Source organism: Neoarius graeffei, chromosome 12 (genome assembly GCF_027579695.1).
Source record: "Neoarius graeffei isolate fNeoGra1 chromosome 12, fNeoGra1.pri, whole genome shotgun sequence".
Taxonomy (NCBI): domain Eukaryota; kingdom Metazoa; phylum Chordata; class Actinopteri; order Siluriformes; family Ariidae; genus Neoarius; species Neoarius graeffei.
In genome coordinates, this window is record NC_083580.1 from 70304999 (window position 1) to 70449177 (window position 144179).

Sequence of the window (144179 nt, forward strand, 5' to 3'; positions counted from 1 at the left end):
AATTTTTTTTTTGTTCTAACCGGTTTGGGAACGTCTATTTAATCAGGCATGAAAACAGGTCAGGGATGAAAAAGGCGAGAAGGGTGCGCGAGTGGTGACGTGGCCTCTGGTGTTGTTTTATTTTGTTTAGGGGGTCCTCCCCCAGAATAAATATTATAGCCTCCTTACTAAGTATACTGTATTGACATTTGCACAAGGACATACAGTACAAATTCAAATACATGTAGTTATAGTGAAATTATGCCCTGGAAAAAAATGTGAATAATAGAACGAAGAAAGTGGAGAACACACAAGGAATAGTGATCATTTTTTCCTTTTATTTGCCTGGACCACCAGTGTCTCCATGGCCCGCTTTCGCCGAGTTGCCACATGTTTCAGCCTTGCCTGCTTCTCTCCTTCAGCAGTCGGTTTCTTGGCCTGCTGAGCACTGCAAGTTGCTTGAGAGCCATACTTGCTCTGCTGCTTTTCCTCCTTGTTCACCCTCTGCTGGTGTTTGTATGTGGCTGCTGCAGAGTTAAATGTTCTTGCACAATGTTCTGTCCACTTCCCCAAACTTCACGTCCTCCCTTCTAAAGAGCTGCATAGCTGTCTTCCCCCTGGACATCGGCGTGTACTTGACCATCTGTATTGCATTAAATGTTTCCACATTCATGTTGCCACTCCTTTGATCAATTACATCATTCATCAGACTAAATGAGGACTCGACTCGAGGTCCATGAAAGATGGAGAGGCAACACTTAACCAGTGCACCCAGGGAAGGGCACTTGTCTGGTTTGTCAAAGACATGACCCCACCACTCCATGATGCTCTTTCCCTCCTTGAAGCTGGGGATGGTCAGGTCAACACTGAACCGCACAAGTTCCCTCTGGATATCCTGGTCTGCTGGCAAGAGGTGCCCCAGCATACCACTCAGCCTGCCAAGATATGGAAGTACCTGCAGCTTTCAGTTCTTTTTAAATCAAGGCTGAATACTTTCTTCTTTGCTGCCGTCTTTTATTAAATCAAATTTGAGACTTTTAATTTGATTTCTTTCAGCACGGACAGCACTACAAAATGGCGTCTCCACTATACAGTGCCCTATATAGTGAGTAGCGAGCAATTTCGGATACAGGGATTGTCAAAAGACGCGCGCGCCCTCTTTCGAATGCTGACGTAATCAAGCCGGAAGTTTTGTTTGTTTTGATAGTGTAGCACTTACTACAAATATTAAAGCGAGTTGTTGGACCAGAACTAGGTTCGTAGGAAGAGCAGTTAATTTGTTAAAAGAATAATTGACAAGAGAAACACCACAGACCAAAAGTCTAGTTTAAATTGTGCCGGCTTTATCAAAAAGAAATAGAAGCAGTAGAAAAGTATTAATTACAAAGTGGTACCTTTAAAGACATGTACGTAGACATAACATACAACACAGAAAAACATTTGCATAAATGCAAAGTGAATTCAAAGATGAATCTGAGTTTTACTCAGTTACTCTTTAAAGTAAAGAAACCATTATGAATTCTTAATCTTCAATTAACTTAAACTTAGTTAGTTCCAGTAGTTTAGTTAGTATCTCAGTTGAGCTCTTATTTTAATCTAGTTTTAGTTATCCAGTTAGCAGGCTTTCGTCTAAACGGGGGAACAGGGGCGCTGCGCCCTCTTACTCTCGGCGTGCGCCCCCTTACCGACTCCGTGAAAACATCCCAGCAACACTACGTGACAATGTGTCTGATCATCAAATACGTTATAACTGCTCTAAAAATATTCCAATCATAGTAGATACACCGCCAGACGGTGCAAAAACAATCCGAATTGGCGTTTTCCAGACTGAGGCGCCATGTTGTTTAGTTGTTTACTTGTCGCGGCTGCTCTCGCGAGATTTGACATGGGTTATATACAAGGTCAGCTGACTTGTAGAGCGAGATTTCTCGAGACTGAATGACCTTTCACCCACCGGCGCGGGAGCTTTTGACAGTAGTAGTTCGCGAGTTGTTTTTGTTGACACTTGGGCATTTAAAGATGTCATCCCGTGGCACGAAGCGGAAGAAAGCCAAAGACTGTCTGGGGCAGAAGATGATTAGGCCAAATAAAAAAAATGGTGTGTTTCCGGTAACCCGACCGATCGAGAATTTCCGTGTCGAAATTGCCGACCGTAAAGTTATTACAAATTTCCCTCGATATTTTAGTGTAAGCGGCGTTAGTTTGTCATAATTTTTTGTTTCAACGCATTCAAGTTGTGAAAGAAACGATAAAAAGTAAAATGTTTCGCCACTTCTATCAGCCCTCCTGCATAAACTGAGCCGAGCCGCCATTTTGAATCCTCATTCAAGGCTGTAATGCAAATTGCTTCCTTTTCAGTATACAAGTGCACTTCCATGGCAGGGAAAAACACTACATTTTGCCGCCTATGTAGTCCCCTATTTATACAAATAGGAGTCATTCAGGATTCAGCCATGTTTTTGCTCGACCCAAGTTCTACAGTAGGCTAGGCTAGGCCGTCTGCTTTTAATGGAAGTAGCCTAGGACGCTATTTTCACGTTATTTCTTGATAAGGTGTTTTCACGTTATTACATGAAAATATCATGAAATATCGCTTCCGTAGATCATAACTCGAACTCTCGCGATATTTTTTTTTTATTCGTTTAAAGATTTAAAACACTTATTTTATTATGATGTGTGGTATAAAGGATTCTGTGCCAAAATACTATTTTGAAAAAAATATGGTGGGTGAAGTGGCGGTTTCCCCAAAAATAAATGTAACCACAAAAGGATAAAAAGTAAAATCAGTCAAAAAGTTGCATAACAAAATTAAAAACACAAGATGTGCTGTTATAGAAAAGTAATCAACATCAGTATGGTAACTTCTGCTTCGTGTAAGGAAGCACTGCACCACGTTGTTGATTATTTTCCTAAGATGGCATAAGATCTCCTTTCTGATTTTGCCTATACATACTAACCACACACACAAACTGTCCACATATTTAAAGTTATTTTTTGATACCAAGTTATAAAGAAAGGTCCTGTGGTGAGAATATGCAAATACAGTCTAATTACAGATCAGTGTGACTGTAATTCCATAAAATGTCCAGAAAGACTCACGTGCCTCCTGATGCTGATTCTTAAATATTTACAAATGTACTTCTGTTATACACATGCAGTGGTGCTTGAAAGTTTATGAACCTTTTAGAATTTTTATACTTGGTCATTTATTTATCGAGGAAAATGATCCAATATTACATATCTGTGAGTGGCAAAAGTATATGAACCTTCACTTTCAGTTTCTGGTGTGACCCCCTTGTGCAGCAATAACTGCAAATAAACATTTCCAGTAACTGTTGATCAGTCCTGCACACCGGCTTGGAGGAATTTTAGCCCATTCCTCCGTACAGAACGGCTTCAACTCTGGGATGATGGTGGGTTTCCTCACATGAACTGCTCGCTTCAGGTCCTTCCACAACATTTTGATTGGATTAAGGTCAGGACTTTGACTTGGCCATTCCAAAACATTAACTTTATTCTTCTTTAACCATTCTTTGGTAGAACGACTTGTGTGCTTAGGGTCGTTGTCTTGCTGCATGACCCACCTTCTCTTGAGATTCAGTTCATGGACAGATGTCCTGACATTTTCCTTTAGAATTCGCTGGTATAATTCAGAATTCATTGTTCCATCAATGACGGCAAGCCGTCCTGGCCCAGATGCAGCAAAACAGGCCCAAACCATGATACTACCACCACCATGTTTCACAGATGGGATAAGGTTCTTATGCTGGAATGCAGTGTTTTCCTTTCTCCAAACATAACGCTTCTCATTTAAAGCAAAAAGTTCTATTTTGGTCTCATCCATACACAACATTTTTCCAATAGCCTTCTGGCTTGTCCACGTGATCTTTAGCAAAGTGCAGATGAGCAGCAATGTTCTTTTTGGAGAGCAGTAGCTTTCTCCTTGCAACCCTGCCATGCACACCATTGTTGTTCAGTGTTCTCCTGATGGTGGACTCATGAACATTAGCCAATGTGAGAGAGGCCTTCAGTTGCTTAGAAGTTACCCTGGGGTCCTTTGTGACCTTGCCGACTATTACACGCCTTGCTCTTGGAGTGATCTTTGTTGGTCGACCACTCCTGGAAAGGGTAACAATGGTCCTGAATTTCCTCCGTTTGTACACAATCTGTCTGACTGTGCATTGGTGGAGTCCAAACTCTTTAGAGATGGTTTTGTAACCTTTTCCAGCCTCATGAGCATCAACAACATTTTTTCTGAGGTCCTCAGAAATCTTTGTTCGTGCCATGATGCACTTCCACAAGCATGTGTTGTGAAGATCAGACTTTGATAGATCCCTGTTCTTTAAATAAAACAGTGTGCCCACTCACACCTGATTGTCGTCCCATTGATTGAAAACACCTGACTCTAATTTCACCTTCAAATTAACTGCTAATCCTAGAGGTTCACATACTTTTGCCACTCACAGATATGTAATATTGGATCATTTTCCTCAATAAATAAATGACCAAGTATAATATTTTTGTCTCATTTGTTTAACCGGGTTCTCTTTATCTACTTTTAGGACTTGTGTGAAAATCTGATGTTTTAGGGCATATTTATGCAAAAATAGAAAATTCTAAAGGGTTCACAAACTTTCAAGCACCACTGTAGTTTCATAGTCTATGCATAACAGTTATTACAGACACTTAATATAAAACGAGACCCAACACATTTTCTAACCAATTAAACAGCAAGATCACTCACTTTATCAAAGCCTTTTTCCGACAGTCTTTCTCCGAGCCTTTCTCCAATTCCAGCCAGTGCCATCACTGGCTTCTCACCCATGGGCTCGGCCACAAACTCCTTGTGTTTCTGTGATGTTGATGACATTGCTGGCGTAGGTGTGGTGTCTTTCCCTTCCTCAAGGTATCGCACTGAAAAGACAGAAGGAGAAAAATAGAACAAAACTGAACTGCACAGCTCATCTATTCCTTCTTCACAGTTAGTGACATTAACAAAAGTGATAAATAAATCAGGTTGCCTTCACACACCTGGTTTATATGGTCTCCCAAGTCAACTGACTCACAAAGCCAGAACAGAAGTACATTGTAAGCTGTAATCTTGACTAGAATGCAAATGTGACCAAATTTGCCCTTTGAGTCAAATCAGTCCTGTAAGGTGTCTGTAGACGTTCCTCAGGCTTGATTTAAAAAGGTACACACCATGTAGGCTCTAGTGGCATCTAGTGGTGAGAGTGTAGACTGTCCCCGACCAAACCCCTCCCTTTCCAAGTGTGTACAGGTAGTCGTCGACTATCACTACGTTCACACTGCAGGCTGAAGTGACTCAAATCCGATTTTTTCGCCCATATGTGACCTGTATCCGATCTTTTATTGACGATATGAACGACACGGATCCGATTTTTTCAAAGCCGACCCAGGCCGTTTGGATATGTGGTCCTAATTCCGATTCCTATCCGATCTTTTCATATGCGACTTCAGTCTGAACCGCCAGGTCGCATTCATCCGACTTACACGTCATCAACAAGCCACAAACGTCACTATTCTGCGCTGAAGTAGGTGGCGGGTCTCTCAAAAAAAAGTTACAACAAAACCCTTGCCCTCGTCCTTCTCAACCTCCTCCTTAACATCAGGCTATTGTGCATGTTCTGGCTCCGTTGCAACAACAACTGCATCGTCGCCAGGTACTCCATGCTGGCTACTGTCATACACAGGAAACTTTAGGTTAGTTCCGTAAACACCGGCCATGCTCACTGCATGTGACGTCGTCGTATCCTGCAACGCGCATGCGGAACACTTTTCGGTCGCTTTTCGTTCATACTGAGGATCACATACAAGTCGCGTATATTTGTTAAATGTGAACGACCTCACAAAAAAAATCGGATTTCACAAAAAAATCGGAACTGAGCATTAAGCCTTGCAGTGTGAACGTAGTGTTACTGCGTTTGGTTACGACTGACCGGTCGTAAACCGATCTGGTCGTAAGTTGGCCTGTGTTAAATGAACGCAAGTATATTGTGATGTGTAATGATATTGTAATCATCTTAAAGTCTTATTTTATCAACATTTTCTTATTTCATTACCTTGGCTCATTATTTGGTTTAAGTCAAACACTGCGTACAGTACAATTCGTTTAATATGTGCAAAACAAAAAATACTAAATACAAGTGTGAAAAATAGAAAACGTTTTAGTTTGAAACATACCAAAATACAAATGTAAAACATAGCAAAATACAAAATGTAGTGATCGCTGCACTGGTGCTTGGTTGTAGGTCGTCTATGTCATCATCAGCTGTTGCAGCGCTCGGGCTGGCGGGAGCATTTGCTCGTTTCATAAACCAGGAGCTGGGGCGGAAACTGTATGACGGAGTGCGCGAGAGAGAGACTGCGCATGTGCCTGGAGCTGGGGCGGAAACTGTTGTACGCGGCAAGAGGCGCTGCCGGGAGCTGGGGCGGAAACTTAACCAGACGGTCGTAAAGTCGATCGGTCGTAAGTCGCATAGGTCGTAAGTCAACGACTACCTGTATTTGAATGTAATGTCTCCGTTAGGTGCCCATAGAGTACTTCTAAAATGAAGTCAGCATCTACAACTGCATTGAATAGCCTGTCAATTTGTGACACTACTTCAGATATACATTCAGAAATTGTATTGTTATTTAGTCTGTAATACTATTAGGGCATAATGTCCACCTAAGAGCGAATATTATTGCTATGTCTTCCACATTGTGGTAGTTCTCAGTTGGAAGTGTCAAATACCAGATCCATCACCCGGTAATAATACGCAGGTTCGAGGGAGAGAAAGGACAGGCAGAGGCGGTGGAACACTCAGGGCAAGGTGAGGAAACTATCCAGCAGAAAAACCGCAACTTTGGCGTCACTTTGAAAACATTCGCCCTGCATCATCAGCCTTTTCCAGATGGAAATCGCTGTTTATCTTGTTTTAAGCCACCGCCTCTCCAGATCTCGTTTTGCTTCATTCTTTCGCTTTGACAATGATTCATACGCCCTTGCTTCTTCTCGTACTAAACAAGTACGATCCTGCATATTTCAAAATTTGGGTTCTCAAACTTGTTAGCCAGCATCAATAAACACTAATCCCTCTTCTTTCTTCCTTTTCATCTTCCTTCCAGTTTCACACTACCACTTGTAAAAAAATGCAAAACATGCCCTCTAGACTAGAGATTGGTCTGCTCTGGGCTACTATAGAAATATGGTGGCTCTGTGGAAGAGAACCCACTCCCTATGTCGACAAGAAGGGCTCATTCTAAAAATTACAAAAACACAACGATTCATAATTACAGGTAACTATACACTATGTTGACATAGGGAGTGGGTTCTCTTCCACGGAGTCACCATGTTTCTATAGTAGCCCACAACAGACCAATCTCTAGTCTAGAGAGCATGTTTTACATTTTTTATAAGTGGCACCGTGAAACTAGAAGGAAGATGAAAAGGAAGAAAGAAGAGGGAGAGAATGTGAGAAGGAGAATGTTGAAGATGAAGCTGCCAGGCAAATGAAAATGAGGAAGGCCAAAGAGGAGATACATGGATGTTGTGAGAAAGGACATGAAAGTGGAAGGATGCTGAAGACAGGGAGCAATGGAGACGAAAGATCCACTGTGGCGACCCCTAATCGGGAGCAGCCAAAAGATGATACACTATGCACATACTTACGAATACAGGCAGTCGTCAACTTACGACCAATCGACTTTACGACTGCCTGGTTATAACTAGCAAGTGTCTCCCAGCTGAGCGTACAACAGTTTCCGCCCCAGCTCCAGGCACATGCGCAGTCTCTCTCTTGTGCACTCCGTCATACAGTTTCCATCCCAGCTCCTGGTTTATGAAACGAGCAAATGCTCCCGCCAGCCCGAGCGCTGCAACAGCTCGGGCTGTTGCAGACCCACAGCCAAGCACTAGTGATGCCAGCAGTCACTAAATTTTGTATTTTGCTATGTTTTACATTTGTATTTTGGTATGTTTCAAACTAAAATGTTTTCTATTTTCCACACCTGCATTTTGTATTTTGTTTTGCACATATTAAACGAATTGTACGGTACGCAGTGTTTGACTTAAACCAAATAATGAGCCAAGGTAATGAAATAAGAAAAATGTTGATAAAATAAGACTTTAAGATGATTACAATAATCATTACACATCACAATATACTTACGTTCATTTAACATAGGCCGACTTACGACGAGATCGGTTTACGACCGGTCAGTCGTAACCAAACGCAGTCATAAGTCGACGACTACCTGTACTAGATTCTGCTAACAGAGCGCCCTGAATCCTACATAGCGCCCCTTTAATCAACACAGGATTAGATGTGCATTGCGCTTTAAGAATTATAGTTCTATATTCAACAGAAAACAAAACAAACCCTATCACATACAGCGCCTTTAAAACATCTAAACACACCCCATTAAATGAGGACTTTATGTCATACTTGACACTTCATGAACATAATGGCCTTCGTAAAATTAAACAGGACTGACCTAACCTGCTTTAATTGATTCATTTAGAGATGAATCAATAAACTTCATTAATAATCAAGATAATAATGACATCAATGACTGAGGGGTAATTTTTCAGATTTCAAGTGACTTTGTTCCATTGAGTAATTGCATGACTTACACCTACAAAGAAAGAAAAGAAAAACAAACAAGAATTATTCATATGTGAATCGGCTCTCAAAGTTCAGCCAAAAGAGCCGATTCAAAGAGTCGACTCAAAGAGCCGAACGCTATATTACTGTGTAATTTAAAAAATGGCTGTAATTTCTAAACGGGTAATGAAGTATTTTTGTTCAATCCCTTGAATTAAAGCTGAAAATATAGTGTCACTGCTCAAATACTAAAAAAAGATATTAGCACTTACGATTTTTTATGACGTAATCTCAATCTGATAACGAAACAAACTATATTTGCTTTAAATAAGCGATATAGCAATAGATACTTGATTTCATTTGTCGTGAAAAAGCAAATTAATGTTTACATCATAACCGGAAACACTTCTGTCTTACATTTGATGCATTTTGTACTTGTTGTGTCAGAAGGGATGAATGAAAGTGAAAGCTAATAACCAAAATTGACCTAGCAAACGTCTTAAAATGCTAAAAGCTGAAATATACAAAAATATTTAATGTTTAACATGCAGAATACACGTCATTAAAATGAAGTGACGTGAATAAATTAATATTTTATACAGCAGTCAGTTTCGATGAGATTACTTCAAAGCTCGCGCACTAACAGTAGTTTATTAACCCTAGCTTAGCTTCATTAGCATAAAAACTAATTATTAACTCCGCTTCAACCATATAAAACACATTTCAAAAAAATATATACAGTATTTTCTTCATTCTTTGTGTAAAATAAAGGGGGGGGAAATACTAATTACCTCAGCACTCTCAGAAATCCAGTGTCACTGCTGCTAGCTAGCGTTTAAGACTCAACTTCCTGCTCCCGCCTTTAATAAACATACTTCCGCTTCCTTTCCTGACTTTTCTGATTAGATGCTCTGCCCTCTGGTGGCCGGAGGTAGAATTGCAGTGTTTGTTTTTCATTTTCGTTCAAGTACACAGTAAGGACATGTCCTCTTCATCTCATTATCTCTAGCCGCTTTATCCTGTTCTACAGGGTCGCAGGCAAGCTGGAGCCTATCCCAGCTGACTACGGGCGAAAGGCAGGGTACACCCTGGACAAGTCGCCAGGTCATCGCAGGGCTGACACATAGACACAATCACACTCACATTCACACCTACGGTTAATTTAGAGTTGCCAGTTAACCTAACCTACATGTCTTTGGACTGTGGGGGAAACCGGAGCACCCGGAGGAAACCCACATGGACACGGGGAGAACATGCAAACTCTGCACAGAAAGGCCCTCGCCGGCCACGGGGCTCGAACCCGGACCTTCTTGCTGTGAGGCGACAGCGCTAACCACTACACCACTGTGCCGCCCAGGACATGTCCTCTTGCACAATGAAATTCTTAGTTTGCTGTCCACCATGAATGCCAATTACAAATACAAATAAATAAATAGGCGGAAGAAATAATACAAAGTAAAAGCAAAAAAGGGGGGGGACCCAGTATAGTACAAAATAAAGGTAAATGTAGTGCAAAATAGGCAGTATAAGACAAAAACAAGGCAATGATTGGACGTAGCAGCAAGAAAAGGGTAGTAATGGGTGGCATGGTCGCCTCACAGCAAGAAGGTTCTGGGTTCGAGCCCAGCGGTCAGCGGGGGCCTTTCTGTGTGGAGTTTGCATGTTCTCCCCGTGTCTGCATGGGTTTCCTCCGGGTGCTCCAGTTTCCCCCACAGTTCAAAGACATGCGGTTAGGTTAATATGGGACAGCCTTGGGCTGAGGTGCCCTTGAGCAAGGCACCTAACTTCCAACTGCTCCCCGGGAGCTGTTAGCATGGCTGCCCACTGCTCTGGGTATGTATGTATGTATGTATGTATGTATGTATGTATGTATGTATGTATGTATGCTTATTGCTCACATGTGTGTTCACTGTTTCAGATGGGTTAAATGCAGAGAGGAATTTCACAAGTGTGTGATGAATAAAGTTGTGCTTTCTTTCTTTCTTTCTTTCTTTCTTTCTTTCTTTCTTTCTTTCTTTCTTTAATGTGCAAATATGTGCAAACAAATGTAAACAGTCAAGGACAGTTTACAGGGAGGTAGTCCATGGTTATAGACTCCTGTCAGTTGTTCAGGAGTCTGATGGCGGTGGGAAAGAAAGAGTTCTTTAGTCTACTTCTGTTCCTCCGGCCTGAGGGAAGAAGTGTGAACAATCCATACTGGGGTGGGTGGGGTCTTTGAGGATGGAGGCAGCTCTCCCGTAGACTCTGTGGTGGTAGATGCTCTGCAGAGAGGACAGTGGAGTTTTGGTGATACTCTCAGGAGTCTTCACCACCCTCTGCAGGCGTTTGCGGTCCATAACTGTAGTGCTGCCGTACCACACAGTGATGCAGTTGGTCAGGATGCTCTCAAGCACGCAGCTGTAGAAGTTGCTGAGGATCTTGGGCGACATACCAAATTTCCTTAGCCTCCTCAGAAAGTACAGTTGCTGTTGAGCCTTCCTAACCAGCTGTGTAACACCACACAGCTGGTTAGGAAGGTATCTATGTGAGGTCCTCACTGATGTGAACACCCAGGTATTTGAAGCTGCTCACCCTCTCCACCTCAAGCTCCCAGATGAACAGTGGCCGATGAGGTCTCCTCTCCTTCCTCATGTCCACTGTCATCTTAGTTCAATAACAGGCAGTTCAGTACAATTTTCCATCAGCTCTTAGCTTTCTCAACATGCTTTAGATGGAGTAGAAGGCTATGCTAATTACTTCCCTTCTGAGAGCACTTTATTTGTTGAGTATTCAGTATGTGGTCACCTGACCCTCACATCCAGATGTGATTCTTCCCAAACTGTTACTGCAAAGTTCCATCCATCCATCCATCCATCCATCCATCCATCCATCCATCCATCCATTATCTGTAGCCGCTTATCCTGTGCTACAAGGTCGCGGGCAAGCTGGAGCCTATCCCAGCTGACTATGGGTGAGAGGCAGGGTACACTCTGGACAAGTCGCCAGGTTATCACAGGGCTCACACAGAGACAAATAACCATTCACACTCACACCTACGGTCAATTTAGAGCCACCAGTTTACCTAACCAGCATGTCTTTGGACTGTGGGGAAAACCGGAGCACCCGGAGGAAACCCACGCGGACACGGGGAGAACATGCAAACTCCACACAGAAAGGCCCTTGCCGTCCACTGGGCTCGAACCCAGAACCTTCTTGCTGTGAGGCAACAGTGCTAACCACTATGCCACCATGCCGCCCATATTTACATAAGATAGTTTGTACTAAATATAAGTCTATGTAACACAAATTTAAAATAAAAACTACAGTATGTTTTGTTTACTTAATGTGCCACCGTGCCACCACATGAAAACATGACTAACTTAATTTCATTAGTTAAAAAATGTACTTCTTACTTTTTAATACTTGGGTACATTTAAAAGGAGTGACTTTTTTACTTTCACTTGAGTACATTTTTGGCTGAATACTTTCCATTTTAATTGAGTAAGATTTTAACCTACACTGTCAGAAATAGGGCACCAGGAGGACTCCATTTCTGTCCTGTAAGGTACAATCTCACTAACGTACCCCCTCGAGCTCTTTATTGGACCTCAACGTCTACCTTTGGTCAAAAAGGTATGTATATGATCCCAAGCAGCATATAAAGCATACAAATAAGTACCTTAGAGGGTACTGCACCAGTGACAAGCCATTGTACCCCTAAAGGTACAATAATGTACTTTCTTTTCTGAAAGTGTATTACCAATATATTCAAACTCTTGTAGTTACAAGAGGACCGGCCCCCCACTCTAACCCTAGCTATGTAACAGACGAGAGGCCAAGGGCTAGAGAAATGAAGCTCGGTACTGCCTGATGTGTCTTAAAGGCTTGGTTAGGACTTGGATGGGAGACTGCCTGTGAAGACCAGGTCCTGGAACAGGAAGGACTCTGACTTTTTTTTTTTTGACCAATATATTCACAAGTGGGCGGCACAGTGGTGTAGTGGTTAGCGCTGTCGCCTCACAGCAAGAAGGTCCGGGTTCGAACCCCGTGGCCGACGAGGGCCTTTCTGTGCGGAGTTTGCATGTTCTCCCCGTGTCCGCGTGGGTTTCCTCCAGGTGCTCCGGTTTCCCCCACAGTCCAAAGACATGCAGGTTAGGTTAACTGGTGACTCTAAATTGACCGTAGGTGTGAATGTGAGTGTGAATGGTTGTCTGTGTCTATGTGTCAGCCCTGTGATGACCTGGTGACTTGTCCAGGGTGTACCCCGCCTTTCACCCGTAGTCAGCTGGGATAGGCTCCAGCTTGCCTGCGACCCTGTAGAACAGGATAAAGCAGCTAGAGATAATGAGATGAGATGAGATATTCACAAGTATAATATCTCAGTACTTTTTCTACCCTCGGGTAAGATTCAGTGGTGCTTGAAAGTTTGTGAACCCTTTATAATTTTCTCTATTTCTGCATAAATATGACCTAAAACATCATCAGATTTTCACACAAGTCCTAAAAGTAGATAAAGAGAACCCAGTTAAACAAATGAGACAAAAATATTATACTTGGTCATTTATTTATTGAGGAAAATGATCCAATATTACATATCTGTGAGTGGCAAAAGTATGTGAACCTTTGCTTTCAGGATCTGGTGTGACCCCCTTGTGCAACAATAACTGCAACTAAATGTTTCCGGTAACTGTTGATCAGTCCTGCACACCAGCTTGGAGGAATTTTAGCCCATTCCTCTGTACAGAACAGCTTCAACTCTGGGATGTTGGTGGGTTTCCTCACATGAACTGCTCGCTTCAGGTCCTTCCACAACATTTCGATTGGATTAAGGTCAGGACTTTGACTTGGCCATTCCAAAACATTAACTGTATTCTTCTTTAACCATTCTTTGGTAGAACGACTTGTGTGCTTAGGGTCGTTGTCTTGCTGCATGAGCCACCTTCTCTTGAGATTCAGTTCATGGACAGATGTCCTGACATTTTCCTTTAGAATTCGCTGGTATAATTCAGAATTCATTGTTCCATCAATGATGGCAAGCCGTCCTGGCCCAGATGCAGCAAAACAGGCCCAAACCATGATACTACCACCACCATGTTTCACAGATGGGATAAGGTTCTTATGCTGGAATGCAGTGTTTTCCTTTCTACAAATGTAACACTTCTCATTTAAAGCAAAAAGTTCTATTTTGGTCTCATCCATCCACAAAACATTTTTCCAATAGCCTTCTGGCTTGTCCATGTGATCTTTAGCAAACTGCAGACGAGCAGCAATGTTCTTTTTGGAGAGCAGTGGCTTTCTCCTTGCAACCCTGCCATGCACACCATTGTTGTTCAGTGTTCTCCTGATGGTGGACTCATGAACATTAACATTAGGCAATGTGAGAGAGGCCTTCAGTTGCTTAGAAGTTACCCTGGGGTCCTTTGTGACCTCGCCAACTATTACACGCCTTGCTCTTGGAGTGATCTTTGTTGATCGACCACTCCTGGGGAGGGTAACAATGGTCTTGAATTTCCTTCATTTGCACACAATCTGTCTGACTGTGGATTGGTGGAGTCCAAACTCTTTAGAGATGGTTTTGTAACCTTTTCCAGCCTGATGAGCATCAACAACGCTTTTTCTGAGGTCCTCAGAAATCTCCTTTGTTCATGCCATGATACACTTCCACAAACGTGTTGTGAATATCAGACTTTGATAGATCTCTGTTCTTTAAATAAAACAGTGTGCCCACTCACAACTGATTGTCATCCCATTGATTGAAAACACCTGACTCTAATTTCACCTTCAAATTAACTGCTAATCCTAGAAGTTCACATACTTTTGCCACTCACAGATATCTAATATTGGATCATTTTCCTCAATAAATAAATGACCAAGTATAATATTTTTGTCTCATTTGTTTAACTTGGATTTTAACAATCCTGAAAACACTTATGCCAGAGAACTACTTGCACTTATTGACAACTTCAACCTAGTACAACATGTACAGGGGCCGACCCACTCTGGTGGTCATACCCTTGACCTCGTTATCACAAAGGGTCTTACTGTTTCTACTACTGTTGTTGACCTGGCCTTATCTGATCATTTCTGTGTTTTCTCTGATGTTTCTATGTCCCCTCACATTCAGAACAGCTCAACGACTATGGGTAGGAGAGTCATAAACGACAACACGTGTTCTCTTTGAGCAAGCTCTCTCTCGGATCTCAACTAAAATGTCAGACTCTGTAGACGACTTACTGGAAATTTTTAATTTAAATATGACCCAAATTATGGATGATATTGCTCCATTCAAAATCGAAAGAGTCAATGACAAGCAGAAAGCACCATGGAAGTAATACCCAGCTGTTAAATTGCTAAAGAGAGAATGTAGGAAGACTGAAAGAAAATGGCACAAATCTAAACTTCACATCCATTATCAAATCCATAAAGAGATGCTTTGTAAATATAATTATGAAATTGGTAAAGCAAGACAGTCTTTCTTCTCCAACATCATCAACAGGAATATGAACAATGCCCGTGTGCTATTTTCAACAGTAACTAACTAATCCCCCACCACAATTAATACCTGAACTTCTCTCAGTTAATAAATGCAATGAGTTTGCATCCTTCTTCAAAGGTAAAATTGATAAAATACGGCAGAATATTGCTCATAATATATCTCAGTTGCAAATAACTGAAAAGCTGCAATCACCAGTGACACAGATAGATAACTTCAACACAATGTCAGAATTTTGTTTGATTGATTACGAAACTCTTGAAAAAACTGTACAAAATCTCAGTTCCTCAACATCTGAATTGGACATTCTGCCCACCAACTTTTTTAAGTCTGTTCTTCACCTCATAATTACAGATGTGCTTCAGATCATAAATACATCCCTAGAGACTGGCATTGTTCCTGTGTCCCTGGAAAAAGCCATTGTAAAGCCCCTACTTAAAAAGAATAATCTGGATGCTTCAGTATTAAACAACTACAGGCCAATATCAAATCTACCATTCATCGGGAAAATCCTTGAAAAAATTGTCTTCAATCAATTAACTGCCTTCTTGATATCAAACAGCTGTTTTGATAACTTTCAGTCAGGATTTCGTGCCAATCATACCACTGAAACAGCGCTGATTAAAGTTATAAATGACATACGTCTTAATACTGATGCAGGCAAAACATCGGTCCTGGTGTTACTGGACCTCAGTGCAGTTTTTGATACTGTTGATCACAACATACTGCTATATCGACTTGAACACTTGGTTGGGTTGACTGGTAAAGTTATCAATTGGTTAAAATCATACTTAAAAGATAGAAGCTTCTTTGTTACCACAGGAAATTGTACCTCAACATCAATGTCCTTGACCTGTGGTGTCCCCCAGGGCTCAATCCTTGGACCATTACTATTCAACCTTTATATGCTCCCACTTGGACAAATTATCAAGAACAACTCAATTTTGTATCACTGCTATGCAGATGACACCCAAATTTATTTTGCTCTATCACCTAATGATTATGCCCCCCTTGAATGTCTCTACCAGTGTATCAACCAAATCAACAACTGGATGTCACAAAATTTTCTTCAGCTGAACACAGATAAAACAGAAGTAATTCTATTTGGAAAAAAAGATGAAAGACTCAGGATTACCAGTATTCTTGACACAAAGGGGATTAAAACAAAAGATATGGTTAAAAATCTTGGTGTTTTCATTGACAGCGAGCTAAACTTTGACAGTCACATGAAAGCAATCACTAAATCGGCATTTTATCACCTAAAAACATTTCCAAACTAAGAGGACTTATGTCAAAAAATGATCTGGAAAAACGTATACATGCCTTCATCTCTAGTAGGGTTGATTACTGCAATGGCCTTTTCACAGGCCTGCCAAAAAAGACCATCAAACGACTTCAGCTGGTTCAAAATGCAGCGGCTAGGGTTCTCACACGAACAAAAAGAACAGAGCACATTACTCCAATTCTAAGGTCCCTTCACTGGCTTCCAGTAAGCTACAGAATTGACTTTAAAGCATTGCTGCTGGTGTACAAATCTCTAAATGGTACAGGGCCCAATTACCTCTCTGATATGTTGCGGCGGCCTAACCCAATCAGATCTACCAGATCACAGCAGCAAAATTTACTGGTAAAACCTGTTGTTAAAACAAAGTGTGGTGAAGCAGCTTTTAGCTACTATGCAGTACAGCTATGGAACCAACTCCCAGAGGACATCAAACATGCTCCTGCTGTTGGCAGCTTCAAATCTAGACTAAAGACCAAGCTGTTCTCAGACGGTTTCTGCTAACTGATAAATATCGTCATCTTTACATGTTTTAAACTTTACTTAACTTTTACAGTCTCTGCATGTTTTAAACTTTACTTAACTTTCATTCTATTTTATTCTGCTGTTTTTACTGAACTTTTACTTCATTTTATTATTTTATTTCTACTATTGTTTAATTCTTATTATTTTTTTCTCTCTTCTTCCCCATTTATTTTATGTAATTTTATTTTCTATTGTTTACTGTTTTGCTTTTACCTCTGTAAGGCACATTGAACTGCCACTGTGTATGAAATGCGCTATATAAATAAACTTGCCTTGCCTTAACTCGGTTCTCTTTATCTACTTTTAGGACTTGTGTGAAAATCTGATGATGTTTTAGGTCATATTTATGCAGAAATATAGAAAATTATCAAGGGTTCACAAACTTTCAAGCACCACTGTTGATGTACTTATTATCTTTGTTAACCGCACAGCATAAGTTGAAAACTAAAGAAGCAAACTTTTTAAAATTGTGATGCATGTGTGTTAACTTGCATTATATAAAGTATGAAACGTTCATGTACAGTGGTATGCAAAAGTTTGGGCACCCCTGGTCAAAATTGCTGTTATTGTGAACAGTTAAGCAAGTTGAAGATGACATGATCTCCAAAAGGCATAAAGTTAAAGATGACTCATTCCCTTTATATTTTAAGCAAAAACAATTTTTTATTTTCATCTTTTACATTTTCAAAATGACAAAAAAGGAAAAGGGCCCAAAGCAAAAGTTTGGGCACCCTGCATGGTTTGTACCTAGCAACACCCCCTTTGGCAAGTATCACAGCTTGTAAACACTTTTTGTAGCCAGCTAATAATCTTTCAATTCTTACCTGCGGGATTTTCACACATTTGTCCTTGCAAAAGGCTTCCAGTTCTACAAGTTTCTTGGGCTGTCTTGCATGCACTGCTCTTTTGAGATCTATCCACAGATTTTCAATGATGTTTAGGTCAGGGGACTGTGAGGGCCAGGGCAAAACCTTCAGCTTGTGCCTCTTGAGGTATTCCATTGTAGATCTTGAGGTGTGTTTTGGATCATCGTCATTGTAGGACCCATCCTCTTTTTAACTTAAACTTTTTTACAGATGGTGTGATGTTTGCTTCCAGAATTTGCTGGTATTTATTCGAATCCATGCTTCCCTCGACCAGTGAAATGTGCCCTGTGCCACTGGCTGCAACACAACCCCAAAGCATGATCGATCCACACCCATGCTTCAGAGTTGGAGAGGTGCTCTTTTCCAGGAATTTGGCACCCTTTTTTCTCCAAACATACCTTTGCACATTGTGGCCAAAAAGTTCTATTTTAATTTCATCAGTCCACAGGACTTGTTTCCCAAATGCATCAGGCTTATTTAGATGTTCATTTGCAAACTTCAGATGCTGAATTTTGTGGCTAGGACGCAGGAACGGTTTTCTTCTGATGACTCTCCCATGAAGGTCATATTTGTTCAGGTGTCGCTGCATAGTAGAACAGTGCACCACCACTCCAGGGTCTGCTAAATCTTTCTGAAGGTCTTTTGCAGTCAAACAGGGGGTTTTATTTGCCTTTCTAGCAATCCAATGAGCAGTTCTTTCAGAAAGTTTTCTTCATCTTCCAGACCTCGCCTTGATCTCCACTGTTTCTGTTAACTGCCATTTCTTGATAACATTACGATCTGAGGAAACAGCGACCTGAAAACACTTTGCTACGTTCTTGGAGCCTTCTCCTGCTTTGAGAGCATCAATTATTTTATTATTCAGAATGCGACAGAGTTGCTTCGAGGAGCCCGTGGCTGTTGATTTTAGGGACAAGTTTGAGGAGTCAGAGAATTTATACAGCTTTGAAATCTGCATCATCTGACCTTTCCTAACAAAGAATTTGAACAAGCCACAGCTCAATAAGCTAATTAAGGTCTGGAACCTTGGTAAAAGTTACCTGAGAACTCAAATGTATTGGGGCGCCCAAACTTTCGCATGGTGTTCCCTTTTCTTTTTTCACTCTCCAATTGTGCAAAACAAAAATAATACACAAATCTTGCAGAAAACACTGAAAAGAAATGTGTCGTCTTTACCTTTATGCCTTTTGGTGATCAGTTCATCTTCTGCTCACTTAACTATTCACAGTAACAGACATTTTCAGTAAGGGTGCCCAAACTTTTGCATGCCACTGTAGGTGGTAATCATCCTGAATAAGCACGACAAGATTTACAAAAACACAAACTTTTTTTTTGGTGATATTTTTATTTTTCATTTCATTTTGTTTGCAGTATTTTTGTAAAACCCCAGATTGGATCACAAGGTTTTTTTTTTTTAAATTGATTTACAGTTGCTTGGGCTCCTTTTGTTTTTGTTTTTATTTTTTAGCGAACAGTCATCTCCTATTCTGATTCTGTCATGCGTGTGAGATAACTGATAGCTATTTCCATTTCGAAAACCCCTTATCATATGTTTCAGATGATTTTTAAGTGTAATTATTGTGTAGATCAATGCATCCCACTTGGCCAATTCCGAAACATCAACCTCTCGTACCCTTTACCAAAGTCTACACACATACCGAGCCATTTAAAAAAGAAGATTAAAAAACCCAAAAACATACAGAATTTATAAATCACAATTGTAAACTGTCTGGGGGAATAAAAGCAATATACATATTACTTAAATGTGCAGTAATTGAAATCGTTTAAATAATAAAACATCCAACCGCAAAACTTGTTTCATTTTCATTGGTTAGAAAAATCATGTGCTTGCATATGTGTGTGTCGTATGTGTGTGTTCACCATATACACCATTTAGGATAGTTATATTTGCGTCATTACGTTCTATCTAATCCACACCTGCCTAATAAAATTGAGACTTAGTGTCTCTCATAGAACACGAAAAACAGTGTAGCACAAAATGTCCTCACACATTATGGATGTTTAGCCTTGACCACAGTCACATGATCAAATTCCAGAACCAGAAATTTAAAACTCACATTTTTGGAGTTGTGTGTGTGTGTGTGTGTGTGTGTGTGTGTGTGTGATGAGCATACACAAATCAATCATCTAAATGAGGCTAATTCGATGCTTGCTGATTTCCTGCTCAGAGGAGAGCACAGAAGAACTTTTTCTCCCTGAAGGGGTTCTCTGAGGTGGGCACAGGGGTGATGAGGGGGTCCTCACAGGCGTGGGCATCGCAGTAAGCCATCAAGTCCGCAGCTGCCTTCGATACCTGAGGGCGCAGGAGCAGAGTTATTCAACGGTGCTTGATTCAACCAATTTCTTAATCTCTAGACCAGCAAGGAAGCCATAGCCTAATGGTTAGAGAAGCAGCTTTGGGACCAAAAGGTTGCTGGTTTGATTCCCCAAACCAGCAGGAGTGACTGAATAGAGGCTTTGCACTGTCACATAACCCCATAGCAATGGTAACTACGCTGTCATAACAGGGGGCATGCTTGTAGTGCTTCATTCAGATGAGTTAGTTGTTATTGATCAGTATGGGAAGGTTTTGCTGCATTTTTGGACCTGCAACTCATTTTGAATGAAACAAAGACATCAGATTTTTTCATTTACCAAAAAGAATTCATCATCGGGGGGAAAAAAACTAGAGAAATTACTAAATATAGAAGGGAAAAGGGGGGGACATTCAGTGGGATTTGGTGTTGAATGGAGAGGTGAAAAACCCCATGGTATGCTCATTTCATTTCCACAAAGGTAAGAATTCCAAAAAAATTAATTTCAGATCTGTAGCCGTGAAGTGAACATGAGCAACACAGCAGCTCGGCATAGCCTAACCTTCACTGAGACCGAAAAAGTGCATTTACATTCAGGGATCCTTCGGAGCGCGTGATTGGGACCCAGTCATTATGGGAAACACCTGATGCTGATTTGAGCGCAATCAGCACACGCATATAAGGACGCTGTTTTCACAGAGACTTTGTGAAGTATTCTGTCAGGTATGTGACAGTAGACGGATCTAAGTGCATGAACAGTGTTTATTAGCAAGCGTGATATTTACAAAAACAAAACACGAATGAAACCAGACACAGAGTCATAAACATGGCTACAAACAAACATGACAGTGATAAAGATAATGCTTCACTAATGCTACGTTCACACTGCAAGGCTTAATGCTCAATTCCGATTTTTTTGTGAAATCCGATTTTTTTGTGAGGTCGTTCACATTAACAAATATATGCGACTTGTATGTGATCCTCAGTATGAACGAAAAGCGACCTAAAAGTGTTCCGCATGCGCATTGCAGGATACGACGACGTCACACGTAGTGAGCATGGCCAGTGTTTACGGAAGTAAAACCGCCCGGTTGCGGTATGACTCATCCAATCTAGCTTGAATAGCTGCATCCCCCCAAATGGAAATCAGCTCCCTAACCTCTGCGTCCTTCCATTGAGAAGATTCAGAACCTTCACAGCCTGAAGCGTCCCTCGCATTGATGTCATGCGCAGGGGCGCAGATACGTTTTTTGAACTGGGGGGGGGACAAAAAACTGGGGGGGACAAAGCTGCCAGCAAACCAACCCCAACCCCGATATGCCTGTCAAACTTGTTGTTAGTAACCATAGCAACCAAGCTCGAGCTCGCAACCTGTGCAGTCTGCGCAGCTCAACCAACCGAATATCAGTCTTTGTTTTGTTTTATGTGAGTTGTTGCAACTATGTATACACCGCTGTGCACCTCAATAAACCGAATGGTAATTAGTCTTTTGATTTTTCCGTGAGGTTTGCCTTATGCAAAGAAAGACAGCATAGACGTTTTTTCCTCCCTATAAGTGGGGGGGACCGAGCGAGGTGAATTTAAATCTGGGTGGGACGAGTCCCACCCTCTATCTGCGCCCGTGATTATGCGCCATGTTGTTGTAACTTTTTTTGAGAGACCCGCCGCCTACTTCTGCGCAGAATAGTGACGTTTGTGGCTTGTTGATGACGTGCAAGGCGGATGAATGCGACCTGGCGGTTCAGACTGAAGTCGCATATGAAAAGAGCGGATAGGAATCGGAACTAGGACCACATATCCAAACGGCCTGGGTCGGATTTGAAAAAATCGGATCTGTGTCGTTCATATTGTCAATAAAAGATCGGATACAGGTCACATATGGGCGAAAAGATCGGATTTGAGTCACTTCAGCCTGCAGTGTGAACGTAGCCAAAGTTTCTGTGTCCTTATATGCACGTGCTGATTGTGCTCAAATCAGCATCAGGTGTTTCTCATAATGACTAGGTCTCAAGCGCATGTACAATGCGCTCCAAAGGAACCCCGAATGTAAATACGCTTTTAAGTCTTGGTGAAGGTGAGGCTGTGCCGAGCCGCTGTGTTGTTGCTCATGTTCACGTCACTGTATAAGGATGAGCACCTTGCTGCAGTTGTGAAATTCTCTCTCTCTCTCTCTCATTATCTCTAGCCGCTTTATCCTGTTCTACAGGGTCGCAGGCAAGCTGGAGCCTATCCCAGCTGACTACGGGCGAAAGGCAGGGTACACCCTGGACAAGTCGCCAGGTCATCACAGGGCTGACATATAGACACAGACAACCATTCACACTCACATTCACACCTACGGTCAATTTAGAGTCACCAGTTAACCTAACCTGCATGTCTTTGGACTGTGGGGGAAACCGGAGCACCCGGAGGAAACCCATGCGGACACGGGGAGAACATGCAAACTCCACACAGAAAGGCCCTCGCCGGCCACGGGGCTCGAACCCGGACCTTCTTGCTGTGAGGCGACAGCACTAACCACTACACCACCGTGCCGCCCCGTTGTGAAATTCATTTTTTTAAATTCTTTCCTTCATGGAAATGAAGTGAGCATAACATTGGGTTTTTGACCTCTCCATTTGACACCGAGTCCCACTAAATGGTTTTTCCCTATTTTCCCCTTCTACATTTAGAAATTTCTCTAGTTTTTTCCCCTTGATGATGAATTACTTTTGGTAAATTAAAAAATCTGATGTCTTTGTTTCATTTAAAACAATTTGTACATCCAAAAACACAGCAAAACCTTCCCATACCAACCAATAATAACTAACTTGGCTGAATGAAGCACTGCAAGCATGCCCCCTGTCATGGCAGCGTAGTTACCATTTCTATGGGGTCAAGTGATGGTGAAGAAGCAAGAAGCGAGGAAGCCAGTATTGGACACCAAACTTGTCTCATGATTGAATGACCTGGCAACCTGTCTAGGGTGTACCCCGCCTCTCGCCTGTAGTCAGCTGGGATAGGCTCCAGCTTGCCCGCGACCGTGCACAGGATAAGCGGTTACAGATAATGGATGGACGTACAGCCTGGGGATCTGTCCATTATCCGTAAACGCTTATCCTGTGCAGGGTCACGGGCAACCTGGAACCTATCCCAGCTGAGAGCGAGAGGCGGGGTACACCCTGGACAAATCTCCAAGTCATCGCAGGGCTGACACATAGAGACAAATAACCATTCACACTCACACCTACAGTCAATTTAGAGCCACCAAGTAGACTAATCTGCATGTCTTTGAACTGTGAAGGAAACCGGAGCTCCCGGAGGAAACCCATGCAGACACGGGGAGAACATGCAAACTCCACACAGAAAGGCCCCTGTCGGCCACTGGGCTTGAACCCAGAACCTACTTGCTGTGAGGCGACAGTGCTAACCACTACGCCACCATGCCGACAGGCTGTTAAATGCCATTAGCATTATGCAATGTGTTTTGTTACCCAGGCTTCATATTCAGTGTTCTGGTTGCTTGGTTCAGGTGTGTTGTGGACCGGGGATAAAACCAAAATGGGGGTCCTGATGACTGTAAAACTGACTGGAAGGCTAATTTAGAAAATGGGGTTCTTTGGATAGTTGAAGTTTTGAAACTTCCTAAAGGGGTTCTAAGTGAAAGCCTCTGTGAAAGGGAAACATAATGTGACAAAATGTGAGATTTTTTTTTTGTCTTGGGAGGTTTCTTTACTAGCATACCTACATACGATCGGTATCAAGACATGGCATAGAAAATTGATAGATGGATGGATGGATAAATGGAATTATGTGAGATTCTGTTTTTGTCTTGGGAGTTTTCTTTATACCTACATATGACTGGTATCAAGAAGTGGTATAGAAAATTGATAGATGGATGAATGGATGGATGGATGGATGGATGGATGGATGAATGAAATTATGTGAGATTCTGTTTTTGTCTTGGGAGTTTTTTTTACAAGCACACCTAAATACAACCCAATTCCAAAAAAGTTGGGACAAAGTACAAATTGTAAATAAAAATGGAATGCAATGATGTGGAAGTTTCAAAATTCCATATTTTATTCAGAATAGAACATAGATGACATATCAAATGTTTAAACTGAGAAAATGTATCATTTAAAGAGAAAAATTAGGTGATTTTAAATTTCATGACAACAACACATCTCAAAAAAGTTGGGACAAGGCCATGTTTACCACTGTGAGACATCCCCTTTTCTCTTTACAACAGTCTGTAAACGTCTGGGGACTGAGGAGACAAGTTGCTCAAGTTTAGGGATAGGAATGTTAACCCATTCTTGTCTAATGTAGGATTCTAGTTGCTCAACTGTCTTAGGTCTTTTTTGTCGTATCTTCAGTTTTATGATGCGCCAAATGTTTTCTATGGGTGAAAGATCTGGACTGCAGGCTGGCCAGTTCAGTACCCGGACCCTTCTTCTACGCAGCCATGATGCTGTAATTGATGCAGTATGTGGTTTGGCATTGTCATGTTGGAAAATGCAAGGTCTTCCCTGAAAGAGACGTCATCTGGATGGGAGCATATGTTGCTCTAGAACCTGGATATACCTTTCAGCATTGATGGTGTCTTTCCAGATGTGTAAGCTGCCCATGCCACACGCACTAATGCAACCCCATACCATCAGAGATGCAGGCTTCTGAACTGAGCGCCGATAACAACTTAGGTCGTCCTTCTCCTCTTTAGTCCGAATGACACGGCGTCCCTGATTTCCATAAAGAACTTCAAATTTTGATTCGTCTGACCACAGAACAGTTTTCCACTTTGCCACAGTCCATTTTAAATGAGCCTCGGCCCAGAGAAGACGTCTGTGCTTCTGGATCATGTTTAGATATGGCTTCTTCTTTGAACTATAGAGTTTTAGCTGGCAACGGCAGATGGCACGGTGAATTGTGTTCACAGATAATGTTCTCTGGAAATATTCCTGAGCCCATTTTGTGATTTCCAATACAGAAGCATGCCTGTATGTGATGCAGTGCCATCTAAGGGCCCAAAGATCACAGACACCCAGTATGGTTTTCCGGCCTTGACCCTTACGCACAGAGATTCTTCCAGATTCTCTGAATCTTTTGATGATATTATGCACTGTAGATGATGATATGTTCAAACTCCTTGCAATTTTACACTGTCGAACTCCTTTCTGATATTGCTCCACTATTTGTCGGTGCAGAATTAGGGGGATTGGTGATCCTCTTCCCATCTTTACTTCTGAGAGCTGCTGCCACTCCAAGATGCTCTTTTTATACCCAGTCATGTTAATGACCTATTGCCAATTGACCTAATGAGTTGCAATTTGGTCCTCCAGCTGTTCCTTTTTTGTACCTTTAACTTTTCCAGCCTCTTATTGCCCCGTCCCAACTTTTTTGAGACGTGTTGCTGTCATGAAATTTCAAATGAGCCAATATTTGGCATGAAATTTCAAAATGTCTCACGTTCGACATTTGATATGTTGTCTATGTTCTATTGAAAATACAATATCAGTTTTTGAGATTTGTAAATTATTGCATTCCATTTTTATTTACAATTTGTACTTTGTCCCAACTTTTTTGGAATCGGGGTTGTACGACTGGTATCAAGAAGTGGCATAGAAAATCGGTGGATGGATGGATGGATGGATGGATAAATGAAATTATGTGAAATTCTGTTTTTGTCTTGGGAGGTTTCTTTACTAGCATACCTAGATATGATTGGTATCAAGAAGTGGCATAGAAAATTGATGGATGGATGGATGGATGGATGGATGGATGGATGGATGGAATTATGTGAGATTCTGTTTTTGTCTTGAGAGTTTTCTTTACTAGCATACCTACATATGACTGGTATCAAGAAGTGGTATAGAAAATTGATAGATGGATGGCTGGATGGATGAAATTATGTGAAATTATGTATTTATCTTGGGAGGTTTCTTTACTAGCACATGTACACACGACTGGTATCAAGAAGTAGCATAGAAAATTGATGGATGGATGGATGGATGGATGGATGGATGGATGGATGGATGGAATTATGTGAGATTCTGTTTTTGTCTTGGGAGTTTTTTTTTACTAGCACACCTAGATACGACTGGTATCAAGAAGTGGACAGAAAATCGATGGATGGATGGATGGATGGATGGATGGATGAAATTATGTGAAATTCTGTTTTTGTCTTGGGAGGTTTCTTTACTAGCATACCTACATACGACTGGTATCAAGAAGTGGTATAGAAAATCAATGGATGGATGGATGGATGGATGGATGGATAAATGAAATTATGTGAAATTCTGTTTTTGTCTTGGGAGGTTTCTTTACTAGCATACCTAGATATGACTGGTATCAAGAAGTGGTATAGAAAATGGATGGATGGATGTCATGAATGGATGGATGGTTCGTGTTTGAATTAAAAAAAACCCTCAAATGTAGCCTTCAAACCTACTGAAAAGTCTGCCTTACATAAAAATCTAGAACAAACAAGTAGCCTAAATAGGTTTGAGCATAGGCCACTTTTAATTTGAGACTCAGCTCATGGCAACATTCACATCGACAGCAGACATTTTACATTTCAGTGGTGGACATGGAAACCTGATGGACAGTGATATTTCAGCTGAGACTTTCCATCTAGTAGAAGTTGCCTTTTATCTGCCAGGTGTGCATAATTAGGTAAACAGATGATCATGTGAATAATGCCTCTCAGGTTGCCGATGCATCCGTGGACACACACACACACAGACACACATACACACACATCAAACGTGAACCAAGAGTGCTTCTAATTTCTCCCTGATTTAAATTGCACCTTGTCGTTTCTTCTCCTAGCATCCCTTTCTCACTTCTTAGCTCTTCCTTCTGAGGAAGCAAGGAAAGGATGCAAGGAAAGGAAATCTGCATATACAGAACACGTTAAATGATACTTAATCAAAACATTATTGCACACTTATATATTGATGTTTTAGCTGAAACAAGCTTCTACTCCTCACCTGACTTCTCTGTTTTTATGCAAGACATACAGTATTAACTGACTTTTGTCCAAGCATATTGATTTATTGAATTGAGATTATTAATTTTGCATTAATTTTGGTTTCCTCCCACTGTCTAAAAAAACATGCAGGTCGGTGGATTGGATATGTGTGTGTGTGTGTGTGTGTGTGTGTGTTCATGGTGCCCTGTGATGAACTGGTGTTCTATTCTGAGTGAATTTTCCTGGGATAGTCTCTGGATCCAGTACGACCCTGACATACCTTGAACTTGAATGGATTAATGAATTTTGTTTCTGTGGTTATTGCTATTGTATCGTTTATTGTAATTTGCTACACGCTACAACAAAGAAAATCCTTGAGCACAGGAAACATCTGTGTTTCCTCGCTCAAGATGCTTTGAATTTCCTCCCTCCTTGCTGCATTTTAAGAATCTGGCGTCCTTAAAGATGAAGGATTTCAACTGATTTGTGGGTCACTGACTGAACGAGATAGGGTCAAGGAACCAAGGAGGCATCAGTTCGAGTTTTGGGAAGCACCCCTTGTGTTACAGCTCTATACTGAATGTAGGCTGTGCAGATTCAGGCACATTATGACTGCATAACCTGCATAGTCAGAAGGGACGGTAGAATTAGGCCATACCTATTAACCTCATTCCAGATTTGTGAATACGTTTAATATTAATTAGGCTGCCAGTGTATGAGTTTAAAAAAAAAAAGGGGGGGGGTTAAAACAATCCCTGTCTCTCACCTTGATCCGACAGAAACTAGCTTCGATCTTCAGCTGTTCCACCAGCTTCCTTGCCTGACCGACACTCATGGTGCTGTTCACAGGGGTGTCTCCTTTCATCCTGCCATATACAGACATCCACGCATTGGCAAAAACAGCACTAGGACAGTATAAGACTAATAACAGCACAAGTTGCATTTAAGTAAGAAGAATTGTTATGAATGTACATGAGTCGGTATGAATTGTACATCTTATTTGCCACAGGGACACACCTCATGCAGTGAATCCCCATTGCGTCACCATTAGGTATTATACACTCTTATAGTAATAATGTTTACAGGAATCAGGCAGGGATACGTAGGCCAGCGTCTCATCAAGCCCATTCTCTCCTTTACGACTTACATCTCTCTTATCCTCTTCACTTGTCCTTCCTTGAAGAGATTCACCCCACTAGTATCATTTCCTACTTCCTTTCTAAAACCAGCCTGCCGTGGAAAGCCCAAACCTCACCTTGATAAGTGACAATCTGAACGCAATCGATCACATTCCTCGTGATCACCTTTAATCAGATCTAGTCTTTTAGTTTGGCTATTTGTAGCTAAATTAAAGGATTTATATTTCTAGCTAAAATAATACAGTATTAACTGTTTTGTATAGCAAGCAGTTAATCAATAAGGACATGCGAGCGTCTTAGAATATTCACGTTATATTTTCTCAAGCTAGACAGATGAGTTGTATTAACCACCATCAGAATGCAGAATGCTGGCTTTTCATTTCCATATACTAGTAAACAATTACATCATCATATTTCTGTCACATATTTCTCAGAAAATATCTATAGACTCATTTTGACTCCATATATAAATACATATATCATGAATTGGCTGGAGGTAATAAACTGGGCCAAGCGAGTACATGGCAATAATGGCCACTTGTCCATTATCGACTGATTCCAATCAAATCTGATTGAATAAACTAACTGAAAGAAATCTGAATGAACATCATATATTGCATGCATTAAAACTGTGAAAATAAAGAACGTCTTTCTGATTTCAGAAGATGCAGAATAGAATAAGGATGGATGAAGGAAGAGATGAAGGAAAAAAGACCACTTGAGATCTGTTTCACCCAGTGTCGGGCCTTCTCATTTTCCCCCATCTCCCCTTTTTCCCTCTCCTACCCTTGTTGTGTTCCTCTTCTGGTGCTCGCCCTCCTCTTCTCTCTTTATTCCTTTTTCCCTCCGTGTGTTTGTCTCTCTGTGCAGCCGGACCCCACCCTCACTGACAGTATGGATGCTTCCCGGTTCTGTCCAGTCCAGTGCACTGCAATTCTGCTACACTGAGCACCAAGCTCCTGATGGTTGCATTAAAAAAAACGCCCCTCTGCAGTGAGTGGAACGAGCCAGGAAGAACCTGAGGGGCTCTATGATTCTGCGCTTTGGTATGTACCATTTCTGCTCCAGTTAGGTAGGATGAGGGGGAGGATGATGTGTGTTCGGATGAAAATACAAAGCACGAAGGCAAACTGTATAAATGATGGGCATGTAATATTTGGCATGAAACCAGTGTTCTTGAAGAGTTCTATGTGTTTGGTGTGTGTATTTCTGGGCACCAGTAAATCCTACTTCTTATAGCTCTGGTTACCATGGGAACTGCTGCAGTCTCAGCCTCTTTGTGTGAATATGTGGCTCCATTTCGCCTCAGTGGTCTCTCCCACTCAGATATTACAGCTCGCTCCGTCTCCATATGGCCACATTAACATCTCTGCCTATTCTCCTCCCCCCATCATCCATTCCAGCTCATGTTACATTTATGAACGCTACTTAATGCTGGATGTGGAAATGCCTCCAAGCTCACAGGCGTATCACAAGCTGCACTAGAATTCACTTTTTATAGAGAAGAATTATTCACTAACATTGCAAAAAATACCAAACACCTCACAACAATTTATTCACAAATTTAGTAGTCGTCACATTTCCATCATCATACAATTTTTAGAAAATAATCCGTAACCTTGAATTTTCTTTTGGATCGGCTTACGCTACAATGAATTTTCTCCATTTGAAAGGCAAAAGAGAAAATTACAACCCCAATTCCAAAAAAGTTGGGATGCTGTGTAAACTGTAAATGAAAACAGAATGCGATAATTCGCAAATTATCAACATATCAAATGTAGAAACTGAGAAATCGTATGTTTTTTTTTTTTAATATATGTACATTTTGAATTTGATATCAGCAACACGTTTCAAAAAAAGTTGGGACGGGGCATGTTTACCACTGTGTTGCATCACCTCTACTTTTAACAACACTCTGTAAATGTTTGGGAACTGAGGAGACCAATTGCTGTAGTTTTGAAAGAGAAATGTTCTCCCATTCTTACCTGATATACACTTTCAGTTGCTCAACAGTTCGGGGTCTCCTTTGTCATATTTTGTGCTTCATAATGCGCCAAATGTTTTAAATGGGAGACAGGTCTGGACTGCAGGCAGGCCAGTTTAGCACCCGGACTCTTTTACTATGGAGCCATGCAGTTTTAATATCCGCAGAAACTGGTTTGGCATTGTCTTGCTGAAAGAAGGAAGGCTTTCCCTATTTTTATTGACAGTTTACATAGTGTCCCAACTTTTTTAGTAAATAATATAATGTATTAAATATTAAATTATAATGTCTCATTCATCTCATTATCTCTAGCCGCTTTATCCTGTTCTACAGGGTCGCAGGCAAGCTGGAGCCTATCCCAGCTGACTACGGGCGAAAGGCGGGGTACACCCTGGACAAGTCGCCAGGTCATCACAGTGCTAAATTATAATGTATTAAATATTAAATATAGCAGTTGAAACAGAGCTCAAGTAGGTTCTTCATAGCTTTTATCCAGTAAACACTTACTTGTAGCAATGTTTTGCTATTTCTCATTGGTTTCAGAGATAATTTATTATATTTACAGTTGATATGTAAAATATAATGTAGTAACTCCAAAGAACTCCGAACTCTAAAAAGCTTTACAAAGAGGTCATTGTAGAATTATATTTAGATCCCTAATTAGTAAGCCAGAGGTGACCATGACAAGGAAAAACAACCTGAGAAGACATGCCAAATATTATATCGGTAAGAACATGTAATAGCCTGATATGAATTGTTGAATGGAAAATCCTATTATTAATTTATATTAATTAATTCATTCATGGGAGGCACAGTGGTGTAGTGGTTAGCACTGTCGCCTCACAGCAAGACGGTCCGGGTTCGAGCCCCATGGCTGGCGAGGGCCTTTCTGTGTGGAGTTTGTATGTTCTCCCCATGTCCGCGTGGGTTTCCTCCGGGTACTCCGGTTTCCCCCACAGTCCAAAGACATGCAGGTTAGGTTAACTGGTGACTCTAAATTGACCGTAGGTGTGAATGTGAGTGTGAATGGTTGTCTGTGTCTATGTGTCAGCCCTGTGATGACCTGGCGACTTGTCCAGGGTGTACCCCGCCTTTCGCCCGTAGTCAGCTGGGATAGGCTCCAGCTTGCCTGCGACCCTGTAGAACAGGATAAAGTGGCTAGAGATAACGAGATGAGATGAGATGAGATGAGATGAGATGAGATCTCTGTTGAGGTTCCAAGAAAGCTGAGGCAATACCAAAAGCTGACATGAAAACACTGCAGACTACTGATTGATCAGAGAGAATCGGATCACTGCGTCATCATTGTGTAAGACGGGACGTCCTGAACAAACCCTTCATTTTTGAATAGCGTGATATTTATTTATTATACTTCACTGATTATATGTGTGCTTTCATACAGTACTGTGCCAAAGTCTTAGGCACATGTAAAGAAATGTTGTAGACCAAAAATGGCTGAAAAAAATAATGAAATGAAATGCTTCAACATTAGAAACAATACTATAAACAGCAGTAAGCCATAATAAATGAAACAAAGTCCATATTTGGTATGAGACGACCTTTAAAAAAAAAGTAATTTCATGAAAAAAAGATGAAAAGAAAAAATAGCGGGACTACAACTTTTGCACAGTACTGTATACTGTATATAAGGCCGGGACGGTGATACAGCAGGTAGCACTGTCGCCTCACAGCAAGAAGGTTCTGGGTTTGAGCCCTTTGGCTAACTGGAGAGTTTGCATGTTCTCTTTGTGCCTGTCGGGGTTTCTTCTGGGTGCCCCAGTTTCCTCCCACAGTCCCAAGAATGCAGATGAGTTCATTTGGCTATTCTAAATTTCCTGTAGGTATGAATGGCTGTCTGTCTCTCTGTGTTGGCCCTACAATGGATTGGTGACCTGTCCAGGGTGTACCCTGCCTCTTGCCTGATGTCACCCATTGGCTCCAGCTTCACTGTGACCTGCGATGGATAAGTGACACATATTTTTCGAATAAAATAAATGTAATTTGTTATTTTATATCAGAATCAGAATCAGAAACACTTTTATTGCCAGGTATGTGGACACACACGAGGAATTTGACTCCAGTTTCACTTAGCTCTCATAGTACAAAAACAGATAAAAAGCGTATACACAAAACAAACAAACAAACAAACAAACAAAAAAAGGTGCAATAGGTGCATAGTGCAAACCAATCCAGGTAAGTCAGGTATGAAATAGATAAATACATATAAAGTATACAGTGTGCCCAGAACGACGGTATGAGTGTGCAGATATTTTACAAGTGATATTACTGATATGAATCTGGATTTTAGCTGTTCATCACAGAAAGGATTTTCCCTTTTGGTGCAATATGGTGCATAGTGCAAAGATGAAATAGTAAATATAAATAAGTATAAATATAATATAAGTAACAGTGAGCACAGAATGACAGTATGAGTGTGCAGATATTTTGCAAGTGATATTACTGATATATGAATCCGGATTTTAGCTGTTCATCACCGAGACAGCCTGAGGGAAGAAACTATTCTTGTGTCTGGTTGTTTTTGCATACAGTGATCTATATCGCCTCCCTGAGGGGAGAAGTTTAAACAGTTTGTGACCAGGGTGTGATGGGTCCGCAGAGATGCCCGTTTCCTGACTCTGGACAGGTACAGGTCTTGGATGGAGGGCAGGTTGACACCAATAATTTTCTCTGCAGACCTTATTGTCTGTTGCAGTCTGTTCTTCTCCTGTTTCGTGACCAATCCAAACCAAACAGTGATGGAAGAGCAAAGAACAGACTGAATGATGGCAGAGTAGAATTGTGTCAGCAGCTCCTTAGGCAGGTTGAGCTTCCTGAGCTGGCACAGAAAGTACAACCTCTGCTGAGCCTTTTTGATGATAGTGACTGTGTTGGTCTCCCACTTCAAGTCCCGAGAGATTGTGGAACCCAGAAACCTGAAGCTTTCAACAGCAGTCACAATGTTGTTGGTGATGGTGGGCTCCTCCTAAAGTCCACTGTCATCTCCACAGTTTTGAGAGTGTTCAGCTCCAGATTGTTCTGACCGCACCAACAGACCAGCCGTTCAACCTCCCGTCTGTATGCAGACTCGTCACCATCTCGGATGAGGCCGATGACTGTTGTATCGTCCCCAAATTTCAGGAGTTTAACAGACGGGTCTCTTGAGGTGCAGTTGTTGATATAAAGGGGGGAAGAGCAGTGGGGAGAGCACACACCCTTGGGAGGCGCCAGTGCTGATAGTCCGAGTGCTGGATATGATGCTCCCCATTCTCACCTGCTGCTTCCTGTCAGTCAGGAAGTTTGTAATCCAGTGACAGGTGGAGGAGGGCACAGTGAGCTGGGTGAGCTTGGTGCGGAGGATGTCTGGAACAATGGTGTTGAATGCTGAACTGAAGTCCACGAACAGGATCCTAGCGTACGTCCTTGCAGAGTCAAGGTGTTGCAGGATGTAGTGTAGACCCATATTTATTGCATCATCCATTGACCTGTTTGCCCAGTAGGCAAACTGCAGGGGGTCCAGCAGGGGGTCTGTGATGTTCTTCAGGTATGACAACACCAGTCTCTCAAAAGACTTCATGACTACAGATGTGAGGGCAACAGGCCTGTAGTCATTCAGTCCTGTGATATTGGTTTTCTTAGGAACCGGGATTATTGTGGAGCGTTTGAAGCATGAGGGGACTTCACACAGCTCCAGGGATCTATTAAAGATCTGGGTGAAGATGAGAGCCAGCTGGTCAGCACAGACCTTCAGACAAGAGGGTAACACACCATCTGGGCCAGGTGCCTTCCTGATCTTCTGTCTGCGGAAAAGCTGACAGACATCCTCTTCACAGATCTTGAGTGCTGGTGGGGGGTCAGAGGCGGGGGTGGCAGAATGGCAGGGGGTGTAAATGGGTCTTTAATGACTGAAGGGGGGAGAGGTGTGAATGTGTCAAATCTGCAGTAAAACACATTCAGCTCGTCAGCCAGTTGATGGTTCACTGTATAGACCCTTTTCAGTCACGTGACCTTCGTAAACGCGACCGCCATTTTGGACATGTAGTGGACTTCGGCTCGAATCGGTTTGAATGCGAGGAAGGCGACAAACATAAAAGACAAAGGAGCGAGATGCAGAAAACTGTATTTACTAGTTTACTGTAATTATGATCTGGCAGCTATTTACACCGGATCCAGTGTAAATAGCTTCCGGAGCCAACGTCCGAGCTTGCCGGAGCGCGCTCCGGCCGGCCGCGAGCTAGCGCGCTCCGAAACCTCGGACGTTGGCTCCGGCAGCTATTTACACTGGATCCGGCGTAAATAGCTGCCAGATCGTAATTACAGTAAACTAGAATGGAATGTTAACAGCAATGTAATGCCTTTTCTGGCTAATTTTATTCGTCTTACCTCCAACAAAGTGGTCACTACACAAGCGTTGGTGTGCCGCTATCCATCTTCTCCGTCGGTCAGCATCTACCGGGATCCGATAAAATGATAACCCTTGCCTTGTTTGTTGATGGTTACTACATCCAGGTGCACAACAATATAGTGGCATGATGGAAGTCTTGCTGAAAATAAACACTTTCTTTGCTGCCGTTCCTCAATGTTGGCTGTGGTAAACTACTGGTAGTACATGTCCAAAATGGTGGCCGCGTTTGTCGTGACGTCACGTGAAAAGGGTCCATAGTCAGTAATGTTCTGCAGGCCTCTCCACACTGACGTCGGATCGTTTGCTGAAAGGCTGTTTTTAATCTTATCAGCATAGCTCCTCTTAGGTGGTGTTTACATTAGACCGTATCAGCGGATCATCAGATTAACGTTTTTAAAACGATTCGCATGCACACAGCAACGCCAATACACGGATACGCTAATCACATGACTAATTAGACGGCATGTCACATGATCCCAGTGCATATCGGGCATGCGCAAGTCACTCACCACTTGCAAGTGGAAGGATGGCAAGCGAACAGCTTCTCCAGCAGATAAACACACCTGGCTGTGATGTTCATGTTCTCATTGAGTTTAAGCGCCTGAAGGAGGTAAATAAGTTGAAATGTGTAAATAAACCTCAGTGCGGCTCAGCGCTTCCTCCTGCGCTCCAAATCACTCCGCCCTGAACAGCGAGTGCCCTCTGGAGGGTGCGCACTCCGGCCCTGCGCAGCTCACAGAGCGCGCGAGTGAAGCGCACAAGCAGTGATTCGGGACTGAGCCGCTGTGTGTGTGATCACAACGCCAGCGAATCAGGAAGGTGGATGTCACAGTGACGTTGTCCAATGACGACGTCAGCTAGAGCTCAGCACAGCGTTTCCGCGTTCCTCAATGTTTACACAGCACCGGATCAGATACGAACTGGGTTGAATACGTGGGCCCTGGCGGATTCAAGTTGTTCCGCCTGTGGAGTCGTTTCCCGGCGTTTTAATGTGAACGGACAGTGCATCCGCGACGAAAACGAGACGGATACGGTCTAATGTAAACACCACCTTAGCTGCTTTCACCTCCATTGTCAGTGTGTTTCTGGCCTGATTATACAGAACTCTGTCTCCACTTTTGTAGGCCTCTTCTACCCCTTTTCCACCAAATCAGTTCCAGTGCTGGTTCGGGGCCAGTGCTGGTGCTGGTTCACAACTCGTTCAACTTTGCCCCTTTTCCACCAAAGCAGTTCCAGGGCTGGCTCGGGCCCAGTGCTTAGTTTGGAACCGGGTTTTCTGTTTCCACTGACAAAGAACTGGCTCTGGGGCCAGAAAAACCGGTTCCAGGCTAGCACCAACTCTCTGCTGGGCCAGAGGAAAGAACCGCTTACGTCAGTGGGGGGGCGGAGTTGTTAAGACCAACAACAATAACAAGACCGCGAAAGATCGACATTTTTAAGCGGCGAGAAGCTGCAGCTGTACAAACGTGAAGTCATCCATTATTATTATTATTGTTGTTGTTGCTGCTGCTTCTTCCGTGTTGTTTTTGCTTCGATATTCGCGCCAAGGTTTATGCAAACATAGCGACGTAACTGATACAACGACGTAATGACGTATACAGCGACGTAATGATGTGGCACCGCGAGCTATGGAAAAGCAAACTGGTTCTCAGCTGGCTTGCAAGTTGAACGAGTTGTGAACCAGCACCAGCACTGGCCCCGAACCAGCCCTGGAACTGATTTGGTGGAAAAGGGGTACTTGTGAGCCAGCTGAGAACCAGTTTGCTTTTCCATAGCTCATGGTGCTAAGGGAAGTCACATCATTACGTCGTTGTATACGTCAGTTACGTCGCTACGTTTGCATAAACCTTGGCATGAATATCGAAGCAAAAACAACACGGAAGAAGCAGCAGCAGCAACAATAATAATAATAATGGATGACTTTGCGTTTGTACAGCTGCTGCTTCTCGTCGCTTAAAAATGGCGATCTTTCGCGGTCTTATTATTGTTGTTGGTCTTAACAACTCCGACCCCCCGCTGATGTAAGCGGTTCTTTCCTCTGGCCCAGCAGAGAGTTGGTGCTAGCCTGGAACCGGTTTTTCTGGCCCCAGAGCCAGTTCATTGTCAGTGGAAACAGAAAACCCGGTTCAAAACTAAGCACTGGCCCCGAACCAGCCCTGGAACTGCTTTGGTGGAAAAGGGGCATCCTTTGTTCTGTTGAAGTTGCCTGAGTTTTGCAGTGAACCAGGGTTTATTGTTGTTGTATATGCGGAAGGTTTTGGTAGGCACACACATATCCTCACAAAAACTGATGTAAGATGTCACAGTATCAGTCAGTTCATGCAGGTCTATATATATACAGTGGTGCTTGAAAGTTTGTGAACCCTTTAGAATTTTCTATATTTCTGCATAAATATGCCCTAAAACATCATCAGATTTTCACACAAGTCCTTAAAGTAGATAAAGAGAACCCAGTTAAACAAATGAGACAAACATATTATACTTGGTCATTTATTTATTGAGGAAAATGATCCAATATTACATATCTGTGAGTGGCAAAAGTATGTGAACCTCTAGGATTAGCAGTTAATTTGAAGGTGAAATTAGAGTCAGGTGTTTTCAATCAATGGTATGACAATCAGGTGTGAGTGGACACCCTGTTTTATTTAAAGAATAGGGATCTATCAAAGTCTGATCTTCACAACATGTGTTTGTGGAAGTGTATCATGACACGAACAAAGGAGATTTCTGAGGACCTCAGAAAAAGTGTTGTTGATGCTCATCAGGCTGGAAAAGGTTACAAAACCATCTCTAAAGAGTTTGGACTCCACCAATCCACAGTCAGACAGATTGTGTACAAATGGAGGAAATTCAAGACCATTGTTACCCTCCCCAGGAGTGGTCGACCAACAAAGATCACTCCAAGAGCAAGGTGTGTAATAGTCGGTGAGGTCACAAAGGACCACAGGGTAACTTCTAAGCAACTGAAGGCCTCTCTCACATTGACTAATGTTAATGTTCATGAGTCTACCATCAGGAGAACACTGAACAACAATGGTGTGCATGGCAGGGTTGCAAGGAGAAAGCCAATGCTCTCTAAAAAGAACATTGCTGCTCATCTGCAGTTTGCTAAAGATCACGTGGACAAGCCTGGGCTGTTAGAAAAATGTTTTGTGGATGGATGAGACCAAAATAGAACTTTTTGGTTTAAATGAGAAGCGTTATGTTTGTAGAAAGGAAAACACTGCATTCCAGCATAAGAACCTTATCCCATCTGTGAAACATGGTAGTGGTAGTATCATGGTTTGGGCCTGTTTTGCTGCATCTGGGCCAGGACGGCTTGCCATCGTTGATGGAACGATGAATTCTGAATTATACCAGCGAATTCTAAAGGAAAATGTCAGGACATCTGTCCATGAACTGAATCTCAAGAGAAGGTGGGTCATGCAGCAAGACAATGACCCTAAGCACACAAGTTGTTCTACCAAAGAATGGTTAAAGAAGAATAAAGTTAATGTTTCGGAATGGCCAAGTCAAAGTCCTGACCTTAATCCAATGGAAATGTTGTGGAAGGAACTGAAGTGAGCAGTTCATGTGAGGAAACCCACCAACATCCCAGAGTTGAAGCTGTTCTGTATGGAGGAACGGGCAAAAATTCCTCCAAGCCGGTGTGCAGGACTGATCAACAGTTATCGGAAACGTTTAGTTGCAGTTATTGCTGCACAAGGGGGTCACACCAGATACTGAAAACAAAGGTTCACATACTTTTGCCACTCACAGATATGTAATATTGGATCATTTTCCTCAGTAAATAAATGACCAAGTATAATATTTTTGCCTCATTTGTTTAACTGGGTTCTCTTTATCTACTTATAGGACTTGTGTGAAAATCTGATGACTTTTTAGGTCATATTTATGCAGAAATATAGAAAATTCTAAAGGGTTCACAAACTTTCAAGCACCACTGTATATATATATATATATATATATATATATATATATATATATATATATATATATATATATATATATTTTTTTTTTTCTCTTTCATGTTTCAGTTTCTCATTTCCTGTGGTTCCCCCTGTTGATTCTTCTCATTTCCTTGCATGACAGTCATGAAGACATGACAGAAATATGAAATACGTAGCGCGTGCGTCCTTTATGTCCCTCTACACTTTCCGTAGATTTGAAGTTTAGCCGTCGGGCTAGCAGTTTCTATTCATCATCTGCTTCCTCTTCAGGGTTGGGTGATGTTTATATTCCTAGAAGGTGAGTATGGTGCTATTTCTCCCTCTCTAGCCCTGGGTTTTCGTGTTTCTGATGATGATTTCGGAGCAGGAATGAAGTTAGTTAGTTAGTGACCGAGTATTTCAGTCAGGCTAAATAGGTATGAACGCATCTGCGCGCGCACAGTGATGATGTCCGGGGTTTATTGATAAATGTTGTGTTTAATGTTTATGTGGTTAGTGTTTATTTTCCCTCTGTAGGAGTGTTTAGAATGTCTGTGTGTTTACTATGCTGGTTAGGAGAACATTGTGGACCCGCCCATGTGACGAGCTCAGTGTTATGTGTCAGTTTATTAGGGATTTATTAGACCTGGACACCTTTCAGGCTCATCTACACGCATGTACATTATAGATACACAGAGCCGTCGTACCGTAAACCTTCAGATGGCCGTCGTACCGTAAACCTAGCCGTCGTGCCCTTCAGGTAACTGTCGTACCGTAAACCTAGCCGTCATACAGTAAACCTTCACGTAGCCGTCGTACCGTAAGCCTTCACTTAGCCGTCGTGCCGTAAACCTAGCCGTCGTACCGTAAACCTTCAGGTAGCTGGCATGCCGCGAGCCTTCAGATAGCCGTCGTACCGTAAACCTTCAGATGGCCATCGTACCGTAAACCTAGCCGTCGTAACCTTAAGATAGCCGTCGTACCGTAAACCTAGCCGTCGTAACCTTCAGACAGCCGTCGTACCGTAAACCTAGCCGTTGTCCCATAAACCTAGCCGTCGTCCCCTTCAGATAGCCGTCGTGCCCTTCAGGTAGCTGTTGTACCGTAAACCTAGCTGTTGTACCGTAAACCTAGCCGTCGTACCGTAAACCTAGCCGTCGTACCGTAAACCTAGCCGTTGTACCGTAAACCTTCAGGTAGCCGTTGTACCGTTCAGATAGCCGTCGTACCGTGAACCTAGCCGTCGTACCGTGAACCTAGCCGTCGTGCCGTAAGCCTTCACGTAGCCGTCGTGCCGTAAGCCTTCACGTAGCTGTCGTGCCGTAAGCCTAGCCGTCGTGCCGTAAACCTAGTCGTCGTACCGTAAACCTAGCCGTCGTACTGTAAACCTTCAGGTAGCTGGCATGCCGCGAGCCTTCAGATAGCCGTCGTACCGTAAACCTAGCCGTCGTACCGTAAACCTAGCCGTCGTAACCTTCAGATAGCCGTCGTACCGTAAACCTAGCCGTTGTCCCCTTCAGATAGCCGTCGTGCCCTTCAGGTAGCTGTCATACCGTAAACCTAGCCGTCGTCCCATAAACCTAGCCGTTGTCCCCTTCAGATAGCCATCGTGCCCTTCAGGTAGCTGTCGTACTGTAAACCTAGCCGTCGTCCCATAAACCTAGCCATCGTACCCTTCAGGTAGCTGTCGTACCGTAAACCTAGCCGTCGTACCGTAAATCTTCAGATAGCCGTCGTACCGTAAACCTAGCCGTCGTACCGTAAACCTAGCCGTTGTCCCATAAACCTAGCCGTCGTCCCCTTCAGATAGCCGTCGTGCCCTTCAGGTAGCTGTCGTCCCGTAAACCTAGCCGTCGTCCCATAAACCTAGCCGTCGTCCCCTTCAGATAGCCATCGTGCCCTTCAGGTAGCTGTCGTACCATAAACCTTCAGGTAGCCGTCGTACCGTAAACCTAGCCGTCGTACCGTAAACCTTCAGATAGCCGTCGTACCGTTCAGATAGCCGTCGTACCGTAAACCTAGCCGTCGTACCGTAAACCTTCAGATCGCCGTCGTACCGTTCAGATAGCCATCATACAGTAAACCTAGCCGTCATACAGTAAACCTAGGTAGCTGTCATGCCGCGGGCCTTCAGATAGCCGTCGTACCATAAACCTTCACGTAGCCGTCGTGTCGCGGGCCTTCAGATAGCCGTCGGACCTTCAGATAGCCGTCGTACCGTTCAGATAGCCGTCGTACAGTAAACCTAGCCGTCATACAGTAAACCTTCAGATAGCTGTCGTACCGTAAACCTTCAGGTAGCCGTCGTACCGTAAACCTAGCCGTCGTACCGTAAACCTTCAGATAGCCGTCGTACCGTTCAGATAGCCGTCGTACTGTAAACCTAGCCATCGTACCGTAAACCTTCAGGTAGCTGTCACGCTGCGAGCCTTCATATAGCCGTCATACCGTAAGCCTTCAGATAGCCATCATACCGTTCAGATAGCCGTCGTACCGTAAACCTAGCCATCGTACCGTAAACCTTCAGATAACCGTCGTACCGTTCAGATAGCTGTCGTACCGTAAACCTAGCCGTCGTACCGTAAACCTTCAGGTAGCCGTCGTACCGTTCAGATAGCTGTCGTACCATAAACCTAGCCATCGTATCGGAAACCTTCAGATAGCCGTCGTACCGTGAACCTAGCCGTCGTACCGTAAACCTAGCCGTTGTACCGTAAACCTAGCCATCGTACAGTAAACCTAGCCGTCATACAGTAAACCTTCAGGTAGCTGTCGTGCCGCGGGCCTTCAGATAGCCGTCGTACCATAAACCTTCACGTAGCCGTCGTGTCGCGGGCCTTCAGATAGCCATCGTACTGTAAACCTAGCCGTCATACTGTAAACCTTCAGGTAGCCGTCGTGCCGCGGGCCTTCAGATAGCTGTCGTACCGTAAACCTAGCCGTCGTGCCGCGGGCCTTCAGGTAGCCGTCGTGCTGCGGGCCTTCAGGTAGCCGTCGTGCTGCAAGCCTTCACTTAGCCGTCGTGCCACGGGCCTTCACTTAGCTGTCGATAAATACATGCATGTATTTTTGTGATTAGTGCATATTATACTGAGCGCATTTCCCACATTAATCAATACAAAGTACCTGCATCTTTCAGTTCTTTAAAATCAGGCCTGAATAGTTTCTTCTTTGTCGCTGTCTTTTATTAAATCAAATTTGAGACTTTGATTTCTTTCTTTCAGCGTGACTGCAATGCATGATGGGATATATTGCTTTGGTTAGTGACCATCAGTTGTGCACTACTTTTCGTGATGTATTGTGGGATACTTTGAGTGCACTATATAGGATGTAAATAATCCTCACTAAGGTTTCAGACAGCACTGCAAAATGGCGTCCCCACTGTATACTGAGTAGGGAGCGATTTCGGACACGGACAAGGTCAAAATCATTTTTTCGCAAATATCTTCCTTTATATTCATCATAACTGCTACTGGGCGAGGTGTGTTTCTCCAGGATCATGGTCAGGGCTTTACATTAGCACCCGCCAAATGCGGGTAAAATGCGGCTTTGGCGGGTAATAACTTTAGTCTCACTAGCCACTTTGGCGGGTGGTTTATTCTGTGGTATGACAATATAGTTTAATTGTAGTTTTCTCTGAAGCCATCTGATATAATAAACGCATTGCAATGTAATATTACACGCCTACAACTAGGGCTGTGCCGATAGACGATGCCATCGTCCATCGACGATGGTGGTCATCCATCACGATGGAGAGCCACCATCGTGATACCACGCCCCCTCCTGTCATAATCATGCATATACGGTATCATCTGGGCTTATTTAACCTAAAAAGTTAGTTTTTTGTTAGTTTAGTTAGTTTTGTTTAATATATAAATATTATATAACACATAATTATATATAAATACATAACTATATAAATCATTATAAAGTAATATCCTATTACCGCTTGTTCACGTAGGCTATGGTGCAGGGACGTGCTAGTGAACATAACATGTGGTTACACAAATACAGTATGCTACTAATAAATTTTGACTTCATTTTTTAGCCTACACTATACTTTTAATGTAAAATTTGTCATGTTGTTCAAACAAATAGCCACTATTAACGACTTCAGTCGGGAAATATTGCACCTTATCAAACGGCAGTGAAGCGCAGACTTTGGCAGAAGTCAAATAACTTTAATCTGGTAAATAGGCTACTTTCAGACACAAAATGGTCCACTCTAAGCCATACTGTCAAACCAAATGGAAGAATGAAGGTGATTCTGACAAATGTAAAGACAGTAAAAAAAAAAAAAAACAATATTAAATCATGATTTTAAAAGCTGGTGCAATAATTCAAACACTAATAAATTGGAAAAATTAGCGCGTTCAAGTGCGCACTAAAGGCCGAAACGCATCTTCAATTGATATGGTGTAAATAAACAATGAGTAATAGCTTAAGTGTAGTTTCTTCTCATAGTTTGAATACTAGTCTTTCATTGTTAGAGCAGATTAATATCTTGCCGTGATCAGTGAGTGCTCGGGGAGGTTCATTTCCACCTACGCTTTGCGCAGCTCATTTCTCCGAAGCCAGCTGTGCGCAAACGCAGTGTTGACTGCTCGGCAAACTCCAAACGCTCGGTCTGTACTGGCCCTCTGTTGCGCAAGCGAGTTGGTTATGGCCAGGTTCAAATTGTGCCCAAAACAACTTAACCACGGCCATTTCAATTGCCTGATGACTGCGACAATATTCGCCCCGTTGTTATGCAGGCGATCTTTCTCTCCTCTATTTTCCATTCGGCAAGTGTCTCGCGCAATGCGTCTTCTAAATTGTCCGCTGAATGTGTCTCTGGCATGAAACTCGTCTGCAGGCATTTGGACTGCATTGCCCACTCTCGGTGCACATAATGTACGGTAACTGACATATAGGGCATCATGTTGCAGCTGGACCACATATCCGTTATCAAGGCCAAATATTCCACATCACCTAGCGCTTTTTTTTCTTTACGTGCCAAAGCCTCGGATGAGTATCTAATACTTTTAATAATAATAATAATAAATTTAATAATGTGGTATTAAAATCCCCCCCGCCCACGATATGATCGTCCATCACGATGTTTGCCCTGTAAACATCATCGATGCCAATTAAGGGGACATCGCACAGCCCTACCTACAACTCCCATGAGCACCTGCATGAACATTCTGACAACATGTTAGAATTGTTTAGAACGTTCGTTAATGTCTCAGATAAAATCAGTGATACGGTAACCTGTGGTTAATGAACCAAGCAACAAAGTTGCTGACGACTGACAAGCGCACTATGTGGCGGTATGTCGCTGGAGTTTCAAACCCGGCTGCTCAGGGAAAAATGGGCAGAGATGAGCAGGGCCGGAGCAGCATTTTAAAATCACCGAGATCTGTGATGCGCAAAGCACACGCCGAAAAATTTTCTACATATTTAAATGAGAGGGGTGAATTACACGCCGCACAAGAGATCTCATCTCATCTCATTATCTCTAGCCGCTTTATCCTTCTACAGGGTCGCAGGCGAGCTGGAGCCTATCCCAGCTGACTACGGGCGAAAGGCGGGGTACACCCTGGACAAGTCGCCAGGTCATCACAGGGCTGACACATAGACACAGACAACCATTCACACTCACATTCACACCTACGGTCAATTTAGAGTCACCAGTTAACCTAACCTGCATGTCTTTGGACTGTGGGGGAAACCGGAGCACCCGGAGGAAACCCACGCGGACACAGGGAGAACATGCAAACTCCACACAGAAAGGCCCTCGCCGGCCCCGGGGCTCGAACCCAGGACCTTCTTGCTGTGAGGCGACAGCGCTAACCACTACACCACCGTGCTGCCCATGCACAAGAGATCTATTCCTGAAATTACTTTTAGTGGTGTTTGAACTGAATATCATCAGTTTTGAAAAAAATCATGTATGTGGCAAGAGTAAGAATAATTTAAGCTTGTTTAATGGTTTGATCTGGCCCAAGCAATGAGGACAAAAGATCCCCTAACCATGTAGCCTATGGCAGTGGTTTTCAAAGTGGGGGCCGCCAGGGGGCGCTAGGGGGGCCTCAGAAAGTTGGAGGGACGATAACAAAAAATGTATACTTTTTAAAATAATTATTATTAAATATATTGTAATTAGTTTTTTAATCATTATTATAAAATATAATTAATAATAATACATCATATCGAAACATTGTTTGCCATGCTCATCTCTCCGATTGCCTGTGATGTTGCGGTTTGCGCCATTATCAAGCTGCTTTGCTCCTCAAGCTAGCGTATTGCTAGCGCAAAATGGGCAGGTTTTTGAAGAAGAGACCGAAGGAACAAACCAACAGCCCTGCTGTGGAGGACACTGCTGCGAAAAAAACTAAGAAGTCCTGGCCAACTAAAATCCAAAAATATGAGGCAGCATACATTAAGTATGGCTTTACAGCCATACAGAAAAATGGCCATGATTGCCTGAAATGCGTCCTCTGTCTGGAGACCCTGTCAAACGAGTGCTTAAAACCTTCGAAACTTCAGCGTCACTTGGTACAAAAACATCGGACAGATGCCGAAAAAACAGTAGATTTCTTCAGACGCAAAGAAGAGCATTTGGTCAGGCAATCTGCTGCATTCACCCAGCAAGCTACTGTCCCCGAGCGGGCCCTGAAGGCATCATTTTTAGCCTCGTACCACATTGCTCGTGCTAAAAAACCTCACTCAATTGGAGAAGATTTGATTTTACCAGCCACCAAAGACATTGTCCGAGAATTGCTTGGTGAGGATGCTGCCAAAAAAATCGATGCTGTCCCACTCTCTGATAACACCGTGAGCCGACGGATTGGTGACATGGCTCAAGACGTATCTGCTCAGCTGTTGGAGCAGGTGAGAGCCAGCGAATACTTCGCACTTCAGCTGGATGAGAGCACAGATTTATCTAATGAGGCCCAACTGCTTGTGTACATCAGATTTATTTCACAGGAAAGATTTGTGGAGGAAATACTATTTTGTAAACCACTTGAAAGAAGAACTACTGGGAAAGACATTTTTCAAGTTTTGGACGATTACATCGAGTCTAACGGATTGGACTGGACCCGTTGTGTGGGGGTGTGTTCGGACGGAGCCGTGACAATGACCGGGAAGATCAGTGGAGTGACCGCTCTCATTAAGCAGAAGGTCCCGCATGTAGTGGCCACACACTGCATGCTCCATCGCGAGGCACTGGTCGCAAAAAGGATGGATAACGAGTTGAATCAGGTACTACAGGAGGTTATGCAGTTTTATTGTTCAGTGCAAAAATATTTGTGTTGAAAACATCTCATCTCATTATCTCATCTCATCTCATCTCATTATCTGTAGCCGCTTTATCCTGTCCTACAGGGTCACAGGCAAGCTGGAGCCTATCCCAGCTGACTACGGGCGAAAGGCGGGGTACACTCTGGACAAGTCGCCAGGTCATCACAGGGCTGACACATATGGTCCTTTTCCACTACCCTTTTTCAGCTCGCTTCAGCTCACTTCAGCCCGACACGGCTCGCGTTTCGACTATCTAAGAACAGCACGACTCAGCTCGCTTCAGCCCTGCTCAGCCCCCAAAACTCGCACGGTTTTGGAGTAGGGCTGAAGCGAGCCAAACCGAGCTGAGTGAGGCTGGGGGCGTGAGCAGACACTCCCCTGTGCACTGATTGGTGAGGAGGAGTGTCCTCACGTGCCCACACACGCCCCGCGAGCACGCTGGGATCTGTAAACACCGTAAACCCGGAAGAAGGAGAATTACGAATTACGAGAATTTCTGAAGCCTTATGCGCCTCGCCTCATCTATACGCTCTTGCCAGTATCTGTTGGCGTTGTCGGTGACAAGCCACAGCACCAAGACCAGCAACACTAACGACTCCATGTCCTCCATGTTTATTGTTTACTCTCCGGATCGTGAGACTACCGCTTAAAAGGTCACTGATGTCACTGTTTGCGCCGCCTAACGACATCACCTGACATCCACCCACTTTCGCTAACTCCACCCAATGTGTCCACCCACTTCCAGCCAGCACGGTTCAGCGCGATTGTAGTCGAAATGCAACGCCAACAGCCCCACTCAGCCCGACTCAGCCGCGTTGGTAGTGGAAAAGCGGCTATAGACACAGAAAACCATTCACATTCACACCTACGGTCAATTTAGAGTCACCAGTTAACCTAACCTGCATGTCTTTGGACTGTGGGGGAAACCGGAGCACCCGGAGGAAACCCACGCAGACAACATGCAAACTCCGCACAGAAAGGCCCTCGCTGGCCGCGGGGCTCAAACCCGGACCTTCTTGCTATGAGGCAACAGCGCTAACCACTACACCACCGTGCCGCCCCTGTTGAAAACATGTTAGTTAATAATATTCTTATGCTAAACAAATGTAACAATTATTGACTATTGAATAAAAGTAAGAGAAAACATTCTAAAAGTTCATGTTTCTTTACATATTTTGTAGCATTGTCTGTGGGTTTGCAAAGGGGGTCCCCGGCCAGAAGCTAATGCTGGTTGGGGGGCCTTGGCATGAAAAAGTTTGGGAACCCCTGGCCTATGGAACTCCTACCCCGTTTACACGTAGCCGGATATCTATGAAGACGCATATGTATTTATGCGGTTGCGCCTCTCATTTACACGTAAACGGAGGTTTCAGTCACTGAAAACGGATATCTTTGAAAACTCCGGGCAAAGTGGAGATTTCTGAAAACTCCGTTTTCATTCCTGCATGTAAATAGTGGAAAACGGAGTTTTAGGTTTTCCCGACATCATGATATGCGTCACAGAACAATATTTGCGTCAGGCGCTCAATATTTTGGTTTGATGGTCTCATGGATGCAACACGGGTGGTCGTCCTTTTTACATATTTGCAAACACTTTTGGTTTGTTTGCATTTGCAAATAGGACTACGACTGCTTTATGAGGAGCAGAGGAGAAGGACTGCGAGGAGGGTCGCAGTTTTTCAGGCACTTTTCCTCCCACCATGACAAAGGCTTGCTGCTTACCAACGTCGTCGCCGCCGCCGTCATGTCATTTGTATTTTCACGATTCTGATAGGCTAATATGGCTTTATACTTCTCCTTATACTGCCACCTATATGTTTGGCATGCTCATAATGGCGCTTAGCCGCGTATCTATGCGGATCCGTGTAAATGCAGATATTTTGGAGAATGGTCTGGTGTAATCGTGGATATTTTTGAAAACGGAGAGGCGGGGTTATCCGTTTCTATACATACCCGGGTACGTGTAAACTAAGCATAAGATACATTAACAATCTGGCATCCGTTACGCCTACACAAAAAAAAAAAAAATTCTGGGAAAAAAAATCAGTATACACCACCATGTTTTAGGCAAAGTTATCCACGGCAAACATAAGTTGAAACTTTCCATACTATTGCTTTGGCTTATCGAATGATTTATTTTTAAAATCACAAACAAGGTAGACTACAACTGCGCTGCTTCGAAAATGTAAATTTAACAGCTTCATGAAAGTGCGCCGATGGTTACCATGAAAAACCCGTGTCTACTGCACTGCGTTCCTCCGCCGAGTCGCACGCTCATTCGCTTTTGTGTTCTTGGTCTCAGAGCCGCGCGCACGAAACAGACACAGATGACAGAATCAACGTTGAACATAATTAACAATGCACTTTTTACGGAGACATTTTAATGTTATTCTTTATTTTTTTTTAATCCAGTTGAATATTTAGCATGCAAATGTATTTTCAGCTCTTAAAGATGACCGAGGTCCGGACCTTGGTGGCCTCATAGCTGGCTACGGCCATGGAGATGAACAAGACGCTAATAGGAAGATAAGACAGTTCAATGACAAATGGAAGTTAGGGCGAGATTGGCTAGTTCATAGCAAAACCGAAAATACCATGTACTGCGAAGACTGTAGAAAGTCTGGCAAAGACAGGCACCAGTAATTTTAAACTCGAAACTATAAAGGACCACGAAAAGTCAAATGCACACATTGGTACTATAACATCAAAACAGGCGAAAACGGCTGGTTCACTACAGGACAGCATTGCTTTCAGTCCCTGGCTGTCATGAAGTCGGCTGAGCTGGAGAGGATGGAGCTGATGTTTAGAAACGTTCACGCGACTGGAAAGAAGTTGATCTCGCCCCAGCTATCAACTTATGGCCTGCTGGAAGCCTCAGGTCACGAAGACCATTTTTCATGGACCATTCAGACTCATCTGATGATGAATGTAATGAGGACATTTAATGTCTCTCTCTACACATGTTCTCACACACACACACACACACACACACACACACACACACACTATTAATAGATAATACATAATAATTAGTGCTGTCAAGCGATTAAAATATTTAATTGCGATTAATGTCGCGACAGTCATAGTTAACTCGCAATTAATCGCAATTTAATCGCACATTTTTGTCACATAAACCATTGTAATTTTCTTATCAGCATAAAAAAGTGAATGGGTTTGCTTTGTACCAATTTTTTTTTTTTTATTGCAAAGCATAACACATCTTGACACAGCCACTGCAAAGTGAAACCTAAGCCGAGCACCGGCACGGGGCTAGCAAGAGAACCATGAGTGAAATGGTCTACTGTTTGAGTTAGTCTACAACTCTAATCAGAGAGATAGGTTACACAGTGACGGTAGGCTTGACATGCTTGATTATAATATAAAGTACACTTATATTAAGTTTAAGTTGTTCGTTGATAAATATTGCATTGAATCTGATCTTTACTGTTTCAGCTCACTTAACACATTTTGTACTTTTACACTTTCTGCCTGTTGATGCGTCGCGCTGTCCAATCAGAGGCGGCCAAATTTGCATATTACAGGAAGCATTTCTGGGATAGCATTGAGTTTACAGTTCAGAGGGATCTGGCTTCTTTAGACGCTGTCTTCTTAAAACTGAATAAATATTTAAAAAGAGCCAAATGAGCCAGTCTTTTGAACGGCTCTTTTCAAAGAACGGATCACAAAGATGCGGATCCCATCAAAGAGCCATAAATCCCATCTCTACTAGCGCGCCCTGCCCGCGCTGATTCTTTGGGGGGGGGGGGGGGGCAGAGGACTCTGGCTGTGCGGGGCGTGGCATTACAGTCTAGCTGCTATTGGTTTTCTAAGCAAAGTCTCTGTTCCAAGTTCCTGGCAGTTTCAAAAGCTTATAAAAAACCTACATGTCACAGAGCATTAATCTCGCGATAAAAAAATTATCGCCGTTAAAATTGAGTCAAGTTAACGCGTTAATAACGCGCCATTTTTCACAGCACTAATAATAATACTTGATAATACACACAATACTTGCATATCAAAACATCAAATGTTTGTCAATGATAAATCTTTTGAATTGGACTTTTAATATTAGAATCAGTTCAGTTGTACTGAATGTTATTTTTCATATTATACGATATTTCATATTGTAAAGGGCTTGAATTCGAGTTCAATAAACAGAATACTCTGTTTATATATTTTTGTCTGAATTGGTTGCATGTTTTCATATAGGGAGCTACCTTAACAGCGCTGAATACTTGAGTGCGACTGTAGAGATGCATTATACACTGCCATTCATAATTAAATCTAGATCTTCCGAACTTTAACGTATCATGGTGAAGAAAAAACTGCGATTTCCTGGCAACAAAATTGTGGCTAGTGAAAAGGCTGAATGGCTAGTGACTCGGGAAAACCACTAGCCACAGTGGCCGGTGAGCAAAAAAGTTAATGTAAAGCCCTGATCATGGTGTTCCATTAAATATCACAGGACTACAAATCTACATATAACAGCAAAGTGCATGAGTGCAAGCATTGCAGACGATAAACCGCAAACAAGAAGCACAGTGCAAAGACAGCAGCAAGTGTTGCCAGGCAAAACAAACCTCGCTTGTTTTCCTGTAATATCATTAACAAACAAACGAAACCCGACCGAAAACAATACCTCGCCCCCCGGTGGACTCCGTCTCGGGCAAGGTAACTAGCACAAGGACAGTACACTGCCACCCAGTACCTGTTACTGATAATGTCCGGAAGGTGTGTGTGTGCATTTTAAGATAGCATATGCAAACATTGTAAAAAGTAATAGTGCATTGTTCTTCACTGTGCAAAGACTGCAGTGGGAGTGGTGTCGTCAACAGTCCGTGTGTATCCGTCCAGTCCCTCAGAGTTGAGAAGTCTGATGGCGTGCTACAAATTCGGGCCTGGCTGTGAAGGCTTCAGTCATCATTTCAGCTGTCCTCATTATCCGCTGTAGGGTCTTGCGATCCAAGACGGTGCAATTCCCAAACCAGATGCTTACAGTGCTCTCAATACATAGTTTGCACATAACATCACAGAGTCGGGGATTCCCTAGTGGCGGCCATCTTGTGGGTCAAGCTTACCGTACGGGTCACTGAGCACACATTGTAACGCGCGAGTACAAAGTCTTCAAAAGAACCCAAGCAGGCTATTTAAAGCTAGCAATGGTGCACACCTGTTGTATTCACGGCTGTCGTAATAGGTAAGATGATGACGTCAAGCGGAGCTTTTATGGAATTCCCACTGTACGGGAGCACGAAGGCGAGCAAACAAAGAAACTCAGCATACAAAGGAGAAATCTATGGCTTGCGAGAATCAACCGCAAGGATTATCAGCCTTCTAAACACAGCAAAGTCTGCTCCGATCATTTTATAAGTGGTAAGTTGTTTAAATAAACAATCAATTGTGTTTAAGTTTGTTTTTGGAAACCAAAACATCGTGTAAACAATCTCTGGAGAATGCCTAACTGGAACCGCTGAGTGTACGTTTACATTGTACACTGACATGGTACTGTAATACCACTAATGGATGTAAAATTTGTCTTAAATCAACTCGATATTATACACACAAACACATTTATATGCAGTGTTGAGAGCTCTAAAATTCCAATGTTTACATACCTTGGCTGTAATTAGGACACGACTGTCACTTGTTTTTATATGGTGGACTTCACGGACCCAGCCACAGACAAAATAATTGTATGACTCCAGCAATTTGTATGCTTTGAGGTCGTCAAGTGTGTAGGCACTTTTACTATTCACGAAATAGTTCACAATATCAGGGTACGATATGGATGGAAGCCCTGCATAGTCACTTGAAAATGCATCTTTGTCCACTTCGTAGGGGTCAATTCCCCCAATCAAGGCCAGTTTGGCTGCATACCGTTGTCGTGAGATGTCGTCCAATGTATCTATATACTTCCGTTTGCTTGATTTTGCCGACATTGATCTTTATTTTAGAAAACTGACTATATAACTTTATAAATTCGTCCGAGATAACGTAGCCGGTAATGGTGATGGTCCGTTTTGTTTGCCCCACAAGATGGCGGCTGGAGGGGGTTCCCCGGAATGCCGTGACGTCAGTGAAAACTATGTATAGACCACTAAAAGATAAAAGATTTGGTTTCTCCAAAGAATTCCAAAGAACAGTCATATTAAGTGTTATAATTTCATCAACAAATTCCTATATCTCAATTTCGTTTAAATAAATTAAATTTAAAAAAGTTGTTTGTATTGTTCATAAAATACTACTATTGACCTTTAAAGCACTGAATGGTCTTGCGCGACAGTACCTGAGCAAACTTCTGGTCCTTGATGACCTGCCACGTCTACTTCGATCAAAAGGTGCAGGCTATCTGCTGGTACCTTCGATCAAAAGGTGAAGGCTACATCAGCGGGCGGAGCCTTTTCTTACAAAGCCCCACAGTTATGGAACAGCCTAGAATGTTGTGAGGATGGGAGATGGGGTTTTCCTCAGTCAGACATTACTGCAGGTTACTCGGGAGCCAATCAGAATGCGTAATAACTGAATCCAGTAAAATGAAATAGAAATTGAAAGTTGGACTCTCTTTTTTGCTTTCTGCTGGCGCCTTATTGCCCCACAGATGTGGGAAATCGGCCGTACTGTTAAAAAAAAAAAAAGTTGACTTGTTGGAAAACTGTTGCACGTTTATCATTGGATTTGATGCCAGTTAATTTGTAGTTACTGTGTGTGTTTGTTCTGTTACACTTTTAATAAAGTTACGTTCTTGATGCCATATAATTTTATAAAAAACAAAAAAAAAGTCTGTGGCTTAATCCCCACCACCACCACCACCACCTTTCCTATATTAAATGATTCTAAATGCCTCCATAGTGGTGCAGAGGGTAGATTTGCAGGCTCACAGCCTCAGGGTCCCTGGTTCGATCCTGAGCCTGGGTTATTGTCATGTCAGTATAGAGTTTTTGTGGATATGTGGGTTTCCTCCAACCCAAAAACATATTAGTAGGTGGATTGTCTACACTGAATTACCCATAGTTCTAAATAAGTGGGTGGATGGACTGGCATTCCATTCAGGGTGTTCCTGTTTCACGCCCAGTTTTCCTTGGATCGGCTCCAGATCCACCATGACCTTTCCAAGGATAAAGCGGTTGTTGAAGGTCATTTTGTAATCTAGCAAAACAAGCTTTTGATTTTTTTTTTTTTCCCCAGGAAATTATATTTTGAAAGACCTAGAGTGCCATATGGTGGGATTATTACCTCACCCGGGACGGAGTCCATCAGGTCGGTTTTTTTTTTTTTTTGTAAACGATGTTACAAGAAAACAGCTGGACCAATCTTCATGAAACTTTCAGGATAGACGGGCATTGGTTTTAAATAGAACCTCCAAAAATTTGGGCGTCATCAGGCCAAAGTCAAGGTCATGGTGACCAAAAAGATTAAAAAAAAAAAAAAAAGGTCTGAGCTCAGATTGCAGGAGCACTGCCTTGGAAAGACTCCTCCCACAAACATGCTGATTGGATTACTACCTGCAACATTTGCATACACTGCTGTCATTGGATGGTTTCTCGGTTCATTTACATATGCAGAGGAAGGGGTTTTGGTCACACCCACTTTTAAACCCCATTAATCTTCCCTGCTCTGTTCATTTATGACTATAAAAAATATGAATTACAGATAAATGGACTAGACTAAAGAAATTGCTTTCAGACATGTTCATGCTTCTTACAGAGGGAAAGTGCGTTCCACTGTCTGTACTTTATATTATTCTACTCTTACCTCTTACGGTTTTCGAAACTGAAACCTCCGAATCAAGGCTGACATACACGCACTGTCGCAGGGGATTACAGAATCAGAATCAGAACCATGTTTATTGGCCAAGTATGTTCTCACACAAGGGCAAAATCGTTTATTTGCGATATCTTCCTTTATGTTCATCATAAGTGCTATCGGGCGAGGTTTGTTTTGCCTAGCAACACTTTTTTTTTTTTCCCCCATAAGGACGGAGAAGCATATGGTACAGTCCTGTACCATATCTTGTGTACGTTATTTTCTATTTACTGTTTCTTTTTCTTTCTCAGGTTTTGATGACAACAGCAAGCAGTGAAAAAGACACCAGTCAGACATCGTATGCTCAAAATGAGTCCTGAATTAGACCCTGCTAAAACTGCTGATTCTGAGTGAGCACAATAGAGAATCAGTCAGAAAACTGAAAGGTCTGTATGTGCGTGACTGACTGACTGGGTTTGTGTGTGGAGTTTAGGGCATTCGAACTCGAGGGCCTGAATGCTGATTAGACGGCAAAGGACTGAAGTGGATGGGCTTGATGATGGGTCCTGTTCTGGTCTGGCTCCAGGATGTGGCAGCTGTGACTCTGTTGAGGGCTCAGCGTACGCTGCTGCGGGCCGCCATCCTCTTTTGCATGTTGGTGCTGCTGCTATGGGTGTCGATCTTTTTGTACGGCAGCTTCTACTACTCCTACATGCCCACTGTCAGCTTTTCTACACCTGTGAACTACTACTACAGGTATCAACACTTTGCGTTTGTTGTGTCTGTGTTGCTTATAGATATGACCGGATGGTTTATAAAGGTGAATGGTCACTGATTGATTGATAATTTTATTACAAATATTTGATATTTATGAACTGTTGTACAAATTCTGGGATCGGAGTTTTTATATTGAGCACCTTTTGTTTGAACCCACCCGTTTTTCAAATAGTGACCGATTGAACATGGGACTGGCCATGCATGCTCTGTTAGCTTGATTGTCTAAAAAGACAATAGCTCTGAATGTCTGTTCTTAGTTTGAGCCCTGGGTTTCTCCTGCGAAGACTGCAGGATAGACCAACATGATGACCAGAGAGCAGTGTTGCCAGATGCTGCTGACGTTTTCCAGCCCAAAATATGTTCAAAACCCGCCAAAATGCACTTAAAACCGCCCAATCTGGCAACACTGCCAGAGAGCTGTCTATGGGAGAAAAACAAGCCATTTTGAAGCTCTGATAATCAGTCACAAGCATTGGGCATAGCCAGTACAACAATTTGGAACGGAAGAAGGAAACCACTGGTGTATGAACAACCAGATGTCTTTGAGGTCAGCCAGGGATAACAAAAACAGCTGATGATGGAAACTTTATGGGAGCTGTGAAGAAAAATCCTAAAACAACAGTCAGTGACCACCAATAACCTCCATAGGGAAGGAGTGAATGTATCATGATCCACCATTCAAAGAAGACTTTGAGAGTAGAAATATAAAGGCCATACCACGAGAGCCAAACAAGAATCGAAAGGCCGGATTGGAATTCACGAAGAAATACAGAGACGAGCCACGAAAGTTCTGGAACCAAGATTAATCTTTCCTGAAGTGATGAAGAAAGAAAGGATCTGCTCATGATCCAAAATATACAAGCTCATCGTTCAAACACGGTGGACGTAGTGCCATTGCTTGGGCTTGCAATGCTGCTTCTGGAGCTCATGATGGTAGCAGCAGAATGAAGACAGAAGTCGACAGAACCATTCTGTCTGCCAGTTTACAGAAAAGTGCATCCAATCTTATTGAGAGGAATTTCATCTTGCAGCAAGACAGTGACTCAAAACACACTGCCAACTCAACAATGCACTTAATCAGGGGGAAACATGGAAGGTTTTAGACTGGTCAAGTCAATCACCAGACGTAAATCAATTGAACGGCATTTCACATCCTGAAAAGGAGACTGAAGGGAGAAACCACGACAAGAACTGAAAGAAGCTGTGATACAAGTCTGGAACAGCATCATGAAAAAGAAAAAATGCAAGCGTTTGGTCATGTCGCTGACTCAAGCAAGAGATATGCAACCAAATGTTAAGTGTAATTTACTTGTTCTGATACTTTTGCACCTGAAAATTGGGTGGTCTTCCACAAAAGGTTCCATGTTCTCAGTTGTATGTAGGTATAAATATTAGGAAATAAATGCTAAAATTGTCTCATTCATCTTTAGAGCTAAAACTTAGGGGCCGCATTACAGAAAGTTCCTAACTTGAGAATCTCATCTTATCTGTCTAGTTCCCGTGGCAACGGCACTTTCGGATCATATTTAGGAAAAGGCTATTACAGAACAGCTGTTCCTAACTCTGTTGTCCTATCCTATCTCAAGTTAAGAAAAGTGTATTACAGAAGCATCCTAACTTCTAAAAAAAAACTAAAAAAATTCTTAAATACCCATCCTAACTTTAGGATATCCCCACCGCTGTCCTAACTGTCATTTTTACTGTATAAATCAGCTAGTAGTCTACTATTAGACAGAATGGCAGGTATTTTGCTTTTGAGGCAACAACAACAACGTAACCGGAATTTGTTTATTGAAAGGCAGTTGGTAGACCAAAACGACGTTTTAAGGTTTGATGACAAAACTTTGATAAAATTTAAAGCCCGTCGTTGTTTGTCCATACTGTTTACGTCTCTTGCTGTCTCGTGTCAAGTCGTCACTTGTAGCAGGGTATTGTTTCTGTTGTAGCAGCTAGCCAGAGATCACTGGACGTTACTTCACGAGACACAGTGTAGCTTTCGTTGCTAGGTAACAGACATTAAAGGCGATCATAGATGTTTCGATCGGTTATTTAGGAATCCTAACTCGAGATAAGATAAGAATCCTAAATGAAGTTAGGATTTGCTTCTGTAATACCAAACTGAAAAGAATCCTATCTCACAGCTGTCCCATCTTAACTTTTGACTTAAGATAGGAACTTTCTGTAATGCCGTCCCAGATGTCTTCTGTGTGTGGGGGGGGGTTTGGCTTGGCGCTGCTGTTCCAATACTTTTGGAGTAGGCGCTGTGTACATGTATGAAATTAAGAATAGATGTGAATTTGTTTCAGAAGCGACTGTGAGTCTGCCAACTCTGTCCTCTGTTCCTTCCCCATGGCGAATGTATCTCTCCTAAAAAATGGCAAAGAGCAGGTAAGATCCTCATGTTTATTGCTTATTCCTTCTCATAAAGTATCTACAACAATAATGTACGTAGAGGATATTGCACGGTTGCGCGACGATGTGAAGTTTATCTTCGAGTGGTGAGCATATTTGCAAGTGCACGAAGTGAACAAACGAAAATATTTTCCACACAAGAAGATAAACTTCATATCTTTGCGCCACCATGTAATGTTCTTTATATTATATGGACACATCCATACAAAAAAAAAAAAGCAAGTTAATCAGAAGAATTTTGATTTTGAACCGGCTCACCATTTTGACAACGTGCATTTAGTCAGCGGGAAAACATTGGGAGTGACATCATCGGAGTGAAATATCAGGAATTACGGGCCACTTTTTCCACGGAATAAAAACCTGTATTATATTCCCTTCGAGGGGGTTTATTGATGGCATCAGTGGCGTGCACAGACATTTTGGGGGGCAAGTGCTCTGGGGGGGAAAAAAGGGCACTTTTTTGCGCATGTGGAACACCTTATAAAAGTCTGAGATTTAACCCTGTGTTCGGGTCGCCACTGACCCGTTTTAGTTTTTAAAGGTGTAAAACAACCACTTAATTTATTACATCAAGGCTTTTTGACTTTGCCAGGAATCTCTAGTTGAACAAAATAGAAAAATAAATTTTTGTTTTCCTAAATCTGAAAATGGTCTAGCAAAAAAATATAATACTTATGTGCAGTTGTTTCTGTATGCGATGGGCTACTTCATGACAAAATAATTACAGCTTGGGCTTAGAGGGCAAACAATACATTTTCACTCGATTCATGTGTTACCTGGCTGGTGGGGCAGGGGAAGAGCTGACTGACTGCCCGATGTGTTGTCTGTGCTACGACAAGGCCGTGGCTTCCAGGACGCTATGCTGCTGCAACCTCACATTGAATGCACTGCACGCTTGTTCACGTGACAGAGCAAGAGAGACAGAGGTCCGGTGTGTGTGCGGAGGGGGCACACATCGGGACATTATTTTCACACACGCTTTTAATGCCGCGGCTTTTCTAAAAGATCATGTCGACATTGGCCTCAGTAAACTGTAAAAAAAAAAAAATTCAAAAGGGCACTTTTTTGGACAGAGGGCAGAGGGGCAGGTGCTTGAGCACCACCTCGTGTCTATCTGTGCACGCCACTGGATGGCATGCAATATTATCATTATCACTTATCCTCCATGTATTACACCACTCTTCCCAATGGAGAATGAGCGTGCGATATTGTTATAATACTGCATGTTGTCAAGACAACACGACGTCACACATCGGCGCTCATGCGAAGATCCAATGACTAAACTTTTCTGTTGCGCATGCGCACAATCATTTCTTTATCAGCCGGGAGAGAGAGAAGACGGGGTTAATTCAGTGCTCGGATTAAGCCCTAAATAAATAAACTGAAACTAAAGACGCGCTGAACACCCGAAAGGCTACCAAAACTTAATTATATATTCTTCACGCATATTTACAAGAGAGAAACATACCAACGGACATTGAAAAACTGGAAAAGGGACACATCGGAGATGTAAAACTTCCACGCTAGCGCGTGATTGTGACAATTTGTACACAAACATAGCCACGAGGTAGGGCTGAACGATCTATCGTTTTCGACCGAAAATCGCGATCTCAGACAACACGATTTTGGGATCGTCAAAGCCGCGGTTTTTCTCAGTGCTCCTAAACTGACCCATGTTTTGTTTCGTCAATAATTTCACACATGTATGCTCTGCGTATTGCCCCAGCATGGTGTAAAAACACTCTGTGTCAGCTACCACTCTGTGTCACAGCCTCTCCGTGTCTCTGCTCTCAGTGCGCGGGTGGGGGAGGGGCTGCTCGCTCACACACACACACACACACACAGGAGGGAGGGGCTGCTCCCTCTCAAATACCCCTTTTCCACCAAATCAGTTCCAGGGCTGGTTCGGGGCCAGTGCTGGTGCTGGTTCACAACTCGTTCAACTTGCGAGCCAGCTGAGAACCAGTTTGCTTTTCCATAGCTTGCAGTGCTAAAGGAAGACACGTCATTACGTCGCTGTATACGTCAGTTACGTCGCTACGTTTGCATAAACCTTGGCGCGAATATCGAAGCAAAAACACCACCGAAGAAGCAGCAGCAGCGACAATAATAATAATAATAATAATGGATGACTTCGCGTTTGTACAGCTGCTGCTTCTCGTCGCTTAAAAATGGCGATCTTTTGCAGTCTTGTTATTGTTGTTGGTCTTAACAACTACGCCCCCCTGCTGACGTAAGCGGTTCTTTCCTCTGGCCCAGCAGAGAGCTGGTGCTAGCCTGGAACCGGTTTTTCTGGTCCCAGAGCCAGTTCTTTGTCAGTGGAAACAGAAAACCCGGTTCCAAACTAAGCGCTGGCCCCGAACCAGCCCTGGAACTGCTTTGGTGGAAAAGGGGCAAGAGAGACACAGGTTTGTAGCTTCATGGCAAGTCACACATTCACACAGTTCAGTGCAGCCCCTGCAATAGCGACTGCTGCGCGCACTGCATCACTCTCACAATTTCCCACAGGGGAATTGTTGGCTCTAGTTATAATTTATAATGCTTACGTACATTCTTTTACAAAAGTGCAATATTTTGATGCTGCTGAGCCATTGATCAACCTTTTTTTATGTCTGATATGTTGTAGATGGGAAAAGTAAAAGAAGCAAAAGTTTACTTAAGAAAGATGGCTCTCTTTTTATTTTAAGTTATTATAACTTGTTCCTCGGGCACTCAATGTTAATAAACAGGCCTACATTTGAAATCTGTTGACCTCAGTTTTCATTCTTGCATTAGCTTTATGGAATTCATTGTATTAATTAATTTGCACTGAAACTCGATTTACAGAAAAAAAAAATCGTGGTTGAAATCGAAATCGCAATATCTGCCAGAAAATTCGCAATTCAGTTTTTTCTTAAAATCGTTCAGCCCTACCACGAGGTTTGCTTCATTAAAAGCGGAAGATTTAAAGAGAAAGGCGCCGAACACCCGAAAGGCTACGAAAACGTCACTGGATATTCTTTGCGCATATTTGCAAGAGAAAAACAGACATCGAACATCAAAAAACTGGAAAAGAGAGCAATAGCAGAAATGTTGTCAAAGTTCTACTTGGAGGTGAGGAAAAGTGACGGAGACTGTTACAAGAGGACTTCACTCAGCAAAGCCCTTTTGTTTTGAACAACTGCAGTGTAACAATTAAATAGTCTACTACCAAAAGTAACTTTGAACTTGAACTGTCAACCTGTACCGGTACATAGCTTGTATACAAGTTGGGTTGTTGTTCAGGCTTTTTGGACTTGTACCATTTTTATTGTTGGAACTTTGACTTTGTACATGTACATTGGATTGATAGAACATTGAATTACATTCCATCAGAATCAGCATTCAATATTAAGTTACACCCCTGTTCTTAACTTTTTGTAAAATCTATAATTGTTCCATCTAATGTGTATGTATAGACCCCTTTCACTGACGTCACCCGAAACCGGAAATAAACAGACCCTGCGCCATATTGGAAGACCAACAAACTCGTGATAAGGGGATAATAACGGCAGCGGTATGTGAACCCACGAGAATAAAGTGGAGTGGCAAACGACTTAAACAAACAAATCTGAGCTGTTTTATTTATGATTTATTGGCCCAACAGTAGACTTGAAAGAAACCTGTGTGAGACTTGGCAAAAAACTGTGGATATAATGGATAAGTCTGTGCATGATCTGTGGACACTTTGAGGTAAGCAAACGCAAGGAATTCAGATTTAAAACATGCTAAATTGGCCCTAAGTTGATAACTGTATGAGGAGCAAGCCTCCCAGACTTCTACAATTTAATAATAATAATTTAGGATGGTTTGGGGCTTGCTCGCTGCTGCCAGGTTGGTTGTTGAGTAGCCTGACTGTTTTTTTTTTTTTTTTTTTTCTTGCGTGTGGTATCATTGTTGACGCGAGGTTGTTTTTTGAACATGCCAATGCGGACACGATTTCCCCTGATGAGTTATGACTTCAGACGCGATGCGTGTGTGGAGGTGTGCGTAAGATAGGCTTCTCATGTGTTTGGAGATCCGCGCTCCGAGACAAGCGCAAGCACACACCCCCAAGGGAAAAAAAGGGGCCCCCCGAAAATATCGGCATAGTTCGAACACTGAGTGTAGGCACTGGGTGTAAACAACAAATAGTTTACAATGTCTGGGTAGCAAACAGATGGCAGAATTGGTGTCCGGTCCTCCTTATGTTTCCATTCTCCCTTGCCCCGAGTCTTATCATATGGGTCAAACCCATCAATCACAGCCAGTTTCTCCACATACCGTGCCCTTTCTGCAGCTGGTAATGTACTCACATAACCAGAATTATCATCCATCGTGTCACTTTACTCTCGCTCGTACTTTGTTTTATATTGTGAGTGCATGTACTTGGTCTTCTAATATGGCACCTAACAAAATCTCGCGGCGCGGTGACGTCATGTGAGGGGGTCTATAATATAGACTGGTACCAAAATTCAAAAAAGTGCTTATTTAAGGAGTTAAAGGCATTTTTGAGACAAAGTCGGCAAACAGTCTTATTTTGTCAATTTGGGTGTGCCGAATTCAAATCTGCAATATGCCGAGCTCTATCTGACCTCTGTTGACCTCTAGAGGTCATTGAACTTTGGGCCTGTAAACGTCTCAGCTGAACCCAGTTTCTCAGCTTGCTAAGGAATGAAATGTACTAAAATGATTAATTAAGTTAGCAAATGGCCTTGTTTGTTAAATGTTTGGGTGCTGAATTCATTTTTCATTTGTAAAACGACATATGACCTCTGATAACCTCAAGGTCATTAAACTTGGCCTATAGGCCTATGCATTTAACGGCATTTTTAAACTGACTTTACTCCCCCAAAAAGAATATGAACAGACAAAAAACAAATAGAAAGGAACAAATGCAACATTAAATGCCAGTCCATGTACACGTGACTTACTTTTCACAATGAGAATGCCTAGGCGATCACCTTACATAACATTGCATTACATTTAGCGGTTATTGTTTATACAAAGCTACTGAAAAAAGGACAGATTCAGCAGCATACAAAATGTGGGGGCATACAGGGTATACAGGTTAATCAGGGTTAGTATATATGAGTTTTTTTCTTTGTTGTTTGTTTTTTGTAAAGGCTTTACCCCGTTTAAAACAAAACAAACAACAAAGAAAAAAACTCTCGTATATACTAACCCTGATTAACCTGTATAGACCCTTTTCAGTCACGTGACCTTCGTAAACGCGACCGCCATTTTGGACATGTAGTGGACTTCGGCTCAAATCGGTTTGAATGCGAGGAAGGCGACAAACATTAAAAGAAAAAGGAGCGAGATGCAGAAAACTGTATTTACTAGTTTACTGTAATTATGATCTGGCAGCTATTTACACCGGATCCAGTGTAAATAGCTGCCGGAGCCAACGTCCGAGCTTGCCGGAGCACGTGCGCTCCGGCCGGCCGCGAGCTAGCGCGCTCCAGAACCTCGGACGTTGGCTCCGGCAGCTATTTACACTGGATCCGGTGTAAATAGCTGCCAGATCATAATTACAGTAAACTAGAATGGAATGTTAACAGCAATGCCTTTTCTGGCTAATTTTATTCGTCTTACCTCCAACAAAGTGGTCACTACACAAGCGTTGGTATGCCACTATCCATCTTCTCCGTCGGTCAGCATCTACCGGGATCCGATAAAATGATAACCCTTGCCTTGTTTGTTGATGGTTACTACATCCAGGTGCACAACAATATAGTGGCATGATGGAAGTCTTGCTGAAAATAAACACTTTCTTTGCTGCCGTTCCTCAGTGTTGGCTGTGGTAAACTACTGGTAGTACATGTCCAAAATGGCGGCCGCGTTTGTCGTGACGTCACGTGAAAAGGGTCCATACCCTGTATGCCCCCACATTTTGTATGCTGCTGAATCTGTCCTTTTTTCAGTAGCTTTGTATAAACAATAACCGCTAAATGTAATGCAATGTTATGTAAGGTGATCGCCTAGGCATTCTCATTGTGAAAAGTAAGTCACATGTACATGGACTGGCAGTTAATGTTGTATTTGTTCCTTTCTATTTGTTTTTTGTCTGTTCATATTCTTTTTGGGGGAGTAAAGTCAGTTTAAAAATGCCGTTAAATGCATAGGCCTATAGGCCAAGTTTAATGACCTTGAGGTTATCAGAGGTCATATGTCGTTTTACAAATGAAAAATGAATTCAGCACCCAAACATTTAACAAACAAGGCCATTTGCTAACTTCATTAATCATTTTAGTACATTTCATTCCTTAGAAAGCTGAGAAACTGGGTTCAGCTGAGACGTTTACAGGCCCAAAGTTCAATGACCTCTAGAGGTCAACAGAGGTCAGATAGAGCTCGGCATATTGCAGATTTGAATTCGGCACACCCAAATTGACAAAATAAGACTGTTTGCCGACTTTGTCTCAAAAATGCCTTTGGGTGTCACAATTCTGGATTTTGGTACCAGTCTAATAATAATATTGGCTTTTTTTTTTCGCCGTCTATCAGATATATTCCATTCAGCTAGCATGATATTTGAGTAGCTGAATGGAATATATCTGATAGACCACGAAAAAAAGCCAGCCAATATTATTTAATTATCATACAGGACACTTTTTCGATGGAATAAAAACACGTTCTATTCCCTTCTAGCAGGTTTCATTCATTTGGTTTGTTAGCATGCAATATTGTTAGCATATCGCTTCTCCTACATGTGTTACGGTACGTCACTCTACCCAATGGAGAATGAGCGTTTGAATATGGTTTACGATATTGTATGTTTGTCAAGACAACATGACGTCACATGTCGGAGACGTAAAACTTCTGCACTAGCGAGCGACTGCGACAATTCGGAAACAAACATGGCCGCCAGGTTTGCTTCATTAAGTATGGAAGATTTTGAGGGAATTTTGAAAGAGAAAGACGTGTTGAGCACCCAAAAGGAATGAATAATAATATTGGCTGGTTTTGGTGGTATATCAGATATATTCCATTCAGCTACTCGTCTTCGACTTGTTCAGCATCATGCTAGTTGAATGCAATATATCTGATAGACCACTCAACGCCAGCCAATATTATTTAAATATGTCACTCAGATCCGCGATGTGTTTCATATGAAAAATGTAAGTTTTTTTCAACACGAGAAGATAAACTTCATATCTTCAAGCCAACATGTGATTTTCTTTTTATTATATCGACACATTCACAAACAAAAAGTGCCCGAATTTATCAAAACAATTCATCGGTTTCCTCCCGAGTGATATGTAGAGATTTGTCACGCTTTTGGTTCTCCGTGTCCCGGATGTAGCTCGAATGAAAAATACGAGTGGTGTGTTTCCCAGTAAAGGGCAATTCCATGTAAATGTCAACCTCACCATGCAAAAATAAAGCAACATGTAATACATCAAAACCACTCCCAGAGATATCACCTAGGCCTGTATTTTACAGATGTGAATAAGTTGAACCAATTTGTAACCAACCTAATATGTCACAGTCAGTCTTTTTCTTATAATGTAAACCCCAAGCTAAAATCAACTTTGATCATGTACAATTCTATATTATTGCCACAAGCCACAGAAATGTATGCTAAAATCCACAAAACAGCAAAACAATAGCCATCCTCAATATTATTTAAGAACTTTGATAGTTTTAGCTGATATTTAGAGAGTTTTTCAAAGGGTTATGGTGGTTAAATTGCTGATTTTCTAAACATATGCCATGTCTATTTCAGACGCGTCACATCCATAACGGAATTTCGTCACATCCATAACGCTGACTTTTCCTTCCGAAACTCTGCATGAAATACAAAATATTTTAAACAAAGATTGTTTTAAATATTCACCTTGGACCCCTCTATCAAATGGATATCTCCATTTCGACATTAGGTTTACAATTTCACAGAGTTTGATAAAAATGTACAGTCACCCAAGAAAAGTGATACTTTTTCTGTCACATCCATAACGCATCTTTTATTGGCGTTTTCTGGCATGCCCTAGATGTACTATGGGAATTGTTCTTGTTCTATCACTTCTCCAGTATGGTACAGCCTTAAAATATGCAACACCTGTTTAAATACTGGGAGACAATAAAACATGCACTGGGTCATTTGTTGCCATTTTGAGTTCAAGTGTCACGTCCATAACGCTGGAATTGCTCTAAAGCACTTGTGTCTAAATAATATATAACGCTACTTTCACCAATATATATACCGTATATACGTATTCAGTATGTATATACAGTATATATCAGTACAAATCAACATATCGGCTGAAGTTATTTCAGTGCCACTCCTTTGTCCAAAAACCATGTTCACGTCGAAAGTCAGTTTAATAGCAACTCATTCTGTCTGTGCTGTAGGTGTTGATGTATGGCCAGCCTTATCGAGTCTCGCTCGAACTGGAGATGCCGGAATCTCCTGTTAACGAGCAGCTCGGCATGTTCATGATCAAAATGTCCTGCTACACCAAAGACGGAAAAACCGTGTCCACTGTGGCACGCTCTGTGAGTAAGAATTAAAACTCATGTTGCTGTGTTTTCATTTGATTTTCCTTTACCTTCCTCTGTGGACTAGGACTTGTTGGGAAAAGCTGTTTGTGGTCCAGTTGATTTTCTAATGGAATTAACAAACTCGTAAGGCCCACGAGAGGGCGCCCTGTACTTTAGTGTACACACAATTCGACAGTAGGTTTGTGATTTGGTTTAGTCTCAGATTATCAGTTGTGACTCCTGAAAAGTTAATTAGTGGACGGGTTTCTTGCCGCCGTAATGCGTTTTGAGATCAAGCAGTAAATAATAGCGTAACTAGTCCTATTTTACAACTGTAGTGATCCATATTATATCAAGAACCGCTCAACTAAGTAAAGAGAAACGGCATTCGTCATTACTTTAAAGTGCATATCCTGGACCTTTTTTGTTTTTTTTATATGAAAGAATGTCCCTTTACACACTCATCCAGAAGGGTAATTTTGCACAAGGCCAAATGTCTACAGCAGAAAAAAATAAAATAACAAAACGTGCCTGGAAAAATCCCAAGGGAGTCTGGAGCCAGATTCGTGACGTCACTTGCGGAAGCGCCAGCAGGCTGTGCGAGCTTGCACGGTTTCAGTGCACAGCCCGTGTAGACCAAGTTTAGCAGCTAGCGATTTTGCATTGAAATATGGAATTGTCACCTGAGCGCGATGTGGGAAACGATGAGTACTAATCCCATCATGATTGGTGTTGCTACACCAGTGGTTGGGTTAGACTTTTTCATTGTCTGTCATTTTGACGGACAGGGTCGTAAAAATTCCGTCATTGTCCATTATTGTCTGTCATTTTATTTTAACTTTTAAATGACAATGTATATAGGCTATAAATGCTATATATTTAATAACTTGTGTTTTCATGGACTCATTTTCATTTAAAAATTAATTCACAGAACAAGCTTGTATTATTTAGTCATTTATTTATGTATTTATGATGCAAAAAGATGAACAGAGATTCTGACGTTCGGTCACTTGTGAACCCATTTTCCCTCCGCTAAAAACATTGCGGCTGTTGTGCCTTAACGGGCATATGAACAATGTTATTTTACAACGTAGCAAGACAATTGCCGTTAAAATATGAACAGTCCACTACAATGATTTAAGTGACAATCTAATTTGACCTGTTTGCGTGAGCTCAAACCTTCCTTCTGGCCCGCATGGATTTAAATTGGGAGCTCGCTTGTGCATAATCAAAGTCGTCAATGGAGACTGCTGCCGAGGCAATTGTCATTAAATTTTGCGTCTTTGCCTCGGACAGACGACTTCTCATTGACGTTTTAATTTTATTCTGAAGGCTGAACCCGCGCTCTGCTGCGACACTGGAGACTGGAATAACCAGCGCCACTTCAGCCAAAGTTCTGAAGTCGGGGAACATTTCTCCCAGCGAAGTGATCAGAAGCCGGCAAGAGCCTCTGAAAGTTGGATTTCCCGACCCTGCTAGTACTCTCTTCATAGGGAGGAAATCCTGCAGCATGCGGTCTTTCTGCACCAGTGGTGCAGCTGCACCCCGCGGTGACCCGTAGTGGGCTGACACGGAAGGTCTTAAATAAAACGAAGTTATGTTTAAATGTTAGTTTGTCTACCCGTGCTCTCATTAAAATGATAGTTTAGCAGATATTCGAGCAGTGATGTTCCTAAGCTTGCTGGGGAAGAATACAATAAATCGACATTTGTTTCATTTTAAAAACAAGAAAACAACTAGCCTAAATGAGCGCTATTGCATTAAGACGTACAGGCAGGGAAACGACACAAACAACCCAATGCATCTCTTTTTTTAATAGCAAAAATGACGTGTCTTCTGCAGAGAAGGGAAACATTAATACATCTCACTGTGCTAGTGGTTAGAAAAGTCAGAGCGCGGTCAGGAGCGCGATGGGGGGAACAGCCTTGCGCAGTGGCTACAGTGTATACATGAGTAGCCTATGCACTGAACATCAATACTGCCGCGACGTCGGCTCAGATTGAAAGTGACGGCAGTGAAGACTATGTATACTGTATGTAAGAAAACTCTGCCACAACTTGCCAATCATTTCAATTGTGTTTCATTATGTTTTATTATTGTTATTATTAGGCTATTATTGGTATTGGTAACGGTAAACATCCGTCAAAATGACCGACGGCCATCAGATTTTTCCGTCATAGCTAAAAAAAAATCCGTCAATGACGGACAATTGCAGGGATGGCAATTTTCCGCCGAACGGCGGAAATCCGCCATTTTGAATTTCAATTTTATCATTTTTGTGGAACGTCTAAATCCGTAGAGAAAAGTTTTAGGGGGGGTTAGGTACCTAACTTTTATTGCTGCTACCGAGATTAGTGTCAAATCGTATCGAAACCACATGTCTCGTGAACAACGGAAGCTTCTATATCGAGTGTAACAATGAACAAGAGGGCTCTGATTGGTCCACTCTACATCCCCTGTACACGCACTTCCGCTTCCCTACTTTCCCGGTTTGTTTTGTTTTCACGACTGGCATTTTTAAAAACACGAGCGAAGATGGAGCAGCATGAAGAGCGGTTGATTGAGGAAGTACGGACATCTATACGACTCCAGTTCTAGTCATTATAAAAAAAAAAGTTCTAGTCATTATAAGTAACCGGAGGATAAACACTCCACTAACCACACCCACCAACTACTCCTAGCGACTTCGCGCCCCCTTGCGTTGTGCCGGTGAATAACTTTAGATACTTACTTATTTTTATCATGTATTTTTCACACAATATACATGTAAAATGGCTAGAAAATAAGTAGAAGAGGCTAAAAAGGTTAAAGCTTCAGGGGGCCTCCGCCCCCCTGAACCCCCCGTTCGGAGTTTCAGCTGAAATAAAATTTTCCTGTTGCCATCCCTGCAATTGTCGGTTAACGTGACCTACGTGCTACACCCTCCTACGATACATCTGTTAACCATTTTAATAATTACGCGATAACGTTGAAGAAATTTGCAGAAAACGACCAGGTCGTTTTCTCATAAACAAACCAGCGCTGACGTAGGATTCAGAAGGAGGCGTCCCGCACGCGACGTCACGCAAATCAATGTTTGCCGGGAAATCCAAACGCCAAGTTTTTTCAGAGGCGGACCAATTCGCCTCAAATGGCTTGATTTCAACTGGATTTTTCTGGTATTGCGCAAGGTAAAAAAATTGCACAAAATGTGACAGGTATTTGACCAGAGTTTAATATAAAATAGGAGAATTACATTGGTCTTGCTCCTGAATTTACCCGTGATATGCACTTTAAGATATGAAGAAATGTCTTTTAATTAATAAAAAAATAAAGACAAAACATTGGATTTGAAGGTACGTCCAAACTTTTGACTGGCACTGTAGTTAGTCAAATTAGTCCACAAGCAAAATGACACATTTTTTCCCCCCGACACCACACCTATTTGAAACATAAAACGTACTATGGTATTTCCTAAAATGCATTTCTTGCCTTGCATGGATCTGCCGTCGCTTGCTGTTTTCCCATCAGGCCATGCTGCATTATCGTTCCAGTCTCCTGCAGACCCTCAGCACCTTGGTGTTCTCCCCATTGCTGCTCACAGGCCTGTTGGAGCAGAAGCAGCTTATAGAGGTGGAGCTCTTCTCAGACTACAAGTCGGACTCTGTGAGTAAAATAAATTTAAGTAAAATACAGACACTGAGTCATGACGTGTCATGTAATCATTGATGAATTTGCCTAATTTCAGCAGAATTTTTTTTTAAAGCTGTCTTTTTTTTTTTTAATTGATCTCAAAGGACCATTCATCGTAGTAGATAGTAAAAGTCTTCGATTTAGTAGGTTTTTTTTTTTTCAATGTCGTCTCTTTTTTTATTTTTTATTTTGCAGTACCACCCCACTGTTGGCGCTGTAATCGAGATTCAGTCTCGGCATGTGCAGCTCTACTCTTCCCAGCTTAGGATACACGCCTACTTCACTGGGATCAGGTGTGTATGCTGTAAATCCTTTCACAGAGTCGGCTACTTTAGGGTCGTTGTCTTGCTGCGTGACCCATCTTCTCTTGAGATTCAGTTCATGGACAGATGTCCTGACATTTTCCTTTAGAATTCGCTGGTATAATTCAGAATTCATTGTTCCATCAATGATGGCAAGCCGTCCTGGCCCAGATGCAGCAAAACAGGCCCAAACCATGATACTACCACCACCATGTTTCACAGATGGGATAAGATTCTTATGCTGGAATGCAGTGTTTTCCTTTCTCCAAACATAACGCTTCTCATTTAAACCAAAAAGTTCTTTTTTGGTCTCATCCATCCACAAAACATTTTTCCAATAGCCTTCTGGCTTGTCCACATGATCTTTAGCAAACTGCAGATGAGCAGCAATGTTCTTTTTGGAGAGCAGTGGCTTTCTCCTTGCAACCCTGCCATGCACACCATTGTTGTTCAGTGTTCTCCTGATGGTGGACTCATGAACATTAACATTAGCCAATGTGAGAGAGGCCTTCAGTTGCTTAGAAGTTACCCTGGGGTCCTTTGCGACCTTGCCGACTATTACACGCCTTGCTCTTGGAGTGATCTTTGTTGGCCGATCACTCCTGGGGAGGGTAACGATGGTCTTGAATTTCCTCCATTTGTACACAATCTGTCTGACTGTGGATTGGTGGAGTCCAAACTCTTTAGAGATGGTTTTGTAACCTTTTCCAGCCTGATGAGCATCAACAACGCTTTTTCTGAGGTCCTCAGAAATCTCCTTTGTTCGTGCCATGATACACTTCCACAAACATGCATTGTGAAGATCAGACTTTGATAGATCCCTGTTCTTTAAATAAAACAGGGTGCCCACTCACACCTGATTGTCATCCCGTTGATTGAAAACACCTGACTCTAATTTCACCTTCAAATTAACTGCTAATCCTAGAGGTTCACATACTTTTGCCACCCACAGATATGTAATATTGGATCATTTTCCTCAATAAATAAATGACCAAGTATATTTTTTGTCTCATTTGTTTAACTGGGTTCTCTTTATCTACTTTTAGGACTTGTGTGAAAATCTGATGATGTTTTAGGTCATATTTATGCAGAAATATAGAAAATTCTAAATTCAAGCACCACTGTATGTATTATTATTATAATAATAATATATTGGCTGGCTTTTTTTTTCCTGGTATATCAGATATATTCCATTCAGCTACTCGTTTTCGACTCGTTCAATATCATGCTGGCTGAATGGAATCTATCTGATATACCACTCAACACCAGCCAATATTATTTAAATAATAACCTCAACTTCGTCTCTGTTGTTATTCACTGAGCCTGAGGCGAAGAATTGTGAAATATTAGTCTCAGCAGGTATTACTATTTTATGTCTTAAGTATCAACGTTGTTCTCTCTTTCTCTCCACAGATACCTCTTGTATAATTTCCCTCTAATGTCAGCAGTCATCGGAGTTGCCAGTAACTTCATGTTCCTCAGTGTGATTGTGCTGTTTGGTTATCTGCAGTTCATGTGGGGCGGATTGTGGCCCCCAGAGCAGGTTAAAATCCAGGTATGACATCTACACTTTTCTCGTCTATCCTAGAAATCCAGATCTTCCTATTCCAAATGACAAGTTATAGTCAGTTCCAGGTTTATTGGTATCCTTGGTAAAGATGTCTAAAAAGGTTATTAAATTTTACTCTAAAAACAGAAAAGCTTTCCAAAAAACCCCAACAACAGCACATTTCATAATTAGTGACACCCCTAGAAAGGCTAACTGAAGCCTGGTCCTATTTGCATGAAGGAAATCTTAAACGGTCTTCAATTACTTCCTGTTTCGAAACATGATGACCCAAAATATACATCTAAATCCATATAAAAGCTTTTCACATGGTCACGGTCATCCCAGTCCCCTGACCTAAAGTTCTTTGAAAGGCTATAGGTTGAGCTCAAGAGAGGACCTGAGAGCCTGGAGGATCTGGCGTGGTTCTGTATTGAGAACTCTCGCGTTGTTTTTTTGTTTGCTTTTTATTCTCTCGTAAACGCAGGTCAGACAAAGTACTCGTGGCAGGATCGCTAATATTTGTTACACACACTAGATTTTTTTCGCAACTTTCGTTTTTAACCATCTGCACTACGGGTGCTAATAATTCTGGAGAAGGTATATGGTGATTTTATTGCTATGTTCTGGTTTTATAATGATGTAGGTAATGATGGGAGACACAACACGTCTACAGAAGAGGAAAGAGGAGGCCCGGAGACGCATGCGCACAACAGCTAGCGCACCAAGTACGAACCCTAAGTATCCTAAGAACCCTAGTCGAATATATCCATTGCAGTTCCTTTCAGTGTGCCACACGGGCGCAGATAGAGGGGGGGACGGGGGGGATTCGTCCCACCCAGATTTAAATTCACCTCGTTCGGTCCCCCCCACTTATAGGGAGGAAAAAACGTCTATGCTGTCTTTCTTTGCATAAGGCAAACCTCACGGAAAAATCAAAAGACTAATTACCATTCGGTTTATTGAGGTGCACAGCACCCACGTGCAATGAACCGGTGCTACAGGTGCTCTAGCCCCTGCCCCTTTTCTGTTTGCTGTCCAAAGTGCCCTTTTCATAGGGACTGTTTTGTTGTTTTGTTTTGTTTTTTAATATTTGTAAAAGATAAGTTAGCTCCAACATCAATATTCTCTACAATTTGACAATAATATATGAAATTATAGATTTATAAAATAACGTTTTTCTATGTAAATGCGGGCATCAATCCGTGACGTCATGCATTCAGTGAACCTCCGTGCAGAAAGCGCCTGCAGGCGGTTGACAGTGGGAGACGGTGCGAGGAACGGCATGGTGAGGTCACACTGAAAGTCTCCTTTCATTTCTTATCTGAACATGCAATATTGTGCAGCTTAGAACACAACAGTAAATGCGTAGGGTTGTTTATCATTTAATGAAGCCGCCTAGGCTATATTTAAACCGTTTGCTCCATCCATTTCATTAACGTGGCAGATTCGGAAACTTTAGTTTGAACGATGGCGTTAAGAACATATTCTAGCAGCTTCGAAAACTTAAAGGAACAGTCCACCGTACTTCCATAATGAAATATGCTCTTATCTGAATTGAGACGAGCTGCTCCGTACCTCTCCGAGCTTTGCGCGACCTCCCAGTCAGTCAGACGCAGTCAGACGCGCTGTCACTCCTGTTAGCAATGTAGCTAGGCTCAGTATGGCCAATGGTATTTTTTGGGGCTGTAGTTAGATGTGACCAAACTATTCCGCGTTTTTCCTGTTTACATAGGTTTATATGACCAGTGATATGAAACAAGTTCAGTTAAAAAAATTGAAACGTAGCGATTTTCTATGCTATGGAAAGTCCGCACTATAATGACAGGCGTACTAACACCTTCTGCGCGCTTCGGCAGCGCACTGATACGGAGCTCAGATATCAATGCGCTGCCGAAGCGCGCAGAAGGTATTAGTACGCCTGTCATTATAGTGCGGACTTTCCATAGCATAGAAAATCGCTAAGTTTCAATTTGTGTAACTGAACTTGTTTCATATCACTGGTCATATAAACCTGTGTAAACAGGAAAAACGCGGAAGAGTTTGGTCACATCTAACTACAGCCCCAAAAAATACCGTTGGCCATGCTGAGCCTAGCTACATTGCTAACAGGAGTGACAGCGCGTCTGACTGCGTCTGACTGACTGGGAGGTCGCGCAAAGCTCGGAGAGGTATGGAGCAGCTCGTCTCAATTCAGATAAGAGCATATTTCATTATGGAAATACGGTGGACTGTTCCTTTAAGGCTGAATGACGACGTCCACAACATATTCTATCAAGACTATTATGTTATAGTAGCTTAGGTTAGTTGAGTTAAAACATAGGGAAACGTTTTCTAAATAAGTGAAAGCCTGCATTATGCAAAGATGCCAAGGAAAGAGAGGATAAAGAAGCAGAAAGAGAAGGAGCTGCGGGAGGCAGCAAAAGGCAGTGGATCTCTGTCCAGTTGGGTCAGAAAGAAAACTACAGGTCAGACTAATCTTCACTTCAGAATGAACAAGAACTATCTGACAGGTCTTGTTACCAAGATCAACTATATTTTCATATTAATGCTTCAATAAATACATACAATAAATAAAATTTGTTCCAAGTGCCCTTTTTTGAATGTTGAGCCCCTGGCCCTCCAAAGACGGCCCTGGTGCACAGCAGTACATACATAGTTGCAACTGCGCAGACTGCACAGGTTGCAAGCTCGAGCTTGGTTGCTATGGTTACCCACAACAAGTTTGACAGGCATATCGGGGACAGCTCCTCCTAGTTCAGGACCCCAACACGGCATGATGAAGGGTGCCAAAAGGCAGAAAACGATTGCATCGTTTTTTCAAAAAAAAAAAAACGACTGTAAGTAAACTGTGCCTTACTTTATCATATCACCTTGCAATTTTTTGATAGTCTGTTCAAAGTAATGTCGTAGTGAAAGTAAAATCGTATGGAGTAGAGATGCCTTTCTGGTAGCCTCCTTCTTTCGGTGGTAGCCTGTAGATACAGTGCTCAGAAGGCAGTTTTAATGTTTAATCTGGCGTTCCCTGCCATAATTTCAGCGAGCATATTGTTTCATAAGGAAACTTTGCGAAGAGTTGTTGACTGACTGCCGCTCACGCAACACACAGGCATAGTTAGAAAGTCAGGATGCACTGGTTTACACTTTACACGCACACACGTAGCCCAGCCTCTCGCTATGGTTAACAGTTGGAACTTAGCAGTTTTAAAACTAGTTTTGCAATTTCTGTGCGTGATGATAATGTGTAAACTTTGGATTTCCATAGGCTATGTTAAAATGTTATCATTGTCCTGGCCTGCAGGTAGTTCCTGGTGATGGCAGTGAGGGAGGTGAAATAACATGTATACACACTACCGTTCAAAAGTTTGGGGTCACCCAGACAATTTTGTGTTTTCCATGAAAAGTCACACTTTTATTTCCCACCATAAGTTGTAAAATGAATAGAAAATATAGTCAAGACATTTTTCTGGCCATTTTGAGCATTTAATCGACCCCACAAATGTGATGCTCCAGAAACTCAATCTGCTCAAAGGAAGGTCAGTTTTATAGCTTCTCTAAAGAGCTCAACTGTTTTCAGCTGTGCTAACATGATTGTACAAGGGTTTTCTAATCATCCATTAGCCTTCTGAGGCAATGAGCAAACACATTGTACCATTAGAACACTGGAGTGAGAGTTGCTGGAAATGGGCCTCTATACACCTATGGAGATATTGCACCAAAAACCAGACATTTGCAGCTAGAATAGTCATTTACCACATTAGCAATGTATAGAGTGGATTTCTGATTAGTTTAAAGTGATCTTCATTGAAAAGAACAGTGCTTTTCTTTCAAAAATAAGGACATTTCAAAGTGACCCCAAACTTTTGAACGGTAGTGTGTGTGTATATATATATATATATATATATATATATATATATATATATATATATATATATATATATATAAATAAAAAATGTGTGTGTGTATTTTTTATATATATATATACACATACACACACACACACAAAGCGGAATCATTTGCTGACAGCTCAGTCCCCCCCAGTTCAAAAATCCTATCTGCGCCCCTGGTGTGCCACCATGTGCGATACATGTTCAAGACACAAGATGTGATTTACTGTGATGAGTTTCAGACCCTCAGTTCCTTCACAGGAGAATATTTGGGCGTGTTTTGATTCTTGAAGTACACTGTGATTCAGTGCTGTGCAAACAGTTAGGTTTAATGCCGGTTGTAGGGGAAGAAAGTACAACCCCGATTCCAAAAAAGTTGGGACAAAGCACAAATTGTAAATAAAAACGGAATGCAATGATGTGGAAGTTTCAAAATTCCATATTTTATTCAGAATAGAACATAGATGACATATCAAATGTTTAAACTGAGAAAATGTATCATTTAAAGAGAAAAATTAGGTGATTTTTTTAAATTTCATGACAACAACACATCTCAAAGTTGGGACAAGGCCATGTTTACCACTGTGAGACATCCCCTTTTCTCTTTACAACAGTCTGTAAACGTCTGGGGACTGAGGAGACAAGTTGCTCAAGTTTAGGGATAGGAATGTTAACCCATTCTTGTCTAATGTAGGATTCTAGTTGCTCAACTGTCTTAGGTCTTTTTTGTCGTATCTTCTGTTTTATGATGCGCCAAATGTTTTCTATGGGTGAAAGATCTGGACTGCAGGCTGGCCAGTTCAGTACCCGGACCCTTCTTCTACGCAGCCATGATGCTGTAATTGATGCAGTATGTGGTTTGGCATTGTCATGTTGGAAAATGCAAGGTCTTCCCTGAAAGAGACGTCGTCTGGATGGGAGCATATGTTGCTCTAGAACCTGGATATACCTTTCAGCATTGATAGTGTCTTTCCAGATGTGTAAGCTGCCCATGCCACACGCACTAATGCAACCCCATGCCATCAGAGATGCAGGCTTCTGAACTGAGCGCTGATAACAACTCAGGTCGTCCTTCTCCTCTTTAGTCTGAGTGACACGGCGTCCCTGATTTCCATAAAGAACTTCAAATTTTGATTCGTCTGACCACAGAACAGTTTTCCACTTTGCCACAGTCCATTTTAAATGAGCCTTGGCCCAGAGAAGACGTCTGCGCTTCTGGATCATGTTTAGATACGGCTTCTTCTTTGAACTATAGAGTTTTAGCTGGCAACGGCGGATGGCACGGTGAATTGTGTTCACAGATAATGTTCTCTGGAAATATTCCTGAGCCCATTTTGTGATTTCCAATACAGAAGCATGCCTGTATGTGATGCAGTGCCGTCTAAGGGCCCGAAGATCACGGGCACCCAGTATGGTTTTCCGGCCTTGACCCTTACGCACAGAGATTCTTCCAGATTCTCTGAATCTTTTGATGATATTATGCACTGGAGATGATGATATGTTCAAACTCTTTGCAATTTTACACTGTCGAACTCCTTTCTGATATTGCTCCACTATTTGTCGGCGCAGAATTAGGGGGATTGGTGATCCTCTTCCCATCTTTACTTCTGAGAGCCGCTGCCACTCCAAGATACTCTTTTTATACCCAGTCATGTTAATGACCTATTGCCAGTTGACCTAATGAGTTGCAATTTGGTCCTCCAGCTGTTCCTTTTTTGTACCTTTAACTTTTCCAGCCTCTTATTGCCCCTGTCCCAACTTTTTTGAGATGTGTTGCTGTCATGAAATTTCAAATGAGCCAATATTTGGCATGAAATTTCAAAATGTCTCACTTTCGACATTTGATATGTTGTCTATGTTCTATTGTGAATACAATATCAGTTTTTGAGATCTGTAAATTATTGCATTCTGTTTTTATTTACAATTTGTACTTTGTCCCAACATTTTTGGAATCGGGGTTGTAATAGTTGGGGTGTTGTGTGTGTGTGTGTGTGTGTGTGTGTGTGTGTGTGTGTGTGTATGAGAGAATGGGAGGCAACGCCCCTTTCACTGGGAATGACGGACAGAGCTAAATAACAGGATCCTAGTATGTAGAGGATATTACACAGTTGTTCAAAGATCGGGGTGTAGTGGGGAGTCCTGGGGTGGACCCCCTTTGTTGGACCATACTTTTTTTTCAGTAGCCGCATAAGAATATTAGAAAAGCACCCACTGTAATTTTTCTAACATTTTTTAAAACTAGATTGTCACCTTAGCCTCATTAGGGTTTCTTTAACCTTAAGCTTCGGTCACAACCGGCCGTATGTGCTCCTACGGCCGGTCTACGTGCAAGAAACGCACGGAGGGCGCGCGTGTGACGTGCTGATTTTCGAGCCATAGACTGGCCGCAGAGGTTCTTTGTCATGTCAAACAAACTCTACGGGTGCTTACGTTTTTTTCAGGTTGCAAGACAAACTTACGGCCAACGTGCGTCTTTCTCCACGAACAAAAAAATACGCAGCGATTTGGGAAACGTCAAAAATTGCACAGCCAAAAAAATCGTACGTCCGGTTGTGACCTAGGCTTTATATGGACTTCCTGTGGTTTGGGTGCAAAAACCCAGTTTGCCTGTGTGTGTGTGTGGGAGAGGCGGATGTAAGTACAGATATGTTAAATAATACACAGTGTGATATGAGCATAAAGTGCGTGAAACGCGCACGAGGTAAACAGGCAGGAAGTCAATCGAGGCGCGGACAGAATATCAGAGGCAAAACTATACAAGATCAAGGGACGAGAAACAGGAGTCGAAAAACCCGGAGGTCAACAAGAACAGGAAACAAGGCACACTAGACGCAGCGTAATACTTCGCATCGTCCTTGCATGGGCGCAGTCTTTAAATAGCCCAAACATAGTTCAGTGATTAAAGACCGGTGTTCTTTGTTAACGGCGCGCGTGCAGGAGGCGCACCTTCAGGTGCACGAGCCAAGGCGCGCAGGACTGACATTTCTACGCAAGCGCAACACGATGGCACTAGAAAGCATGGTCAAGCTGCCAGTGTAGCTGCAGTCTTTTTAGTTGCGAATTACGAGTATTTCCTCTTGTGTTAATAATTCGCCATGTCAAAACAAGCGAAATTTTCCTCCTTCTTTCGACGCGAAGAGAGCTAAACAGTTTATTATATATTTTTCTCCATCAAAGTTGCATTTTGTGGCTTCGAAGCTAAGTTTTAGTGCCGTTCCTAGAACACAACATCAAGAAAATGTGGAAGAAACAGCAATAACGGAAGAGCCGGTTTCTAAGCGACCTAAAACTAGCAGTGGTAATTGTTTTTTGGTACATAATGTACTCAGGCTGCCAGTCAGTGTGTGACACCCCCCCCCCCCCCCCCCCCCTTTTGAAAAATCCTAGCTACGCCCCTGAAGATATGAAGTTTATCATCGAGTGGTGAAAATATTTTCAAGATAAACTTCATATCCTCACGCCACCGTGCGATGATGTTTATATTATATGGACACATCCAAAAAAAAAAAAAATGCAAGTAAATTAAAAGAATTTTAATCTTGAATTGGGTCATCATTTTGACAACACATATCTCGTCAGCGGGAAAACACTGGGAGTGATGTCATCGGAGTGAAATTTTGGGAACCGTGTCACTCAGATCCGTGATGTATTTTGTGCGGAAAAAAATGCGAGTTTTTCAACACGAGAAGATAAACTTCACGTCTTCAAGCTCATCTCATCTCATTATCTCTAGCCGCTTTATCCTTCTACAGGGTCGCAGGCAAGCTGGAGCCTATCCCAGCTGACTACGGGCGAGAGGCGGGGTACACCCTGGACAAGTCGCCAGGTCATCACAGGGCTGACACATAGACACAGACAACCATTCACACTCACATTCACACCTACGGTCAATTTAGAGTCACCAGTTAACCTAACCTGCATGTCTTTGGACTGTGGGGGAAACCGGAGCACCCGGAGGAAACCCACGTGGACACGGGGAGAACATGCAAACTCCTCACAGAAAGGCCCTCGCCGGCCCCGGGGCTCGAACCCAGGACCTTCTTGCTGTGAGGCGACAGCGCTAACCACTACACCACCGTGCCGCCCGTCTTCAAGCTAATATGTGATTTTTTTTTTTTTTTTTTTTAATTATATAGGCACATTCACAAACAAAGTACCCAAATTTATCAAAAAATTTCATTGATTTATTCACGAGTCACACACACACACACACACACACACACACACACACACAGATTTGTCACGGTTTTGGTTCTCCATGTCCCAGATGGAGCTCGTATGAAAAATACAAGTGGCGTATTTCCCAGTAAAGCGCTCGTGTCCATATAATATAATCTTCAGTACACAGGGTGGTACCCTATTGTTGTGTTTATACGGAGTCAGCGTTGTCAGTTTAATGCATACAATCTTGCAAATGTTTGCCAGATCTGACGTACGAGAAGGACCAAGATGCACCAGCAGAGACGAAGCAAACTAAAGGTGAGTTGGTCAGAATCACTGCCCTGGTATACTGAATGAATGGATGTTGAAACAGTGGTTAGGCTACGATCGCACGATGGCTCGTGATGCTTTGCGATAGATTATCGATGAAAATGAGGCTTTGGTGGCGATGCTTCCCCGAGCTTTGGGAAGTCTTCCCAGACTCATCTGTGAGTATTCGACGCTGCATTGAAAATTTTCATGATATTTTTGGCCACTCATGAGGTGGAGACACTAAAAAACAACTCGCAGCGTATTGCACAATTGGTGGCGATGCTAGTAATTTTTCATCACCAAGTATTCGCAAACCCATCGCGAGTTGTAACGTGACCAGGGCCGTAGGGAAGCTGAAATGTCTCTGAGGCTCTCTAGTGGCTGGCTGCAGTACAGTTGTTCACCCTGATAGCATCATGGAAATGAACAGGGGTGGGTTTCCCAAGAGCATCTTAAAGGAGATACGCAGAGCCTTTATTTTTAAATCAATTTCTGAGTGGATAGCATTGGAGCTGCCCCGCTGAGCCAGCCAGCCCTGAGTGCGTGACATCACTGCCGGAACCGGTTTTAAGGCCGAGGCCTTTGACAGCTATAGGCCGAAGTCATATAAATAAAAATTTACGGTGAAAGTAAGAAATACCGTCACCGACTTGATCAACTAAGACTGATTTGACTTCATTGATTGTGGGTTGACTCTCATTAAAACAGGATAGGTGTTATAATTTATGCAACGTACATGTACATGCATGCATTTTCACTGATAAAACGTAAAAGGCTCATTAAATAATCAGATGAACTGAGACAATCACATTCTGAAGCAAATTAAATGATCTTATACCGGTAACTTAAACACACAATACAAGTTACATGTATTCATCTAAATGCAGGTAAACAACGTGGTTTTTTTTTTTTTTTAATATATCTAAATGAGAGTTGGAGCTTACCCGTCTGTGTTCTCGCTTCTTGAATGCCGATATTGTGGCCGATTGTTTTTGAAACAATCTGACTTTCAGTTGTTCGTTCAGTTCTCTGTTCATTCACTTCTTCCATGTAAGGGCGAGACTGCAGCAATATCCAGTTTAGAAATCAGGCAGCTGCTCCACTCATTCACTGTTTTCTTCATACTGTGTATTCCGCCATTACTGCTCGGCTCAGGCAATTACTAAAACCCGGGACGGAATGGGACGTCACCGGTTTTAGCAACAACTGCAGGGAGATCACTGCCCGAGCGATATGTCCCGTCGTGTTCCGTCCCGGGTTTTAGCAACAACCCTCGGCTCACTCCGGGAGGACTGGTGCAACTGAACTCACTTTCCTTTTAAAATAAATACTTTCCTTTTCTTGTAGTTTTCTTTTCCTTTAATTGTTAGTACTGGACCCTCTTTCAATACGGGCTTATAGCCAACGCTCCTCAACAGATCAGAGGTCTCGTACGAGTCTTCAGTAAAATGTGCAAAGCAGAGGAGAGACCATTTCATAGGCGCCCAATGTGCCCATGAACTTCTTGCAAAACGCGTCCAAATCTTTGCAGTTTGAACATTCTTGGGCCACGAATGCAACGTAAATCCAGCTTCTGTCATGTTACTGTACCGGCCAGCAACGCATTTACGTGTCATGGCGATAAATTAGCTCAAAATGGAGGATCGAAGTTGCAGTCAGCTCTGTGTTTTAGTACAGCAGAAATGGCGATGAGACCGATAGACTTCCTGTTGTGATGTTATGGACGTCAAGGTCATTCACTCAGACCGCTACCTATATTAATCACTTTAATCGTAAAAATTACTGTATTAGATTTATTGTTAACGCTTAAAACTATTCCTGTGCCATTTTTGAGGTCTCAAGGCATTTGTGAACGAAAGTGAGACCATGGCTCTGCGTATATGCTTTAACGCTAAAAGCATCTTAAAGGAGAGACGCAGAACCATGGCCTCACTTTTTATCAATGCCTTGAGACCTCAAGAATGGCACAGGAATAGTTTTAAGTGTTAACAATGAATCTATTATCATAATTTTTTACAATTAAAGTGATTCATATAGGTAGCGGTCTGAGTGAATGGCCTTGACATCTGTGATGTCACCGCAGGAAGTCTATCGGTCTCATCACCATTTCCGCTATACTAAAACACAGACCTGACTGCAACTTCGATCCTCCATTTTGAGCTAATTTATCGCCATGCCATGTAGATGTGTTACTGGCCGGTGCAGTAACATCACAGAAGGTGGATTTACGTTGCATTCATGGCCCAAGAATGTTCAAACTGCAAAGATTTGGATGCGTTTTGCAAGAAGTTCACGGGCACATTGGGCAGCTACGAAGTGGTCTCTCCTCTGTTCCGCACATTTTACTGAAGACTCTTACGAGACCTGTGATCTGTTGAGGAGCGTTGGCTATAAAAGCCTGTATTGAAAGGGGGTGCAGTACTAACAAAGGAAAAGAAAACCACAAGAAAAGGAAAGTAAGTTCAGTTGCACCAGTCCTCCCGGAGTGTGAGCGGAGGGTTGTTGGTAAAACCCAGGAGGGAACGGGACGTGACGTGACACATTTATCGCTCAAGCAGTGACCTCCCCACGGTTGTTGCTAAAACCGATGACGTCCCGTCCCGGGTTTTAGTAATTGCATGAGCTGAGCAGTAATGGCGGAGTACTCCATATGGAGAAAACAGAGAATGAGTGGACCAGCCGTCTGATTTCTCTGCCTCAGCAGCAATATCTCGTTCTTACGTGGAAGAAGCGAATGAATGGAGAACCGAACGAATAACTGAAAGTCAGATTGTTTCGAAACAATCGGCCACAAGATCAGCCTTCAAGAAGCGAGAACACAGACGGGCAAGCTCCGACTCTCATTTGGATAAAAAAAACAACAAAAACCACATGTTGTTTACCTGCATTTAGATTAATACATGTAACTTGTATTGTGTGTTGAAGTTACCGGTATAAGATTATTTAATTTGCTTCAGAATGTGATTGTCTCAGTTCATCTGATTATTTAATGAGCCTTTTACATTTTATCAGCGAAAACGCATGCATGTACAGTGGGGCAAAAAAGTATTTAGTCAGCCACCAATTGTGCAAGTTCTCCCACATAAAAAGATGAGAGAGGCCTGTAATTTTCATCATAGGTACACTTCAACTATGAGAGACAGAATGGGGGCAAAGAATCCAGGAAATCACATTGTAGGATTTTTAAAGAATTTATTTGCAAAAAATTATGGTCCTTTGAATACAAACAGGCATTTATGGAAAGCCCAACGATCAGTTTAAGGGATTCAACCCAGCTCTCGAAACAAATTTAGAGATCGTTCTTCTCTGGTCTTCTTTCTTTTGTAGAAGAATGCAAACAAACACTGGCTAAATTTTAATTTGACTGTATGACCTTAGCAAACACATGAAGTAGCTTCAGGTTAATGAGTCAGTCCTTTTAAAACGAACTCCAGCGGCAGAAGGAACGAAGTGTAAAAGAGCCCACACACCTCAGAGAAATAAACTGGATGCGGCATTGTATGAACAGCTCATCACTCTGTCATAACATGACAGTAATTATTAAATCACTGTGGTGGTAATTATAACAGGAGTACTGAAACAGAAAATCATCATGTCCGAACGGACATCGATGATTCATACTGTAGGTACAGCCCGTTCCGTCTAGAACTACAAATCCCATCAACTAACTTCCGCGATGACCTACGTCACGCCGAGGCGGGATTAACTACGTCACATCCTCCCTGACTCCATAAGTGACTGAGCCACACTTCCATTCACTCTCTTTGGCGCTGTGGACTTCATCACAGACATAAGGAGACACCCGCTCATCAGAACATCTAAAAATCAAGACGTCTGCCTTGCAAGAAAAGAAGATTCAGCGCGCTTTCGTTTACCATTGGCCACGGTAAAGAGTGCTTAAGTTGCGCTGTCTCACTTACTTGAGTTTACAAACGGTTTTGTTTGTATTATAAGTAACGTTACGACTGCCGCCCGAGCAGTTAATTAAAAGTTAGAAGCGACCGGATTCGTTCTGACTTAATTGCTGTGCACATTATTGAGCAGAGACTCTTCCTCACGAACGACGAAGCGTCGGCCCAAGAATTCTCTGTTTTTACAGAAGCCTCCACGAGCTCTGTGAAACTTCGGGACATCTCTGCATTCTTGCATAGAAGCAAGATACTGGAAGTAAGACTGGCATTTTGGGCAAATTAGTCTTAGGAATTAGCTTTATGAAGTAGTGTGAATTTAAACTCAGGAACGGTTTAATTGTGCACACTGTAGACACTCGGAGTGTTAAGTTGATCATTGTTCTATTTTTGTTCTCTCAGTTGTTTAAAAGATAAGTGTTGCATGCTCTTTCTCTATCCTTTCTAACACTTTTAATTTCATTGTTACACATATTTTGACCTCATCAAGATTTCAGTGGGTTTAGTAAGGTTATAAGCTAGTGGAATTAGCAATCGGGGCTAATTCCTTTGTCTCGAAACCACGAGGTGATCCTCACCTTCCCCCACACCTCAGATAACATTCCAAACTTTACAGCGCATTCTCCCGCACGCATATTCAAACTCTCTCCTCCCCTCTCTGCCTCGCACCCCTCTCTCTCTCCTCGCGCGCGCGCGCGCGCACACACACACACACACACACACACACACACACACACACACATACATACATACATACATATTGCTTGACCATATTGAATGTATTCAACTGCTATCACCCATATTTTATCATTGTTATAATAAATTCAATTTCTGTTGAACTGTGTTTGTCTGTTTTGCTACTATACTTGAAGTCACACAATCTCAAAGAACTCCAAATTGCCTTTATCCAAGGTGTATATGAGTGCTATTGGCTGTCTGTGTAATACGGTAAGTAATACATTAGTGCTGCATCAGTAGTGATCATAATAATTTGGAATATACCATAATCTAGCTGTTTGGTAATTTATTATTAAACACCAAAATTAATGGTATTATTAATGAGACTGATTTAATGAGACTGATCACGTAAGACCAATAGCACCCACAATACTGTCTTAAAATTACCACGCTTGGGGGCGCTGTGGCTCAGTCGACTGGGGCGCCGTGCAGTGAATCCGGGGACCCGGGTTCGGTTCCCGGTCCCAACCCGGGGTCGTTTCCTGGTCCCTCCCCGTCTCTCTCTCCGGCTCGTTTCCTGTCTCTGCACTGTCCTGTCCAATAGAGGTGAAAAAAGCCCCAAAAAAATCTTTAAAAAAAAAAAATCACCACGCTTGACTCATCATTTAAGTAATGGTTGTAATCCGAGTCCTCATGCAACCTTTGACAATCCACGTTTTTTCTTCTCTCCAAGCACACATGAAACAAACAGTCGAGAACATTTAAGAGTTATTCCACGAAATCGAGTTGTACATGAGCTGATGCTGGCTAAAAGCTATGTACGACGAGATTGAGTGGAAAAACTTTTATTAAATCCACATTCACTGGATTTTGAGAAACGGAGTTTTTTTTGCGCAAATTCGATAAATAAAAACTTTATACAAAACGTCCGACAGAATAATTTCTGCTTAGAATGTAAACAAACCGGCGAAATAACAGGAGCAATTTGTGAAAAGTATTTTATAATAATAATTCTTGGGGGGGAAAAAAAAAAGACGTTCTTACCGTCAAATACTTTTTATTCCATATTTTGTTGCTTGTATTTTTTTGTGGTTTTGTTTTCGGGTAGTTTTTATTTCGTCCTCTGTTGGTTCAACAACACGCGCCGCCATTTTGTTTTTCTCTACTCACAGTATATGAGCTGATATCCTAGTAGTAGAGTAGCCAATCAGAGTACACGATTGCTCATATCCAGTGAACGTGGATAGAATAATAAATGCTCGAGGCTGGGCGAGAGCAGAAATGTAGTCTGTCTGTGTACGGACTCTGAAAGCTCTTCTGGTGTAAAACGGATCCAGGTTGAATCGGGCTTTTAGCAAGGTTTATGAGAACGTGTTTTATTTGTATATGTTGTATCAAAGTTAGAATAGCACTCTGAAACATTTTGAACTTTTTTTTTTTGGCAGGTGATCTCGACACACTCGGTGCAGTGAGTTCACTTAGTGAATCTTCACAAAATGAAGAGAATGGTAAGCAAAGAAAAGCGCTTGCACATGCTCACATGCATGCCATGCCAAGGTTTTTAATGTCCTACATCCTGTCTTGCTGCACCAGATCTTAAATTTCCACATGTTCCAGAGATCAACACAAGTGACGACACTGAGGAGACACAGGACACGAGCTTAAGACAAAGACACGGGCCTTGGATGCGTCTGTGAGTTCTCTTTTAGGGAAAGTACCACCGTGTGATCCCAGTATAAACGTGTTCTCCAGTTTACCTCACTGAACTTTAACATTCTCCTCAACTCTCCAGCTGTGTTTGAAGCTCGCACTCTGAAATGCAGTACTGTGCAAAAGTCTTCGGCACGTGGAAAGAAATGCTGTCGACCAAAAATGGCTGAAAAATAATGAAATGAAATGTTTCAACATTTAAAAAAATACTATAAACAGTAAGCCATAATAAATGAAACGAAGTCGGTATTCGATGTGAGACGAAATTCCCTTTGCTTTAAAAAAAAAAAAAAATAGTAGTCTCAGGTATGATGAGTGCAGTTTGATAAGGAAATAGGTTTTACTGAGCATCTTCCAGAACCAGCCAGAGTTCTTCTGGACACTTTGACTGTCCCACTCGCTTCTTAATTTTGCACCAAAACCCAGTAGCCTTGTCAAGTCATGTCAAGTTTATTTGTATAGCACTTTTAGCAATAAACATTGTCGCAAAGCAGCTTTACAGAATTTGAACGACTTAAAATCTGAGCTAATTTTATCCCTAATCTATCCCCAATGAGCAAGCCTGTGGCGACGGTGGCAAGGGAAAAACTCCCTCAGATGACATGAGGAAGAAACCTCGAGAGGAACCAGACTCAAAAGGGAACCCATCCTCATTTGGGCAACAACAGACAACATTAACAGTCCTAACATAAAGTCAGCTTCGTTGATGCTATAAACCCCCCACCGACGGAAACCCGAGCGCAAAACCGTTCATGACAACCGTAGTCCCAAAGTCAGCAAGTCAACTGCAGTTCCCAGCCACAAAAACACCACTGCAAGAGTCCAGAGCGTCCTCCAGGCGCGACCCCCAACTGTCCACATGGGGCTGGCCTCCACAGGAGCGATGCAATGAGACTCCAACCAGACACAGGGCACCAGGATGGACCAGGCAGGTCCGAGGAGCAGAAGAGGTCAGCATCTCGATCCCAGGACCGACATGTAACTCAGAGGGACAGATTTGGGGGGGAGAGAGAGAAAACACAGGTTGTTAGGTATGCCCAATGTCACCTGAATAAGTAGGAACAGTATACATTTTGCGCCGAGTACAAGCAGGGACTCCGGCAACTAACTATGACAGGATAACTAAAAGGGGAGAGCCAGAAGGTAACACAGGCATGAGGGAGCCCTGGGACATAAAGCAGCCAGCCACTACACCGTCAACGAACTCGAGTGGGGACTGACAGCATCCATAGATCCCAGTTTACCAAAACACTCTGTCTGAGGATCCTCCAGATCTCCTCCTTTACCTCATAAACACCATTAACAAAAGGCTTGACTAAACAGATACAGTATGTTTTCAGCCTTCATGTTTTTTCTTTTTTAATCTGAAAAGTGCTCTTTGATGGAATATGCTGCTCAGATACACACCTTTTTTTTCTGTAACATTTAATTTTGTGCTGGGGGAAAAACAAACGTTTGGAACTCTAAAACGTTTTTGTACTGACTCGATAATGGCAAAGCTTGTTTGAAAAGAAAAAATAGAGCGCCTAAGACTTTTGCACAGGACTGTATACATTTACAGCTTGTGCTTATTGGTGTTAATGCACACGCTGCGTAAAGTCCACTCCTGTACTCTGAAGTTCATTTATTTTGCGATGAAGGTGTACAAGTCCCAATTCCACTCTCAACTTCTTATTTTTTTTTTTAAATACTATTCTGAGCAAAGCATACCTTGCTGCTTTGAGGTCAGGGTTAAAAAGTCATCTGTTACATTATGCTTTTATAGCTTTGGTTTATTGGTTTTTTGTCGTGTTGAAGATGCACTCCAGGTCAGAGGTCTAAGGCTACGTTTACATTACGTCGAATCAGCGGATCATCAGATTAATGTTCTTAAAATGATTCGCGTTTACACTAAAACCGTTAGCCGTGCACACAGCAACACCAATACGCGGATACGCTCGGCTCCGCAGGCATCCTGCGCTCCAAATCACTCCGCCCTGAACAGCGAGTGCCCTCTGGAGGGTGCGCACTCCGGCCCTGCGCAGCTCACAGAGCGCGCGAGTGAAGTGAACAAGCCACGATTCGGGACTGAGCCGCTGTGTGTGAGATCCCAGCGCATATCACTTATTACTTGCAAGTGGAAGGATGGCAAGCCTAAAGACAATCATAACTACACAAAGGGCAGTATTTGCATCAGTATTTGCAGTATTTTCATACTTTTATACTCTTTAATGAAAGGTGATACAAGGCGGAAGTCTGCGCCGTTTTTCAGCAGTCGCGTCACATGACCAACGCCAGCGAATCAGGAAGGTGGATGTCACAGTGACGTTGTCCAATGAGACGCCAGCTAGAGCTCAGCACAGCGTATCCGCGTATTCTCAATGTTTACACAGCACCGGAGCTGATACGATCTAGATTGAATACGTGGACGCTGGCGGATTCCCGTTTCCCCGCTTTTTCAGGGGGGTTAATGTAAACGGACAGTGCATCCGCGAAGAAAACGAGACAGATACGGTCTAGTGTAAACGTAGCCTAAGTCGTGTGTTCGTGCAACATGGCTGATCGAAAGCAAATGAGTGTTTGAACAAACATTGAGTTAGTTGACCAGTTCCATCTGTTTATAGCGAGTGGTTTGAGATTTTACGAATAAAACGAGGGATATACTTTCGACAAGTATACAGGTTTGTCTAAATTGAAAACGTAACATTTATTTTGGTGAAATGTTGCATATTGACGACATGAAGGCGAATAAATGTTGCCTAAAAACAGGATTTTAGTAGGATATGAAATATGTAAAGAACGTAATACCATGACATGAGTACGAGTTGTTCATTTTTGTTAGAAATATGTGCAGTGATCTGGGAAACCACCAAACTGGCTGACAAGCAGCCAAAAAAAAAAATGCAGAAAAAACACCTTTTAAAAAAAAAACATTTCAGCAAAACGATATTAGAAATGTTTTGCTTTGTAACTTTGCCGATGATCATTTTGACTAAAGAGCGACTTAAACATGCGTGCCTAAAGATGTTTAAATTGCAAGCTTGCTAGCTAAGTATGTTTTCCTCATACAGCAAATGTCCTGCTTTTGATCACGTCAGTTACGTGTCCTAGCGAAACCGAAACCTCCTACTCAGATTGACTTGTAAACAGCGAACAAAGCAGTAATGATCAAATAAAAAAAATGGGAAATTTACCTAACTAATTACCTAAAGTGCACTCAATGAACGAGTTCACAGATGTAACGATGTGAATAGCGATCAGACGGGTCAAAGGTGACGTGAGGCTCCAGATAATCAAATACCGCGACTGATCTGTCAATGCATTAAATTTGTAGTTGCAAAAGTAAAAAACGCCCGACTGGTGCAGTAGATCATTGTACTGCGACCTTAAACCTGATTCAGTTTTTACGCCACGTACAGCGGATATAAAAAGCATACACACCCTGTTAAAATGATTGTTTTACACAGTGTTGTATAAAGTACTGGGAAATCACACTCAAGTAAAAGTATTGGTACCCTTCCAAAAAATGACTTTGGTACAAGTCAAAGTCACTGACTGAAATGTTACTTGAGTTAGTCTTAAAGTATCTGACATTTCTTGCACTTAAGTATGACAAGTAATGCAAAAATAAATGTACTCAAGTAATGTAATTAAAAGTAAAAGTAAACAAGCAAAGGCAATCTGAATTTGTAATATTTTTAATATTTTGGTAAACTGAAGGTAATTTGTCACCAATGGTTCATGACAAGCAATTAGACTGCTGAAAATAGAGGTGCGCACACAACCATTATAAACAAGAAAAAAATAAATTGGGAGAAAAATGAAGCTGCCTATCTGGTAGCCTGGGCCCGCCCATCCTAAGTGTGACGCAACACGGGGGGCTGTTGCGAACTTAGTCTGGCAAGGCAAGCTATCTCCAGCTCTTCCAAGCTCCCGAAAAATCGGGAGCCAATCAACTTTGAGCATCTCCAACGGCCCTGGGTAGAGGCGTGTTCAAGGCACTGACGTAGTAGAACTGCGACCGGAAGCCATAGATTGTTTACAGAATCTATGCCGGAAGCGCTTCATTCACTAGAAACATTACGAACATGGAGCAGCGGCAAGCCTTTGACACAGCGGTAGATGCTGTATTGAAAGCATTCAACGGGAAGTTCTCATTGAAAACGGAGCAAAGAGCAGCCCTGGAGGTATTTATTGAAAGGAAGGACGTTTTCACCTTGCTCCCGACCGGCGTCGGTAAGAGTTTAATCTACCAGTTAGCCCCGCTGGTAGCCAAATCAATGGGGCTCAGCGAGAATCCTATCGTTGTGGTCGTCTCGCCTTTGATCGCGCTATTATCATCCTCTTCCTCTTCAGCTCCTCCTTCTTCTTCCTGTTACTCAAGCAGTTTCCGTCGCGTCACATACGTCAGAGGAAAGAGTGATGTGATTGGTTTAAGCTTCGTCACAGCCTTTTCTGGCTTCGACCAGTAGCAAACTGAGGCATTTCAGGGAGGCGGGTCAACCACGCGCTTTGGGAAACGGTTGGGCTTAATATCTATGCCAGACCAAATGCTCGCAGAGCTTTGAAGTTGCGTTAGCCAGACTACCTATCTGGCATCTGAAGATGGAGACCACAGTTTTGACACTTTTTTTTTTTCTCTCATTTTTTTCCTTTGTTTTTTAAACTAAGAGAAAGTACTGAAAATTAGGCATACATCACACCATTAAGAAAAAAACCCATAAAAAAAGCTGCTACTGTTATTGCACTTTATAAACTATGGAGGTGCATACACGACCAATTGCTGTCATAATAATCAAAAGAAAAAAGTAATTTGGAGAAAACTGAAAAACCTGAGAAAACCTCGATGTGTTTCTTTAGATTGGACGGGGAGTTTCTATAAGAGAGAATTTCCACGTTTTTTGGAAGGCATAAGAGGCACTTCATTCGATAGGACGAATCCTTCACATCAACGTAAGAGAACATTGTGTTCAAATACGGCCAGGGGTGCTCATCATCAGGTTCCTCTTCATTTGTAGCCGAAGTAGCTGCTGTCTCCGTCTCCTCTTCCATCAGGGCTGTTGATTGCGAAGCTAGCTTTCTGCTTACTGCGTGAAGCCAACAGGTGTAGCCTACTGGTTGTCATGCGCAAGTGGTGAACAAGCCCAGGCACGTCCTGACTTCGTTGCAGTCAGTGGGGTTAAAACACGTTTTTTTCCCTTTCTTTTTTTTTGTAACAAGTAACTAAACGGCTCTTTGAAAATGTATCGTAGTAAAAGTATGCAATTAAGTTAAAAAATATAGTGAAGTAAAAGTGAAAGTTCTCAAAAATTTGAAAACTCAAGTAAAGTACAAAATCTCCCAAAATGTACTTAAGTACAGTAGTGAAGTATTTTTACTTCGTTACTATACAACACTGGTTTTACATCAGGAAAAACCTATGAGACCACGATAAATCATTTCAACACTTTTCCCACCTTTTAATATGTGATCTATAATCTGTACAATTCAACTGAAAAGCAAACAAATCTGTTCGGGAGGAAAACGTATATAAATAAACGTACAATAAGCTGGTTGCGTAAGTGTGCACACCCTTAAACTAATACTTTTGTTGAAGCACCTTTTGATTTAATTACAGCATTCAGTCTTTTTGGGTTCACACCTGCCATCAATTAAAATGACTCTGATTAACCCCAAATAAAGTTCAGACATTTACTCCGTTGCATCCTCCAGCAAAAGCCAGCGTTCACAGAGAGCTTACAAAGCATCAGAGGGATCTCATTGTTGAACGGTATCAGTCAGGAGAAGGGGACAAAAACATTTCCACGCCATTAGATATACCATGGAGCACAGTGAAGACAGCCATCAAGAAGTGGAGAAAATATGGGACGACAGTGACATTACCGAGAACTGGACGTCCCTCCAAAATTGATGAAAAGACAAGACGAAAACTGGTCAGGGAGGCTGCCGAGAGGCCTACAGCAACACTGAAGGAGCTGCAGGAATTTCTAGCAAGTACTGGTTGTGTGCTACATGTGGTGATGATCTCCCGTATTCTCCATATGTCTGGACTATGACATATATGTTGGGTCAAAGAAAAACATCCAGGCCCGGCTAAATTTTGCAAAAAAATACATCAGCTCTCCCAAAAGCATGTGGGAAAATGTGTTCTGGTCTGATGAAACCAAGGTTGAACTTTTTGGCCACGATTCCAAAAGCTGCAAAAACAACACTGCGCATCACCAAAAGAACCCCATACCCGGGGTGAAGCATGGTGGTGGCAGCATCATGTTTTGGGGTCGTTTTTCTTCAGCTGGAACAGGGGCTTTAGTCGAGGTGGAGGGAATTATGAACAGTTCTAAATACCAGTCAATTTTGGCTCAAAACCTTCAGGTGTCTGCTAGAAAGCTGAAGATGAAAAGGAATGTCATCTTTCAGCATGACGACGACCGCTAAAAAGTGTTGGAACGGCCCATCCAAAGCCCAGACCTAAATCCAATTGAAAACCTGTGGGGGGACCTGAAGAGGGCTGTGCTCAAGAGACGCCCTCGCAATCTGACAGGTTTGAAGCGATTTTGCAAGGAAGAGTGGGCAAATATTGCCAAGTCTAGATGTGGCAGGCTGATAGACTCCGACCCAAAAAGACTGAATGCTGTAATTAAATCAAAAAGTGCTTCAACAAAGTATTAGTTTAAGGGTGTGCACACTTACGCAACCAGCTTATTATACTTTATTTATTTATTTATTTATGTTTTCCCCCCAAACAGATTTGTATCTTTCAATTGAATTGTACAGGTTATAGGTCGCATTAAAGGTGGGAAAAGTTTTGAAATTACTTATCGTGGTATGATAGGTTTTTCTGATGTAAAAAAAATAAATAATTTTAACGGGATGTGTACACTTTTTTTTTTTTTTAATTTATTTATATATATAATATATATATATATATATCCACTGTATTTGCAATAAACAATGCAAATTCAAATTAATTTGACTCGCCCTCGTATAATTTTTCATAATAAACAGAGTTGATCATGTTTTGTCTATAAATATATTTGGTTATAAATGTAGAAGTAGGTCAGGCACCTGGTTTTAGGACTTCATACATGAGAAAGTGCAGAATTTCAGCACGTGAAGGCCACCATGCACAACAACACGCACTTCATCAACCGAACTGTTTTTAAACTTATTCTATGTTTGAAGGAATATTTTTGTACTAATACAATATTTTGGGTTCAGTCTTATGTTACATGACTTCAATCGTGTATCGTAGTACCTTTTTTTTTTTTGTCTTTGTCGATATTGGTGTAATACAGAAGTGTTAATGTGTGTGTATATGTATGCTATTATGTTTTCATGTTATTTATTGAATAAAATATTGTTTCTTTGTACTTGCATGCTGTTTAAGATGCCTTTAAAATCTCTACGAAAGAGACGCCCACCGACTGATCTTGACGGCTGTTTTAAATTTCAGGACTTGTTGCTGGTTAGCAAGATATAAGACTTGAAAACATTTTACAGAATGCGTTATCGTGTACGTGGACAAATGTAATACACTCACCGGCCACTTTAATAGGAACTTGTTCTGCTGTTGCATGCTGAGATGCTTTTCTGCTCACCATGGTTGTAATGAGTTGCTATATTCTCCCTGGCAAGAGAGTTTGAACCAATCTGGCTATTTTTCCTCTGACCTCTCTTATCAACAAGGCGTTTGTTTCCACCCACAGAACTGTCCCTCACTCAACTCAATGTTTTCTTTTTTTTCACGCCATTCTATGTATAGAGACTGGTGTGTGTGTGTGAGAAAACCCCAGGAGATCAGCAGTTTCTGAAATACACAAGCCATCTGGCTCAGGTGGGGTTTACATTAGACCGTATCAGCGGATCATCAGATTAATGTTTTTAAAACGGTTAGTGTGCACACAGCAACGCCAATACACGATTTGCGTGCACACAGCAACGCCAATACACGGATACGCTCGGCTCCGCAGGCATCCTGCGCTCCAAATCACTCCGCCCTGAACAGCGAGTGCCCTCTGGAGGGTGCGCGCTCCGGCCCTGCGCAGCTCAGAGCGCGCGAGTGAAGTGCACGAGCAGTGATTCGGGACTGAGCCGCTGTGTGTGTGATCTCAGTGCATGTCGGGCATGCACGTCACTTACCACTTGCAAGTGGAAGGATGGCAAGCCTAAAGACTATCATAACTACACAATGGGCAGTATTTGCATCAGTATTTGCAGTATTTTCATACTTTTATACTCTTTAATGAAAGGTGATACAAGGCGGAAGTCCGCGCCGTTTTTCAGCAGTCGCGTCACATGACCAACGCCAGCGAATCAGGAAGGTGGATGTCACAGTGACGTTGTCCAATGACGACGCCAGCTAGAGCTCAGCACAGCGTATCCGCGTATTCTCAATGTTTACACAGCACCGGAGCTGACAGGATCTGGATTGAATACGTGGACCCTAGCGGATTCACGTTTCCCGGCGTTTTAATGTAAACGGACAGTGCATCCGCGAAGAAAACGAGACAGATACGGTCTAATGTAAACTTGGTCTTAAACCAACACCCATGCCACAGTGAAAGAGAGTCACACTTTGAGATCCAAATTTTTCCCATCCTGATGTTCGACGTGAACATGAACTGAAGCATTTGATTTGATTTGTAGAGAACTGCAGAAAAGGGCAGGTGGACAGATGTTCCTAACAAAGTGTCCAGTCAGTGTATATAAATACTACCATAAGGTCACCATTTCCAAGAAAAACAACTAATGTTAAAAGCAATTAATTTTCTATTACAACTCTGCATTTTTTTTTTTAATTTAAGCTTTTTTTTTTAAGGAATACAAAATGTACTGCATTTCATGTTTCATTGTAATGAGATTATTTGAAAAGATCTTTATGTAAGTACACTAGAGCAAGTTTTAATTGTTAGCTAGATAATGAACGAAGGCGTTAAAGAGGCTATTAGACAATAAACAATACATATGTTTGGTATGCTTGTCTTGGTAATGTCATTTACACATTTTCCTAAGAGGGATATTTAACTCAATTAACTTTTAAGTATATGGTATTTTGTGTTAAAGCGCAAAATATATCTAATTTGCTGAGGATAACGTCTTCGGGTGTTTTTTTTTTTGGGGGGGGGCTCATTTTTCAACACTGAATCGAATAAAGCATATGTTTAACTATTAAAAACGTATTAACCTATCTCAAGCAACAATGTCATTTTTGTGCGGGTTCTTTGCTATTTAGCTGCTAAATAAGTTTGAGGGTGTTTTTAAAACACTCACTACGTTTACATGCACATAGAGAGAATCGAATTTCTGCCGTTGCTCGACTGAAATCGAAGTTCAAAATGCCATGTATACACCTTAATTCGGCTGAAATTGAACCGAACTTGATTTCTCGGAATCGAGCTACACGACCTAGTTTATGCGATTTCTGCGGAGCTACTTTGTGCATGTATACCCTATCGAGCTAGTTGTCGAGCTACTTCCGGGAGTGACGAGACCACAAGCGGGAAACACAACAGCCTCGGTCGGCATGACAACAGTAGTAGCGAGCAGCAGAAGAGGTCAGGAGGAACAAACGGAGAAGAGAAAATGGCGATGTAGAGCTCTCTGAAGTGTGGGTGGAGCACAGAGGACGGCAGAACAAAGCTTCTGGTACTAATAGGCTTTTTATTGTCAGACTTTTCAGTTTAACAGCCTACTTTTATTCTTGAGAGAAAAATACACACGCGCGCGCGGGCGCTGTGTTCTAGTCCCGGGATGAGCTCTCCCCTCTGCTCTCCCTCTACCTCCTTAAATAGGGCGCGGTTACTGGGAAGACACACAAACACAGGTTAATTACCGTCAGGTGAAGTGATTCTGCCACTCACCTTCCCTGGCTCCGCCCTCCTGTCACAGACCGGCGCTTGACCACGCCCCCACTGCCACAGGCAAGCAGAAACATGCACTTCTGGAGCAATGAGGAGACAGAGTTCATGCTCATTCAGCTTAAGGAGTTGAATATATTAAAATTCATGGACGGGAGAAAAACGCGTAATGGAGAACACGGAACTGATAACTTTGTTTACACTCTTGAATAGCTCTTCTTCATGACGACAACCGGAAGTGTACCAACACGATGGGGCGTGTTGCGCCACCTGTGGCTCGGGTGCACAATGCACCTCACACAATAGCCCGATTTCAGTTGTGTGCATGTAGGATTGGATTTCTCTGGCACCCTGCTGGGACCTTCAGCTCGATTACCGACAGCAGCTCAATTTGGATGTGCATGTAAACGTAGTGATTGAATTTGTACCCAAAGCTAGAGGACACTAAGGATATTCGAATGTTTTAGTTCATTTTTAAAATTTACAATTTACTTTGTTTGTAAATGTTTGGTGTGTAAAGTGATGTCGGTCAGTCTAGCGATAAACTTCACGTGATCTTCAGGAAATGTGGCTGATACAATATCATGTTGAACGTGTGACTGGTGGATTATTCTAAATAGTTCATAGTTAACGTAGTTGAGTGAATGGTGTAGGAAGTAAAATGTTCCATAAACTATAATGGATGACTCGTGTAAGAGATCTTAAAGTGATTCACACATTTATACAAAGAAAAAAATAAATATTTTATACAAAAATAGGGTGACGGTGCTGTAGTGGTTAGCACTGTTGCCTCACAGCAAGAAGGTTCAGGGTTCGAGCCCAGCGGCCAATGGGGGGGCCATTCTGTGTGGAGTCTGCATGTTCTCCCCGTGTCTGCATGGGTTTCTTCTGGGTGCTCTGGTTTCCCTCACAGTCCAAAGACATGCAGGTTAGGCTAATTGGTGGCTCTAAATTGACCGTAGGTGTGAATGTGAGTGTGAATGGTTGTCTGTGTCTATGTGTCAGCCCTGTGATGATGTGGTGACTTGTTCAGGGTGTACCCCGCCTCTTGCCCATAGTCAACTGGGATAGGCTCCAGCTTGCCTGCGACCCTGTACAGGATAAGCGGTTACGGATAATGGATGGATCAATGGAGATATATATATGACATATACACACATGCGTATACAGCAATCAGCCATGATATTAAAACCACTGACAGGTGACGTGAATAACATTATCTCATTACAATGGCACCTGTCAAGGGGTGGGATATATTAGGGAGCACAAGAGAACAGTCAGTTCTTGAAGTTGATGTGTTGGAAGCAGGAAAAATGGGCAAGCGCAAGCATCTGAGTGACTTTGACAAGGGCCAAATTGTGATGTCTAGATGACTGGGTCTGAGCATCTCCAAAATGGCACATCTTGTGGGGTGTTCCCGGTATACAGTGGTTAGTACTTACCAAAAATGGTCCAAGGAAGGACAACCGGTGAACCGGCGACGGGGTCACGAGTGTCAAAGGTTCAGTAATTTGCATGGGGCATAAAGGCTAGCCCATATGGTCCGATCCGACAGAAGAGCTACTGCAGCACAAACTGCTGAAAAAGTTCATCTGTGATGCGTTTCAGATTTAGCCAGCATTAACTTTTTCAGCAGTTTGTGCTACAGTAGCTCTTCTGTCGGATTGGACCATATGGGCTAGCCTTTATGCCCCATGCGAATCAATGAGCCTTTGACACCCATGACCCTATCGCCGGTTCACCGGTTGTCCTTCTTTGGACCATTTTTGGTAGGTACTAACCACTGCATACCAGGAACACCCCACAAGATGTGCCATTTTGGAGATGCTCAGACAACCCAGTCATCTAGCCATCAACAATTTAGCTTTTATCAAAATCACTCAGATCCTTACGCTTGCCCATTTTTCCTGCTTCCAACACATCAACTTCAACAACCGATTGTTCTCTTGCTGCCAAATATATCCCACCGCTTGACAGGTGCCATTGTAATGAGATAATCAATGTTATTCACTTCACCTGTCAGTGGTTGTAATGTTATAGCTGATGGGTGTGTGTGTGTGTATATAAATAATCACACACATCCATCCATCTGTTATCTGTAGCCACTTATCCTGTTCTACAGGGTCGCAGGCAAGCTGGAGCCTATCCCAACTGACTATGGGCGAAAGGCGGGGTACACCCTGGACAAGTCGCCAGGTCATTGCAGGGCTGATACAGAGGCAAACAACCATTCACACTCACATTCACACCTACGGTCAATTTAGAGCCACCAGTTAACCTAACCTGCATGTCTTTGGACTGTGGGGGAAACCGGAGCACCCGGAGGAAACCCACGCGGACACGGGGAGAACATGCAAACTCCGCACAGAAAGGCCCTCGCCGGCCCCTGGGCTCGAACCCGGACCACCTTACTGTGAGGTGACAGCGCTAACCACGACACCACCGTGCCTTTCTTTTAATTATCTCATCTCATCTCATCTCATTATCTCTAGCCGCTTTATCCTTCTACAGGGTCACAGGCAAGCTGGAGCCTATCCCAGCTGACTACGGGCGAAAGGCGGGGTACACCCTGGACAAGTCGCCAGGTCATCACAGGGCTGACACATAGACACAGACAACCATTCACACTCACATTCACACCTACGGTCAATTTAGAGTCACCAGTTAACCTAACCTGCATGTCTTTGGACTGTGGGGGAAACCGGAGCACCCGGAGGAAACCCACGCGGACACGGGGAGAACATGCAAACTCCGCACAGAAAGGCCCTTGCCGGCCCCGGGGCTCGAACCCGGACCTTCTTGCTGTGAGGCGACAGCGCTAACCACTACACCACCGTGCCGCCCTCTTTTAATTATATTATTTAATAATAATATATTTATAAAAGAGAGAGAGAATATAATTATATTATATTCAAGGCATAGTGTCATTATAGTGGGCTAGGGAAGGCCAAAAAAAAATTCTGAGTACTGTAGAAAAGCTTTTTTTAGTTTTGCAATATTCCCTTTTGTAGGTGTCAATCTATTTTGTTCCATGTGAGCTTCACACTCTTTGTAAGGAGACGGCGTCTCAGACATGTGGTCTGTCACATGAGCTATTTAAATTCAGTGGACTTTCCAGAGATGACTAGCGTGAAAGTAATGTTTTGTCTTGAGGAAATGAAGATTTTTGGACACTTGCCAGGCTCATAGGTTATGTTAGTGGGTCAAAAACAAAGGAGTGTGTTTAAAATGTGGATCTATGCCCATTATCTCCCCCCCCCCCCCCCCCCCCCAAAAAAAGTGCCAGTCTCATTTCCTTATGACGTTTGAAAATTTTATTTCTGTCACTGATATTGTTTGTGGAGGTGTCGCGGGCATATTTTTCCTTTTTCCACTCTTTCCTCTTTGTCTGTTCTTTCCTCATGAGACTGATAACTATGGCTTTTTCCTCTCGGAGGTTGTTGAGAAGATCCGCCCTCACGGCCAGCCATAGATGCAGACTGCAGAGGACTTCCTGTCTCCAAAATGTGATTTGAGTAAATTTCTGAAACAATTTTCAGATATTACGATGATGTAGTCCTCTGAGATACGAATACAGCATCTTAAACGTATATAAATTCATAAAATGTTAAACTTGTAGGAGTAGTGCTGTCTATTGAATGGTAAATAAACATGTATAAGAAATCATTTTAGTAGCAATATCTACTTATTTTTCTTTTTGCCTGAAAAATAGACCTTTGTAAGGCTGTCTGGTATCAAACCCCATTCATGCCAAAGTGCTATGAGCTTTGCCTTTTTTTTTCCCCTTTTTTGTTGATCTTTTGGCACTGACGTTGGCTGTCTGTTCATTTCCGCATATTGTGTCAGTCTCCTTTCACCTCTTTCATCGATGCATCATTTTTAGCACTGACAAGGCGTTGGCTAAAAGACTACTGGGCGGTGGACCATTTCAGAGACATACCAGGCTGCTGAACTTTAACTTTAGCCCACATCACATTCTTGATACCAACTATATCCTTTCCAAACACTCCTTGCCTATTCTCCTTCATACTGTATACACCACCTAAAGCTTTAAAAACATATTTGATCCATTACTTTTCCTTCCCTTACTCTGATTAATGTGGATTTGTCTGACTCGGATTAGGCTTTAGAGTATACACTCACCCTGTACTTGATTTCTTATTACATTTATGCAAATTTTTAATCAACCGATCATGCAGCAGCAGCGAAATGCACAAAATCACACAAGTCATGAGCTTCGTTTAATGTTTATGATCATCATAACGGTGACTTTGTTATTCTCGTTGGCATGGTGGTTGGTGCCAGACAGGCTGATTTCCTGGAATTTTCAAGCACTGCAGTCTTTGGAGTTTACCCAGAATGGTGGTGGGGGGGAAAGAAATCCAGTCAGCGGCAGTTGAAACATCTAGTTGATCAGAGGAGAATATCCAGACAGGCTGCACTGCAAAAAATAAAAATCTTAGGAAGTTTGTCTATTTTCAAGTCAAAACATCTAGCCACCCTTATTATAAGACATAATTGCCCAACAAGCAAAACCTCATTTAGCTAGAAAGGCTAGTTTTTAGACAGTCCATCTTGAAAATCTTGGATCGACAAAATGTCTTGAAAAAGTCTTATTTGGAGCACCTTTGAAAATAAAAAGTTTTTTTTTAAACAAATAAGTACATTTTGGACATTTGCCAAATGCGGTTCATCTTGTTTCAAGAAAAAAAAAGTATGCTTGTTTTGGGAATAAATGAACTTTACTGAAATCTTTGAATCTTGCCCCCAAAATGCACTGTTGCTTTGGCGTTGTGTAAGCACTGTAAGTCAAAATGTGTAGACTTTATTATTATTATTTTTTTTTTTTTGGTGCCTGAGGTCCTGGGGAAGTGGAATCTTAAGAGATGTTTGAATGTTGAAATGGGAAAAAAAATAAACTTGTTGCAATGCTACACATGTCGTCAACTTGATTCAAGATAGTCTCTGGTCTCATATCTCGAGTATTTTACTAATTACAAGTCACAAAAGGAGAATCTTTTAAGCTAGCAATGCTTAGTTGTAGAATTTAACAATCCTAATATTAGTATATTTATTAGTGCTGTCAAAAATGTCGCGTTATTAACGCGTTAACTTGACTCAATTTTAACGGCGATAATTTTTTTATCGCGAGATTAACGCTGTGTGACATGATGCCACGCCCCGCACAGCCAGAGTCCTCTACCCTCCCCCGAAGAGCCACGGTGCTCGTAGGTTTCGTTTTCCCATCGGCGGCTCCAGCCCCACTTTGCAGTGGCTGTGACAAGACGTGTTATGCTCTGCAATAAAAAAACAAACAAACATTGGTACAACCAGTGTTCGAACTATGCCGATATTTTCGGGGGGGTCCCTTTTTTTCCCTTGTGGGGGTGCTTGCGCTTGTCTCAGAGCGCGGCTCTCCATCGCGCACTCACTTCGGATATGCAAATGCTTCCCGTTACACACGATTGCTATGTCAATAAACATCATTTTGCCAATATTTTAGAGACCCCCCCCAACATTTCCCAAATCATGTTTTCAAGGGATCTCATGTCTGTTTCAGGGGATCTCGGATCCCCCGAGTAACCCCGTAGTTCGAACGGTGAGCAAGCCCATTCACTTTTTTATGCTGATAAGAGAATTACAATGGTTTTTCATGTGACAAAAATGTGCGATTAAATTGCGATTAATCACGAGTTAACTATGACAGTCGCAACATTAATCGCGATTAAATATTTTAATCGCTTGACAGCACTAATATTTATCTTAAATTCAGTTTTTACTGCTAAGACTTTATGAATTTAAGTGAAATACCCTTAAAATGAAATAAATAAAAATGACTTGAATGGCGGGTGGCACGGTGGTGTAGTGGTTAGCACTGTCGCCTCACAGCAAGAAGGTCTGGGTTCGAGCCCCGTGGCTGGCGAGGGCCTTTCTGTGCAGAGTTTGCATGTTCTCCCCGTGTCTGCGTGGGTTTCCTCCGGGTGCTCTGGTTTCCCCCACAGTCCAAAGACATGCAGGTTAGGTTAACAGTTAACTGATGACTCTAATGCCGCTTTTCCACTACCAACGCGGCTGAGTTGGGCTGAGTTGAGCTGAGCGGGGCTGTTGGAGTTGCATTTCGACTACAACCGCGCTGAACCGTGCTGGCTGGAAGTGGGTGGACACATTGGGTGGAGTTAGCGAAAGTGGGTGGACGTCACGTGATGTCGTTAGGCGGCGCAAACAGTGACATCAGTGACCTTTTAAGCGGTAGTCTCACGACCCGGATAGTAAACAATAAACATGGAGGACATGGAGTCGTTAGTGTTGCTGGTCTTGGTGCTGTGGCTTGTTGTCACCGACAACGCCAACAGATACTGGCAAGAGCGTATAGATGAGGCGAGGCGCATAAGGCTTCAGAAATTCTCGTAATTCGTAATTCTTCTTCCGGGTTTACGGTGTTTACAGATCCCAGCGTGCTCGCAGGGCGTGTGTGGGCATGTGAGGACACGCCTCCTCACCAATCAGTGCACAGGGGAGTGTCTCCTCACGCCCCTAGCCCCACTCGGCTCGGTTTGGCTTGCTTCAGCCCCACTCCAAAACCGTGCGAGTTTTGGGTGCTAAGCAGGGCTGAAGCGAGCTGAGTCGTGCTACTCTGAGGTAGTCGAAACGCGAGCCGTGTCGGGCTGAAGTGAGCTGAAAAAGGGTAGTGGAAAAGGGCCATAAATTGACCGTAGGTGTGAATGTGAGTGTGAATGGTTGTCTGTGTCTATGTGTCAGCCCTGTGATGACCTGGCGACTTGTCCAGGGTGTACCCCGCCTTTCGCCCATAGTCAGCTGGGATAGGCTCCAGCTTGCCTGTGACCCTGTAGAAGGATAAAGCGGCTAGAGATAATGAGATGAGATGAGACTTGAATGGCTAAATGTAAGAAGTACGATCTTGTTATAAGAACTATTTTGATTATTTTGAGTTAATCAGGTCTCGCATAATAAGTTCCCCAATCTTATTTTGGAATTATTTCATCTAAAAACAGGTTAGATTTCTCATCTTACTTTAAGAAATCTTACCAAATCAAATTTGACTAGTTCCATTGGCAGATTTTTTTTCACCTGATTCAAGCAAATATGCTTTGTTTTAATCTTTTATTTCTTATTTTTGAAAGGTCATTTTTTGCAGTGTGAAGCTGAAAGGAAAGCTCCTGTGACTCAAATAACCACTCTTTACAACTGTAATGGGCAGAAAAGTATCTCAAAAGACACATCATGTTAAACCGTGAGGCAGATGGGTCACAACAGCAGAATCTGAAGCCACAATGGGAACAGACTCGCCAAAACACGACAGTTGAAGATTGGTGAAAAATCTCTTTTCGGTCATTTTATGCACCGACACATGATTGTGATTATCCAATCAGTCCAAACATGATGTGTCTTTTGAGATACGTTTCTGCCCATTACAGTTGTAAAGAGTGGTTATTTGAGTCACGGGAGCTTTCCTTTCAGCTTCAGCCTGTCTGGATATTCTCTTCTGATCAACTAGATGTTTCTGCCCATAGAATTGCCACTGACTGGATTTCTTTTTCTTTTTTTTTTTCTCCCCCCCCCCCACCATTCTGGGTAAACGCCAGAGACTGTTGTGCTTGAAAATTCCAGGAAATCAGCCTGTCTGGCACCAACCATCATGCCACCGAGAATAACAAAGTCACCGAGAATACACTTTTCCCTGTTATGATGATTATAAACATTAAACGAAGCTCATGACTTGTGATGATTTTGTGCAATCCGCTGCTGCTGCACGATCGGTTGATTAAAAATTTGCATAAATGTAATAAGAAATCAAGTACAGGGTGAGTGTATACTCTAAAGCCTAATCCGAGTCAGACAAATCCACATTAATCAGAGTAAGGGAAGGAAAAGTAATGGATCAAATATGTTCTTAAGGCTTTAGGTGGTGTATATGAAGGAGAATAGGCAAGGAGTGTTTGAATCCAAGGGCTTCATGAGTGTATACAGTATCCTTTGAGTAATGCTTTTGGATTTTGAAGTTTTATATGTATATAGCATGAGTCACGTAAAAAAAAAAAATTATTATACAAATGAAAATTTTCTCCTGAAACTGTCAAGAATGACCGAGTTGATGTGAAAAAATTTCCAAGTTCTTTTTGCAGATTTGCACAAAATTTAAGCTCAAGCTTCAGTCACAAGCAACTGGATGTTTCTATCTTTCCCAGTTCTTGAGGTTTTTTTAATTTAAAAGAAATATTATCAGCTGCAAAATGCACTGGATGTACAGCATACTTATTCAATATTAACACTGGCTGTAGATCTACAGCTTAAAAGCAAAACAAAACTGCACAACATTGCATTTAATCTCTAGGTTCCATAGAGGAGGTGGGTGAGAGGAGAATGTTAGCCAAGCTGTCAATTTTAGACAACTTCTCTCATCTCCTGCATGAGACTGTGGTGGCCTTAAAGGAGATATGCAGTACCTTTTATTTTTAAATACATTTCTGAGTGGATAGTATGTCCATCCTTGGCTCTTGTACACTGTATAAATGGGAATTTAAAAAATATATATATTTTTGAGAGTTAAAATCGACCGCAAAGTTTGCATTGGAGCTGCCCCGCTGAGCCAGCCAGCCCTGAGTGCGTGACGTCACTGCGGGAACCGGTTTTAAGGCCGAGGCCGTTTACAGCTATAGACCAAAGTCATATAAATAATTTATGGTGAAAGTAAGAAATCCCGTTACCGACTTGATCAACTAAGACTGATTTGACTTCATTGATTGTGGGTTGACTCTCATTAAAACAGGATAGGTGTTATAACTTATGCAACATACGTGTACATGCATGCATTTTCACTGATAAAACGTAAAAGGCTAATTAAATAATCAGATGAACTGAGACAATCACATTCTGAAGCAAATTAAATAATCTTATACCGGTAACTTAAACACACAATACAAGTTACATGTATTCATCTAAATGCAGGTGAACAATGAGTGTTGCTTTGTATCCAAATGAGAATTGCGTCTTACCCGTCTGTGTTCTCGCTTCTTGAAGGCCGATCTTGTGGCCAATTGTTTTGAAACAATCTGACTTTCAGTTGTTCATTCAGTTCTCCGTTCATTCGCTTCTTCCACGTAAGGGCGAGATATTGCTGCTGAGGCGGAGAAATCAGACGGCTGGTCCACTCATTCTCTGTTTTCTCCATACAGAGTATTCTGCCATTACTGCTCAGCTCAGGCAATTACTAAAACCCGAGACAGGATGGGACGTCAACATCGACGTCACGGTCCTCGATGGTTTCTCCATAAGGGTTTTGGTGAACTGCTCTTGGTCTGGCCTGTCACCTCGGACCTGTCTGCTTTGGGAAACCCTTACAGGGGCATAATGCCCCCGACAACATAGCTCCTAGGATCATTCAAGCACACAAACCCCTCCACCACAATAAGGTGGCAGTTCTAGGCAGTTCTCCACGAACAAAAAAAAAAGCAGCGATTTGGGAAACACCAAAAATCGCACGGCCAAAAAATCGTACGTCCGGTTGTGACCTAGGCTTAAACTTGAGCAACTTGTCTCCTCAGTCCCCAGACGTTTACAGACTGTTGTAAAGAGAAAAGGGGATGTCTCACAGTGGTAAACGTGGCCTTGTCCCAACTTTTTTGAGATTTGTTGTTGTCATGAAATTTAAAATCACCTAATTTTTCTCTTTAAATGATGCATTTTCTCAGTTTAAACATTTGATATGTCATCTGTGTTCTATTCTGAATAAAATATGGAATTTTGAAACTTCCACATCATTGCATTCCATTTTTATTTACGATTTGTACTTTGTCCCAACTTTTTTGGAATCGGGGTTGTAATTGCAATTATGCAAATGTGAGTAGAAGCCATATGCACCCCAGGTGGACCTACCTTCCTGCCAAAAAGAATAAAAATTGGTGAAGAATTGAGAGAGAAAAAGCGATTTTCGTAAAATGTGGACAACACGGGACGGACAACACATGATGGCATAAACCTGTCAGCCAGATGAGCGAATAACTGTCATCATTGGTCACCATCATAGCACTACATCTACTTGCACAATATATCTCAGGCAATATATCGTAATCATTCGTTCATTAATGAGTTTTTTTCTGCAATCATTCAATTTCTCCTGTGCAATATTTATTTCAGTGTTTATCATTCAGTATTGTGCAATATGTTAGTATATACAGTACCAGTCAAAAGTTTAGACACACTTTCTAATTCAATGTTTTTTCTTTAATTCACTGTCAACAATCCACCGTCGAACTCGCTGGCTGCATACAACACAGGGGGAATGAGTCTTGAACAAAAAAACCCTCAAAATCAAAATAGGAAATATTAAAGGCTGCCCCAAACAGATGGACTTTCATCCGAAAGACTGATGGTGGAGACTCTAGATCACCGTTCTCCCACCATAAGAACCTCAGGTAGTCTTGGTCTTCAGGCCTTACATGAAACTGATGGAACATTTTTTCCACATCACACATAATAGCAATCGGGCCCTTACGAAACCTACAAAGAACTCCCACCAAGGTGTTTGTGAGCTCTGGCCCAGTAAGAAGGTGGTCGTTCAATGATGTATCTTCGAACCTTGCTCAACAATCAAAGACAACACGGATCTTTCCAGGCTTGTGAGGGTGGTATATGCCATAGTGGGGAATATACCAAACTGGTTGATTTCCGAGTTCCTCTTCTGGGACCCTCTCTGCATCACCACGATCATCTTGAAAACAGGATAAACAACTTCTTCTTGAAACTTTCTTGGTGGATTCCTGCAATTAATTGCGTCCTGTGATCCCACCAGATGTGGTGCTTTCCAGCAGAAATTAGCACTGTTTGTCTTCACATGGTTCTCCTTCAGCACCTGTTACTCACTACACTGCCAGAAGTGTCTCAAATAGTTTCACTTTATTCATGTAAACCCTGAGACATGTTCAGACATGTAGAAAGAAGGACTGAGAAGGCTTGGGTTTGAGTTGCACAATACAAATAAATATTCACAAGAAATAAACCACATAAATAATATATGTAAACATATATGTAAACAGGCGGCACGGTGGTGTAGTGGTTAGCACTTTCGCCTCACAGCAAGAAGGTCCTGGGTTCGAGCCCCGGGGCTGGCGAGGGCCTTTCTGTGTGGAGTTTGCATGTTCTCCCCGTGTCCGCGTGGGTTTCCTCTGGGTGCTCCGGTTTCCCCCACAGTCCAAAGACATGCAGGTTAGGTTAACTGGTGACTCTAAATTGACCGTAGGTGTGAATGCGAGTGTGAATGGTTGTCTGTGTCTCTGTGTCAGCCCTGTGATGACCTGGCGACTTGTCCAGGGTGTACCCTGCCTTTCGCCCGTAGTCAGCTGGGATAGGCTCCAGCTTGCCTGCGACCCTGTAGAAGGATAAAGCGGCTAGAGATAATGAGATGAGATATATGTAAACAAATTATTATTAATTATTGCAAATAATATCCACAGCAGTTACACTCCCACCAAATCACATTTTTTGTGTGATTTCACTTTCATTTCAACCTCACAAATTAACTCAAACTTGTGGAGAATAACCCTGACCTTTATTCTGCTTCAAGCAGTAGAACAGTCTTATGTACAGGCCTATCAAGGTAGCCTGGTTTAGTAGTGCGTTTTCCCTTGTTGCCTAAAGTTGAGTCACTAACTAACAGCTTCACTTTTCTAACTCTTCCTTTGGTATTGCTGGGCTGCCAACTCTCACGCAATGAGCGTGAGACACACGCATTTGATTGTCTTCACACGCCATACCTCCGATTTCTCACGCTAGAAAAAAATCTAGTTTATCTATCTGATCTAGGCTACCCATTGCGTCGTGCCAACCACTCGCGATCGATCAATTACGCCTTACGCACGGCTAAACAGGCAGAGAGGTGTTCCCTTCTGTACACACTCCCCTATGGTAGGTGGCGCATCTAATGATGCTGCACTCGCCGGAAGTTGGATAATTGCCTACCATCAATTTAGAGGAAGAGGAGAGAGAAGAAGGTATCCGAATTGAAGACGGGTGTCTCAGACAGGTTTGTACATATGCACGCCAATGTGTGGTGTTACTGGTGTAATTATGAACTTGTATAAAGTTTCTTAATCGTTTTAGCCTGTAAGTGTTGTGAGAATATTTAATGCCATATCGAGAGCTGTATACTAGGCATGCTAAATCATTATAGGCCTACTGCCGTGCCACAGCCTCTATCTTCCCCAACAAGCAGCACGGGAGAGCACCTCCTTAGCACACGTTTATTAAGGCGCATTTTTAGTTTGTTTACTGTATGTTATCATACTTTATGACTTTATTTGAAGCCATACTGGAAATGTTGTAAAATAAAGCAAGTAAGAGATAATATTACAAATGCAAGAAAAGCCATTAGCCACCATACCTATTGTTTATTTACAGGGTATTTATTTTTAATTATTTATGATGTATGTAATTGCTCAGTTAAAGTAGATAAAGCATGGTCACCTGTAATATCAAAGAACTTGAACTTGTGAATAATTAAAAAAAAGACAGAGAACAATATATTGAGGAGGCAGGGTTTCAAAGAGGACAAGACAGGTAGGGAATATTTGTCAGATAACAGGCCCTGACGAATGCTCTATTATTAATAAGAAACATAGATAAAAAATAAATTAATAAGAAATATATTAATATAGCTTATTTAAGCCTCATCTCATTATCTCTAGCCGCTTTATCCTGTTCTACAGGGTCGCAGGCAAGCTGGAGCCTATCCCAGCTGACTACAGGCAAAAGGCAGGGTACACCCTGGACAAGTCGCCAGGTTATCACAGGGCTGACACATAGACAACCATTCACACCTACGGTCAATTTAGAGTCACCAGTTAACCTAACCTGCATGTCTTTGGACTGTGGGGGAAACCGGAGCACCCGGAGGAAACCCACGCGGACACAACATACAAACTCCACACAGAAAGGCCCTCATCGGCCACGGGGCTCGAACCCGGACCTTCTTGCTGTGAGGCGACAGCGCTAACCACTACACCACCGTGCCGCCTGCTTATTTAAGTATGACCAAAATTTTTAAGCCCAACTTTGTGTGCACATTCCCACCTACGGTATGGCCAAGGTTCAGCTTTTTGTGTTTCAATACTGTTCAAACTTAATCATTTTAATGTTTCTTGTAGCACATGCACATTTTGCTTACTGTTTAAGCATTTTATTTGTTCTTTTGCTGTTGATATTTTTCCCCATGCCAATCTTCTGCTGAACCCAGTGGTGGGGAAAGCCCTTAAATGCATAATGAATAGTCAGTGAGGGACAATCCTATTTTTGCAACAGTTATTAAAAACGTAACATTTAGTTTCAATTCAGAAGGTGTTTAGGCTTAGCTGATGAAATATTTTCAAACATGAACTTGCCTGGGCAGCACGGTGGTGTAGTGGTTAGCGCTGTCGCCTCACAGCAAGAGGGTCCTGGGTTCGAGCCCCGGGGCCGGCGAGGGCCTTTCTGTGTGGAGTTTGCATGTTCTCCCCGTGTCCGCGTGGGTTTCCTCTGGGTGCTCTGGTTTCCCCCACAGTCCAAAGACATGCAGGTTAGGTTAACTGGTGACTCTAAATTGACCGTGAATGGTTGTCTGTGTCTATGTGTCAGCCATGTGATGACCTGGTGACTTGTCCAGGCTGTACCCTGCCTTTCGCCCGTAGTCAGCTGGGATAGGCTCCAGCTTGCCTGCGACCCTGTAGAACAGGGGTCTTCAATCCTATCCGCAAAGGGCCGGTGTAGCTGCAGGCTTTCATTACAGCCAAATTGGAGGCTCACTTGATTGTTGACTGGAGACGAGGGTGAAATGATTAAGCAAGTGAAATCAGGTGTAGCTCCAAGTGAAAGCCTGCAGCCACACTGGCCCTTTGTGGATAGGATTGAAGACCCCTGCTGTAGAAGGATAACGAGATGAGATGAGACTTGCCTTTAAATTTGAAACACAGGTCTATAGGGCTACAGGAACATTGGCGGTCATCTGTAGTTTTCTAGTGTGGGGGCTTTTAAGCCAAAACTTGGTGCTTTTGTTGGCTACAAGCTGAAGGCCTGGCAAGTCAGGGTGTGTAAAAATGTAGGTATGGCACAGCAGGCCACTCCAAAAATCCACCAGAATGCAGGAACATCTACTAAATCCAAAATCTCAACACCCCCCCCCCCCCCTTTCATTGTCCATCTCCAGCTGGACGACCCACAAACAAAACACCAGAATGCAGGGGGACAAGTGAATATCAAACTGAATACAAAATTCCCACTTACTGCGTGGTGTGCGCAAAAATTTTGCCGTCGACCCCCCCCCCCAAAAAAAAATCTCACTCCAAGGAATTTTGAAAAGTCGGCAGCCCTGCACTACTGTATCGTAGAACGTCTTTAGTAGTGACCTGCACACACCAAAGGACCTCAGTCTCCTCAATAGGTGGAGGCGACTCTGTCCCTTCTTATACAGGGCATCAGTGTTGTGTGACCAATCCAGTTTGTTATTCAGGTGGATGCCGAGGTATTTATAGACCAACACAAATTCAATGTTCTCCCCCTGAATGCACACTGGTACAGGGGATGGCGCCTTCCGGCGAAAGTCCACCACCATCTCCTTTGTCTTCCCAGTGTTCAACAGAAGATGGTTCTTGTCACACCATTCAACAAAATTGGCAATGACCTCCCTGTATTCCCCATCATTCCCCTCTGTTACACAGCCAACAATGGCTGTGTCATCAGAGAATTTCTGGAGATGGCAGGTATGTGTGTTGTATCTGAAATCTGATGTATAAAGGGTGAAGAGAAAGGGGGACAGTACTGTACCCTGTGGAGCCCCTGTACTGCAGACCACCACCTCAGACTCACAGTCACGCAGTCTCACATACTGTGGCCTGTTTGTAAGGTAGTCAGAGATCCATGTAGTCAGATGGCAGTTGAACCCCGCTCCTTCCAGCTTGGCCTTCAGCAGTGCTGGTTGGATTGTATTAAAAACACTAGAAAAGTCAAAAACATGATTCTCACAGAACATCCTGTATTCTCCAGGTGGGAGAGTGACCTGTGGTGAAGCAGGATGATTGCATCCTCCACACCAACACCCTAGCGATATGCAAACTGGAGGGGATCCAGCTTACCATTCACTAGGTATCGCAGATGGTTTAGAACAATCCTCTCCAAGGTCTTCATTAGATGTGATGTCAGGGCTACTGGCCTGAAATGGTTGGGCTCCCTTGGATGCGTTGTCTTGGGGACAGGGACTATGCAGGATGTCTTCCACAGCATTGGAACTTTCCCCAGCCTTAGGCTCAGATTACAAATGTGCATGAAGACCCTGCATAGTTGATCTGCACAGTCTCTGAGCAGCCTGGAGCTAATGCCATCAGGACCAGTAGCCTTCCTCATCTTCAACCTCTTGAACTCTGCTCTCACCTGCTCATCAGTAATGGAGAGACTAAGGGGAGGTAGAGCTGTGATGACATCGCTAGTTACTGAAGAGACAGGGGGATGTTGGATGCTCTGACTGCCCAGATGAGGATTGGAGGGTAATGGAGTTAAAAGAGAAAGGCTCTGCTGATGACGATGAGGGGCTAATAATGGATAGAGGGGGGAGGGGGAGTGGGCTTTGGTAAGCAGGGCCATGGATGGTAGTGAGGGTGGTGACATCAAAGCGGTTAAAATACAGATTTAATGTATTTGCCCACTGCTTATCACCTGCCTCTGGGCCCTTTCCCTTATCTTTGCCATGGCCAGAGATCGTTTTCAGGCCCCTCCAAACCTCCCTTGCATTTTTCCTCTGGAGGCGCTCCTCAAGCTTCCTCTTGTAGGTGTCTTTCCCCTTCCTTATTGCCCCTTTTAACTCTTTCTGTACTCTCCTCAATTCCTCTTTGTCTCCAGATTTAAACACCCTCTTTTTCTCATTGAGTAGGGCCTTCAGTTCAGGGGTAACCCAGGGCTTATTTGCAAAGCATTTCATTTTTTTTAAGGGAGCTACAATATCCATACAAAACTTCATATAGTCTGTAACACAATGTGTAATATTGTCAATATCCTCATCATCAGGATTGCACAGAACTTCCCATTCTGTCTTCTCAAAACAGTCTCTTAAAATCTCAGAGTTATCTTCAGTCCATTTCCTCACATATCTATATGTTGGTGGTTGTCTTTTCACTAAGGGTATGTAGTCAGGGAGAAGATGGACAAGATTGTGGTCTGAACAACCCAATGGGGGAAGGGGTAATGCTCTATATGCTTCCTTAATGTTAGCATAAAATAAGTCCAAAGTTCTATTATCCCTCGTTTTACAGTCTACATACTGTGTAAATGTAGGGAGAGTGGCTGTCAAAGGGGCGTGGTTCTGGGACCCTCTCTGCATCACCACGATCGATAATTTCCTTCATGAAGTTCATGCAGTCTAAGCAATATTTTTGGTCTCTCTTGAGCTTTCGTTCCAAACACATTAGACGCTGAATAGCACATGATTTATTATTAGGGAGATTTGGTCTGTCTTGTCTGAAAGGTAAGGGCATTTCATAATGACCATCTTGTTTGTGTTTGATACCATTTTTCAGCTTTGTCAAGAAGTGAAGATCTTCCTATGAGACAGCTGTTTCTTCTCCACATCTTTCACTGAAGTCAGATTCTAACACCTTGAGTACATCATCTGGAGTGATGATTTCCTTGATCTGAGTCTTGCAAACATAGTGAACTGCACTTTTGAACCTTACTGTCTGTATGGGTTCAGGCATCACTTGTCTTACAATGATACGATGACTTACTCCAATTGCATCACTGCAATGCTCACTTGGATCACCATAACTCACTATGCTCCAACCTAGTTCGTTTTTTTTTGGGCAAAGGGTTGATTTTCCTCTCCACATACAACCTCTCTAGGCATCAGAGCCTGTGGACAGTTGTAACCGATCAGCAGACCGATTTCACAATCATTTTGCGGAGCAATATGTTCTGCAAGATGCTCCAAATGAGGCCATGCCTTGGCGGTCTCAGGAGTTGGAATGTGCGTTCGATTAGCAGGAATGAATTCACGAGTGTAGACTGTTGGCACTGTGATCTTCTTAGAAGAGAATATCCCTCTTATTTGTAGGCTTCTGAGTCTTTTACAGGGCACAATTGTCTTTTTGGATGACATTGTAGATAGTTTCAGCTTCACTCGTTCAGTGTTAGTATCTAGAACATCTGCAACTTCCTCAAGAATGAATGAAGAGTTATTTTGTGAGTCTAGCAGGGCATAGATGAGAACTTCCTTGCTGGCGTTGACACATAGACAGGCACTATCACTGAAGTCTGGGTACTGTTGCCATCTTGCACAACTCTGTTGGATGTGGTCTCCTTAATGGCGTCTTGTAGCTGTGTTGACTGTAACTTTCTTTCCTTACTGTAGCTCACCTCCTTAGACTGTTCATTTTTTGTTTCTTGTTTTGAGTGGTCTTCATGTAGGCATGTGGGGTGACGTTTTGAGCAAGTTTCACAGACCATCCGGTTACTGCAGCTCTTGGATTGATGGCCAGGACTTAAACAGCCAAAGCACAGTCTCTCACTCTGAGTAAATTTGACTCTGTCGGCAACTGACCTTTCCATGAACTTGCGACACTTCTGTAAGCTGTGTCCTATTTTCTTACAAAACACACACGTGACTATGTTTCTTTCACTGGTGTTGGTTGTGAAGATCTTGGCACCAACTGTTTGATTTTTGGAGGCCACTGTGTTTTGGTTCCTAACCTTTGCCTTATCAGGTTCACTTTGCCGTAAAGCATGGAAAGATGTTATAGGGTTGCAAGCAATACTAGCTTTCATTGATAGGAATGTCACAAAATAACTGAAGTTCGGGAACATTCTGTGTTCCAGTTGGCATTGTGTGGCCTTTCGATTCCATCTGGTACTTAAACAGTCAGGTAGTTTGGCAGTAAGTTAATGGTTCTCAATTCCATCATTAAGAATGTTTAAAATCTCATTGTGGGCAATGGCAGATTCACAACTGTGTAGGAAGTCCACAAACTTTCGCAACTCAGCACTCTCTCTTGAGGCTATTTTTGGCCAGGCATATAACTTGTCTCGGAAGGCTTTGGCAATTACAAAGGACTCATCATATCGTTCATTTAGCAGGTCCCATGCTGCGTAATACGAGTCTTCTGAATCAAGCAGAAAATAACCTTCTATCACGGGCGATTGCTCTAAGACAACGAGGGAGGCTCAGCCTCCTCTAAAAATGATGAACATTGTGTAGGATGAATTGCGCTAGGCTTATGTTATAGCCGACCTTATAACATTGCTATTTCAGATCCAGAATCATAGAAATATATGTGCTCAACCCACTACAGTGTGAAATCATTCCCTTATAACTTTCCCCAGTTCGCCTAATGTGTGCGTGAGTTTTTCCCCCTCGTGACAGCGCGATGCAGCCCAGCCTCAGTGGACTTCAATGGCATTTGGAAGCTCTGCATTTTTCAATCTCAAAATGCAAGACGATTATTGGACAAATACTGCAAAAACGCCCGCCCACGGACTCTCAGCCTCAATGGACTTCAATGGCATTTGGGAGCTATGCGCTTTTCAATCTCAAATTGCAAGACGGTTATTGGACAAATACTGCGAAAATGCCCGCCCACGGACTCCGAGCCTCACAGTGGGAGGAACATGGCAGTTTCCGCGAGGCGACTGGTGATTGCCCCGATAGCAGAGGGTCGCTGAAACGACGTAGAGTTTTGGTCAGAATGGTCGGTTTCCGTCGTACGTCAGAAAATCAACGTTGAAACGGCGCCGTGAAACGCAGGGGCGATTCTAGCATCTGATCTTTGGGGGTGCTTAGCCCCCAGAGCTGACAGAGGCACCTGGCTTGAACGACAGTGTTTCCACGTTTATTCCGCATTTAGACTAGACTTAACTAGACAAGAAGACTAGACTAGACAAGACTAGACTTATGCAATGTTTTAACAGAAGCTGACCCAATAAACTATGATATCTACACATTTACAACCACTGACACAGATATTTACGTTATATTTTTAACTAAACAAGACCTACTACTGCATTTGTAATGTTGGAGCTATTCATTTAGAACAGTGGTAATTGTTAATTAATGTGTTATTGTGTATTGTGTAATAATAGTGTGTATTATTATGATTTTACATTAGTTTACATTAGTTTATATTTTTTGTTATATTTGTTATATTTTGGTAGTGTTCTTTTGAAAATGTAGGCTATATCCAAACCACACTCACTGTCCCCCCAGACAATGACCAGGGTTTGGATTTGTGAATGATAAGCAAACGTAAACGCTATGTTACATTAAATAAAATTGACTAACACACGGTGGTCTAGCACCGTAGCACTTGTACAGCTCTGCACAAAAGTATCTCGATATCATATCGAGATACTTTTGATGATCGATGATAAATGTCGTTTTTATCATTCTGTTCATAGACCAGGGAACATCAATATTGCATTATGCATATTATTGTGTTGTGTTTAACAATTGTAACTCCAGTCCGTACCTTCACATCTCGCTATGCCAGTAATACTCAGGTGCTACTTCGAGTTCCTCATCAGCGTGGAATCCAGTTAAAAAAAACACCATGTCGTAGCAAGCACTCGCGCGGACAGGCAACCCAATCAGAGGGGACGCGAGGAGGAGGAGAGGGATTTTACTGCTCATAGAACTATCACGTAACAGGTGAATTCAAGAACACACACACGCCCGCGCACACATTCATTGCGCAGTGCGCAAGGGCACTTATTTCTGAAAATTACGTCCAAAAGCAGTGTTTTTGAGGGTGCTGAGCTAGGGGGTGCTGAGCTCGTTTTTGGGGGTGCTTGAGCACCCCCAAAAATAGGCTAAACACGCCCCTGGTGAAACGTCGATTTCTCCACCGTCTGAGAGGGTCGATTTATCACCGTTGAATCAACGTGGGTAAAGGTTGATCTGTCGACCGTCAGAGAAGGTTGAATATACGACGTTGAACCATCGTCACTTTTGCCGGCCAGTTTTCAACATTGGTAGGATGAGCAAATTCTGGCCCGTAGCCAGGGGGGATCGGAGGGTTCGTTCGATCCCCCCCCGCGACACCGCGCCCCGGACACACACGCCTCAAGATTACTCAAGATTTATTCATTTGTTCATCTCCGATGAATATACATTGATTCACATTTAAATTTACAATATCAAATCCAGACTAATCAAAAAAGAAAAGTAGACTAAGTGAGGACGAGTTAGAAAAACGGGTTCATTTCTCCTATGTTTATGTTTACACGTTTGTTCAGACTGCTTTACACCCCAATCCAGTGGGTGGCGGTAATGCCCCCATTAGACCCCTTTCACTGACGTCACCCGAAACCGGAAGTAAACAAACCCTGCGCCACATTGGAAGACCAACAAACTCGTGATTTGGGGGAAATAAAGGCAGCGCGCGGTATGTGAACCCACGGGTTCATCATAAACCTACAATGGTAAACTTTTGTGTTGTGTTAGGGTTCTAACAAAGCTGATGGGAAAGGTGAAAAGGAGTCTTTCTACAGAATACCAGCTGTGATTGAGACACAAGCAAACCAAGGAGCTTTCTGCCAGGAGACAGCGAGAGGATTTAGCTGCTTTATGCAGAGCGGATCTGAATACTTCAAGTCTATTTTGTTACTGGTAAGTCACTAGGCTAGAGTGTTGTAGAACATTTTTTTTAAATGTTTACTGAATAAAAACATCCTTAATTTTATCAAATATTCTTTACTCTATATTTCATTTCTTTCTTTTGTTTTAATTTTCCTCCCTCCATCCCTCTTTGGATTTTAAATATAGTTTTTCCCCCATGTCCAAATAATGAGGTAGGGTGGCATTTAGAAACCCATAGCCTACTGCTGACTTTCTTTATCAATGCTGCATCAAATTAATTTTGGTTATGTTTTTCTGTTTCCATGTACAGGTCTGCGCCGCAGGAGGAATAGGCCACAATTATAAATAAATCATAAAATGTTTCTAAGAACTTGTTCAAGTGTGTTCTGTTCCTTATAAATGTTAAAAGTTATGCCTCATTAGATAGCTTGACAAACATTAGGAGAGGTGCATTGTTGCATGCATTTTTATATCCTGTTGTACATTAAACAGGACGTAGCCTACGCACATTGATATAAATTAAGTTTCACTTTCATGGTTGAAGTATGCATGTGTGTGTTCATCCTAGGCAAGAGCCCCGATGCTTTATTGTTAGCTAGTTTAATTTAGCCTGTTTTGCTTAATTTGTAGCCTTCCTGTTGTACATAAAACAGGAAGTAAAGTTGGATGAATCATCGCCGAAAATTCAACTATAAATCGACCGAAATCCGTAGTTGAATAAAGGGTGAAAGGGGGTCTATTCTCTGTCGACCACCAGCCACTTTTCAACGTCGTTTCAACGGAAACTCGTATGAGCAAAGCGGTGTTGAATCAACGTCGGTGATCGACGGTGATTCGACGACGTACAGGTCGAAGAACATGCCGATGATTCCACGTCGAATCAACGACCCTCTGCGGAATGGGTGGTGAAAGCGGCCGGATATTTTCTTTGATTGACAGCTCGTTTCAACTATAGACAGGCAGCGGTGAATTTCAGTTCAGTCCCATGCGGATTCGCAAGTGCTGTGGTGTATTGTAAGAGATCAGCTTACATTTCGATTTCATTCATTACATATGGTTTCTACCAGCTTTTTTAGTTTGTATATATTTTCATTGTAAATAAAGTGTAAATATAGTGTTGTCAAGTTTGCTATCTTAGTTCCAGAAATTTTGTTTATTTGAGTGACTGAACTTGAACTTGAGGGGACTAGTCAGCTAGCAAGAAAGCTGCGCACGGATGCCAAGCATTGCTGATTTAATTTTGGCGAAGCCATTTGCCAGTCTTCCTTTCGAGGAAAAATTTAAAATTAAAGAGCAGGGTAGACCAACGCCTCAAATTGACTTGGTGAAAAAGGTAGGGAATAATACTCGTTCCTTTCAGCTCTCCTGGTACGAGAAAGTGAATTGGCTAACAGCAAGTGACCCACATCAACAACAGTAAATAGGCTACTTTAGTAATATGTCATGGATGGACCAAAAATATAGAATCTATTTAAAATGTTTATGCTGAGTATATTATATTGGAATATATATTTTTCTGGATATGAATTAAACACAGCTACAATTTGGAAAACATTTTTAAACAAAAACACAGGCGAGAACATTTCACACTACAGACCTGGATTAAAAGTGAAGAGTTATCAAAATTGTCAATAAAACATTTCTCAGTCAAAATAAGTAAAATATAGGGAAAGTGTCATTGAATGAAATGTGTGGCACCCAGCTCTATGTTTGGCTCCCCAAGGTCAGTGCTTGTGCCTATTCCAGAACACTCTGCTGTTACTGCTGACATTCCTGACAAAGAGCTGCTTTCAGTAATGATCAATTTTTAAACAACATGCCACAATTTTAAAATATAAAATGTTAAAATATACCCCCCCAACACCACCATCATGTATATTGGACAGTAAGCTAATGGGCCAAAAGAACCTGTTATTTCACAGTTTGTGACCCTGCCAACAATCAGCCAGATCAGAGGCAAGAGTATGGGCAAAATTGATGTGTTTTTTTTCTTTTAAAATCTGGAAATATCGTAACCGACCAGCCTCCCCTGTTTGAAAGACTACCAGCCGCCACTGCCTTCTATGGCCTCTTTAGCTGCTCCTCCAACATATTTCTGAAGGAAGAAGATTTTCTCTGAAGTTGGAATATTTTTCCTCTCAATCAGTGCCTGAAAGGATGACTTCCAATGATTAAACTTAAGTGGATCTCCACTAAAGATTGTTGGCTCTGGAATGGGTAGCCTGTTTGCTGATATAGCCTCAGCCAATACTTTTACAAGCTCTCCTGAGTCATCTTGAAGCGTTTTCCTTGGAGCCATGTCTCTCAGTGGTTGTGGATACAAAGGCACAGAATTCACCTGATTACCTTCTGGTGCAGCTGTAGGTAGTACAGAGTTCTGTCGTGCACGTTCTTGGTCTGGATAGAATTCAGCTCCATCATAAACCTTAAGCTTTGCCTTGGCAGCATTCAGCTTTTTCAGCTCCTCCAGACGCTGAAGCTCTCTTTTCAAGTCTTCTACAGACCTTTTTCTTGCAGCACTCTCTTCTTGCTGTTTCTTTAAGAGAGCAGCCTCTTGTCTTTCCTTTTCTATCCTACGTTCAGTCTCTTCCTTTTCTCCTTGAAGACGGCAAGTTAATGCAGCTGCTTCTTGGTCTGCGACTATCTGCCATTCCTCAGCTTCAAGTTTTAGCAGTTTCTCTTGGTGGCATTCTTGCTCAGCCGTAATCTCTAATACAGCTCGAGTAGTTTCATACTCAGCAGCAGCTTCTTGCCTTTTAACTGAAGAGACAGAGTGAATGGAATGATCTTTAGAACAATCAGATGCTGGAGGTGACACACTAGAGATTGAAGATGCAGACACAGAGTTGTCTTCAGGCCAGCACAGCTCCTCCCTTACATCTTGAACAGTGGCGGCTCCTGAATTTTTTTTCAGGGGGGCAATTTTCCCCCGTTATGTCTACACGGACCATAAATGTCCACAGGACTGAAGTAAATTGACCTAGGTAGCAAGTCAACTGTTCTACAGAATGTTCTGTAAATAGATTTTGTGCTTCAAACTCCATGACCAGCAAGAATTTTACAGACTGTGCAACTTAAGGACAAACAGGAAAGTGCACTTACTGTAACAAAACATTGTAAATAGTTGGCTAACATAACAATAGCAGTTGAATAAATAGATGAGTGGATCTTTAGATCTTGCAATTACTGGTATTTACCAAGGATATTACCAAAGTGCTAACTCTCAGAGCAAAGTGTGGCAAATATAAAAATGCACATTGAAAACATCAAAAGTGAACGGATTCTGTGACTGTGTGTGTGTGTCACGAAGTCAACCAAACCCAGAAAAACACCACGGTGACTGGAGCCCTCAGTTTCGTCTTTGCCTCGTAGAGCTAACTCGAACACTCCACAAAATTTCACGCATTGGATGAGCCAGTTTAATATGTGCCTGTTCTTGCTCACCTCATCGTTGTGGCGGCGAACTGCTAGCCTGTAGCCCTCATCCGGTTGTGTAGCGATGTTCACTCTCCCAAAAGCCGAAAATTTCAGGCAGCTGCCCATATGAATCTTTGATGACTCGTGTTTTTTTATTTTCTCCGACAAATGATGCATCTCCGAAACTCCAGTGACCGTCCAAGCAGTGTTGTCCGTGGAGCCACCTCCAGGGTGGAAAAGTAAGCAGGGGGAGCAGAAAACCGCTGAGGCGTCCTCGCAGCCAGTTAGCCAGGATTTGCGCTGGTACCATGTTGAAGTAAAACCTCGAGTATATGATTTCCCCCCCTTGTCGAAATTTGTTAGATTTGGTCGAGGGGGGTCCAGCTTGTTTTGTTGCCAATTCAGCTCGATTTGATCGCTGACTAAATGGAACTTCTTTTAAGGACCGCACTGAATTGCTTTCCGCATCCATCTCACCTCAGAAACTGAGCGGATCGAATGCAACTTTGCCGCGCTTCACAGTGACCTAAGCACGTTAGGGCAAGCCCCCCCCCGGAACCCATAGAGATTGCATTGAAGTGTCAGTTAGGAGAAAAAAAATATATTAACATGGGACTCTATCAGTGAACTCTTGGGCGATTTTCAGCGTGACTGAAATCGCCCCAAAAGGGGCGGTACTCTAGAAGCAAGACCACCCTGATTGGACAATGATACCCAGAGACAGATTAAAACGGCCTCGAGCAGCGCTGGTGAAAGTTTGTTTTAATAAAAGAAAAAAAACTTTTTTTTTTCGTTTTGGCAGTGCGTCGCCCAATCGCCCTTATGCACCAGCCGCCCTTGATCTTGAATTTGTGACTGAGCATTTTTTACAACAATCCTGGTGACTGATATACCCTTGTCCAGCTTGCGGCGCATGTCATGTGATGGGCTGTCAATCCTTCTGTAGTCATCATAAACAATTTTCAGCTCAGACAATTCTCTTTGAATACTGCTGATGTGCTCTTGGAGGATGTTACTCCGGTCCTGTTTTATTACAGATTTTTTAGCTACCTTAGTTAGAGCCTTCCATCGTTCATAAATACTGTCAAAGCGAAGTAGTAGTCTGCTAGTTTTTTCTTGCTGAAATTCCCTTCCCTTTTGTGTTAATCTGCGGGCTCGCTCACCTCTACGAGGCTCTTCAGACTGTACTGCTGGTTGTACAACTCTAGACTCATCTATCTGCCCTGGCTCTGCTGCTTGTTCTGTAGAAACTGCTACATAACGAGTCTCTTCACTTGTTTGCGACATTTTAGCTTATTTGGAAATGACCTTTACACAATATACTTATCTCAAATAAGTAGTTAATAATGAGGGCGGCATGGTGGTGTAGTGGTTAGCACTGTCGCCTCACAGCAAGAAGGTCCGGGTTCGAGCCCCGTGGCCGGCGAGGGCCTTTCTGTGCGGAGTTTGCATGTTCTCCCCGTGTCCGCGTGGGTTTCCTCCGGGTGCTCCGGTTTCCTCCAAAGACATGCAGGTTAGGTTAACTGGTGACTCTAAATTGACCGTAGGCGTGAATGTGAGTGTGAATGGTTGTCTATGGTGGGGTTTACATTAGACCGTATCAGCAGATCATCAGATTAACATTTTTAAAACGATTAGCGTGCACACAGCAACACCAATACACGATTCGCGTGCACACAGCAACACCAATACACGGATACGCTCGGCTCCGCAGGCATCCTGCGCTCCAAATCACTCCGCCCTGAACAGCGAGTGCCCTCTGGAGGGTGCGCACTCCGGCCCTGCGCAGCTCACAGAGCGCGCGAGTGAAGTGCACAAGCAGTGATTCGGGACTGAGCCGCTGTGTGTGTGATCCCAGCGCATATCACTTACCACTTGCAAGTGGAAGGATGGCAAGCCTAAAGACAATCATAACTACACAATGGGCAGTATTTGCAGTATTTTCATACTTTTATACTCTTTAATGAAAGGTGCTACAAGGCGGAAGTCCGCGCCGTTTTTCAGCAGTCGCGTCACATGACCAGCGCCAACGAATCAGGAAGGTGGATGTCACAGTGACGTTGTCCAATGACGACGCCAGCTAGAGCTCAGCACAGCGTATCCGCATATCCTCAATGTTTACACAGCACCGGACCAGACACGATCTGGATTGAATACGTGGACCCTGGCGGATTCCCGTTTCCCGGCGTTTCCAGGCGTTTTAATGTAAACGGACAGTGCATCCGCGAAGAAAACGAGACAGATACGGTCTAATGTAAACTTGGCCAAAGTGTCAGCCCTGTGATGACCTGGCGACTTGTCCAGGGTGTACCCCGCCTTTCGCCCGTAGTCAGCTGGGATAGGCTCCAGCTTGCCTGCGACCCTGTAGAACAGGATAAAGCGGCTAGAGATAATGAGATGAGATGAGATGAGTCTATGTGTCAGCGCTGTGATGACCTGGCGACTTGTCCAGGGTGTACCCCGCCTTTCGCCCGTAGTCAGCTGGGATAGGCTCCAGCTTGCCTGCGACCCTGTAGAACAGGATAAAGCGGCTAGAGATAATGAGATGAGATGAGATGAGTTAATAATGAACATTTCCACAAAAATATGTTTCAACTGAAAAGAAACATCAAATTAGGTTACTGCCTTTAAAGCAACCTTTAAAATAGGCATTGACAAGGCCCTTATGGCGACACCTCAATGAGCTTGCATAGAAATACTTAAATATGAATAGAAACCCTCTTGCCAAATATGAGCTTAAATATGAACTTAGTTACATGCACACACAAAATTTCCCTCTTCTTCAAAGGAAATCAATTACCCTTGCTCAATTAAATAATTAAGGATCAAGATATACACGATGTAAATAAATCAATTCCATCAATGCAATTCATATCTTGTGAAACACTGTTCTTCTTAGTTGGTACACACAGTCCCTTATAGGTTTTCAAGTCAAGTCAAATCAAGTCAACTTTATTGTCATATATGCTATACATTCTCGACATACCGTACAGCACACGGTGACCCACGGTGCAAACAGGCAATGCAATAAATAAAAATAAAAATCGAATAATTGAAAAAACAAACAATATAAACAGTATAAACACTCTAGATAAGAACTAGACATAGACTAATCACTCAGACAAACAATATAAACAGTATAAACACTAGATAAGAACTAGACATAGACTAATCACTCAGACAAACAATATAAACAGTATAAACACTAGATAAGAACTAGACATAGACTAAACACTCAGACAGTATAAACAGTGTAAACTATTTATATTCTTATGTCCAATGTTCAATTCTTATGTCCCCTTTCAGTACACAAACTTAAGTGTCTGACTTATGGACGTATTCATGAAAACTGATAAACTTATGTGTCCTCAATGCTGAACAGTGGCTTATCTGTATTTCCCATCTTGGCGAACCGTCGACACAAGCAGGTCACGGTGAGTTCACGCAGGTCCGAGTTCGACTATCACTCCCTCCATGAAATAAGCGACGCTGGTTCTTTATACAGATGGATTTATTTTTCTCTTCATTCCAATTCACCGTCAACAATCCACTGTCGAACTCGCTGGCTGCATACAACACAGGGGGAATGAGTTTTGAACAAAAAAACCCTCAAAATCAAAATAGGAAATACTAGGATCATCTTGAAACCAGAGGGTGGCATGGTGGTGTAGTGGTTAGCACTGTTGCCTCACAGCAAGAAGGTCCTGGGTTCGAGCCCCGGGGCCGGTGAGGACCTTTCTGTGCGGAGTTTGCATGTTGTCCGCGTGGGTTTGCTCCGGTTTCCCCCACAGTCCAAAGACATGCAGGTTAGGTTAACTGGCAACTCTAAAGTGAGTGTGAATGGTTGTCTATGTGTCAGCCCTGTGATGACCTGGCGACTTGTCCAGGGTGTACCCCGCCTTTTGCCCATAGTCAGCTGGGATAGGCTCCAGCTTGCCTGCGACCCTGTAGAACAGGATAAAGCGGCTAGAGATAACGAGATGAGATGAGATCTTGAAAACAGAGGATAAACAACTTCTTCTTGAAACTTTCTTGGTGGATTCCTGCAATTAATTGCGCCCTGTGATCCTACCAGATGTGGTGCTTTCCAGCAGAAATTAGCACTGTTTGTCCTCACATGGTTCTCCTTCAGCACCTGTTACTCACTACACTGCCAGAAGTGTCTCAAATAGTTTCACATTATTCATGTAAACCCTGAGACATGTTCTGACATGTAGAAAGAAGGACTGAGAAGGCTTGGGCTTGAGTTGCACAATACAAATAAATCTTCACAAGAAATAAACCACATAAATAATATATGTAAACAAATTATTATTAATTATTGCAAGTAATATGCACAGCAGTTACACTATCCACGTTCACTGGATTTTGAGAAACAGAGCATTTTTATTTTATTTTTTTGCAAATTCGATAAATAAAAACAAAGTGAAATGACAGGAGCAATTTGTGAAAAATGCGCTAATAATAATTCTTGAAAAATGAAAAAAGGGAGGTGTCGTAGCTCAGGTGGCTAAGGCGCCATACCATAAATCCGGGGACCTGGGTTCGATTCCGACCCGAGGTCATTTCCTGATCCTTCCCCGTCTCTCTCTCTCCTGCTTGTTTCCTGTCCTATCCAGTAAAGGTGAACAAAGCCCAAAAAAATATCTATGAAAAAAGATACATTCTTCCCATCAAATACTTTTATTCCATATTTTGTTGTTTTTTTGTATTTTGGGGGGTTTTGTTTTCGAGTAGAGTTTTTATTTCGTCCTCGGTTGGTTCAGCAAGACGCTTCTCCATTTTGTTTTTCTCTACTCATGATATATGAGCTGATAGCCTAGTAGCAGAGTAGCCAATCGGAGTGCACGATTGCTCATATCCAGTGAATGTGGATAGAATCATATGGATTACTACAGTTGTGGATGGAATAGGGCTATTTAATTATTTGTATTTTTATTATTTATGATTTACTGTTTGCTCTCAAACGCATTAAGAAGGCAAGAAACCCGTCCACTAATTAACTTTTGACGAGGCGCAGCTGTTAATTGAAAAGCATTCCAGGTGAACTACCTCATGGAGCTGGTTAAGATAATGCCAGTAGTGTGCAAAGCATCATCAAGGTAAATGTGGGATACGCTGAAGAATCTAAAACATAATTCCATATATGTTCCAGATGTTATTTCATAGTTTTGATGTCTTCAGAAAATACAGAAAAACCTATGAATGAGTAGGCGTGTCCAGTTTTTTTTACCGGTACTGTATATTTTGCATATAATGTATTTACAGTGGTGCTTAAAAGTTTGTGAACCCTTTAGAATTTTCTATATTTCTGCAGAAATATGACCTAAAACAACATCAGATTTTCACACAAGTCTTAAAAGTGGATAAAGAGAACCCAGTTAAACAAATGAGACAAAAATATTATACTTGGTCATTTATTTATTGAGGAAAATGATCCAATATTACATATCTGTGAATGGCGACAGTATGTGAACCTTTGCTTTCAGTATCTGATGTGACCCCCTTGTGCAGCAATAACTGCAACTAAACGTTTGCAGTAACTGTTAATCAGTCCTGCACACCGGCTTGGAGGAATTTTAGCCCATTCCTCCGTACAGAACAGCTTCAGCTCTGGGATGTTGGTGAGTTTCCTCACATGAACTGCTCGCTTCAGGTCCTTCCACAACATTTCGATTGGATTAAGGTCAGGACGTTGACTTGGCCATTCCAAAATATTAACTTTATTCTTCTTTAACCATTCTTTGGTAGAACGACTTGTGTGCTTAGGGTCGTTGTCTTGCTGCATGACCCACCTTCTCTTGAGATTCAGTTCATGGACAGATGTCCTGACATTTTCCTTTAGAATTCACTGGTATAATTCAGAATTCATTGTTCCATCAATGATGGCAAGCCGTCTTGGCCCAGATGCAGCAAAACAGGCCCAAACCATGACACTACCACCACCATGATTCACAGATGGGATAAGGTTCTTATGCTGGAATGCAGTGTTTTCCTTTCTCCAAACATAACGCTTCTCATTTAAACCAAAAAGTTCTATTTTGGTCTCAACAAATCATTTTTCCAATAGCCTTCTGGCTTGTCCACGTGATCTTTAGTAAACTGCAGACGAGCAGCAATGTTCTTTTTGGAGAGCAGTGACTTTCTCCTTGCAACCCTGCCATGCACACCATTGTTGTTCAGTGTTCTCCTGATGGTGGACTCATGAACATTAACATTAGCCAATGTGAGAGAGGCCTTCAGTTGCTTCGAAGTTACCCTGGGGTCCTTTGTGACCTCGCCGACTATTACACGCCTTACTCTTGGAGTGATCTTTGTTGGTCGACCACTCCTGGGGAGGGTAACAACGGTCTTGAATTTCCTCCATTTGTACACAATCTGTCTGACTGTGGATTGGTGGAATCCAAACTCTTTAGAGATGGTTTTCAACTTTTTCCTGCCCGATGAGCATCAACAACGCTTTGTCTGAGGTGCTCAGAAATCTCCTTTTTTTCGTGCCATGATGCACTTCCACAAACGTGTTGTGAAGATCATACTTTGATAGATCCCTGTTTTTTAAATAAAACAGGGTGCCCACTCACACCTGATTGTCATCCCATTGATTGAAAACACCTGACTCTGACCTGAAAATCTGATGATGTGTTAGGTCATATTTATGCAGAAATGTAGAAAATTCTAAAGGGTTCACAAACTTTCAAGCACCACTGTATTGTGTTCTTTGCATTTTTAATTTTTATTATTCATTCTCTTACTGTTCAACTTGAAGCTGCTGTAACGTGTGAATTTCCCTTATGGGGCTCAATATAGTGTATCTTATCTGATCTTTAAGGGTCGGTGTAGTAGTCGTAGTAGCTTAATTGTAGCGGTGTGAACGATATTTATGAGTCAAGCAGATATTTCTTTGAGTTTATTTATAAATTGTTTGCTGTCATTATTTCTGGGAATGAACAAAAGGTTTTGACCTCTTAATGTCTTTACCATAGAGTCCTAATGGCCCAACAACGTAGGAAGTGCAATTAGAGTTGAGAAGTTCAAGAGAATATGAATAACAGTGGTCAGAGTTTCATAACCAATTAGACTAGGAAGGAGGTTTTAATAATAAGCACTAATCCCTTCCTGTAAAAGGGGGAGAAGATACTTTACCCATACGACTTTTTTTTTTTTTTGAAGCCCTGTGTGTGGTCCAAAATAAAATTTTCATTTGACAGATGAACGATATAAACAGATGAACCTGCAGTATACTGTCAAAAACATGATATTTACTGTAACTGGCACGTAAAAAAAAACCTTTAGCTTGAACACCCCCTTGCATTCCTTTTGACTATCTAAGAAAACCAGGTTCTTGTGCTACATCCTCAAACCTGCAGACATGACTCAGACAGTATATTTCCTGCCTGCTGAAATCTTTAATGCCAGTAAATAAACAAAACATTTTGTCAAGGACGTATTGTTCACATGTCACAGATGCTAGCGTTACGAGTGTCTCTCAGAGCAAACAGGCCTAAGTGGAAGTCACTTATGCTAAACAAAGGATATCCTTTTAGCAGAACTGCAGCTTCCATTATGCAACTGCATTATTTATTAATTGGCGCCTTGTTTCTGCTCTGCTTAAGCTTTTCTATTTTTTTTTAATTGCACTGCTTTTGGCATCGCTTCTCACAGGAAGCAAGTCAGCATGGGAAACCGTCTTAATTGTTTTACATTCTGCACATGTAGTGCAGTTTATCAGTGCCAATGTCTCTCTGTGGACATGACGAACATAGTCTTTGGGAAAGACAATGCATCCTCTCAGTGGGTATATCCTGAACGAACTGCCAAAATCGAAGGTGTGTTTATTTTGTTCTTCGTTCTCGACCTGTTTTCATTGTTTATGGGCTTTTATTTGAAGTTTTCACATGATCTAACCTTGCTGCCAGTGTGGCTGAATGATAGTTCAACTTTGGCTTGAAATGGATTTCCGTTGGTTGGAGAGGGTTTTGTAAAAAAAAAAAAAAAAATCCCATTGACGTAAAAAAAAAAAATTTCACAATAGGCTATGGTTGGCCAGAGTTATTTTAGGGGTGTTAAGAATGATGGGTAACCCTTTAATAATACTGATAACGTGCACCTGACTTTTGGAGCATGGTTAAGTCATTGTTTCACCCACCCTTCCTATTCTGGGCCATAAACAATCTGGCAGACAAACGTTCACCTCTATTAGGGTGGACCATCAATTTGGATTAGGTCAAGCCCCTTAAAGTGAATCACAAACTAAACACTCTTGTTTACTGCCACATTCCTTTGACGTCCGTAAGTTGGATCCTTGCCATGTGCTTGACAAAAGAAACATAAATATGTGTTTCAAATGCATAATTTAATGTATAAACATCCATGCTTATCATGACACGGAGAAAAATGCATTTTCAATTGTGATTTTTATTATTATTGGGTTTTTTTTTAGGTCATATATGAAGACTTTACCAAATAAGTGCAAAATTGCAAGTAGTCTGACTTAAAGATTTTATATTCTTATATTAAATGGATTCCATTTGTGCCGTCATGCAAGCCAAATGCAATTTATTAACGTCATAAGGATAATAGTACGACTGTTCACAATGCATTAAAATATGCACACTGGTGAATTAAAGAATAAAACACGGCATGGTGAGCTGTTTCGTATAACAGCACATCCAAAAGTGTTTAATTCCTTTTATACCACAGGAACTGATTTTTCATTCAGTTATTACTGAACAACACAAAGAGCTTTATAACTGTATATAGTCACATTTATGCTGTTGAACTAGTTAGTTCCTGGTTATCATGTACTGTATATTATACACCTTATAAACAGTTGTTTCCCTACCAGCATATCTCTCCCCCCCCCCCCCCCCCGATCTCGAATTTAATAAGACAAAAAAACAAACAAACCCACAAAACACTGCTTGTTGTTCCCAAGAAACCAGAAAGTGTTCATTTGCTTGGTTTGTCCTAAAGACTCTCCCGTGGAGGAAAATGTACTGTTACAAAGCATTGAAAACCTGAGACTTCTTCCACAAAAGTTATATAAACATGAATAAAATTTCACCGTATCAACAATTACATGTTTTTCTTTCTTTGTTAAATAACAGCACGCATCAGACTTGTGATTATGATTATGACTGAGATTATGCGGAGTGCCATCTTTGCAAAATGAGCTCTTACTATAGAAACGACAACGCGTTAATATAAACTTATTAGTTTTATAGCAGGCACTACTGTCAGAGAGGTTGTTATAGAAAAGTAATCATCACCTCCTAACCAATCAGGGATGGGTTTCCCAAAAGCATCGTAGCACAAAGACCATCATTAAACGGTCGCGCGAGCAGTACAATGAACACTCTGTCTCCTAGTTAAGATGCTCTTAACATGAAGAGGCTTTTGGAAAACCAACCCCAGATCGGAGGTCTCAACAGCATGGTGGTACAAACTATTATTATACATATATTCCATATACAAGTTTGAACTGGTCTTTGGACTGGTCAGTGGTCCCTTCATTCTGTTTTGGTGTAACGTTGAAGCTCTCGCAAATGCTGATTGATTTGTGCTGGGGACAAAAAAACAGAAACAGTAAACGTGTTATACTTCCACCGCAATGTGTTACAACACAAGCTGAAAGGTTCGTGTTCATTTTTTCTTACCTGACAACTGGTCATTTACACTGGGTGCTGCTCCAGGCAACAGTGTTTTGAACAAGGATGTTCCACTTGTCCCTAGGTCCCTCGATCCTGCTGTACCTTGCCCAGTGCGACCCGTTCCAGCCATCTGTGACCCAGTTGACCATGGGAAAGAGGGGGACCTTCCAGAAGTAATAAAAGGTTTTGTTGTTGCCTATAAGGAAACAATGAACAGTTTGAAATCATTTCATCTTATGTGTAGCGTTATGAAGTATAATATGATATTTCTTGGTCAAAGCCCACCTGACAAGTGGTCAATGATATGTTGAGGGTCTTGATTTTCTCGTTAAGAATTTTTATGTCCGCTTCTTTCACAGACACTAGCTTTTGTTGAAGATTGCTATTTTCGGTCAGCTGTCTGACCCGCAGCAGGAGCTTCTCCATTTCTTGGTCATAGTTCAGCTGGGCTTGCTTGCGAGCCTTTTGGTTCTCTTCAACAGTGGCACTGAGATTCCCCTTGCACCAAACGGCATCCTCTGTCAGTAGTTTGTTTTCTGTTTGGTATTTGGCATTTGAGCCTAGAATTGACGAGACCTGACTCCCCACTTTGTCCAGATACAATTGAAGCTTGTTCTCCACCTCTTTCGATAGGCTGCTGCAGTTTGCACGAATGTCTTCAAGTTTTGTGCTTTGTTTGTCACACGTCAGCTGGAAGGAGTCGTGCTTCTTGAACAAGTCGTCGACTTTTTTAAGAAACTCCCTGGTGACGTTCGGGATTCCTTGTAAGGACTTAACGAAATCCTCCTTACACGATTTCTCATACTTTTCGATCCTTTCTTCAAGGGAGACTTTGCTTCGCCGCAGTTCAATTGCGTCCAGTTGATACTGCAGTTTGTCTCTGTTGGCGCTTTCTAAGTTAAGTCTCGCTGTCGCCATTTTTTCGGTGAAATTCGCCTGGATGAGTTTTATCATGTCTTCACATTTCTTAAGCCCATATGGACACATTCGGTCTAAGGAAAAAATAAAATTCACTGTGAAGCTTTTTTTAAAAACATTTTGAAAACCATTACATCGATGTATCCAGTTGAGCCGGGCTTTTGCTTGATTTGTGACATTAGAATGTAAGAGTGTATTAATTTACAGGATATCAATGAAGAGCAAAGGTGGCTCACCGGGACAAGTGGGAATGATGAGTTTCTTTTTTTCCATCTCACACTCTTGCTGCCAAATTAAAAACATATACAGTCATAAATAGTCTGAAAAAATTCTTGAACAGAAATAAAAGCATTTAAACAAATTCATGCATATAACTGACTACACACAAAACTGTGTATTTCTTAAATATTAGTACAAATGATTGCAAATTAGTCTATTACAAAAACAAAAGTATTGATTAAAAGTATTTGAGATTTGCCAGGGTAATATTTCATGTGTAATCTGACATGCTGGATTAGTATTGGAGAATAACTAATATAATAATAATTCACATTATCATGTCCTCTGAATAATATTAAGGACTGATGATTAAGTCATAAATTCTTACCCATTTGACCTGCAAGAAATTTATAGTTATGGTGGAATTTTTTGCCAGGATGCGAAACGTGTTCAAGCTTTTTTCAACAGCCATCTTTGCTGTCTTAGTGACATTCAGTTGATTGGTGAGGTTCTTTATTTTGCCTTGAAGATCCTTTTTCTCCAAAGTTAGATTAATATAACTTTGTTCCAACTCCTGGACTCTCTTCTCTTCTATCGTCTGCTCCGGCTGGCCGTAAACTAGAAAGAGCACCAGACTGACGATGATGAGAGACTGGATCAGCGAGGAAAAGAAGAAGACCATCTTCATGAAGTAACCACAACCCTTCTCCTCTGGTTTGTGCATTTTCTTGGCAGAACATCCCAGGTTGGCTTTTGAATAGCCACTCTGATAGCTACTCTTATACATTGTTATGCTGCGGTAGATGATTCAGGCTGAGGCACTTCTAATACTCAGGTGTAACAGTTCAAATGTTTATCCAAAATCCACCTCCAGTCATCGCACCACTGAGTTTGTGTCGCAGTGAGACTCTCTTATGTCTGAGACATCTCCACCTCCCTTTTCCTTTGCATTCATCCAGACTTCCCCTGCCACCTCCCTTTTAATTTATGTCTAGTAGCAAGTATAAAGAGGCAGTCTTTGTATATAGATAGATAGATAGATAGATAGATAGATAGATAGATAGATAGATAGATAGATAGATAGATAGATAGATAGATAGATAGTAGTGCATCAGTTGCCCCCTAAAAATGAAAAGTTCCTCCGATCATGATGCATTTTTGTTTTTATGTTCCTTTTGGTAAGAAAACACACTGGGTGAAATATTTTGACAAAATTCAAAAGTTTAATGGTGGCACCAGGAGCTCAAAGTTTTGGAAAAAGCTGCTATTTTATTACTTTTATGACACAATTTCGATCACTTTTCATGAAACAGTATGGCACCTTATAGAGTATACCAAATATCTTAGATACACATTTTTAGTACATATTCTAAATATATTATCAAGCACAGTTTGAGTTTTAGCTGTTCATTGAATCATTGTTCAACTACTTTTAAACAATACAAATGTATTATGAATCACATTAATGCTTCTCAATCCCTTGCAAAGGTTCTTAACATGATCTCTGGGTCACAAGAAATCAATAAATGGAGTCCAACATTGTGATTCAAACCTTACGCGAAAACATAAAATAAGCGTTTTTTGGCAAAAAAATGAACCTCATGGTGCCACCATTAGACTTTTGAATATGGTCAAAAAATTTTACAGGATGTCTTTATTGGTGAAAAGGAACACCCAAACAAAAATGCATCAGATTTTATGAAAGTGAGGGCAACTGATGCACCCTAATATATATATATATATATATATATATGGGCGGCACGGTGGTGTAGTGGTTAGCGCTGTCGCCTCACAGCAAGAAGGTCCTGGGTTCGAGCCCCAGGGCCGGCGAGGGCCTTTCTGTGTGGAGTTTGCATGTTCTCCCCGTGTCCGCGTGGGTTTCCTCCGGGTGCTCCGGTTTCCCCCACAGTCCAAAGACATGCAGGTTAGGTTAACTGGTGACTCTAAATTGACCGTAGGTGTGAATGTGAGTGTGAATGGTTGTCTGTGTCTATGTGTCAGCCCTATGATGACCTGGCGACTTGTCCAGGGTGTACCCCGCCTTTCGCCCGTAGTCAGCTGGGATAGGCTCCAGCTTGCCTGCGACCCTGTAGAACAGGATAAAGCGGCTAGAGATAATGAGATGAGATGAGATATATATATATATATATATAAAACATGTCTTAGACACATGTAAAGAAATGCTAGAGACCAAAAGTGGATTAAAACAGTAATCAGTAAGCCATAATAAATGAAACAAAGTCAATGTTTGGTGTGAGATAACCCTTTGCTTTAAAAAAAAAAATAGTCATCTCAGGTACGATGAGTGCAGTTTTATAAGGAACTGAGCTGTAGGTTTTACTGAGCATCTTACAGAACCAGCCACAGTTCTTCTGGACACTTTGACCGTCACACTCACTTCTTCATTTTGCACCAAAACCCAGCAGCCTTCATTATGTTTTCTTTTTTAATCTGAAAAGTGCTCTCTTATGTAACATGCTGCTCAGATACAAACATTTTTTTCTGTAATATTTAATTTTGTGCTGGAAAACGAATGTTTGGACTCTAAAATGTTTTTGTACTGACTCGATAATGTAGAAGTCATAAAATAGAAATCTATAACAAAGTTTGTATGGAAAAAATAGGGTGCTTAAGACTTTTACACAATAGTGTGTGTATATATATATATATATATATATATATATATATATATATATAGTAGAGTAAATTTTAGTGTCAGACTGTTTTGTAATATTTCCTTTTCACTGAGCGTTACCTCTTCAAGGACTAATGACAGAACATTCTGCACTGAAACATGTTTATCTTATCATGCTCCTTACATGCGTAGCAGATATGCGTACAAGCCAACGATTAGAGAAGATCCAATCAGCTTTAGAGCCGATCACGCTCCCGGCGCGTGATCGGGGCATGTAATTGCAATGATGTAATGCAATCATGGGCGTCGCCACCATTGAATGTGAAGGGGACATGTCCCCTTCACATTTCATAATTCTTTGTTTGGACCCCCCCACATTTAACATAAAATATTAGTTCACCCAGCGCTGTTTCTATTGCTTCATGAAAGAATCCATTCCACTTGATCGATAAGAGAATACACAGACCACTGAAAATCCACTCTGGGTTTTCCGGGCATTACCTACAACAACTCACCGCACGCTAGTGAAGTGAATCTCAGTGCAAGCAGAGAAATTTTGGTGCAAGGTGCAGGCTGCTCGAAAGTGGAGGAGGTAACGTCAGCCCCATTGCCACCTCACAATGTCTAGCTTTTGCTAAAACCTTGTGCTTTTGTTATATGCCCTCAAAATTAACCCTAGGCCACGTTAAATTAATGTTCAACTAAACAATGAAATAAGCTTAGCCTAATGGGGTATTCTTGGTTGATAAGAAGAAACCTTTATTTGTCACATGCACACTTCAAGCACAGTGAAATTCATCCTCTGCATTTAACCCATCTGAAGCAGTGATCACACACACCCAGAGCAACCGATGATGAATTGTTTGCAATATTTGCTCCCTCCCCAGACACAATGGACATAAGGAAATTCTTTGCAAAGAAGCGGAAAGTCATTCAAAATTTCCCCACAGGACAGTTTTTTTTTGTCCCAGTGGAAATGTTAGTGCAGTTAGCTGGCTAGTCAATGTTAGGAGATGTATCAGCTAGCTTAATGTTAACTGTTATTTAATTCAAACCCAGTAGGCCTGCCTTACTGTAATGCCGAGAATGAGGTCAAGTCTGCTCTGATGATATTTACTGATTCCCTGTTGTGATCTGAAGAACTTGTTTTGTCTGGTCTTTGGCAGTTTTCTGTAAAGTAACATGGGAAATCAGTGTATGGGGAAGGAATAGTAGAAAGGAAAGCGATGGAGAGAGATGGATGTTATTCCAGGTGGATTGTGAAGGAAAGGGGGATAAAAGTTATGAAGTGGTAGAAATTATGGTGGCACCAATGTAAGAAGGAGTTCTATCTATAAATCTATTTGTTATACTCATCTGTAAATGTTCCTGTAGTACCACCATTGCATGTAGGTTGACAAAACTGCACTTGTTCATTGTGTGAAGTTCTCTTTTATGTGTCGTTGCTTGACACAGTGTAATTTTGGGTTATGAAGACTGCATGATGCCATGTCATTTTTGTTATGAGTATCAATAAATCGGAAAAAAGTAAAATGCACCCACTAAAGTCACTGTTGGTGGTGAACAAAATTGCACCTGTTCATTGTCTCATCTCATCTCATTATCTCTAGCCGCTTTATCCTTCTACAGGGTCGCAGGCAAGCTGGAGCCTATCCCAGCTGACTACGGGCGAAAGGCGGGGTACACCCTGGACAAGTCGCCAGGTCATCACAGGGCTGACACATAGACACAGACAACCATTCACACTCTCATTCACACCTACGGTCAATTTAGAGTCACCAGTTAACCTAACCTGCATGTCTTTGGACTGTGGGGGAAACCGGAGCACCCGGAGGAAACCCACATGGACACGGGGAGAACATGCAAACTCCGCACAGAAAGGCCCTCGCCGGCCACGGGGCTCGAACCCAGGACCTTCTTGCTGTGAGGTGACAGCGCTAACCACTACACCACCATGCCACCCGTGTGTATATATATATATATATATATATATATATAGTAGAGTGAATTTTAGTGTCAGACTGTTTTGTGATATTTCCTTTTCACTGAGCGTTGCCTCTTCAAGGAAGGACTAATGACAGAACATTCTGCACTGAAACATGTTTATCTTATCATGCTCCTTACATGCATAGCAGACATGCGTACAAGCCAACGATTAGAGAAGATCCAATCAGCTTTAGAGCTGATCACGCTCCCGGCGCGTGATCGGGGCATGTAATTGCAATGATGTAATGCAATCATGGGCGTTGCCACCACTGAATGTGAAGGGGACATGTCCCCTTCACATTTCATAATTCTTTGTTTGGACCCCCCCACATTTAACATAAAATATTAGTTCACCCAGCGCTGTTTCTATTGCTTCATGAAAGAATCCATTCCACTTGATCGATAAGAGAATACACAGACCACTGAAAATCCACTCTGGGTTTTCCGGGCGTTACCTACAACAACTCACCGCACGCTAGTGAAGTGAATCTCAGTGCAAGCAGAGAAATTTTGGTGCAAGGTGCAGGCTGCTCGAAAGTGGAGGAGGTAACGTCAGCCCCACTGCCACCTCACAATGTCTAGCTTTTGCTAAAACCTTGTGCTTTTGTTACATGCCCTCAAAATTAACCCTAGGCCACGTTAAATTAATGTTCAACTAAACAATGAAATAAGCTTAGCCTAATGGGGTATTCTTGGTTGATAAGAAGAAACCTTTATTTGTCACATGCACACTTCAAGCACAGTAAAATTCATCCTCTGCATTTAACCCATCTGAAGCAGTGATCACACACACCCAGAGCAACCGATGATGAATTGTTTGCAATATTTGCTCCCTCCCCAGACACAATGGACATAAGGAAATTCTTTACAAAGAAGCGGAAAGTCAGTCAAAATTTCCCCACAGGACAGGTTTTTTTGTCCCAGTGGAAATGTTAGTGCAGTTAGCTGGCTAGTCAATGTTAGGAGATGTATCAGCTAGCTTAATGTTAACTGTCATTTAATTCAAACCCAGTAGGCCTGCCTTACTGTAATGCCAAGAATGAGGTCAAGTCTGCTCTGATGATATTTACTGATTCCCTGTTGTGATCTGAAGAACTTGTTTTGTCTGGTCTTTGGCAGTTTTCTGTAAAGTAAGATGGGAAATCAGTGTATGGGGAAGGAATAGTAGAAAGGAAAGCGATGGAGAGAGATGGATGTTATTCCAGGTGGATTGTGAAGGAAAGGGGGATAAAAGTTATGAAGTGGTAGAAATTATGGTGGCACCAATATAAGAAGGAGTTCTATCTATAAATCTATTTGTTATACTCATCTGTAAATGTTCCTGTAGTACCACCATCGCATGTAGGTTGACAAAACTGCACTTGTTCATTGTGTGAAGTTCTCTTTTATGTGTCGTTGCTTGACACAGTGTAATTTTGTGTTATGAAGACTGCATGATGCCACGTCATTTTTGTTATATCACTAAATCGGAAAAAGTAAAATGCACCCACTAAAGTCACTGTTGGTGGTGAACAAAATTGCACCTGTTAATTGTGTGAAGTTATTTTTTGTGTCACCGTTGCTTGACGCAGTGTGATTGTGTGTTATGAAGTTTGCATGATGCCATGTCATGCCTGTTCATTGTGTGAAATTATGAATATTCTTATTTTTAAACATACAGTTGAGTGTCACTATTGCTTGGCACAGTGGCATGTTGCGTTACATCTAAGACTAAATAAAAAAGGAAACACAAACTCATCTCATCTCATTATCTGTAGCCGCTTTATCCTTCTACAGGGTCGCAGGCAAGCTGGAGCCTATCCCAGCTGACTACGGGCGAAAGGCGGGGTACACCCTGGACAAGTCGCCAGGTCATCACAGGGCTGACACATAGACACAGACAACCATTCACACCTACGGTCAATTTAGAGTCACCAGTTAACCTAACCTGCATGTCTTTGGACTGTGGGGGAAACCGGCGCACCCGGAGGAAACCCACGCGGACACGGGGAGAACATGCAAACTCTGCACAGAAAGGCCCTCGCCGGCCATGGGGCTCAAACCCGGACCTTCTTGCTGTGAGGCGCCAGCGCTAACCACTACACCACCATGCCGCCCGGATATATATATATATATATATATATATATATATATATATATATATATATATGAGTGATTCCACGCTTATGGGTACTGAAATGGGGACATGAACTTATTTTTAAAAATTCACCTAAAACCATTTCTTTTTTTTACCATCAGGTCACAAAACATGTAATCTTTAATGAATGATATGTTAAAAGATAACTTTAATTTTCTGAGATGTAATAAAAACATATTTATATGCCAAAGTCAGAACGTAACAGAAGTGTTGTGGACATATATATTCTCAATTTTAACAATGTAGAATTACTTTTTGAAACATAGGAAGGTGATGTTTTAGCAAATATAATTAATAAACATGTGTAGTAGAATAAACATACACATTCTTTCAATAAGATTAACATGGTATATAGCTAGATTGTAATTAATTTGTAACAGACGCGAGATGGACAATCGTAACAGAAGTAATGTAACAGACATCATTTTGGAACTCATAGGCTTGACTTTGGCATATAAATATGTTTTTATTACATCTCACAAAATTAAAGTTATCTTTTAACATATCATTCATTAAAGATTACATGTTTTGTGACCTGATGGTAAAAAAAGAAATGGTTTTAGGTGAATAAGTTCATGTCCCCATTTCAGTACCCATAAGCGTGGAATCACTCATATATTTTGCAGGCATGAGGAGGTGTTCAGGTGTTCCTATTAAAGTGGCCAAAACAAGTTATCACTTACAATATAACAGCTGTTCTCTCACCATCCTGTGTTTTTCCTCTTGCTTGGATTTAATGAAAGACTCTTTCCAAAAAATACTAAATAAACATCTGAAGGTAGAAAACTTCACCATGTCAATATTTACAACCTATTTATGTGGAGTATCTGCTGTAAAAGTCCACGTGTATGTTTACCTTTATGTAATTTGCTTATCCAGAGCAACATACAATGTACCCAGAGCAGCCTGGGGAGCAGTTAAGAGTTAGGTGTCTTGCTCAAGGGCATTTCAGCCATTCCCGCTGGTCTAGGGAATCAAACCAGCAACCTTTTGGTCCCAAAGCTGCTTCTCTAACAATTAGGCCATGGCTTCGGCAACTTTGTTGGAGGAGGTTATGTTTTCGCCTTCGTTTGTTTGTCTGTTCCCAAGGTAACTCAAAAAGTAGTGAACGGATTTTGATGAAGTGTTGAAAAAAGGTGAGCCATGCACTGAAGAACAATTGATTAGATTTTGATGCAAATCCGAATACGTGGCTTGGCAGAGGTATGCACGCTACCGAGTGCCCTTGTAGTTTTACGATGGAAACAGTAAAGTATTCTAACAAGGGCATTAGGCCATCCTTAAAAAAAATCCGTTTCCTGTCCACCGGGTGGGCAAAAAAAATTTCAGTCGGGAGGGAGGGATTTATTTATTTTATTTTTTATTTTTTTTATTATATATGGATGGATAAGAAATCGCAATGCCGTGTTTGCTTTTTCTTTCAGTAATTTTTTTATTACAAAAGCAGACACATTTAATAAAATATGACAGTTAAATCAAATGAAACTTGTACAAAAACTTTAAGTTAGCATTTTAAATGCTGACTGCAACATTTGCAAAACTTTTACAAAGGTACTTAAAATGTCCGACACACGGACTTTTTGTAGTTCTAAATCGAGCGTTAGGCCTAGTTCGGATGAAATTACACTATTAAAATGATCACTGAATGATTTGTTTTTCTGAATCTTTACTATTTTGTTGTTCGCCAGAATACCATTTTGCGATTTCACACTTCAGCAAATGTTTGAAAACTCCGGATCTCCTTCCTTCATGGTGGCTGCCATTTTTTTGTGCCGCACGGTGCATGCGCAGAGCTGATTCGACAGGGCTTTCCACAAGCGCCGGCTGCCGGCCACACAATTAAGTCCAGCCGGCTACTTTAATGACTATTTTTGTAGCCCACAGGCTCTAAATATTAATTTTCGATTTTAATAAAATTAAATGTTTATCTAACGGACTGACAATAATGTCAAACTGAACCGTTGATCAAGGGAGAGTAACTCATCCGCGCCCCGACATGCGGTGTGTGCGCGCACTCAGCTGTGTGAACGTGTCATGCACCGAAAATAAGAGATTTACAAGCCAGGAACGCCTCATGATGCAATACGCAAGAAAAGAAAGAAGATTTACTGCCATTTTACTTTGTATTTGAGTAAAGTGAATAAATAAATGGTCTGTGGAAAATACATTTAATCCTGGGAACTGCGTGCACAGGAGTTTATTTTGTGTTTACCACCCCGGCTACTTATTTGTCATGGCTGGCTAGTATGAGCCTTAGTGGAAAGCCCTGGGAATGCGTAAATGTCAAGTTCGATTTTAGATTTATGAACCCGAAAAAAATTTTGAAAAACCGGCATTAAAAAAAAAATTTCACCCGCACAAACGGCACTCACCCAGCCAGTGGACCGGAAACAGAACATTTTTTAATAATGGCCTTAATATAAATCTTGCAGCCAAAAGTACAGCACGAGCAATTACCAACACTGTGGTATGTGTCATATTAACTATCATTGTTTACATGTAAGGAAATACGATTTATAACTGCTGATGCTTTGAGTAAAAGAATACAAAAATGCAATAATGTGTGGAAAGTTGCCAAGTGAAAGTCAAATTTTTCCCATGTGGAGGACGTGCGATATTGATCTGTATCTCCAAGGACGTTTACTCGTACCTCACGCTGGTTTACTAAAGCTTGTTGTATATCCTGGCCTTTGTAACAATATCTCATTTGTTTTGTTGAAACCATGGCAGCCACTTCCTCTGTCTCATAAGAATACCACCGGGAAGTTTTAAGGCCGTGGTTCTTGAACTGTCTTGGCTCCAAAATGCCCTTTCAATGACCTTCAGGCCAAGTCACTCTTTAGCAGCATAGAATTTTAGAAACCTGCAAGTGAAAGGAAATAAAGGATGTGGTTTTATGCTAGAAAGAAAAGTACAGTATTCAATGCAACGATTACCCATATACTGCAGAATACAAAGTATGGTATACACTCACAGATTGGGAAAAATTGTGATCTCAAAGTCTGACTTTCTTTCACTGTGGCATGGGTTTTGATTTGAGCCAGATGGACTGGTTTGAGTATTTCAGAAACTGCTGATCTCCTGGGGTTTTCACACACAACAGTATACAGAATGGTGCGAAAAACAATTGAGTGAGCGACAGTTCTGTGAGTGGAAACAAACATCTTGCTGATTAGAGAGGTCAGAGGAAAATGGACAGATTGGTTCAAGCTGCCAGGAAGGATATAGCAACTCATATAATCACTCTTTACAACCATGGTGAGCAGAAAAGCATCTCAGCATGCAACAGCAGAAGACCACATTGGGTTCCACTCCTGCCAACCAAGAACAGGAATCTTAGAATCAAGAACAAGTTCCTATTAAAGTGGCCGGTGACTGTATAGTACAACATGAAAAAGATTTTCCACCAAGCCGGAGTTCGTGAGTGCAAAAAGAAAATGAGTATAAGGAGTGTGTTATATTGTATTAATCTATGAGGGTTCATCTCATCTCATCTCATCTCATTATCTCTAGCCGCTTTATCCTGTTCTACAGGGTCGCAGGCGAGCTGGAGCCTATCCCAGCTGACTACGGGCGAAAGGCGGGGTACACCCTGGACAAGTCGCCAGGTCATCGCAGGGCTGACACATAGACACAGACAACCATTCACACTCACATTCACACCTACGGTCAATTTAGAGTCACCAGTTAACCTAACCTGCATGTCTTTGGACTGTGGGGGAAACCGGAGCACCCGGAGGAAACCCACGCGGACACGGGGAGAACATGCAAACTCCGCACAGAAAGGCCCTCGCCGGCCACGGGGCTCGAACCCGGACCTTCTTGCTGTGAGGCGACAGCGCTAACCACTACACCACCGTGCCGCCCCTGTACTAACATATTCTACTATAAATAATATTACTCTCATAATGATATGTTTTTAATACATGGTACCACGATTTAACAGTTATTCTATGAAATCGAGTCATACATGACCTGATAGCTGACGAGGCACGTAGCACCGAGTCGTCTATAAGCCATGCGCGACGAGATTGAATGGAATAGCTGTTTTATTCTATCCACATTCACTGGATTTTGAGAAACAGAGCATTTTTATTTTTATTTTTTGCAAATTCGATAAATAAAAACTTTATACAAAACGTCCGACAAAATCAGTTCTGCTTAGGATGCAAACAAACCGGCGAAATGACAGGAGCAGTTTGTGGAAAATGCGATAATAATTCTTGAAAAATAAAAATGATATATTCTTACCATCAAATACTTTTATTCCATATTTTGTTGCTTTTTTGTATTTTTGGGGTTTTGTTTTCGAGTAGTTGTTATTTCGTCTTCGGTTGGTTCAGCAACACGCTCCGCCATTTTGTTTTTCTCTACTCACGGTATATGAGCTGATAGCCTAGTAGTAGAGTAGCTAATCAGAGTACGTGACTGCTCAAGGCACACGAAGATAAATCCCACTCCGCCTGCACAGCCACTGCGACGCCGCCGGGCAACATCGCTCAGAACACCGTGCAATGGATCCACAAAGCAAGCACAGAAGCACCGCCACACAGAGTGTTGGTATGTCCCATACCACCTGCAAAGCCACTGCAATGCCACCGGGTAACATCGCTCAGAACACCGCACAAAGCACAGAAGTATCGCCGCACAGAGCGCTGGACAACCCTGATGTTAAAAAGAGCAATGATCTCACTGCAGCCCATAGCGAGGAGCACAGGCATCACCCATAGCGGACCAAGGCCTGAAAGGAACCGACACCCAAAACTGGGTCCGGAGTTACACCACAACCGGCGGACAAAATGTTCAAACAACAAAAAAAAATCTCAAACATCAAACTATACAAACACAGAAAGAAAAACAAAGGGAGGAAAAAAAGAAAAATAAAACGCTCCAGTGAGAAGCGGCAGGCAAAATGCACACAGCGTACTCTCAACCGGAAATGGAAATAAACATTCTTGAAAAATAAAAAAGAGACATTCTTCCCATCAAATACTTTTATTCCATAGTTTGTTGCTTTTTTTTTCGCGGTCCAAATCCTGTACTCTGATTGGCTGGCGAGCGGGTCCGTATCCTACGTTACGGACCCCGGTTACGGACCTCTGGCGACTCGCTCGTTCACAACAACAACAAACATAGTAGCATTTTTTGTCAACATTTATCTTTTTTTATAAGATTTATTTATAATACAGGTAGTCGTCGACTTCAGGGGCGGTTTTAGGAAATCTGAGGCTCTGGGCAAAGGACAATTTGGAGGCCCCCCTCAACCCCAACCCATACATCTGTAATAATAATGAGATGATGAATCATACGTACTGACGAACAATATTTATTGTGAACACATGGAAATGATTGAAAAAACCCAATAAAGATCACTGAATATCTGAATATAAGCTGTGTGTGTGTCAGTAGAGGATAGTGTGTGTGTGTGTGTGTGTGTGTGTGTGTGTGTGTGTGTGTGTGTGTGTGTGTGTGTGTGTGTGTGTGTCTGCCTGTCTGTCTATGTGCGCTGCTGTCGGTGTGCCCATCTATCAGTCTCATGGGTGGTGGAAGAACTTGTGTGGAAGAAGGTTGTTAATTTCGGTAGCTTTTCAACAAACTGTTCGCTATCCTTTTTCCTCTTCCTTTTCTCACTGCCACTTAGAAATCGTTTCATTCTGATTTTACTTTAACAAAAAATTTTATGAGGGCTCTGCAGCTAGAGCAAGATGGTGCTGGTGCATGTATTCAGCCCGCTCGCGTCGTTGCCTAGGTTACTTCAGACACTACGGCTCTGAGAAAGAGCGAAGCCGGATAGCTGTGCGTGACATCACGTCACATACTGGTGGTTTTGCTTGTGAATCTACTGTAGCTGTAGGATTACACGTGAATCATGCTTTATTGCTTTTATTATTTTCGTAGCAATGTGGTTCATGTCGAGTGGAAAATATGTATAATCACAATGAATTATTACATAGTAAATGATGATGTATAGCATGCAGGAAAACAGGAATACCGTAACGCGACGACGAGGCCCCTGATTGGACGAGGCTCAGGGCAATTGCCCGACTTTGCCCAATGGAAAGACCGCCTATGGTCGACTTACGACTGCGTTTGGTTACGACTGACCGGTCGTAAACCGATCTGGTCGTAAGTCGGCCTATGTTAAATGAACGTAAGTACACTAAGTAACTTTAAAAACGCACATTGATAAAACTTGCTGAATTCGTGCTGAGTTTATCTCAAGAAGAAAAGACATATATCACAATGGAAAAATAACTTCGTTCCACCCGAATAAGTTCCAAATCTGTGCTCAAATCAGAATTTAAGGGAGTTGTACTCAATAACGTACAATATGACTCGGGTAGTCAATGACATGGACAGGCTTTAATTTTCAAACAAATTTTGCATACACTGTACACACACAATCTTGCCTATAAATACCCGGGGGAAATGATGGGAAAATTGTCATTATTGAAGATGCCACGCCTAAGCCAAAATCAACGTGAACAGGCCATCGGGATGTTGCGTGCCGGAAGTACACAGACAGAGGTCGCCCGGCACTTCGGTGTTCATCATTCGACCATTTCCCGTTTGAGTCAGCGTTACAGACAGACAGGGAGCACCAGGGATCGTCCACGCCCTGGTCAGCCTCGAGTCACGACGCCAGTTCAGGATCAGCACATCAGGCTAGCTCACCTCCGTGACAGATTCCTGACCCCCTCAGTCACTGCTGCTGAGACCCCTGGACGACACAGACCCAGAATCTCCAGCATGACGGTCCGAACATGGACCAACTGTCACTTTGAATTTTTTTTATTGTGAATTAATTCTTGAGTTTGACAATAAATGTCCTTTATCGATGTTTCAAGATGTGTGTGCATTACATACAATATCATAAATTTCAAATATATGCATGGATCTAAAGTGATATCGTGTTGAATTCCACTGTGCGTTTTTAAAGTTACTTAGTATATATCGTGATGTGTAATGATATTGTAATCATTTTAAAGTCTTATTTTATCAACATTTTCTTATTTCATTACCTTGGCTCATTATTTGGTTTAAGTCAAACACTGCATACTACACTGCGTACAGTACAATTCGTTTAATATGTGCAAAACAAAAAATACAAAATACAGGTGTGAAAAATAGAAAACATTTTAGTTTGAAACATACCAAAATACAAATGTAAGACATAGCAAAATAGAAAATTTAGTGACCGCTGGCATCACTGGTGCTTGGCTGTGGGTCGTCTACGTCATCATCAGCTGTTGCAGCGCTCGGGCTGGCGGGAGCATTTGCTCGTTTCATAAACCAGGAGCTGGGGCGGAAACTGTATGATGGAGTGCACGAGGGAGCCCGAGAGAGAGACTGCGCATGTGCCTGGAGCTGGGGCGGAAACTGTTGTACGCGGTGAGAGGCGCAGCCGGGAGCTGGGGCGGAAACTGTTGTACGCGGTGAGAGGCG

The 144179-nt window shown here is 42.1% G+C and overlaps 4 protein-coding genes and 1 long non-coding RNA gene across 7 annotated transcripts in view; 2 read left to right on the forward strand and 3 right to left on the reverse strand.

Moving 5' to 3' along the window:
• The window catches only part of banf1 (BAF nuclear assembly factor 1), a 12989-nt gene extending 3521 nt beyond the window's left edge, over positions 1–9468 (reverse strand). The window contains exons 1-2 of the mRNA XM_060936337.1: positions 9380–9468; positions 4724–4893 (exon numbers count right to left, since the gene is read on the reverse strand). Of these exons, the coding sequence (XP_060792320.1) occupies positions 4724–4849 (126 nt within the window). The 5' untranslated portion in view covers positions 4850–4893; positions 9380–9468. The remainder of the gene's footprint in view (positions 1–4723; positions 4894–9379) is intronic.
• Positions 9469–19521: 10053 nt separating this feature from the next.
• On the reverse strand, positions 19522–29090 carry gng3 (guanine nucleotide binding protein (G protein), gamma 3). The gene is made up of 3 exons (XM_060935204.1): positions 28926–29090; positions 27767–27866; positions 19522–20047 (listed from the first exon to the last, which is right to left on the reverse strand). The coding sequence occupies exons 2-3, from the start codon at positions 27863–27865 to the stop codon at positions 19919–19921; spliced, it is 228 nt and encodes a 75-aa protein (XP_060791187.1). The 5' UTR covers position 27866; positions 28926–29090; the 3' UTR covers positions 19522–19918.
• Positions 29091–38686: 9596 nt separating this feature from the next.
• Positions 38687–90839, forward strand: bscl2 (BSCL2 lipid droplet biogenesis associated, seipin). 3 transcript variants are annotated; one of them, XM_060936339.1, is made up of 12 exons: positions 38687–38773; positions 53796–53894; positions 53973–54240; positions 56568–56649; positions 65029–65172; positions 68668–68802; positions 69025–69122; positions 70545–70686; positions 71324–71405; positions 78990–79043; positions 85069–85131; positions 85217–90839. In XM_060936339.1, exons 3-12 carry the CDS (start codon positions 54032–54034, stop codon positions 85318–85320), a joined length of 1113 nt encoding a protein of 370 aa, XP_060792322.1. In that variant the 5' UTR covers positions 38687–38773; positions 53796–53894; positions 53973–54031; the 3' UTR covers positions 85321–90839. The 3 variants fall into 3 exon arrangements, with proteins under 3 accessions (XP_060792322.1, XP_060792321.1, XP_060792323.1); XM_060936338.1 differs by having other exon boundaries at positions 53978–54240; XM_060936340.1 differs by having other exon boundaries at positions 53978–54240; positions 85241–90839.
• Positions 90840–115465: 24626 nt separating this feature from the next.
• LOC132895033 (uncharacterized) lies at positions 115466–116141 on the forward strand. The gene is made up of 2 exons (XR_009655703.1): positions 115466–115801; positions 116082–116141. It is a non-coding gene; the product is annotated as an uncharacterized LOC132895033 (long non-coding RNA).
• Positions 116142–127585: 11444 nt separating this feature from the next.
• plvapa (plasmalemma vesicle associated protein a) lies at positions 127586–130876 on the reverse strand. Its single transcript, XM_060935205.1, has 5 exons — positions 130364–130876; positions 129993–130041; positions 129124–129830; positions 128845–129034; positions 127586–128750 (listed from the first exon to the last, which is right to left on the reverse strand). The coding sequence occupies exons 1-5, from the start codon at positions 130760–130762 to the stop codon at positions 128698–128700; spliced, it is 1398 nt and encodes a 465-aa protein (XP_060791188.1). The 5' UTR covers positions 130763–130876; the 3' UTR covers positions 127586–128697.
• Positions 130877–144179: the final 13303 nt, after the last annotated feature.

Bases quoted from the DNA above. Each gene is read 5' to 3' on its own strand.
- gng3 (XM_060935204.1), bottom strand. From the start codon at position 27,865: ATGAAAGGAGACACCCCTGTGAACAGCACCATGAGTGTCGGTCAGGCA. The intron at 20,048-27,766 runs GTGAGAGACAGG...CTGCGCCCTCAG, and splicing joins CTAGTTTCTGTCGGATCAAG to GTATCGAAGGCAGCTGCGGA.
- bscl2 (XM_060936339.1), top strand. From the start codon at position 54,032: ATGGGCTTGATGATGGGTCCTGTTCTGGTCTGGCTCCAGGATGTGGCA. The intron at 56,650-65,028 runs GTAAGATCCTCA...TCTGTGCTGTAG, and splicing joins TAAAAAATGGCAAAGAGCAG to GTGTTGATGTATGGCCAGCC. The intron at 71,406-78,989 runs GTACGAACCCTA...AATGTTTGCCAG, and splicing joins CACAACAGCTAGCGCACCAA to ATCTGACGTACGAGAAGGAC.
- plvapa (XM_060935205.1), bottom strand. From the start codon at position 130,762: ATGTATAAGAGTAGCTATCAGAGTGGCTATTCAAAAGCCAACCTGGGA. The intron at 129,035-129,123 runs GTGGGCTTTGAC...GTTTCCTTATAG, and splicing joins TATCATTGACCACTTGTCAG to GCAACAACAAAACCTTTTAT. The intron at 128,751-128,844 runs GTAAGAAAAAAT...TTTTGTCCCCAG, and splicing joins TGTAAATGACCAGTTGTCAG to CACAAATCAATCAGCATTTG.